This window comes from Nilaparvata lugens, chromosome 1 (genome assembly GCF_014356525.2).
Source record: "Nilaparvata lugens isolate BPH chromosome 1, ASM1435652v1, whole genome shotgun sequence".
In the NCBI taxonomy this organism is placed as follows: domain Eukaryota; kingdom Metazoa; phylum Arthropoda; class Insecta; order Hemiptera; family Delphacidae; genus Nilaparvata; species Nilaparvata lugens.
In genome coordinates this window covers 11,474,765-11,618,943 of record NC_052504.1, presented here as the reverse complement: position 1 = coordinate 11,618,943, position 144,179 = coordinate 11,474,765, and the positions used below count along the sequence as shown (strand labels likewise).

Genomic DNA, 144,179 nt, shown 5'->3' with positions numbered 1-144,179 from the left:
ACTTGTTTAAACCTTAGACTTTGATCATTGAACATTGCGTCAAATCTTAACAAACTAAGGGTGAGTTTCACCAAATTCACGAAATTTCCACTTAACTGATGACATTAACGAAAGATTAAGAAATTTGATTTCACCAACGTAAACTAATGACACGTTACGAAACGACAGATTAGAGTGGACCAGTATGGCAGTTAGCCGCCATGACACTTGTTTTACGTTGTAAACATGTAAAACCTAACCTAGAAAATACAACTAGATTCCGAAACCACAAGTTTTGTTCACCAAATTAAGTGAAGATTAGCCTACAAACTTTAGTAATTAATAATAATTATAGTGCAGTTTGTTTTTTAGTTTTATGATTTATTAAATTTAATTTAGGCTGTAGTGTTTTAATAATTGTTCTATAGATTGTTTTTTTTTGTAACTAAGTAATATTTCAAATTTCACAGGATATCTTCTAGCCATTCTTTCAATGTTGCGTTGCCTAAAGCTATCGAGAGAAGAAGGGACCCAACATTCAGGAACATTGAAAGAACGCATCTTGTCAATCTTATTGTCGATTTTGTCAAAATTATCAACCCTTTCTCTTATCCATCTAGGTCGGCGAACAACATAATCATCATCACTATCACTCTCAAATGCCAATTCGTATGCTCTTCTTCTAGCATTATTTGGCATTTCCATATTGAAACAACAAATTAATGTAATAAAAAATAATCGTAAAAACCACGAATAAATAATTATAAGCATCCTCACAAACTACTTTCAACATGACAGTAAACAGAACGCCGCCATTTTTTTCTTAACGACAGATTACAGATGTTAACTGACAAAATTTGGCCACTTAACTCTATAACGGCTCATTAGCTCTAACGGCGTGTGGTGAAATCCGATTCTAGGACTAAAGGGCTAATCCGAGTTAAGGGCTAATTGGAGTTTACGCTTCCTCTAACGACACGTTTAGTGAAACCCGGCCTAAACAATCAATCAATCATGCACAATTACTATACTTGTTTAAGCGTTGATCACATTGGATGCACGTTTGCGCAAGTAATTGGGTGGAGCACGCTTGGCCACACGTGCAGATAGAAACAAGATCTGGCAAAAGCTATAGAAACACGTTGTGACTTATATGTCGCTGCTCACACTGATCGCCACTAACAAGTGCAAGCGTTGAGTGTGAGCAGTGACAGACAAGTCACAACGTCTTTTCTACGGCTCTTTCCATATTTTGTTCCTATTTGCATTGTTGCTCCACCCAATTACTTTCACAAACGTTCATCCAATGAAATCATAATCCTATTCACACTGTACTTGTTTGAGAACACCCAACAGGCTCATGCCCAAAACGGATCCTTTTCAAATTCATAGTACATTTCAAATCAGAGCCTCGGTTCTGGCACTTAACTTTCTAAAAGAACATATTACACTTTGAATCTGCTTGGACTCGATAAATGTATATGGAAATATGTAAATGAAAATGACTGGGAAAATGTCATGGAAAGGAAACCTAAGGTTTGAACATATACCGGGTGATCAAAAAGTCCCTCCGGAGTGAAATATATACAAAAAAACACTCAATTATATAACTTGTGCTGTTATCTTGTATAATAGAGAGTTAAGTGTGAGAGAGAGCCGACTGCGCCCTAACTTCGCTCTCTAGGAAAAATAAAGGCAGTCATTCAATTCAATTCAATCATTCAATCATTTGTCAAACGGGTTTCTAAACAGAACACAATAGGCTGTGCCACCAGGCAGCTACTGCGGAGAGACATTTTGATCAACCGGTACAACATTATGAGTATAACCTCTAGACTGATTAAATTCAAATTCAATTTTATTAATCCAGGTTAGAAACAGTTTTGGGTAAAAGCCTGTTGGTCATTTCGAATTAATTACCGTACTGTAAATAAATGATTTATCAAAAAATGAATATGTGAATTTCTGACTGTATCAGCCGAGATAATAGTGATACATACTCATCATCATCAAGACTGAAGATGACACCATAGAAGTCGATACATGTTTGTAATTTTTTTCAAAATGATTTCGTAATATTATATCATATTCTTAGGTTTTCATTGAATATATAAACAACAATTTAACGAGTATAAAACATACGGAAATTACAGACTATATGATACTTAATACATGAATAAACTCAATGTACTTGATATTTGAATGAAATGATTTTTTTCAAACAATAGTTTCATGAATCAGTTGAGTAATATTTCAGTTCAGACACCACAGGTGTCACATTGGTGTTCCAGCCTGGTGTTCTAATAATGTGATACCAGTCTTATGTCATTCCGTATTCGTATATAATTTGAGCGCAGTCTAACAGCTATAAGTTAGCTGTCAGCTGCTACCAACTTTCTGTCACTACTTTGACACAAATGAGCATGCATTGAAAGATGTGTCAATTTTAACATTTTATATAATGTAAAGTGTCATTTATGATGATGTCAAGTAAAAGTGATTTGATTGATTGATTGAGTGATCACCCTGCACTTACTGTGAGGAGTCTGATCAGATTGAGAATCCTCTGTTCTCTCCCACTGCGAATTTGTTGACTCTGACAATGTTTTGTAGCCTTCTGAAGAGCCATTCTCTTCACCGCCGCTTTGAACTTCGCCATTTCTTGGGGATGAATAGTCGCTGCAACAAAAAATGTTCACTCAAATTTCTCAATAATAGATTCAATAAAATTCAAATAATCTTTATTCACACAAGAAAAAAATACAGCAGCAGAGACATTATGAATATAAACACAAAGACAACAAGTCTGAGTGTGGTGAATGAATTCTGTGAACTAGATTGGATGTTATTCCATAGATTTTACAAATAGCAAAGTTTACTCAAATTTTTAAATACATTAGAGGCAAGTTTTGGATATTTAGAGCCTCCGAAATTGCTCCTTATCTCTCAAAGCCTGTCGTGCCGACTGTAAAAACGTCTCGTATGGCTTGGCCCTAAATCTGAATAACCTTCAGATGTCATTCAGTTCAGTGGGTAAATTCAAACCAACATTGTTGTATAGAACATGATTGCAAATAGTTCAATTAATGATATTATTGTTTAATCTTTTATGGTATAAACATAACTTAACAATAACATATTCACACAATTTTTTTATGACTATAGATTATGTTTTTAGGATAAAAGCTATATAATCTTGGATATGAAATTTAAAACATCACATAAAAAGTCGATTGAATGGAAAATCATCTTTTCGGAGGCAATTTTATGTAACTTACGTTGATCTAAAATGATTAGAATTATCAATTTACTGATTCACAAAATTTTAATTCTAATAATAATTTTAACATGTTTAGAATTTTAACATGCGTATAATTTGTGGATTTAAGTGAAATTTTTAATATTTTTTGTGATTGTGAAGGAAGATTTTGGTTTGGATTTGTATTTTGAAATTAATTATTCTGATAAATCCAAAATTATTGTAATACATACATTTTTTGGACTCAAAATAGTGTGTGAATTAAGTTATTAATTACATAACCTCTAGACCGTGTATTCCAGATTAAGGTTTAAAGCAGTTTTGGGCGAATGCCTGCTGTTTTTACCTGCATTGTATCTATTGTCTATGAATAAATAAAAATAAAAAAAATTGGATATTTTTCACCAACCTGTACGGATCTGGTGGTTGAGGAAACCCACGGTTCCTTGAGTACTCGTTCTGTATAACTGTCACATAATTATGACTGGTATCACTGTCCAGACCACTATCTCTGGACTGAGAGTCGAGAGATGACATTTTGATTACATTTTATGCAATTTTAATCGATAATACCTGCCAACAAACACAAAAGTTCAAACTTTTATCCATATGTTTTTCTCAAGGTTCTCTTATGAGAACCTGAGTTCCTTCTTGGCAAACTGTTAAAAAAACAGATCTTAACGCCAGGTTGAAATACCGCGGTAACGACCGTGGAAGGATACCTCTGGTTTAATGGAAGTGCTTGCAGCCTGCAAATGTATGAACACGCCCATTAGAATCAATGGTATTCTTTATTGGTCGTCAGCGCCACGTAAACAAAAACGTACCTTGAGGAGACACTTCAGTATATTGGTCGCGGAGTACCATAACGCTACCAAGATATAAATGACTTGAAAAAAGAAGGTCAAGGGCGAGTTAAAACATCTACCTATAAAGCGGGGCTTAGGTCCGATTTCTTCTTCAACTACGTTGAACCGGTAGTAAGACTAAAAGTAGTATCTTTCACCACTTACGCTCCGATCGGTTGTCCACTAGTCAGTCCAACATTCCCACTCACGTTTTAACTCGACTCTGACTGGGAGGCTGACATTGGCAAGTTGGACGAGTCGGGACCTCAGTTTAAGCGGGTAATTCACTATCCAATTTTTTGTCTAACTTGAGGTTCCATATTCAAAATTGGATTCGACGTCGGACATGAATGTGGGTTGTTGAGGTCCTTCAATTCGAGGTAGGAACGTGAATGAGGTTGTTGTAGGCGGGGCGATTGTTGTCGAAAGTCTGATGAACTGTTCAACTGATTTGGCCAACCACGCAAGTTCAGCAGCCTAGTTACGTTCGATTTGCAACGTGAGTGGGGATATTTGACTAACTAGCCGGAGCGTAAGTGGTGAAAGATCCAAAGCTGTTGGCCAACGTAGTCGGATAGTGAATGGCCCGCTTAAACAGTTCAAGCTTATCCAACCTCGCAACGTCAGCCGCCTAGTCAGAGTCAATTTAGAACATAAGTTGGGATGTTGAACTAAACTATAAGTTACGACTCTACCGATCTAACTTGGTTGCACAAGAAATCTGATAGTAAATGTTCCACATTACCCGACTCATGCAAATCGTCCGGCAAAATTCGAACAAACAACAACAACCCCATTCACAGTCCGACTTGAATATTGACACAAGAAATTGGAAAGTGGCATGACAATCACCTGGTTAAAATTGCTGTTGAAAGCCAAAGATTTTCAGGAAGTTGAAATGCTCATGATAATTCATATAACTTCAAAGACTCATGAAAACCCAAAAGAACCAACATAAATAATACAATTATTATTGTGGGCAATTCTAACTTGAATTGAGACTGAGATACGTTATCAATATTAGAACAATAAATCAAGAACACTCAGGCTAACTTATCTATTGTGTTATGAAATAGTACCTGAAGTGCCCTCAAAAGACGTATGACTTACAACACACTGAACGTATAAATGGTGTCAACTTTTGATAGGTAGTTAGGTATCCTAATTAGAATGAAACATGAATCTAAGTAGGCTATACTCACTCAAATATAGTAAAAAGCCAAATTTTATTCCCAGATCTATAATAGCTTTAACTTAGAAATATTATTTGAAAAGAATGGTAAATAGTAAGTAGTAGGTAGAACTATAGAATGGTAAACATAACCCCTTTGGTATATGATTTTAAGGTTTGAAACTAATAAAAAATTGTCTTAAGAGTCAGAATATTAGACTTAAGTTATAGACACAATAGCTTTTGCGTAACATTTTTAAGATTTAGGGCTTATTGATCAGTTTGAATATGTTACTTACGTGCTTTTCTTCAGGCAAAACAAAAACAAAATTATTGTCAATGTCAAGTCAAACGTCAAATCAATGAATCCTGATCCTGGAAATTAGTGATAGAGATGGCAATGACAACAAAATATCGATATATCGGAAATATTGATATTTCATTCCCGAAATATCGATGTACGTTGTTCGACCTTCCGATATATCAGATGAATATCGATATTTTAAGTTTAATATTGGTGAATATCGATATTTCAGGTTCAATATTCACATACTTTCTGGCATCGATATGTTGACTGACTCCGATATATCGGATTACCGTATAAGTTATTACAAATTATTTCCATTATATTTTTATAGCGGAGAATTTTCCTCTATAGCAGATAGTTTATTCTATGATTAAACATTAAAGCTTCAAAAAAACAGAACATGCGTTAATCACTCACATTCGAAATAATAGTTTATAAAAAAATAGAATAACATTCCCCTAATCTTCAAAAAAAAATATATAGGTACCTATTCAATCCTTTATTCAAGTTTTTATTGTCAATTATTTGTTCAGCTAGTAGGGTGAAATGTAGCCTATGTACAGCAATAAGGTCAAGACCATATTAGACGTTTTTCAGGCGTTCACAGCGAGATGGCAGGATTGGCTGATTGGGTTGGCTCCTGAAAACCGCCTAGTATGGAATCTCCCTTAGAGAGTCCTCTAAATTTAAACTTGATTTCTAAAATGTGTGTTTTTTTTTAATACACTTACACATATAAAGGTTCCAAGCAAGAACTATAGAATCAATTTTATCATGGCTCGTCCTTTCATGATAAAGAATCCCAAAGTGGTCTTAATATATATTTTTTCAACTATCTAAATATGATTAGTACAGTACTGTAGCTTAAGTAGCTTATTAGGTATACAGATAGAGCTTCCTGGCTATATAACATGATATCAAGTCCATTTGCTATAATTGGATAGGTATTGGAATTGTGGGACATCATAGGGAGTTTGATTCCAATTAATATACGCATGGATTGAACTTTCATTTGCTTTCAACATTTATTAAAATAATATGTTCAACACTTAGGCTAATATAATTTTTACTTGGAACATGAATACTTTATGAAATAGACTTCAAAAAGAGAATGGAAACCTTATTAATAAAATCACTCTCCAGGTTTTACTCAGTTCACATAATATTGCTGATCATCTATGAATACACGGATCATATTATATTGATACAGTCTATCAATCGATTATGTAGGTTTGAATCCACTCTTAGATCTAAATAATAGCCTACGTATTCAGCGCATCCATCTCCATTATTTCTTCAATTTTATTAAAATTCAACATTATTTATTATTGTCTCGCACATTACACATATAACATTTAGCTTTACAACATTTTTCATTGTATCTATATCAACAATATTCAATTGTTCCTACATTGATTGTTAGAAAGAGATAAAAAATTTCTACTTTCTTCTCATGTTTTTTTTAATTTATAAATTGATTGAACAAAAAAGTGAACTAGAGAATTTTAATCTCATTCTGTGTCAACAACTACAATGTAAAACATATATCTACAATGGAAAACAAATATTTACAATGGAAAACATACAATCTGCATCTAAGTAGTCTAGTCCTATACTACTTACAAAAACTATTGTTTCATTCTATAAAGTTTAAGCAGTTCACATATTTAATGGTATTTTATTGAAAAATGCATTTCTTTCAACAATTATTATTTATAGGACAACAATACATCGATATATCAAATTAAATTGATGAATCTCCATTGTTATTTTCCAACAAAAAATGTAACATTGTTACACCGAGGGATAGTTTACTACTGCACCTAGATGTCAATATTAATAGCATACCTGTACATTACTAGTGTATGAGTATATGCTTACAGTGTAATTTTCATGTATTGGGCATGATTCATAGATCTTAATATTCATAAAATTTGTGTTATAATTTGAAATTTCATTTCTTGTAATTGACTGATATGATCAAATATTATTAAAATCGATCTTTTGTTGCATTTATAAACCTTTGTTATAATAAGCGGTTGTTGTGTTTGGATCTAGTTTCTTGGCTGCTTCCTGCAATCAAATAAAATTATAGGTATATTGTATTCTATAATATTATAATAGTTAACTTGATTGAATAATTATCTACCACAATTAAAACTTCATCATACACTTGAATTAATTATTATTATCTTACTCTCAGAATACTACTCGAATAATTATTACCTTATACTCTCAGAGAATTTTATATCAAATGGTAAAAGCTTCCAATTAATTATCTATCAAGTCCCCTTTTGTTCTCGATTTTTTATTGATACTTCAAGATGACATAAATGTATTGAAAAATGTCGTGCCATTGAAATAAAATATTATTAAATCAATAATCAAAGTATAGAGTAGCCCCGAAAATACTTCATAAATGGTAATATTATTTTCATATTTTATTTTAAAAATTCTTAATCTCAACAAGGAGCTATGGAAGATGATGAAAAACTTACGGTATTATTTTCATCAACTTTTGATTTTGCATCTCCACAAACAATTGCGCCGGTTGTTATACTACAGTATTGCATTCATTATTTTAACAGCGTTTAGAGTATAACCGTACTCCTGCATGTGATCTTTTTTCTTCACCAAGTCTTATCATACATTTTATTGGTTCCTTATTGATCAGCCTTCCAAAATGTTTCTTCCTTTTCTACTTTACCCATATTCATATTGATTTTCATATTTACTTTATATTTTTTTCGAAGAATGTTTAGGAATTCATACCCACAACATTAAACATGGAAATTAGTAGTAGTAGGCCTACATTTAATATGATGTTGTGACTGTAAAAAAATGCATCATATAGAGTCAAAAATCAAAAATCCGTTAGGCCCATATTAGGAATGTTGATTAAGAATATAAACTACGGTACGGTATTGATTCTAGTTATACAAACCTGCAAAGAATCTTCCAATCGACTCAATGGAATTGCGGCCCTCTGAGAGAAGATGGCGCAACACATTGGTGTGGCAAATGTCAGTATAAAACCACAAAGTACTAGATTCATGGGACCAGGAAGTTTTGGATATCTCGCAAAGATCCCTCTCTTTTCTAAAGTGTTCATGATTATAGGTGGTATTACTGGAACAAAATTTATAAGAAAACTGTTAAATTGGCAGGTGTAGATTACATTTATAGATGATAAGATTTATTGTAGGGTAAACCAGCCCACGTTGGGACACTTCAAGTTATGGGTAATTGGTAAGTATGAGGTTGGCAACAACTGCGATGTTTTATAGCCTTAATTACAGGCATAATAATTTCAGATGTAGCACCAGCCGTTTTTAAGAAAAAATTAAAAATATGTTTTTGTAACCTCAAAGTTTTTTTTTGAGGAGAGGAATCTTAATTTTTACTTTGAACATTTATCATTTAAGGTATGACTCACCGCTAATATGCATTCTGTATTATTTTATGGATACTTTGACTACTAATGGATACTATGGATACTATATATAGAACATTATTGTTTTTTCATTTTTAATCCAGTTATTCTGTCTAAAACAAAGCCATGACCATCTGCCCACATTGGGACACTGCAATCATGATATATGCTCATATTATAACAATGAGCATTGCTTCTGAATTTTATTTTACTCAATGTAGGCTACATATCAATGAAATAAATATGATATATGATTATAGCCTGTAATGTACCTTTAGAGGTAGCCATTTCAAACACACTTTGTGCAAATGACTTTTAGTCTTAGCTTTTACTAAAAAAAATTCAAAAAATGTATTTATACTATCAATAATTATAATAAAATGTTATAAATTAACAGAAATAATGAATTGCTTATTTTAATTCAATATCCCAACCTGGGCAAGGGATGTCCCATCGTGTGCCGATCTTAAGCCCACGTTGGGAGACTCATCAAAAAATTCTTTTTGCAATAAAAAAATCAATTGATAATCAATGCAGTTGCCATCCTCAAGGATGAAAGTGTAAGCAAATACAATAAATATAAAATTAAAAAATGTAGACTTTTTCTATTTTTGTCCAAGTTATAGCTGTTTGAATTTTGGTGTCCCAACGTGGGCTGGTTTACCCTACATTACTTCCATTAACTATTTTTGTTTATAATCATAGAGCAATCATTCAATTCATACCATATTCATGATAAAGTAATATTTTATATTATATACTATGGATGTGAAACATTATAGGTATGTTTTAAATTCTTCACTAAATGCTAGAGATGTTGAACAATTTCCATTTTTGAGTTTTCATATAAAATATGGATCAGTGTAAACACTATCAATTTGATGCTTCCTAGTTTGTGTAGGTAGTCTTTAAGATGAGAGAGATTCCAGATATCTTGTGTTTTTCTGATCTTGTAATTTTTGTAAATTTCAATTTAAATGAAGATGTTTTACATTAGACGAGGAAAGAACGAATCAGCAACACCATTAAATAATTCATTCCACTTTTTTGCTCAGATTATTAAGATAATAGTATTTGATTATGTCTCAAAAGAACTTTTTTGTTACATAAAATTATTCCCTTCAGGTTGGAGTTTCAAGATATTTTTCTAGAATTTCCTTCTAGCTTTCTGTTTATCCTGTGGTCAATATTTGCAGTAGCAGAAGTCTTTGGGATGGTTTACATAATTCAACTTTGGATTCTCGTTTTATAATAATGTATTTGTTTAATTCTGACTTCTGTTAAATTGGCTAGAATAATTTCAACCATATAGAAGGGTACCGGTAACCTTGAGTAAATTTTACTCACACCGCGTGGAATTTTCGAAAGACACACCGAAAATATTTATCATGAAATAACTTCGATACGGCCCTACCAAAGCTGCGGCCTCCCAAAAATACTGCTTGAGACAGAATCAATGGAAATATTTATCAATAGAAATATTGAGCTAGGCCTACCAAGTGGTGGTACAGCCATCATCACCCGACTGAAAACAACCTGAGCTATTCCCTCTTTGGCGGCGACCTTCGACAATCCAATTCTGTTGTTGTTGGCATCCACAACTGGAACACCATCTGTCAACTCCCTAGACAGACAATCAAACAATTCATTTGAATCTATTAATTCAAGAAATTAAGTTACAAATCATAATAAATTTAGTCTATATTGAGAGAACATATCAGGTTCAGCTCGAATAGTTATTATTCAGTTGGTCCAAAATTTTCATGAACAGTAACATTTTCCAAGTATAGCGTTAGTGAAGTATTCACTTGTAAGAAATTTCAAAACATTTGTAGTTCTTCAAAGAAGTTAGATGAAGAAATTGATAGGTTTAATTAAATAATTAACAAAATCTAAGAAGCTGATTAATTATTGGAGATTTGATGTCAATATCTATAGAAAAGCTCCAGAATGAAATGAAAAGACTATATAATGTGATTTTATATTAAACTTACTTAAATAGTTTTATTGATACTAAACCTATAAGTTTACTTACTGAAAATGCAACTGATTCAAGTGACTTGAGCATTGAAACCTAGGTTTTGTATCAAATAGTACCTATCAATAAAACCATGTTAATGAAATATGTAATATAGCCTACTAGGTATTATAATAGAGATGAAACACGTACTATAGCTCAAGATACCATATGATTATTCGTCTATCATATTATTGTGGTTTTATTCAATAGAGGAAGATTTCGTCTCTATGTAGTACCAGAGACAAGTAAATAGGACAATTAAACAGTACGGTATCTTAATTAAGATCCATATTGAATTTAAAGACTTCAAATTGTAAAAAAAGATTAAGAAGTGATAGAAGCGATATTGCCAGTTTAAACCAACCGGTTCTAATGAACAAATATACCACTAATGATGTTGCCTCAAGTGGGCCTATACATTGAAACTTTAGTTTGGCTCAAATAAATTATGTGGAACTGGCAATATTGCTTTAATTTCACCTTAATATGGAGAAATTCTACAATATCAATGTGAAATGAAAATATATTCCGTATAATTCAAACATAGTCCATAATTGGAATTGACAAATATATTTTCATTTCACCTTAATATTATGGAGAAATTCCACAACATCTCTGTGCCAAGTGTTAATTCTACAATATCCCTGTTCATAGTGTAACTTTTACCAACATTTTTTGGATGTTTCATATCATTATCAATCGCTTGCATCAGTCTATATAGCTGCTAATAATGAAGCCTCTAAGTCTTGTGAAAATGTCAAGTTTTTATCCAATGAAAATAAACACAGTTAGAAGTTTCCTGCTAAAAGACAGTTTTCAGTGTGAATTGTAGTAAAATTATAATTTTAAAATAAAATGAATTGATAAATATTATATTTTTCTGACTTTCTTCTCATGAATGGAATGTTGATACAATTAGCAGCTGCAACTGCAGTGAATGGCACCAGCCGACCAATCAGAGGAGGTGCATTCTGAAACAATAAAATGCAATACAGTATTTTTGAAATCTAAATCTGAATTTTTAAAATCTCAAGTCATGTTTACACCAGAGTTTTCAATAGAATGATCTTAACAAAAAGTTTTTTTCAAAAAAGTTGTCAATTATTTCTGTATATAAAACAAGTTGAATTAATAAAAACAATAATTATAAAAACCTTCTAGTACTTTTTATTATTAAAAACTTTAAAATAATATTTCAACGACTAGTTTCGACCCTAACTTAAGTCATTTTCAAGTTGATTTTAACAAGCTAAATGTTGCTGTGCTTTTTAAAAAATTGGCAACAAATTGCCTAAATTACCGTAATTGAAATCTCAGTTATTGACAACTCTGGTATAAACCTGGCTTGAGTGATCATGTTAAAATTTATGAAAGCAAACTTTCCAAAGGCCAAGTTTTCTCTATAGTGCACAAGAGCTCCTTTCACTTTACACAAGAAGTGTAATATGATTACCGTATTATCTACCTATCGTACCGTACGTAAAACTGATTTCAACTCATTGAATTGATTTGTTTTTCAAAACTGTAGTTTGATTATTAATCGGAGGAAATAATGAAAAGTGAGGACTTCCTCTCCAAGAAGCAGTTTCAAAACATTGAGCACGATAAAACATAATTTATATTCTTTGACTTTTAATAAGAATTATGTCTTTGCAACAAAGAAGCTAAAAAGTAGACTAAAAATGCTTGATAATTAAAAAATATTAATATTTTATCATAGTATAGTTAATCTTAAGTTTTGATTGATATTTTAATGAAATAATTATTCCTTACCTTAACTTGCTTATTGAGAGTAAGAGCTGTAACTAGAGCACCAGTTGTAGCAAGAAGATAAGACATTCCCACCTCACTGCAGAATAAGAAAAATAATAATTTCACTCAATTATCATCCAAAAATTCCCAAGTTTCTATCAAATCTGTTTTCCATTGTATAGAAAAACACTTTCATTTATAAGGAAACATTTGAAGGAAAACTTAGTTTCAGATTATTTTATTGAATAGTAGCCTATAGTAGGCTATAGCTATGAAACAGATAATTTCATCAACATTATAGAGGTATGTTACTCATATTTGATATATGAGAGGTAGACCTCTCAATTGAGATTTACTTCAAAATATCTGCATTTCTCATAAACATGGAATTTATTGTTCAAAAAATAATTCAATATTTTAAATAGTATAGTATGTAATGAATAAATTAAGGAGTGATATTCCACTTACTTGACACTTATTTCTGAATCTCCACTTCTGTTTGTATAATTGACTAAAGCGTTGAAAGACTGGTTGATCCACTGCCAAAATATGACACCCATGTTTGTTCTGAAGAATAGCAAGTGATGAATCAATTAATTAATGTTCCAGTAATAATAATAATCATTATATCCTAATCATTGATTTTACATCATCCTCTGGAGAACTAATAATTCTTGATGATAAACATTGTTCTATAAGGTAGAAAATAGTACCATCGACACTATATACGGCTTAGTTAACCGTACATATTCATATGTTTTTCAATTACTTATCGATTGAATTATTCTTCACAAAATTTTTTTTTAAAGGTTTGGAAGAAATCCAGTAGGATAAAACCCACATTCCTTTATCGCTTTTGCGTATACTTTCAATGAGTTTAAATTTATTTACATCTAAAAAATTCTTCAAGATTTTTATGAATTTTATGTAATTGACTGGACCAAATATTTGTAGGCTAATATTATTTGTATCTATTAATTGTATTAATATATGTATTATCTAGTACCTATTTTTGACTTTTATCGATGCATTGTTAACAATAATGTCTATTCTAATAAAGATTCTTATTTAAATTATGATATCTAAAGATGATATTCACCAGTTATAAAATTCAAAATAGCTTTCTTGCGGGTTAGTACCTATTTAAGGGTATGATAACACTGGATGCGAGCAGATGCTGGTTGCGTTCAGTGTGAGAAGCTACAGACAACTCTCAACATTGCCTTCTTCAATGTATTATTTTATTATCAATATATCTTCCTTTATGACAAACTTCTATTGACATATCATGCAGATAATAATCTAAAAATGTACTCAGAAAGCTTCAGTATAATAATATACTGATTGTTTTATCGTGTTTCAATGGCTCTTTTAAGATTTTGCTTCTCGGCTCATGCATGGTTTGATATGCACTTGGGCATACACGCATCCAATGTGATCATACCCTAAAACTCCATAAGTCCATTCATCTTTCATAATACTCCTTCCCTTCACCCTTGCCTGGATCGTATGTAGACAACACCCTTCAGGAAAAAATTAGGAATTTTACGAACATTATGAACCTTCGTCTTTCATTATAATATATTTTATTTTCCTTCACCCTCACATGAGCCTGGATCTTATGTGGGCATCACTCTCATCAAAAATTTAAAACTCCAACAAATATGTAATTATTCAATCAAAATGTTTGTTCGAATTCAAAATAGGATCAAGTCTGCACGGCTGCTGCACAACATAATATTATCTAGGTATATTCATTATTATTTTTTCCTTTTCATATTATAGAAATTTTGTTTTATCTACCTATGTCTGGCTAAGACGTTTTATTATTTCTTATGTTTATCATTTATATTTGATCATTATTATTTATTTTATATTTTAAATCCTCACACTGACCTTCTCGGGGCTTATTTTTATATGTTTTTGATATTATTTCTTGTATTGTATTATTTAAAATTGTAACGTGTGTTTATCTATATATATAAAAGCGAAATGGCACTCACTCACTCACTCACTCACTCACTCACTCGCATAACTAAAAATCTACCGGACCAAAAATGTTCAAATTTTGGTAGGTACAGTATGTTTAGTTGGCCCTTTAGAGGCGCACTAAGAAATCTTTTGGCAATATTTCAACTCTAAGGGTTGTTTTTAAGGGTTTAAAGTTCGTCTTTTAGCATGTATATTCTTCTTCTCCCAATCTCTTAATTAGAATTGAAATTTCCATATCATATGTTACTATAGAACTATAATCTAGATAGAGTACCTCTTCGAAACAGTTGTTAACTGGCAACTAAATTAATAATTTTGTCAGGTTGGCATTAAGTTGAGCTGATTTTGTTAGGTTGGCCCCAAGTTGAAGATTTAAATGCATTTATCGCGGAAAAATTGATTGGGCACTGCTACTTCAATCTTGGGAATATTATATTACTAGCCGTCAGGCTCGCTTCGCTCGCCATATCTGTTTAGCCAGACGTTTAGTCTGGACCCCCGACTGGATTGTCCTAATATATGATAAAAATGAAAAAATTCAGGCGAGCGAAGTGAGCCTGCTGATCTTATTCTTGGACAATCCAGTCGGGGGTCCAGGGGGCCTCCTGGCTAGACGGATATGGCGAGCGAAGCGAGCCTGACGGCTAGTATACAATAAATTTGAATATGATGTTTGAATTAAATTATAATTGCAAAACATCTATACCTACAGAACATCTATCAAACATCTACATTGCAAAACATTATCCCTACAAAAGTATCTTATTCAAGTGACTTACTTGTAAAACGTCATCATGCCAGCATTGATCATCATATTGCACGGTACCTGCGCCGACATACGTCCCAGAACAAACATCTTCTCACCGGTGTCTGGGTGAAATGCTGAGTCGTACAAATGCTTGGCTGTCCAAACATCGTCCATCGACGTCCCATCCGGAAGTGATTGGCCGGATCTGATTTGTAGAAAAAATATTCAAATTGATTGAAATTGAGTTTATTCAAATTAATAATAATTTATCAATGTCTTCGAGTGACATGACACACACTCAAAAATTTGGCTGATGAATTCTATCATTCTCAGGAGTTAAATATGATAATTCTTATCAAATGATATAATCTGATCATCCTTTATAAAGTGAAGGGAACTATTCAAAAGAAAAGTGAAAGTGAAGAATATTCCACTCTTATTACATCGGGAAATCACATACTTTTTAAGGCGATTGCACATACGGTACTCGATCACTGATAGGAGAAAAAATACAATAATTCTAATAAGATTGCAACAAATTTTAATAGAATGTATTTTATCACCACCTTTTAATACGGTACCGTACGGTACTTGGAAATTTGTTAGTGTACTAGATGAGCCTAAAATTTCAAATCCTCGATGAAATGAATGAATAAGTATATTTATTACCAACCATTTATTCAAACAATCTGTATAGCTGTAATGGTGGGATTGGGGTCCATTATGTAGAATGTAGGACTACAATCTTGGTTTTTAGAGCAATGGAATTATCGAAAATTCAAAACACAATAAGGAGAAGAAAACTTTGTGTAGAAATATTATTAAGTAGAAAAGAATACATTTTAGACCTATTATTTACAAAAATATATTGTATACTCTGATGGTTATTCATGCTGTCTTCTAAAAAGTGTAAATTATGTTTCGGGACATGTTATACTGTATATATATTTTAGTATATCTTTTGTACGGTAAATGTAATTGGAGAGATACTATGTAAATAGGAACTATAATAAAACAGAGCTTGAAATTGAAATCAACGTCAAAACATACCTTCACCCCACCCCACACAGGCTAGGCCTCGGGGCGTTTTTTGTTTTATTCATTCTTATTAAAGAACCTTATCATTTTGTTACATCATTATTACTGTACATTTCTATGTTTCGATGATAAGAAACAGATTTTCCTGTTATTGAACTGGTTTTTGGATGAATAAAATCTTTTTCATTTTCTTTTTCATACCTATAATAAAACCATTAAATAATATATAGGATATGAGGATAAAGGTGCCAGTAAGTTATAAGATAATCAACAGATTAGCAGAGGTTCAATATATCATATTGTCAGCTTTACACGTTCCCCAAAATTATTTAATCTTTTTCTGGACACTATACCGTACCACTGTTACTATATACAAGAATAAACCGGTAATAAAGTGTAGGATACATTTCAATTAATGCTAAGTACTTTCAATAATGAGTAGCCTATTCAGAATATCATTTTTATACATTTTTTGATTATTTTTTTTAAAATTTAAATTTCGATAAATATTTTGAAAATGTTACCTGTATTTTGTTACAATTTCTTTCGCTCGATCAAGCTGTTCTGGTGTTGCAAAAATATTCAGAGGGTTTGTTGTATTGAAAAAATGTTTTGCTCTTCCTATGTATTGGGATTGATCCCATTTCGGCTGGTCTATATTCACCCGATTTGAATAATCCATATTGTCTCCTTTAGTTTCGTTCGATACAATTCGAATTGTGTAAAGCTATATAATCACAAGTAAAGGCTAACAAAGTTGCAAGTTGACAGAGTTCAACTGGAAGACATGAAACTTAATTTGCTATATATTCTAGGTATGATTTCCATCAACTCTTCGTGAACTGATGAATTAAAATCAAAATTATAGGTATTATAGGTACTTTTGAATTTGTAAACAAGAAAACCTAACCGTCAAAGGGCACTTGAACGGACGAGCGGGTGATAAGGGCTTGTCGGAAAATCAATACACTTTTCACGCGTGCCACCATTTTCGTGAGAGAGGAATGACCTGTTGAAAATTGGTGGAAAATCAAGATAAATTCATTAGTGTACTCATTAGAAAAATAAATAATTTTTCAAATTGATCTTAATCTAAGTGCATGTGAACTCTATATTCAACTTCTTCTCAATAGATGTAGGTAATATTTCCTTTTGCTACGTAGATCGTGTTCTGTATCTTTTAAAACGTTGATTGCGTATCAAAAGCAATAAATTGAAATGTTCGATGAAATTTTTGATAATTCTGAAGATACGATACTTACTATTATTTAGAAAGTAAAATTATTAATATAGGTTTTAATTCTCAGAGTTTGCTATGAAAAATGTAAAAATAATAGTGTAAATTCGAAATTCTTTGAAATCATGTATCATAATCATGTTCAAATTTGAGATACTGAACCAAATAAACTTACAACTACAATTTTTTTTTTAATTTGAATATGGTATTCAAATGTTTTTCCTATCTTGCTGGGATGATTTCAATTTATATGCCTTCACTATGCTCACTGCAGGGCTAGTGTATAGGCTACATATCCTGAAAAAGTAAACTTTTACTATACGGTAATTAGGAAATTAGATACCTATTATAAAACTTACAGTAACTTCATAATCTATATTCTATATCTGCTGCGAATGAAAATACCTGTTTTCATAAATTATTATGCTTTATATTAGAAGATTTTGTGCCGGTTGCACAACAGCCGGTTAAATTTTAACCGTGATTAATTCCACGAGAACCAATCAGAGATGCTGTCTTTTCAAAAACGCCTTCTCTGATTGGTTCTCGTGAAATTAATCACAGTTAAAATTTAACCGGCTGTTGTGCAACCGGGCCTGAATGTACGAAGTACGGTAGACCTATATAAGCATTATAGTAGGCCTATTTACGTGTGTAAATACTAAAAATTAAATTTTTATATTCGATATTGAGAGATATTATTCAGCTAAACGTGAGAAGTAGAAAATTTCGGAATCATGATCGAAAGCAAAAATTCCTTCAAATTGTCATCAAAAATAGGACATTAGAATTATGATACCGTAATCTGAATAATATTGTAAACAGCATATTATTCTTTATGTGCAAACTCTGCGTTATAAATATACATGAGATTAAGAAAGTCTTCAAATTGATATGGTGAATATGTGAAAATTGATATGGCAAATTCAGTACCTACTTTTTCGCTCAGCCTATGGTCGTGGGCTCAAATCCTGCACAAGGGCTTGGATATTTTTATATTTTTGATCTCAACTTATTACCCCATCACAAACAAAATCTACTCATGATTAGTTATCTACATCTCAGTAAGATTGGTAATAACTTAATTGAGCAGAAAAAAATCACGTCAAAAATGTTTATAGACATCCCCAACTCTATACATGCAATTAGAAATGATAATTCACTTATTTAGGAATTTCAATTTATTTATTATATTCTTATTTGAACAAAACTAGCTATCATGATGGATAATAATTGAAAATGCATACTGGTATTAAAAATTGCTTAAAATATTGAAAGTTTACTTTATTATTAAAATAGGCTCATATAAAATTATGATAAATTTTATTTCTGTTGATATAATCTAGATAGGTTGAAGAGCCTAATTAGTGATTGGTGTTATCCTTTATATGGATTTAAAAATTAAAAATGTAAAAACATATTTTTTGTTAAGAATTTTTAATTTTAAGAAATTTAACAATGTCTTATTATTGCAATTTTTAATTATTGCGGAGCACAGGAAGTTCACTTCTAAAATTTTCATTATTAATCGAAATTTTAAACGAAGAAAATAGAGGATACCTACACTAATTTTAGGATATAAGATAATTTATTGGTTCTTTAATAAATCGTATTCATCAGCAAATAAATTTTTAAAATACCTACAATCTTCTTTCTATTATTTTATTTATTTATTCTCATCTATATAAGTTCATTAGGTAATAACTTAAATCAATTTTATCATATAAGCTAAATAATTATTCAAAAGTATTAATTTATTATTGAAGAGAGGTTCTTTAAAAAATGCAGATTCATCTGCATTAATTTTCAAAACATTAGTCTACAAATAATCAATAATATTCATTTATAAGAAGGCCTACCTAAATAATTTAATTAAAAAAATGTGTACCATTCAAGGAAGGGTGTAGAATAACTATTTATGTACAAAAAAATAAATAAACTTATACAGTAGGTTACTGTAACTCATCTGTATACCTATCTTATCAATTAATTAAAAAATATATTATCAATGAATGTAGGTACAGTTACAAAAAAAAATATTTTAAATTTCCAGAAGGTCAGAACAATATTTCCCACCATGTTATTTCAGTAGCAAGCTGCCTCTGAATTCAGAAGTTGATTGAATGAATTAAAAAAAATGTTTGCAAAGTTTCGTTTGGAGTGGATGCTGTGCTCAGAGTAGAGAAGAGTAGAAGAGTAGAAGAGTAGACGGAGAGAGCACAATGCAATGCTTGCAGAGTACGATACGAGGAAGAGAGGAATTAACACAGATGATAATGATTTAATAGGCCATGGAAAGTATCCTAGCGGACGACAAACTGTCAGTTGCTGTAATGCTTGTCAATGTTCTGTGTTAATCCATTTTATCCTCGTGTTATCCATTATTCCTCTTAGTCTACAGCATTTTTTAATAACTGAACGAATTGATTATGTTCACTGGTTTCTGTGCTCAGAAGCAAGCTCTTCGAAAAGGATCCACCTAAATTCGCCATTTTTCCACTCCACCACACCCCGTCCGTTTTGATCTATAACGAAGTAAACATCTTTCATGGGAAAGGGTCGACTTCGGCCCGGGAGACGGGAAATCGAGCAAACTGGAACTCATGGAATTGGAGAATATTGTTGCAAACACAGTTTATTTAAAAGCAAGAGAAGGTATGTGACTATATTTCTGTAAATATTCTCAAATTCAGCCAAAGATTTAGTTGACCTGGAGAAATCAATACTCACGCATTTAAAAGACTAGGATGAAGGCCTGGATGGGCTACAAATAATGAGATTTTACTATTTTCAAGTGTATATTGAACCATCCATAAGAGCTTGATTAAAAATAACCTTGCATTTATTAATTTTAAGTCATAATTACCATTTACTCTAGCGTGAGTTTAGGTTATCCGTTGTACCAATGCATGGCATGGTCAGTTCAATACATGTGGTTAATACCTGTAATTACACATTTAAATTCTGCGTTTTTGAGACTTCTATTAATAAATAATAAATTTTATTCAACTTTTGAATGCATCCCACTGTCACATTTAAATTGATTTCAAAAGTAACCCCCTATAACAAAGAAGTAACGATATGGTAGTTTTAAGAGAATCTTCTATAATTTTGAAATAGTCATTCAATTTTATCGTTGATTGCATTCTCATTGCTGAAAATTCAATTATGCACATCATGGATAGTTTTTAACTTTCCATGAATAACTGCAGCCCAATTACATACACCTATGAAGAACCCATGAATAGGTTAGGTATTACAAACCGTACCGTAACCCTATCAGGCAATGATATTAGTCCAAGTCAAATTAATATATTCGCATATTTTTCCATTTTTCTTTCAAAATAGTTAATTTTTTAAAAGTTCTATTTGAAGGTATGGTATTTTTCAAGTTTAATTAATACTAGCCTATCCTAAGCGCAACCCCAAGTTTTTTTCTCTAGTGTTAATGCCATTTTTGTTGAAGTTATGTTTTTGAGAATTACATGGTAAATTGATTAGCCTATTTGTTTGGTTACCCTTACTACTTATGAGTAAGGGCGAGACCATATTAGGCATTTTCAGAATCGGCAGGGCAGGAAGCTCTTCGATTGGCTGATTAGGTTGGCGCTTGAAAAAACACCTAATATAAGGGTCTCGGCCTAAAAGTCTTGTCTAAGGCTGAGTTGAAGGTTTTCTCTCCTGCAACTTGCTAAAAAATTTTGAAAAGTTCAATAATAAGTCGTAAAGTGTGTAAAAAAATTATTAATACAACTCATTCATAACTCACAGAGAATTCATAAAAATTATGTAAAAACTCACTGGGCATCATAAAAAATTATGTTGAAAATTTCTTTTCACTAAAATTACTTTCTGCAATAGTTTAAGAAGATTGGATTATTCAAATCGACAGACAAGCATCACCGATTTTACCTCGTACAGTGTTAGACCTGTATTCACTATCCTTTCAAAATTTATCGCGAAACTGCAGCGTTTGTATGTTAAGACATATTAATGGAATTGCACCTACTAAAAGCTTAAGATTTTTTGAATACCAAATTACCATTTACAACGCAAAAATCTATAATTTTTTGGGCAAGAAGAAAGTTTTCCTTCTAGGCTAAGTTATACTGTCCCCTCAATCAATATAACTATACCTCAATTAAAATCAATATTAAATTGCATTATTACTAATTAAAATTATATTTTTCCAGGTGGAGCAGATAGTAACAAAGGGAAGAGTAAAAAATGGAAAAAAATTCTTCAATTCCCACACATATCACAATGTATTGATCTTAAAAATAAAATAGGTATGATTACTTCTACATGCTGACATTATGATTATTTATGAGTAGTATTAGTATTATTTCAGATTCTACAAATCGTTTTTTTCTTTTATCGGATTGAGCAAAACATTAATTTTCAATAAACATGACAATAAGTTGATCTGTTCAGAACTCTTTAGTTCACTCATTAATTAAGTTTTTCTAAATAATTGGTTTTTGACAAATCGATTGTACTTCATCAAGTAGGCTACAGAATCTCATGTATGAATGCTTCAATTTGAAGTTTTGTTTCATCTTAAAATAGTAAACTATTTTATCTCATCAATCAATCGAAGATTACTTACAGTCATTATGAATGGCATTATTGTCGATCATTTTCGAAAAATACAAGTTCCGAGTCTCTTGAAAGTATTCCCATATTTATTTTTCTATTCTGTCTTTCATTTCTATGTTTTACAATATCTTATTTATTGTTAACGTATAGTATTTCTAAATTTTAATTCTCACACAACCCCTCATCAATTTCTTTTTGATTGTATATTAGCTATTAATAAACCTCTTCATAATTAATCAATCAATAGTTATTATAATTCGTTCATAGCTTCTGTTGTACTATTAATAATCATGGGCGTTTATGAAAAATATTAACTATCCTTCACATTGGAATACACACTTTTCAGATTAGATTACATACGCTTTTGCAATAGTCCTGTCATTAATTATGCAACTAGCCGACTTATTTTTAACGTTCGCGTGTGTCCTTGATGTGGTTCAATTTTGCTGATTAAAAATATGCAGGCCTAATGCAAATTAGTGGATGATTTCTACATTGCCTACCTCTGTCCAAATGAAGAAGCATATCTAATGTATATAATTCAATAAATGACGAATCAGCAGGCTGGTCTAGGCATAGCGTCAGAGTTTTCAGGTCGCACATGATCAATTTCAGGGCCTCTTACATGACTTGACGGCTGCTCTCAGGCAGCCGAGACCGACGACTCAACTTGTCCATCCGAAACACTGGAGTGACCCGATAAAAATATCTGGTGTGATTCAATCCCGCAGAGTCTGGTTTAAAAAGCCAGCCTCCAAACAACTCCCACTTCATTTATACAACTGAAATAATCAATTATATGCAGTCTTAATTAAATAAAATTTTATTCAGATTCTTATATCATAAATTACAGAATAGAACTTTAAAAAATTACTCAATCATACCACCTAGGTACTTTGAAGCAACCTGTGCGCAATTAGGAGTTGTTAATATTACATGAATAAAATAATAATGAACTGTCAAGGAAAAATCACATGTAAGAAAAGGAAAGAGAAAGAAAGCATCAATGAGGTGAATATGAAAGATTGATTGATTGATTAATTTTCTTTATTAAGGGCGGAGTTAGGACACTAGGTCCTCTCTGCCACACAACCCTTGAAGAGAGAGAGGACAAAAGAGGAAAAGGGGAAAGAGATGGGAAACGTACTCGTACTATTGAAAAGGTATAAGAATCATTTGAAAAGTCTGTCTGTAAATAGAATAATTGTTACTTACATTCAAATAATTCACTGTATCTTTATTGCAATAAAAAAAAAATTGTGTGAGAATTTTTACGCAATTTTAAAATTACTAATTAATTAATAGAATTGTTAGTTAATTTTTTTCTATTACAGATGTAAAATACAGCTACATTGTTGATCAACAGCCAATCGGAAGACTGCTTTTCAGACAGTTCTGTGAAAACTACAAATATGCCTACCACAAGTACAATGTGTTCCTTGACTCGATCGTAAGTTCATCTCTTTTATTTTTAGAATAATAAATCTTATTCTCAAGTAGTTGATACAAGAATTTCCTTTATTCAATAATTATGAATAATTATATTTTAAGACGCTTTGTGCAACAATGAGGACATTCAAGTTGGTCTGAGAACGTATAAAATTCTTCAAGAAAGTAGGGAATAAATTCACGTATTATTGTGCTATGTTTTTGAAGGGACGGATTCAAGGATCCAAAGGTTCAAGGAACCTCACACGTCAACCGAAGCTTATTGTGAGTTTCAATTATGTTAGTTGGGCAAACCATTATCTGTGTCCTTTACAAAAGCCAAAAGTTTTTTCCTATATTAACATTCCATTCATTACCTGGTTGTTTGCAACCCTTCTCCTAGTCCCTAGTCGTTCGCAATCCAGTATGATAGCCTATGCTTGGCAGTCTCTTAGGACTGATTACAAAACCTACACATCTGACTTTCATTTCTGAGTCCGATTGTGTGAAGATGTTTCCTGAAGTGGCCATGTCCTATGGCCGTGGGCTATATTATTAACTAGCAGGTAACCCGTGCTCAGCAAGGGTCTAATTAAAAACTTGACAAACTGAAAACTTGACCTACTGAAATCTTGAAGAATTTAATATAAGGAGTATAACCATTCGCGGTGAATCAAAAATCAAGTTATATGCAAAATTTCAAGTTAATCAGTGCAGTAGTTCAGACGTGATGACTTTCCTTTTCCATACGTGTACAAGCCAATCTTTCCTTTATTATATTATAGATAGATAGGTTATGTTATTCTCCAAGTAGTTGATACAAGAATTTAATTTATTAAATAATTATGCTTAATTAAATTTCAAAACGCTTTATGCAATAATGAGAACATTGTAATTGGTCTGAATAAATGTAGAATTCTTCAAGAAAGTAGAGCTTCTTAAGAGTACAATTCTTCTCTTATTTTTTGTTATTAATAAACTAGTAAAAAGACCAGTCTACAAATTTATTTACAGAACTTCTATCTTACCTCTGAATTCTCGTTTTATCATTGAATTTAGAATGTAATTGAGGATAAATAAATTCAACTCTTTCTATAATGACTTATTTCTCAATATACCTTGTTCATATATGTTTAGCATTTAAGATGTCGTATGAAATAAATAGAAAAAAGTGTGTTGATACATCGCAGATCGGAATGAATCAAGAAACAATCATCTTTAAAAACTAAACCATCTTTTACAGCAATTAAAATTAATTGAGGAAAGAATATGAGGATTTAAGAAATGTATGAGAATTTAATTTGATGTCCAATAAAAAATTTAACAATGATATTTATTGAAAACCGTTGTCAGTCCTTATAATTCATATGATTCTGTAATTTAATTAAAAAGTAATGAATAATCTTAACCACATTTACTAGAAGATTGAAACTCCTAATTTTCATGATTGATATTTAATAATAATTGTTTTGCAGGAGCAATACGAGGTTGCACAAGATGAAAAGAGAGCGGATATGGCGGTGGCGTTATTCCAGCGTTACATGCAGAAAGATGTAAGAATTTTAGTTGATAAATTCGAGTATTTTTTTGTACCAATCGAGGTTTGATAATACATGGTTATTCTAAATGATGGACCTATTTTCAAAACTTGGTATTTATTAAAGTAAAAATGCAAACTGGACAATCTTTATACCAATGGAAAGAGAAAGCTTCAACGTTTTTTTTTATACCTTACAAGTGTTCAATATGGCCTCCGGCTGCTGCACGGCAAAATCTACGCGGTAGCCAAACTCGTCCCACACGCGAGAAAGCTTATCTGGTGTTATTGAGTGCACGGCAGCAGTGGTACGGTTCCGCAGATCGTGCAGAGTTGCTGGTAGAGGCGAACACTTGTAAGGTATTAAAAAAACTTTGGAACTTTCTCTTCCCATTGACAATCGTAAGTGTTGAAATAGCCAATAGGATCGAACAGTGGGACTCGTACCCATGAACCAGGCGGTGCTAGCAGACTGAAGATTGTAACGTCCCAGACTACTAGGTCTTAGCTATTCAAGTATTCCAATATATAATTTAGTCTCAGAATATCAACTAATATTAAACAGATCCCCTTCATTGGATGGGGATCCTGAGACCCAAACCGTTCATGATTTTTTTTTATTTAACAAATTTTTATTTTGCTATATTATCTTGGAATACATATTGTACCTTCTAGGGTGCAAGCCTGCGTACGATTATCACATGTTTCTAGTTCGAAATCAATAATTTTTTTTCACTCCTGTTTGCAGAAAAGATTCTCTTCATTCAATGGTTGGTTTATCAATGCATTATAATTTTTAAATTATATGTCAATTATCCATCATCCATATTATTATCCATGCAAATTATTTTCTTTATATAGATTATTATTTTGAATTTTTGTCTTGGAATAAAACTTGATTTGTTTTAATTTCTACAAAAAAGTTCTAATTTTTTCGCAATAGAATCACTAGTTCCCAAGACCAATTCCGGTCGGTGTAGTATACCTTGATGAGGTAGTAGAGACCTCTTACAACGTAACATTGTAAAATATGATTGGAATAGTTGGAACCAGGTAATTATAGGAATCTAATTTGTTTTTGTGCGTTTGTATCTGGAGAGTGCAAACGAGACCGACATACTCGGTAATGAGGTATTAAAGAACTAACAACACATCATCGTGAGGGTATGATCACATTGGACGCGTTTATGTGCAAGTGCATGCTTGGTCATGCAAAACCAAGCGCGCAGATGAGAAACAAAATTTGGAAAGAACAATAGAAACGCGTCGTGCACTTGCTGGTTCTGTTCCGTTTGAGCAGCTACAGACAAGTCAATCAATCAAATTCTTTATTTACACAACGTTAAACAAGTCACAACGTGTTTCAATGTTTCTTCCCAGATTTTGTTTCTCGGCTCTTGCATGATCTGATGTGCACTCGCATGCAATGTGATCATACTATCAAATAGTCAATATTATTAGAATCAAATGATTAGAATCTGATAAGTTTGTGTGCGATTTGCAGAGCCCAAACGAGATCGACATACTCGGTGTGGAGGTAGTGGAGCAATGCCGCGATCGGCTGTCGTCGGGCAACCGCGAACTGTTCAACGAGTGCAGCTCGGCCGTCAAGAACTACCTGGCTGGCACTCCGTTCAACGAGTTCGAATCCTCCATGTACTTCCATCGCTATCTGCAGTGGAAATGGCTCGAAAGGTTTGTTCACTTTTCTCAAATTGTTTTTTACCAATAAGGTGTATGATAACTCTTCACTCAAATAATAAATATTATGCACTGTGTGCCATGAAAGGTGTAACAGCTGAAGACCATATAGATTCTACATGAAATTTGCAACAAAAAAGTCCAGTAACAATTTCTTATAAGTTATAGACCTTAGTTTTCAAGTTATATCGATTCTTCTTAACGAGCCTTAACTTAGTAGCTTATCAAAAGAAGCTATGTAGTTCTATGATTTGAATTACCCTATATTAAATAAAAGGTCAGGAATATCATATTCACTTACATTTTTACTACTATAACCTATTATATTAAGTGAGCAATTTCTGTATATCTGTTTATATTTTTATATCTGGTTATTTATGTTCAACGGATCTCGAAAACGGCTCTAACGATTTTCACGAAATTTGGAACATAGTAGGTTTATGATATAAAAATTCGATTGCACTAGGTCTCATCCTTGGGAAAACTTGCTGAACGACATTAAAAGGATAAGTCATCCTTGGCTGAAACAGCTGAGACTTTTGTCGTCTGTAGATAGTAAAAAGTGAGCGAGTGATTCTGTGGAAAATCAAAATATCGCTTCTCCGAAATTCATAAGCTGACGTATAGCCAGCTGTAAAATATAAACACGATCATTTTAGAGAATTGTGTTCTGTTTATCAATAAATAAAAATAACGAGCGAAGCTCGGTATAAATATAGTAGTAAAAATGTATTTGAATATGGTATTGCTAACCTTTTATCTAGTACAGAGTAATTTAAAACAGTGAATTACTTAACTTCGTTATGTGAATTCTAGTATTATACTAAATTCTAGTAAACCTAGATTAGCATTAAACGTGCATAGTGCATGGGCTTAAGGCCCGCCGTAAAGTAGACTCACGCTAATCCACGAAAAGCAACCCACGCCGTGGGATGTTTTGTAGACCATTGCTATAGAATTATTCATAATCAATCAGTTGACAAGTGGATTATCCATTGCATGTCTGGAGAAGCCTAGCAATGGTTTACAAAACATCCCACGACGTAGGCTGCTAACATGATCTATCAATAGTAATACTAATATATCACAAACTCAATATACAACTATTCACAACTGACAACATTTCTGATACGCTTCCCAACAATTCCCTCACATCAACTTGGCATTTTGGTATATTTTTCAAAATATTTCCATTTTTAGTATTTTATTTATGTGGTGTATTTATAAATTTCAAATCAAACTTCATTTCGCCATAATTATAAAAAATAACACAATGAAAATAATAATCCTTATTACAAAGTTAATCAAAATGATAATCAATCCTTAAAATATATACACAAAAATTAACTCTGTTAATCAAAAATATCGGGGCACCGACCTTTGCTCGTTATTTTTATTTATTGATAACAGAACACAATTCTCTAAAATGATCGTGTTTATATTCCACAGCTGGCTATATGTCATCTTAGGAATTTCGGGGATGCGATATTTTGATTTTTCACATACTCACTCGCTCACTCACTTTTTTACTATCCACAGCTGTTTCAGCCAAGGATGTATTATCCTTATAATGTCGTTCAGCAAGTTTCTTAAGCTGCGTACACATATTCGCGCTTCCAACCCGCACTGAGCACGCTCCTCCCTCGTACCGGTCTCGTACCGCCATCGAACCACAGTCGTTCCGCCCACGCACCCATCATGAACATCTTCTCGCGTTCCCCGGTCGAACCACTCTTGCTCGCCGGTCGATCATCAATCGCTCTGCTGGAGTGACGTTCGGTTGCGGAGCAGAGCGAAAGTCTGTACGCACCTTTAGGGATGAAACCTAGTTCAATCGAAACTCATAAACCTACTATGATATCATAGTAATTATATGAATCATAGTAATTAGTCATAATTCTACAGATATCATAAACCTACTATGTTCAAATTTTCGTGAAAATCGTTAGAGCCGTTTTCGAGATCCGTTAAACATAAAATAACCAGGTATAAAAATAGCCAGATATAAAAATAACCAGATATATAAATACAGAAATTGCTCGCTTAATATAATAGGATAATACATTAGGCGCTGCCTGCAAAACCGAAGTTTGAGTGCTGACAGTGAGTATCAACATACATTTTAAATATATTATATTAATTTAATAAATACGTTTTGAATAACATTTCAAGATGCAGATTTGTCACATTTAGATTTGTACTGCTCAACTCAAAACTAAAACCGCTAAAATATTTCAGTTCCACTTCAAACAATAAATCACTCCACGGTGGTTCGGAACCCACCTAAAATTTGGGAAAGTATGCCCTGGTGGATCAACTAATTGTCACCTCAATATTTTTGGAGTTTGAGAGTGAATTTTGAAGCACATGAAAACAGAGGCTGACACTCTATTTGAATGTAGAAATGAGGTCAATTTGATTTGTGAAGCTGCACTGATTGAGTCTGTTAGTGAATGAGTCTTCCTGCTACTGTTATTCAAGTTCAAAGTCTTCCAACTGAGATTCGATTGAGCCTATATCATCTCCGGGACAATCGATTTCAATTGAATTATCTGCAAAAGGTCAGCACAGCGTCTAACTTCCATGGAGTAAGTTAACTGAGCACTACGCAGTCCGCGTGTGGTTAATATTGAACACTACGAGCTTCATTAGAATAGGTTTCTAAGAACAAATATTCTTAAAATTTTATATTTTATAAAATTTGGGAAGCATAGAAGTATACTAGTAGTTCTGTGAACAGTAGACCTCACGCAGTTTTCTCCACAAGTATCTAATGTCACCAGTTTGAAATGTTAACAAACTCAGTTCACGTTTGAATTTGTATTCATACATTTCCGTGATAATCTTTCCATCTGATGAAAATAATCCTCAAATATTTGAGATTTTTTTTCAGTCAAAAATATTATAATTTCTCCAGGATTATTTAGTTCATTTAATTATTTAAAATCAATTTATTAATTTTTATTTTCAATTTTCATTTAATTATTTCTGTGGACAATATTTATCATCATAAAAATGAATCAACTAATATTAATAAATCAACTATTTTAGTTGTAGACAATATTTAACATTATTCACATTTCTTTGATCTCCAATTTCTTTTATTCAGAATTATCAGTTATTTTTTAACTAAATTTTCAGTTTTTCAGGTACAATAATAATTGTTAACATATTCAAATTGAGAAAGATTCATTTATTTAAGAGAGAAAGCAATAGAAATTCCCTATTCATTTCCTTTAGTCTGATTAATCCTATCTTCAGAGTAGATGATATATAGTTATATCAGAGTATGGAGGAATTCCTTTTCTTTTCATATTATCCTTAAAATGCAAAATTTCAAAACACCTTGTGTATACATCGACGCGCAGTTGAAAAAGGAATGTTCCTGCCAAATCTCATCGAATTCTATCAACGCGTTTGGCCGTAATCGCGTTACATACAGACAGACGAAAGAAAATCTGAGTTAAAACATAGACCTCACTACGTTCGGTTAAAATCAATTATATTTATTACTACTAATATAGAAAATGATATTCAAGTGCTTTTAAATGTCCCATTAACAGTATTATTCTCTCACCATTTAATGTATTGATTATTTTGTAGAATGAAATTAGAACACTCAGTGCCGGTTGCACAAAAGCCGCTCAAGTTTTACTGGTGATTAATTCCATGAAAACCAATCAGAAAAGCCTTCTCTGATTGGTTTTCGTGGAATTAACCACGATCAAAATTTAACCGGCTTTTGTGTAACCGGGACTTACACTTGTTATTTTTAGGCCAAGCCTTACCTCTTGAAGTTAATCACAATAGACGTATTACACTATACTACACTAAGATATAATACATTAGACATAACTATACTATAGTACATTAGACATAATAGACTGTATTACAATCAGTTTACTTTTAATTTAAAATTTAAAATAAAATTTAAATTTATGTCTATACTACATTAGACGTAATAGACTATATTACAATCAGTTTACGTTTAAATTAAAATTTAACCCAGGTTTAAAATAGTTGGCCTCCTCAACTCCTCTTAACCTAGCTCCGCAGTGCAGGCTGGATGCTTGTCTGACTCGGACTAGGCGCTGAGACTGCAAATAATAGCAGCGTTGGTGGGAATGCGAGCGGCCGCAGTAACATCTTCCACCCAGCAATGGTCGGCGTGGTTCCGCCTAGCGGACAGACGAAAGATCAATCCAGTCGGTTATTTGATCCCTCCAGCCAGGCTCAGCCAAGCAGCCGAGACAATAGAACAATGGAGTGGCGGTCTTATTCGCGTTCATCAGCAGTTTTCTTTCTCACGATTATTTTGATCTTTGTGTTACCTATAATCAATAATAGCTCCAGTCACCAGTAAAAAGTTTCCAGAAACGTGGTGTACTACCATATTAATGACTGTTCATGATGATTTTTAATTTTTAAAAACATTGTTGACATTCTGAGCCTTCAGGCTAAACTTGGGGTCGCTGAGAACGAACCTGCAATCAGAATTTCTCTATCACGAAAAATAACGAAAAAACCCAGCTGTTGATCTTCCGGCAACCGTTAACAGTCATCCTGCAATGCGGCCGAAACACTTCCAAGCCAGACACCCATCTCAAATTTATTTATTTATTTAGAACAACATGACAACATCGCCAAGCTGTGAGAAACCATCCTGCACTGCGGCGCTAGGTTTATAGCCAACCCTAACCACCTCAAGGCAAATTACATTATAATAGGCAAATTACTCAGTTACAATAATTTCACGTACAAACTAGGAGGAACAATGTTGACAATACTTGGATTGAACAAATTTAATAATAAGGTAAAAACGTATGTAAATTTTCAAATAAGACTTCTGCAAATATATATCCAAAAAAACTATTTTTTAATGATCATTTTCTCCAAAAAATGAACTAAAATTCTAGTTTAAACCACCAGCTGACTCAATTTGAACACATTATAATAAATTACATTATAATGCGACTATACAATGATTAAATGGGTTCAATAGTTGACTTTAAGGGCCGGTTTCCGAGCTCGGGGTCTATAAGTTCAGGACTAAAATAAGCGCTCGGGTCTAAATCGACTTTCTGAACCACGGGTTTATCTTCTAAACTCTGGGGTCTACTAATTTCTCGACTTATTTGAGTCCAGGACTTGAAGAAATTATCATGTGGGAAATTCTCAATATTTTACTGTTGTATTGTTGGCATTATAGCAGTACAGAGAACAGCTGATTGAAGCGGGCTAATTCAAATGAGCATGCTCTCCAAACAATTTTTAACAATAATTTTGTGAAAATATTTGCGATTTCTTTGTAGGCCTATTCAAAGCAAAACCTAACCTTTTGAAACATGAATGAATAAACATTTCATTTCACGTTATGCTATTATTGATTGATCCAAATGACTTGATGACGATTTTTGATCCTTAACTCGGAAAGAGGCAAGAATCTAATTTAATTCCTGGGCTTGACTTGACTAAGCCCTTCACTCAGTGAAATTATAAACTCCAGAGTCTAACGTGATCTCTAAACTCCAGGGTGTATTTAAGACCTCGACTACGTTAACACTCTGACTTGGAAAGCCAATTTTCTGACTCCAGAGTTTAAAGCCAGTTGAAGTCTAGAACTTAGCTAAATCCCGAGCTGGGAAACCGGCCCTAATAGTTAATCTAACCCCAAGCTATCACAGGTTATCATTAATCATAATTTCCCCGCAACTAGCTAATGCTAGAACCATTTAAAATAATATTGCTGGTGTGTTGGCCGCTTGAGTTTCATTCCGATCGGTCGAATAGTTTTTGAATCCATAGGGAACATGTATTTATATATTTGTGTATGATGTGTTTCAGCCAACCGGTGACGTACAAAACATTCCGTATGTACCGCGTGCTGGGCAAGGGGGGCTTCGGGGAGGTGTGCGCCTGCCAGGTGCGGGCCACTGGCAAGATGTACGCCTGCAAGAAGCTCGAGAAGAAGCGCATCAAGAAGCGCAAGGGAGAAGCCATGGTGCTCATCGAAAAGCAAATCCTGCAGAAGATCAACTCCAGATTTGTGGTCAGTGCAGTGCCTATAGTCAGCTCCGTGAAGTACAGTTAATATCTTCTCCAATTGAATTGATACTTTCTCAAATACAATTGGAAAAGGTGTAGTTTAGCTGTCAACAAACTCACAAAACACTCAGGGCCAGTTGCATGTACGTCGTTTAAATATGGACATTAACGCCAATTAACAAATCGGCGTTAGTTTTACGGATTCATTTCTGTTCCACAAAGATCAGTTTAGTTTCTAATCCCGATTAAGTTTTCCGGTTAACTAACCAAGATTTAAACGGTTTCACAATCAGGCAATACTGTAATTTAATCGAAATATGTTATTATTCTGAACAAATGGCACAAAATTGAAGCGGTTACCATTCATTAAAGAGGCATTCGCCATAAAAATGCTTTGTCTGTCGCCAGTGTCAAGTGCAGTGCTATCTGCAGACGACAACAGATCGAAAACTAACCTCAAAAATCAGAATCTAATTTTGAATGCTAATATCATCTAAATACACTTCTCTATTTTATTAACGGATGAAATTCATTCATATATTTATCTCATACTTTTTATAGTCATTTTACCAAAAACTAATTGGAATAAAGCTATTAGTAGGTACCTTACCGGCGTTAGTTGGATTTAATTCCCTGTTGAAAATTTTTTACGTCGATTAGTTGTCTAACCGGCGTTATTTTTCGATTTTTACCTTTGTGCAACCAAATTCTCTTTGTTTCAGCTAATCGCGGTTAAATAGTGCCAACTAATCAGAATTAAAATTGTGTTATGGCGGTTAGTTACCGCTTGAAATTTCTGTGTTGTGCAACCAAAATGCATCGGTTAGCGCTATTATCGATTAAAGTATATCATTTAATCGTGATTAAACGTTAACCGACGTACGTGCAACTGGCCCTCAATTCAATGTCAAAATATATGGATACAGCAGAATGAAAACATTCAAATTCAATCATCCACTACTATTGCAATCATCAATATTGCAGCTATTTGTGCAGCTTATCTGCCAACAAACACACAAAACATTCAATCCAATGTCGAAATCTATGGATAGAATAGAGCAGAACAGAATATAGAACAGGATGTGATAGAGTATAATTTATGTATTTAAACAGCGAGGATGCTCTAGTGCTCATTTTCTTCAATTAGCAGAACTACTAAAGTTGTCGAAAGTTGTTATTCTGTACACTGTACTGTTGACTGAATAAAATAACTGATGGAGATGGAAATTAAAAAAAAAAAACCAACTCATGGTTTGTGGTCAGTGTCTCTAACTTCTATCTCTCATTCTAATCAATCTTTCCTCCATCAAAAAATGATGATGAAATATAGTACAGTGAGTTTATTGATTATTTTAATTGTATTATTATTAAACTTTATTGAAGTTATATGTATCTCCTATTCTAATCAATTATAAGTAAACTTTACTCCATCAAAAAAAAAAAATTAATATAGCCTACTACAATGAGTTGATTGATTATATTCAATGTATTATTAAACTCTATTGAAGTTATCTATCATTAGTAAACTTATGCTTATCACCTTCAAATCTAATTTCACATTCAAATCTTCATTGTTTCGTAGGTGAGCTTAGCATATGCCTATGAGACGAAAGATGCACTGTGCTTAGTGTTGACGATTATGAACGGTGGTGATCTCAAGTTCCATATCTACAACATGGGTGGCGAACCTGGCTTTGATATTAATAGATCGAGATTCTACGCGGCTGAGGTAAGTATAATATTTTACCATAGAGAAAAGATGGCATAAATAGTATATTTCGCACCTAGAGCAGAAAATGAGATTTTTCCGGCTCGAAATCGGCTTTAAAGTCCGAGGCCGTAGGCCGAGGACTAGAAAAGATTGAGAGCCGGAAAAACATTTTTGCCCGTGGTGCGAACGATATTTTTCGCCACACTACAGGTATTAAAATAAAGAATACTTGTTTTCGCACCTATCTCTTGATTTTAGTGGTAGAAGATTTGCAGTCAGGATTTCAGATTCTTTTAAAATTTCACTTGGAATATCACGGGCGTCGTCATCTTCAAGCATTTTTGAAAATTCGGAATGCGCTAATCAACAATAAATAATTGAATAAAAATGGTTGCGAAGCGAATGCTGAATTAGTTTGATTCGAAATTCGAACTGAAATCATGGCGAGTTCAGATGAAGAAAGTGGACACTTGCACGATCTAGCAGATGACTTATTAACTACGGACTTCCAAGCGGCTGGAAAGAGTACACTTTCCGGCCTAGGCCGGAAAAGAAACCTGTTTCTTACGTCAGACGAGAGTCCTCTGCAAACAAGGTCTTTCAGATCTACGTAGGGACTGGAAAACAGCTGCTTTCTGTGCAGTGTGGCGGAAATAGATTTTCTCTATCAGGAGTGTTCAAACTTCTATCTATAGTGAGATCTACGTTATAATGGCAGTGGAGAAAGATAGCAGAACAACGTAGCCGATCCTCTGTTTTATCAATGCCTTCTATAGACGGTAGCTGATAGAGGTTTATTGATGTAATATTAACTGTTCATTTTCGTTTAAAATAATCAATTATATTTTATTAAGCAAGAAATTATATTTTTCGATAGTTTCATAATGAATTTTCATAATTAAGATGAAATATTTTGTTAATTATTAATTCTAAATTGTTCAAAGACGATCTGGTAACAGAGCTAAGCGAGAAAGAGATAGCGCTATCCGCTTTGCTGAATGATAGACAAGGATAGCATTGCTTGCTAATCAAACAAACACTGCCATTATAACGTGGACCTCACTATATCAATTTTGGTATTTTTGAATTTTCAAAAATAAAGATCTGATTAGTGAAACTTATTTTTTGGGGATTTTCAGGTGTTGTGTGGCCTGGAACATCTGCACTATCAGGGTCTTGTGTATCGTGATTGCAAGCCGGAGAACATTCTACTGGATGACACGGGTCATGTTCGAATCTCAGATCTTGGTCTGGCTGTTGAAATCCCCGAAGGCGACATGGTGCGGGGGAGAGTGGGAACTGTTGGCTATATGGGTTAGTATTCTAAACTGTTACTCTTATTTATTCATTTACAATGCAAATGACACTAATGTAATAAAATTGGTAGATAAAATAATAAGGTAGTCCTTGTGCTATTTTTCTTCCAAATTTATAGGTGACGAAGACAAAATAAGTTGGAATTTCACATTTTCAAATTTTTAGTCCAAAATAAACATGAAAACTATAAATTTTGAATATAGATGGCTTGAATAAATGAATTGATTAGAAATATTCTACTCAATAACCACTTGTAACGAATAGCCTAATATTGAGTTATTTAAGAAAATTTGACACCATTCATCAAGAAACACAAACTTGTAACCTTATTAGTGTATCATTTTTATAGGTGGATTTCTTAGGCCCGGTTGCACAAAAGCCGGTTGAATTTTAACCGTGATCAACTTTAAGATTGGTTCTCATGGAATTAATCACGGTTAAAATTCAACCGGATTTTGTGCAATCGGCACTTGAAGTGTTATTCCATTCTCTTCAGCCAACTTTTGGCAAACCATTAATCACTTTTTAAAATGCTATTGTCCAACTTGAGGCAATGTATTAGAATTAGTATCAAGGTTCTATCAGAATTAATATTGTAGGTGTTGATTTTTATTCTTTCCCAATTTATTGAATAGGCCTATAGATTACATTGGTAGAGACCTCTTATTAGTTATTGTAGTGAATGTAGTTATTGTAGCAATTATTGCAATTATTGTAGTTATCCCTGGTTCCTCAAACGCTGTAAGAATGCAGCTAGAAGTGGGATCGACTCCACTTTAGTGAGGTCCACGTTATAATGGCAGTATTTGATTGGCAATGGTATTGCCATCCTTGTCTATGATTCAACAAAGCGGATAGCGCTATCTCTTTCTCGATTTTCTCTGTTGCCAGATCTTCTTTTAACAATGTGGAATTAATAATTAATTAACAAAATATTTCATCTTAATTATGAAATCATTGAAAAATATATTTTATTGCTTAATAAAATATAATTTATTATTTTAAACGAGAAAGAACCGTTAATATTTCATCAATAAACCTGTATCAGCTACAGTCTATTATAGAAGACATTGACAAGACAGAGGTTCGGCAACGTTTTTCTCCTATCTTTCTCCACTGACATTATAACGTGGACCTCACTATAGATCATATAATTCCTTCTCTAAAGGTAGGCGCACACAGATCGTCATCATCGGACGGACGGCACGGATCGGACGATTAGATTCGATACATTGTTTTCAACCGGTTGTTTGCAACCGTGCCATCCGTCCGATGACGATCTGTGTGCGCCTACCTTAATTGTAAACACTGTCCAGAAATAAGCATAGAACAGAAACATCTGTCTTCGAGAAAAGAGAAGTAAACTGTCGATACCACATCAATCACAATACTACTATATTGTTAATTTCATTGGTTTTTGAATATTTATATATATTTTTATTAATATCATTATAAATTAATATTATATAATCATAATTGTATTATGATTATAGTATTTTATACAATGAATAAATGAATATATTTTTGAATATTTGTATAGTTCCAATTAAATTAGACTAAATCAGTATTGTCAATATTTTTCATATATTTTTCTTTGTTTCAGCTCCTGAGGTGATTGATAATGAAAAATACACATTCAGTCCTGATTGGTTCAGTTTCGGATGTTTAATTTATGAGATGATAGAAGGGCAGGCCCCTTTTAGAGCAAGGAAAGAGAAGGTAACTTGACTAGATCATCTTTGTTTTATTTCCCATTATATATATGCATTATATAAATACTAATAGAATCTAGTAAGTTGTGGAGCCACAGACATGCCTCTTCTCCAGCATCATGAACTTGTGTCAGCCCTCCATGATAGGAGTGTTGTGGACACTCAAATATTAGGTGATTCATTGATTGAGTTTGTCCACATTGGCACAGAGGATCAGAGGTGTATCCCCATGCTGTCATCAGCTCAGCACACCTTCCCACCTGCGTCCTGAACCGGTTAAGGCCACACTACTCTCTACGTCTCAGCTGGGTGCCAGTGACAATGTTATTAGGGTCATCCACAAGACCTTTGTTCCTAACCTCTCCCTGCAACCATCTCAGTCTGCATAACTCCTTCGCACTCCTTATTTCTTCCTGCTCATCAAGACTCAAGTATCTTCTTGACTTGAGGCGCCTTGGTAGAGGGTTAGCCAAATCTCTAGAGACTGGGATATTTCCATTCAACTTACATTACATACTAAAAATATTAGAATCTTGTAAACAATTATAGATATTGTGAATATCTATATCAACTATAGTACTCATCAGATGTCAACATAATTGACAAGAGCCTATGACAAGAGCCTAATTGACAAGATCATATGAATATATCAGACGAATAGAATAAATTTAGATATATATTCGCCATACAATAGAATCTAGAGGAATTATACTGTATATGTGCTCAATCAATATAGAACGTTATCACAGAAATATATTCACTTAACTGCTATCTAATCCTGAACTTTCTAGTCCGGTTGCACCAAAGCCTGTAAAATTGTAATTATTATTAAATGCAATGAAAACCAATCAGAGAAGCTATCTATCCAAAACAGCTTTCAGCTTCCGCTGATTGGTTCTCGTGGCAATTAATCATGTTCAAAATTAACAGGCTTTTGTGCAATCGGGTCTATGTCTTGTATTCAGATGCATCGGACACTTCTATTATTGTATTAACTTGGAGGAGAGAGAGAGAAGAGAGAGGAAGGAGGAAGAAGAGGGAAAGAGAGCAAACAGTTGATTTTTTTAATATTTTTTGCACATACCCCATTTTAATTTCAAACCAGTTCTTCATGTTTAAAGACAGAAATAACAATGCATCCTGAAGGACGAACGTTTAAAAAAATGAGTTATCAATAAATAAATGTCAAATATTTTTAGAGTCAAGATATATTGAGACTAAATTAATTATTTGTTGTGCTAAATCATGCACTGAAGAGAGATATCAGATTTTTCTCACCTGACAATTGGAATAATTTAATTCACATTTTTCCTTGTTTTAGGTAAAGAGAGAAGAAGTCGACAGGAGAGTGAAAGAAGATCAAGAAAAATATACGCACAAATTCACTGAAGAGGCTAGATCGTTATGTAAACAGGTGAGAAATTGTTGACCATTGCCAATTTATTATACAAAATAAATCATAACCTCCATGAATACAGAAATATTTTTCAAAATGCCTTTCTTTTTCAAGCCATTTCCAAATGGAATTCGCTTAGTGTCAAAACATATTGGAAGGTAGCTTCATATTGTGGTATCAAGCATGAAAGTGCTGAAAATACAGCATGTATTTAAACTATGTTCTGACCGATAATTAAGCTTGCTTTCTCGTGTTGAGAAAAGTTTATTATTACTATGCCGCCGCATCCACACTATCGTCCAATGCTTACAAAGGACGACCAGCGCCTGAGTGTGGATGGCTGCTTTGCCAGTGCTCGCCTTCACTGGCCTTCGCTTGCCATCGCTCCGATTTTTGACGAGCCAAGGCGAGTGGCCAGCCTAAAATCCACAAATAGTCACATTGTAGTGTGGATGCCGACATCATTTTACTTACCGCTTATCTGCAGAGACATGAAGGCCAACCTTTCATAAAAAATATCGGTTTTGTACAAGTATGATTGTTTGCAAATTTTCCAAGCTTGCCAGCTTGGCCAGCGACTTGGCGATAGTGTGCACTATAGTGAGGTCCACGTTATAATGGTAGTGTACGATTGGCAATAGTGTTGCTGTCCTTGTCTATCATGCAACAAAGCAGATAGCGCTATCTCTTTCTAGCTCTGCGATGTCAGTTTGCCAGAAATATTTCATTTTTACTTTTGACAGTGACTCTACAGATGTACACAAACAATTCTCAGCCGCCATTCTTTTCTTCATTTTAGCAAAATACTTCAGTACACAACTCGAATAATTGATTGTATTTTTAAATAAATGAATAGTTTTTAGATATTACCGTATTATGAGAAACACAAATTAAACCTAAATAACAATTTAAAAGTTGATAACTGTCCATGCTTCAGTCGCCCACCATATAGGTTATGGTACTGGTAGGTACCGTTATAAATAATATTGAAAGGTTTTAACAGAATTATTTCCATTTAAATTAAGTTATTATAAAAAGGATTTTTATTTTTCTATTATTTTCAACAGAAATTGGAATAGAATACCCACCGAGCAACTTTATTTCTGTTGTTTTGAAGTTCAGATTGGTGTATCACAGCTTTCTAAATTAGGTTTGTATGAAAATAAAAATCTAATCTCAAAGCAAAGTTTCGAATCAAATCATGAAAAAAGATATGTTATTGATGAATTTAATTGGTTTGACGTGAAATTGATCATTTATCAAGGAAATGGAAACTAATATTAGATTAAATTTAATGGGATGAATTGAGTAACAGCTGTGTACACTCAGTGGCATAATGGAGTCAACTCGGCAACGTTGTTCTCCTATCTTTCTTCACTGCCATTATAACGTGGACCTCACAATAGGTATTACGTTACTACATTACTGATTATTTTACTACATTACTATGTATTTGCTCATGATTATTATAGCAATTTATGAAAAATTCTTGGCTAGGGAGTCACGATATACTGAGCCTTCTCATATTTCTAACCTGAATCATATTTTACTCATTGTAGTCCTAATCTGGCTCTGTACTTATTGCAGTTATTGAGAAAATTGCCAAAACATGGCTAGGATATCACTATTTACTGAGACTTTTTATATTCTTCAACTGACTTTCATTCTCAATCCTGAAGTCTAAATTTTGGCTTTGTGCTTATTTCAGTTACTGAGGAAATCGCCCAAGACGCGGCTAGGCTGTCACTGCGGCAGATACGGTGCCAGGGAAATAAAACAACTAGATTTCTTCAAGTGCCTCAACTGGAAACGGCTGGAAGCGGGCATGCTTGAGCCACCATTCGTACCTGACGTGAGTTGATTTTCCTTAAAATTATTTTATTAGTTTACTCATAAGTTCACCAAAATTATACAATTTTTAATTATTGTACTGTATTTAATTTTGTTTGATTTGTATGCTCCTTATCTGAATGGGGGCATGGAAGAACAATGCAACTGCGAGACCCTTTTGCAGGTAGATTCAGCACATTTCTGATTCTTGTGCAATGGAGCATTTGCCTCCATCCGGTTATACAGAGTGTTTGAAAAAGAACTCCCTAGTTTAAGGTATAAATTTAATGTGTAAATTAATGAAAAATTACATCAAAAATACATACAATGAAAGAGAGAACCTTCAAGTTTTGTTTGAAATCAGTACACTTCAACATGGGATCTATTTGTTGCCCTGCACACGTCGAGACGATATTCAAGCTCTCGCCTAGTATCAACCAACAAACATATCAGGTGTTATCCCAACCGCCGTGACGATTCTTTCCCGTAAATGGTTTGTCTCGGATTTTCCCACTGCACACAACATTTTTCATGTTTCCCCAAAAGAAAAAGTTCAGAGGGGTTAATACCGGGCTTCGTAGTGGCAAGCGATTGAGCCAGCTCTCCCTATCCACCTTCCGGAAAGCCCGAACTCAATCAACTGAGGGAACTGTTCTCTGGCGCCGTCTCAAGGTCAAGCAGGTCTGCTTGCAACTTGGACAGTTGCTGAATCAAACACCACAAACTAGAATAGTGTATATCACTTTTTACAGATTCTATGACATATTAAAATTAGGGAGTTCTTTTTCAAACACTCTGTATTTAGTGACCTTATTCCACACTTAAAATTTCAGTGGGGATTTCCATTTCCGTGGTCTGTAGAAGTCTATCGAAGTTATAATTACCAACTATTAGATAGTCTATACTCTGCTGTAGCTCTTGGTGCAACATAGAGTTCCTGCAAAGTTTATCAAGATACGACAAATATCAAAACCGTTTATTGAATTACAATCTAATTGCTAAGCAAAGGATATGCCCGCCTTGTAGTACTAATTATCATGCCCTGCAATCAAATGGTGAGTTATCTAATTATCTATGAATCAACGTAAAGTTGTAATAATTAATGTGAGATCAGTTTCATTTTGCGAACCAGAGCGTTGGAGTTTTGGAGTAGGTATTGAGAATAGTTCTAGTTACAAGAAGATGATCATTGATGACTATTGACATGGGTTGACGGTTATTGTATTCCTTTCCACCGGCGTTGAAGCAGGGGTATTGTCCCATTGCTCACCCTTTACCGTCCCATGCCCCCATTGAGATGAGGTTCACCCTTGATTTATGCTAGACAGTTTTACTGAAAATACAATAATTATCACAAGTATTTCTAATATTGTACTGTATTGATCTTGTATCTCGATGTTATGGCAATTCATTTGTATATTTGAGACTGGTTTAACAAAATAATGCGACTTTAATGATTCATTACGATACCGTTAATCAACTATTAGTTAATTATTGATGAATTGCGTTTGCAGCCTCATGCTGTAAATTTAACGACTAGTAACGTTAATACAATAACGCTAATCAACTATTAATAAGTTAACGCTAGTTAACTATTGATAAATTGTGTTTGCAGCCTCATGCTGCTGTAACGTTGAATATTTTTCACGTTAACGTTCGTTAATCATTTATTAGTTGATTATTGCTGAATTGCGTTTGCAGCCTCATGCTGTATCGTTAACGACTAGTAACGTTAATTGTTGAATACAATACCGCTAATCAACTATTAGTTAATTGTTGATAAATCGTGTTTGCAGCCTCATGCTACTGTAACGTTGAATATTTTTTACGTTAACATTCGTTAATCAACAATTAGTTGATTATTGTTGAATTGTGTTTGCAGCCTCATGCTGTCTATGCCAAGGACGTGCTGGACATTGAGCAGTTTTCAACAGTGAAAGGAGTGAATTTGGATTCGAGTGACGATTCCTTCTACAGCAGATTCAATACCGGCTCTGTCTCGATACCTTGGCAGACTGAGGTAATCATTTTTTTCTGAGAGTAGCATTTATTCATTACTTTCAATAAGAAAAAGCCCTTATTCTAACAAATGTTGAAAAATATTGTCCAAATTTTCACGTTATGTCCAAGTTTATGTTTGTGCCAAAGGTTTATCCACTCAAAGAATAAACTCGAAGAAATGATTGATCAATTTCGAATTTGAAGGGTTGATAAAAACCAGTGGAAACAGATCATTGAAAGCTATGTGAGACCTTCCTGTAAGGGACTCTCTAGTAACAAAGCGCCTTACGAATACTTCTCTTAGTAGCATTAATATGACATACGCCTGTAAATAAGAATGAATTTTAATTAAGTACAGGAAATATACATGTTCATCATGCACGTTTTGTCATCAGCGAGAGGCTTCTAACATAAAATAAACAACCAATAGATAAAGATAAAACACTGGAAAATTACAAATTATAATGATACAAAAATAATTTAACCTTAAATAGAGTAGTGAAGAAAAAAATAAACAACACGAAATCGAAGTTACAAAAACCTAATCTCAAAAAATGTCTTCGAAGCCCTTCGCTGTGATGACACAATATTGCATGATGACATGTGTGTACACGCATGTCCTTTCGTTAGTGGTCAACCTTATTGTGTGTTTGAATAAAAATTTATTGATCTAGATAAATTATAAATTCTTCTTAAAATAATGAAAATAGTAATAATAAATAATTATACTTGAAATATAAACACAATTGAGTTATTATGATAGTCTCACTACAAGAAAAATTGTTTGTTTCAGATGATTGAAACAGAATGTTACAAGGAATTGAACGTGTACGGGCCTAACAATAGTCGATCGCAAGATCTTGTCTTGGATGCCGTTCCAGAGCCTGAGAAAAAAGGATGCTTCCCATTCAGAAGGAAGGTAATTCATTTTTGTTCCTCATCTTATAGTTTCAATATTATACTTTAATTATTGCTCCTGGTGCTTATTATCTATAGTTCAATCTTTATTCTTCATTACTAGTGTACATCTAAAGTTTCACATTTAGTTTCTATTCCTAGTGCACTAATTAAATCTGATAAATAATCGAATGTTAAACCTGTAGATTTCATGAATTTCCTAGAAACTGAGCCTTACGACCGAGTTTAAAATCAATTCTTGATAACGTTCTATCAGAACGAATCTAGTTGTTGGTTGCTAGACAACTATAAACTGTACGTGATTGAAGGTGATTGATGAAAGCAATCGAAAGTAATCGTCGAAAGAACAAACCCCAAAACGAATGACAAGGGTGTATCCATTAGTAAGAACTCGTTAGGCTTTTTCATTTATCAAGGGTTGAAATATCTACTGTTACAACTTTTGTTTTGAATAATAGTAACTAATGCTATGTTAAACTGCGGCCATTTTATAACTTGATTATTATTATTATTAGCGTATGACTTTCAATGGCGGGGAGACCCAAGGGTAGTTCCACCTCGCCGTATATAGTTCAAAGTTCCCTAATGGGAAACATTGGGAAACCGGACACTAAGGTTAAGTGAGCACAATACTTTAAATTTACACTTTTCACTTGTAAATAACTTGATTAAGTTGTTCAACTTCTAGGTTGTTTAATTGTATTCTTTCTATTTTATTAATTTTGTTAATAAATGCTACAACTATTTTGTTGCAGAAAAAGCAGAACTCTCGGGATAGGCCGATTCCAATTGCCGATCACTACTTGAAGCAAAACGCAAAAGTGGAAGAGGTGAACAGCTGATGCATGACTCTAGCAAATTAGCTACTAGATAGATCTACCTGAAATAATTGATTATTTATAGCAGCAGACAAACGAAATCAAACAATCATGCCCATCCCCAAGCAACGTTTCCAATGTCATCTCATCAATCATGTTACCATCATCATCATCATAATCATCATCCTCATGATTATCCTAATCACCATCATACTCATGAAACACGTGTAATCATTATATTTAATATCACAATTACTGTTTAACTCACAATCAACTATCGGTGTAACCTGTAATGCCTCTGTAGTGTGTTTAAGAATAATTGTAAGTAATTCCTAGTGGTAGGAATGGCTAGTCAATTACTTTGTTGTTTTCTGCGGTGGAAAGTGGAAAATTAGTGCACGGGGGAAAATGCTGACAAATGTTCACAGCGGAGAAATTTTAAACTGCTAACAAGTTTTTCTCATTGGAAAATTGTCGCAATGACGTTTGGTTTCTATGTATTCTGAGAATCTAAGGCCCGGTTTCACAAAAGCCTGTTAAATTTTTGTCATGATTGAATTCCAAGAGTACCACCAATCAGAAAAGGGTTTTCTAAGATGAAGGCTTCACTGATTGGCTCTCGTGGCATTTAATCGGGATTAAAAGTTAACATACTTTTCTTCAGAAGGTGTAGAAAATATTTGAACTTGAACCACTGACAAATTTCACAGTGGATGTCGGAAAAATGTTTAATGTTGACAAGTTTTTTCAGTGGAAATTTTCGTCTATTTCTCACGTTTTGTTTTTGTAAATACTGAGAATTGAACTGTTTTATTCATCTGAACTTGTAGATGTGGTAACTCTTTCTGTTGTCTTCTATGCTTTATTTTCAATGCATTATATTGGACTATGCTATGTTGACTCAGTGTGTTGTGATGAACCTATTAGCCTAAAATACCTTGAGGTTTGACAACGGTTAAATTTACCACATGTAAGTTATTCAAATGATTCCATTTTTATATCCAGTTGCTATTTATTCTTTCGTTGGAGACACATAACCTGTTGATAAAAAGTTCGAGAAGTGATTTTATCGATAGTGAAACTCGGTTATATATTTATCTTTGTTACAATCGATTAGTTATTACTTATTGTAATTATATTATTGTGATAAATGTTTCCTTTCAATATGTACTGTAGACTTCGTTTAAGCGAGGACAAGCCTTCCTGTTCTAATTTTGTAAGAGAATCTTTTTGGAGGATTATTATTATTATTTGTGATCAAATAAATGAGTTTATTGGTGATGACTTATAAATGAGAAAAACTGATTATGAGCAATGAAAATATCTCGCACAAATTTATACTTCGACTAGACTTGAATACCCTTTAGTAGTCCATTAGTACGGTAGTCAATCATCGTAAATTTATTTCATTATCATACTTTCTAAATTTAAATATCCAATAATTATAGGTTTTATTGTGTGTACAAATTTGGCACAAGTCTCTTTCCACTGCAGATAACAGGTTTGATCTAGCCAATCCTTTAATCGCCCCTTTTAAAATGCTCTTACTTGTACGTATTTGATATAAAGTGTGCAGTCGGAATTTGTAAGTACATATTCCTTCCACTGAAGCATTTATTCTTCCTGTATTTTATATAGTAGATTTGCCGTGGTTTGTGAACGGCGAATTTTTTAAAACATTTTATCTCCTCTTCCATTGAATGGCGTAAACGTTACCTTTTCGAGCTGAAAGCAATACTAAACTATCTCAATCCAATTTGCATGCAATGTGAAGCTATATCTGAAATCTAATATTCAATTTTTACAAATGATTAAGTTTTGGAGTAGAATTATGTGACACTGAAATTAGTTCCATATTTAATTCATAATTTTCGAATTTCAATTTGTGTTAGGATTCCACAATTCAGCATTTGTTCAATCATTCCAAGAATTTAATTAATGATAATTTTCTATGCCTCATCTTGCATTTTTTAATACAATACGAATTATCGCAATATAATATGATTTTGTGAAGAGTTTTCTTGAATACTACTCCTAAGAAAAAACTCTTTACAACATTATTTTTGTGTAGTATTTCTTGAACTGTTTTAATTTATTGAAAGTAAAATCGTAAATGATGAAAATTTTCATTCTCTTGGAGGAGAGTTTATTAAGTCACGCCAACGAAATAGTTGAAGTTGTGATAGGATTTAGAACATACAATTTGTGTATTTAATATGTGACTAAGATTAGCAAGTTTTCAAGTATGTATGTATAGAAAAATACTGGTCTGATATTATAATAGAGATAGATTCCACCCGTACTTGTCAATATACTAATTTGATACTCAAATCACCACTTGAGTTACAGGGTTATTCACAAAATTACAAAATTGTCCTCCTCAACCTCTGACGTTGAACTTCTAAAGAAATCTTTCTATTCGTCATGGCTTGAGTGGATATCTTAAACTGTTCATGCTTTTTAGTAATATTTTAACTATTCGTTGCTTTTTAGAAAATTTCCTTGACATTCTTTTTTTGAACTTATGTTGGACCGTTCATATTCTCTAAGAAGTCTAAAAATGTATGGAGGAAAAATCCAACTTTCCAAGTAGAAGTTTCTTATTTCTACAGTATTATACTATGTAATTTTTGTATCTATTGACTAATTATCATTCTCATGTAACAGTATTTTAGTTGAATACTCGCAAGTCACAAAATAATTGAGTCATTATGCATGAATTTGTCTCAAGGACTATTTGGAATTTATAATTTAAGTTATTTTTATTAGAAACATAGTTTGTTTAAGATTTTGAAAATATTTGCTCATTTGTTAACTTCACTCCCATCGATCGGGAAAGTGATATTATGATTATTGTGAACCTGAAACTGAGAACTAATAAATTTTAGATTCAAAGCTTAGTGCATCTTCAAATATGTATTTTAGAGTGGACAACGAACTCCTACTACAGTGAGGCCCACTTTATAATGGCAGGATTTGATTAATGGTGTTGCTATCCTTGTCTATCATTTGACAATGCAGATAGCCCTATCCTTTTCTAGCTCGTTTTTCAACAATGAAGGAGTTTAATTAATTAGAATATCTATTCTGAACAATGAAGATTCATTATTTAATAATTGAAAAATACATTTTATTGACGAATAAAATATAATTCATTATTTTCAACTATGAGTGAACAGTTGATAATATCACAACAGATACACCAATATCAGCTATCCTGCTTCGAAGGTAGTGGTAACGGCAACGCTGTTCTCCTATCTTTCTCCACTTCATTATAACGTGGACTACACTGTAGAACACTCAACTAGTCACTCTGTTCAATTAAGAGGAACAATATTTCCTTTTGTTCAAAGAAGCAATTTATATTTGTTCGAAAAGGAAGTTTGAAATAATTGTTCTAACTTCGAAAACACTTTGCTGTGATTGTAAAAATATCGTATGGGATGATTCTCATTGTAAGAAATAGATATATCCTTTCTAAGATTAAATATCTTTAAAAGTCTCTATCCGTACATTGATTAGTTGTTTGAAAATCAGAAATATTTATACAAGTTTTGCAAAATTATCTTTGAAAATGTGAACAGTTTCCTTGCAATTTGCCAATTTCCTAACAATAATATATAACACCTTGAACTACCTCCCTCATCATACAAGACGGTATTTACAACTGTAGTGACTTCCACTCACATTAGCATTATAAAATTGGAATGGAAGAATTAAGCTGTAACGAATTGACAGAAAATATCGAATGATATTCTTGAAACTAGAGTTATAATGTAAAAGACTAGCTTTGATTGAAGAGTTCTTTGTCTACTTGAACGAATATTTCCATCACACCTCACTATTATCTTATTTAGTTGTTTATTATTATCTTCATATTGTTTTAGAATCCAGTATGTAATTTTAAAACTGTAGGTTTAATTAGCTATTTAATTATTTATTCATTGAGATGGGTACATTCTAGATTCTGTAAGGTAACCGCATAACTCTTGGAACATGTTAATTGAATGAATCTATATTGAAATGTAGATCGTACAAAAGTTGAGATTCGGAAGACTAGTTTCTAAGGATAGAAAAGAGTTCTCTGTGAAGCTATTTCCTATATTTTTATATGCGTATATTATGTGATGTTAAATGAGTCCGAAGATTTAACAGCGTGCCAAAATTCCATTGAAATTTATTCATTAAAAGTATTAAATGCCAGCTATTGCCAGACTTATTTGATAGAATGGAGCACAAATTGCTAAATCTTGCACAAAGTTGAAAATTTAGCACATAATGTTCAATCTTGCACAAAGGCCAACGTTCAGCACATAATATAACAGAAAAAACTTTTGAGAAGGTACTGTTCTATATATTCTTAGATGCTGCATTATTGTTGAATAATTTCATGTAGAAACAAAACTTCATAGTTATAAAATGTTTCATTTTTATTTACATTAATTTTCGTTGTATTTCATGCAAAAAGTTATTTAGGCATCGTAGCTGCTGTAAACATAATTATGCAAACAAATTTATTTGAAAAAATATAAAAACATGAAGTGCTCTTTCATTTAAAACATTTCAAACAGAAACTTTCCCTTAAAAGTGAAGTGATTTTATATGCAAACAATTATACAAATCGGAGTAAATCTAATTTGTGATGACATTCTTGGTAAACTTGAAAAATATAAGAGTCTTAACAAGGTACCTAGAATCCTAGGTATTGTATTCTAGGTATATTGGGTCTTACTAATTAAGATTCTTCACTCAAATAGTGTGCATTATTCCAACTATCATTTATTTAGTTTGTTTTTTTTCTCCTCTTGCCTCAAAATGCATTTTTTTACTAATGAAAGAACAGTATTAGAGTTCTATTATTTTTTGTGATCACTGCAAACTGAGAATGTTAGAAAATTAAAAATGTTGTAATTATTCTATTAGATTTCATATAATTTTAATATAATTATTATAATTTGTTGAGTGATCTATATTTGCCAAGTGATAACTTGATAAGTCAACAGAAGATTGTTCAAATCTCGTTATTTTATTATTTATGACAGTTTTAAGCATAAATCAATATTGTAAAATCTCCTTACATTCAAAGTTTGAATGAATTTGATCATATAGCGATGTTTAATTTTGTTCATTGACGAATATAACTACTGAATTTGCATTATTTTCCTTACGTTTACTAAGATGTGAAATTTATCTAGTAATATAGCTTATTCTGTTATTTTAAGATTCAAAATCTCAATAATAATCTCACTTTGTAGATCAATTTTCATGAACAAATTTTATTATGTTCAAAAATTCTTGTTGCCAATAATTGATCTTGAATCTGGCATTTCAATTACGGTTTGGATGTGGAAAAACATGTTCTGTTACTTTAAAAAGAGTTTTGAAATTGAGGATCATGATCAAATCCAAGTTCAAAAAAATGTTTATGTATAATTTGGAAAAGTCGAAAAATACTATGGTTTTGCAGCCCTTTTCAAGTACAAATAATATTAAATGAATATTGAATTGTTCTAAACGTATCAATGTTTGCCATTTTATATTTTGGATACTTGTGTGCTAACTGCAATATCTTGTAGTGAATTTTTTAATTCTCTCTATGCTTGCCTTTAGATTTAAGATCACTCTTATTAACTATTTTGATATGAATTTGCAATTAAAATGAGACGGTATTAATTTTTATTACTTGAGCGTTTGATGTTGAAGGGTTTAGTCACAGTTGAGAAAGTTGTAAAAGTCAACTAATTACTTGAATTTATAAGTTTTTTATTTACAAACCAATCTATTACTGTATTGTTATATTTCACTATGTGACTTCCATGTATACTTTTACGGAGTTGGTCAATGAAGTATGGATAGCAGTTACACTCAATCATTTTCAAACAAAACTCAAATTTTTTCTTCCAGTATTTCAATGTTGTCATTTTGATAATTAGAGATGAAAAAAATAGTGAAATATATTACGTACCTTCGAAATTCTTAATTATTTTTTAATTTTATGTTTTGGAAGCTTGCTTTAGTCTTCTCTGTTTCCTTGAATTCAGGTATATCTCCTTCCTCCATATATAATTTTATTACATTAGTGTTAAATAATTGAATTAATAATGAAAGCTTGAAATAAAGAATCGTATTAGATTTGGATCATAACTACGAATCATGCATGTTCCCCTTACTTATAGGATTGTATTTGGCAAATAGAGCACAATATTTGTAGCTTCACATTATGCCCTTTCTCAATAAATGTGATTGAATGTGATTGAATGTGGAAATTTAAATTAAATTTTAAAACAAATTGACTAGCTTAATGCACTGCTTTCTACTTTCAAATCCAGCGAACAATCTTTGTAAGAGTCTTGGAGGTTGTGTTACTTTTTTAAATACTGTATAGGTGCTAGTACATTAGTAATTTCTTATCATGTTTGAGACCTGACTCATTCTATGATGTTGAAGCACTTTAAATTTTATTAGAGCTAGAATAAATGTATTAATTATATACACAATCGTATTCATGTAAATACTCTTATCTATATGCTACAAAAGTACTACGGTAAGTATTTATGTATCTTGCCTAAGAGTCACAGCCAATACTAAACTATTGTAAAATCAATTTAGTTTCATGGAGATAATTTATGTAATCCATGTTTTATGAGAGATGAAATGTTAGAAATATCATCAACTTTCATTGCACATTATTATTGGGGAATAATCGTGTGTTTACAATCGTACATCACATTTTTGTAACTAAAATTTTCTATCATTATTTTACTCTTGTGCTTCGTAAATGCTGGTAGGTTCTATCTCTGTACTCCCTTTATTGAAATTCACTTTCAAATGTCAGGTTTCAGCGTACGCTGGATCCCATTCAACTTATTCTGACAGTTCAAAGTAAATTCATTAGTGATGGTTTAGATATATTTGAATTTAGAAAAAAATCATTTCTGAATTCGTGATTGAAAAGTACGGGTTGATTTGATAAATATTAACTAATTAAAACCCAATATTTATCAGTAATATTAATGTTAGGGTTGCAATGATGTGCAATTTTTATGTGCAAGCATTTTTATACATTTACTAAAAATAGTACGTTTTTATTGTAATGTAATATTGTGTGGTAAATACATGATGGTTGATTGAGGATGGAAAACAAACATTAATGTAGCAATTATTCTGGTTGAAAAATTTGAAGATGGATAAGTTGATTAATTTAGTTGATGCGCTTAGTTGAAGCTACTCTATTTATTTACAAATAGGCTGTCTCATTATTATGCACAAAACTTTTCATCTATAGTGATCCACTACCTCCGTAAACAAAGCCATAGTGCATTCGTGTGACGTCAGCACAGGTAGGGCTTCTACACCAATAAAAATTCGTTAATTTCAGCTGATCTATATCAGCTAGTGTTTTTATTGGTGCAGGATCCCTACCTGTGCTGACGTCACACAAATGCACTATGTACGGCTTTGTTTACGGAGGTAGTGAGTGATCTTCACATTTAACGTCAACATTGATGTTTTGTATGAATTTCGAGTGAATAAATTTGAATTTAAATTTTGATGTTATTTAAGCTGACAGTTTTAAGTAAATCTCACTATACTATGAAATCCACTGCTTTCATTGATGTATGTTTTGTTGAGATGAATGAATTGGAACAAAATACTTGAACAACTCATTATTTATATTACTTTTCAATATTTTTTCGAGTAAATCTCTACTTTCAATGCAACTTTATATTTATTTGAGTTGGTGTTATCTTTCTGTACAATACAGTATAGTTTGAGTAAATCATTGTATTCTTTTAGGCAAATTTATTTTTTGTTTTCATTTATTTCCTTCTTTTTCTATCTACTATCGGACTTATTTGCAAATAAAATAAATATATTGCTTTGAGATCATTTCTCTGATAAATTTTCTTCAAATTCATTTGTTATTATTGTTTATCACTATAAAAATATTGGAAATATAAATATTTATTATCACTTTGGAAATATTGCGCACTTGTTTCGATTTTAAAGGAACACCGCATTCCACTTTCAAATAATTTATTCTTGTAATAATTGATTCAAATAATTTTCCCAATAGAATCTCAGATGTATATTACCTTATTTTATGTGATATCTTGGCTTGCAGAATGAGAAAAGTCTTATAAGAGAGTAGAAATTTTAAAGGATCTGTGTCTATATTATTCAAAAAATTAAAATAATAATAATTATTGATGATAGACAACAATTTAATCCATTCTCTTGAGGAATGATAACAAATAATATTTGGAAATAATATTATTTTATAGAATAATAATATTGTGGAAGCATTCCTCTAGAAATCATCCACATCGATATAATTTCTCACAAGATCATTAACGAAATTTATTTTAATAAAGTTGAGTTAATTTGTCCTGAATTCATTGAGAATCGTCACTCCACTGTTACAAATTAACATTGCATTGTAATTATGTCAAATAGGTGGAAACATTAATAAGAAACTCACATTGTTTTATTTGTTCTCTCAACTGGAAATTCAAGTAATACTTGCTATTTCAATTCTGTTTCAACAATTTAGTTTAAGAATGCAAAGATTTGTGTGTTTATTAGCAATCTTACTGCCAAGCTAGACTCTTAGATCAACGTATTTCATGATGATATTGTTATTAAACAGTATTGTTAATCTATCAATAATGTCGTTTCCCTTACTTGTTCTAATGGATGACAATTGTCACAAGTTGTGCTACATCAATTAACCATGTAATCTCACTATGACGATGCAATTGTGTTCATTATTTTCATTGGTGTAGCAACAAAATGAAATCTTGTACTAGAATGCTGTAATAAGGTGGGCTGTTGTCCACTTTACACAGTATGTACTTTTTAAAATATAATATTTATCACAAATTATCTATGGCTAAGCTAAAATGTATATATACTGAATAATTACTATTCATCCCATTATGTATATTAATAATCATTGTATTTCTATGAACATAGATCATAACCATGAAACTTCTTATTCATTGTTGAAAGAAATACAAAACTATACATAAAATAAATGTTATGTGCTTTGTGTTATATTGAAATAAAATGAATTATATAGGAAACATTGTTTTCTCTTCTAAATCTTACATTTTGTAGGTCTACCTTCTAACAACAATTATTAGTTAATTTATTAGCTGATTTCAATACTTTAGATGTTTATTATCAAATCCTTATTATTTTTATCCTGATGTAAGTGATAGCATAAGAAGATATCCCATGTTATAGGGCGTTATGTTCCAAATTTCACTGATAATTCAAGCTCAACTATGCAGTACTATGAACTATCTTTATTTATTTATTTATCCATTTATTCAACTTCCAACGATACAACACCAATTTTACATAAAAAAAAAATGGAAAAAAAGATACCAGCAAAAAAAATATATAAATAATAGGCCTATACAATATTATAAAATTGCAGAAAAATAACATAGAAAAAGAGATACAGCATTATTTCATATGTTACTCAGAACTATGCAGTATCTCATTATTACTGGAAAAAGAGAAAACAAATATATAAGAAAAAATATAAAGGAACAGTTTTGGGCTTTAAGCCTGTTGTTCCTTTCCCAATCATTCATAGTTGAGAATGATTGTATCTATTAATGTATAAATAAATAAATAAATATAAATAATGTATAATATTACTGTATAAAATTGCAGAAAAATAACATAGAAAAAGAGATACAGCATTATTTCATATGTTACTCAGAACTATGCAGTATCTCATTATTACTGGAAAAAGAGAAAACAAATATATAAGAACAAATATAAAGGAACAGTTTTGGGCTTTAAGCCTGTTGTTCCTTTCCAATCATTCATAGTTGAGAATGATTGTATCTATTAATGTATAAATAAATAAATATAAATAATATATAATATTACTGTATAAAATTGCAGAAAAATAACATAGAAAAAGAGATACAGCATTATTTCATATGTTACTCAGAACTATGCAGTATCTCATTATTACTGGAAAAAGAGAAAACAAAATATAAATAATATACAATATTATAAAATTGCAGAAAAATAACATAGAAAAAGAGATACAGCATTATTTCATATTTTACTCAGAACTATGCAGGTATCTCATTATTACTGGAAAAAGAGAAAACAATTCATAAAGAAATCAATGAGTCAAACTATAAGAAAAAGTGTAATTAAGTAATCACAATATTCTTATATTCATTATTATTAGTTGTGCAGAAATAATAAATCTCTCTGACCTTTTTGTTGTAAATACTTTACTCAACAATTGTTTCGGATGCATTCTTTGAATTTCCTTCTAAATGAATTTATCAGGTATGGATGGTCTTCTTGGGTAATCACTTAGATTGAAACAAATGTATATAAACTTTGAATCATCTGTGAAATACTGAACACGTCTGCTTTTGAAAATCCATCAAATCGTTTGTAGTTTGATACCAATGTGAATGTACTTAGAATACATATAAATAAAAATATAAATCTCAGTAACCTTTTAAATTATTTTGTCACAACATGCTTCGGACATTAAAGCCATTTTCAAGAATACATAACCTACCCTAGGTTAGACTAGGGTATCAACTATAGTGAGGATAATTATTGAAAGTCATTTTCAAGACTTGAAAATGGCTTCAATGTAAGAAACATGTTGTGATAAAATAATTTAAAAGGGTACTGAGATTTATATTTTTATTTATATTAAAAGTAGCCCTAAATAAAAAATCTGGTGTGGCGCACTCACACAACTTTCCTTGCCGTTATGAAAATTTATCACCTGACGCTAGTGTACACGCGCATCTCAAGTCTACTATTAAAAGATCTGCCAGCTGGTGACAGGACAATAACTCTGGAGACACACGAAGTCTGCTATCGCTTCATAGTGAATGATTTAATAGAATCAACAGTTTGCATTACCGTATTGAATAAACACAATTTCTCGAATTTCGAGCTTATTTTCAATTTTAGGTGAAAATGTCACAACATTAATTGTAGAGATTTTTATGCCCAATCTTTTCCACTTAAATTTTTTTGTTTAAATTGTATCTGAAGCCTGATAATTGGGAATCTAAAATTATACTTTGCATTGATGGGGCGGAGCTCCTGAAATTTTTACAGATATGGGACTTGTGGCAGTTGATAGAACTTATCAATGACTATTTTAGGTATGAATTTGATCAAAATCGTTGGAGCCATTTTCGTGAAAATCGCGAAAACCCCTGTTTTTGACAACATTTTTGCCATTTTAGCCGCCATCTTGAATTGCATTTGATCGAAATTGTTCATGTCGGATCCTTATAGTGTAAGGACCTTAAGTTCCAAATATCTAGTAATTCCGTTAATTGGGAGATGAGATATCGTGTACACAGACGCACATACACACACACACACACACACACACACACACACACACACACATACACATACACACATACAGACCAATACCCAAAAACCAATTTTTTGGACTCAGGGGACCTTGAAACGTATAGAAATTGGGGTACCTTAATTTTTTTCGGAAAACAATACTTTCCTTACCTATGGTATTAGGGCAAGGAAAGTAAAAATACATTAGAATACATATGTATTCTAGGAGCATTTGTTGCAATACTACAGTAACTATGTTACCCAATAATATATATATATAATATATATATATATATATATATATATATATAATATATATATATATATATATATATAGTTACCCTATATTGGGTAATATAGTTACTGTAGTTGATCAATACCTCCGTAAACAAAGGTAAAGTAAAGGTAGTTTACGGAGGTAGTGAATTGATACCATATTCAAAATAATAATTTCAATTATTGAAAAAATTGTGAAATAATTGAGGTAGTCAGCTTTGCATCTGTGAAAACAACAAAAAATTTTTGGATAAAGAAAGGAAAAAATATAGGAATATGGAGAAGTATAAGGAAAATATAAGGAATATGGAGAAGTTCCACAATATCTCTGATAAAAGTGTTAAATTTAAAAAATGTTTGCTTGAACAGTACTGCACTGCTAATTGCGATTCTCCGACTATCACAATCTCATCAATGTATCTTTAAAAGAATAGAAACAAATTTCATTTCTATCACATCAGTGCTTGCTGCTGTTTACAGTGAAATTTATTTCAACTGTCAGCATATCGGTTGAGTAGGAAGCGTTGAGGTTACTTGAGAAATCCTGACAGTTTGAAATGAACCTCACTTTCATGATCCAGCATTGCACGTCTGACAAATTCATTTCAATCAAAAAATAATACGGCCATGGAGTAATAGTTTATGTTTTTGTTTCCCAATCTGTTATACGCTTATTACTAGTTTTGTAATTTAGATGAGTTTTCCGATACCGTGAATTAAATTTCCAGACTTATTTGATAATTCATTTATCAATTTTTTTAGAGTATTCAAATGGTTCATTATTTACTGTACCACTGTGGAAAAAATTCAACTGCACTGGTTGAGTGGTGGACAAAATATTGTGCAATATTGGGTGAGTACCAAACATAAATAAATCATTCATGTTAAAGGTACAAATCAAGATAGAACAATTTTAAATTTAGATAGTCACTTGGGGTAACTTTGTACCACCTCGGTGAAAACGAGAAAATCTCTTATATTAAATACTACATGAAAGTCCTCCATTCATCTACTTATTTATGGCACTCCTCATACCTTCTAACAGCTTCCTGATCTATGCTCAAAATCTTGAATCTTCCCATTTGTCGTCTGAAGACGAATTTACATCTAGCTGAACGTGCTATTCCAAACAGTCATCATTTTCAATTTCAAATGGCAAGCAGGTGTTATTATTTGTAATACTCACTTTATTCTTTGTTTTTTACTAATAACCATTCATTACACTCATGCATCAATTATTAAACTGTCTCTTTTCGTTTCCAAGCAATTGAAATAATTAAATATATCTATATATAAATAAAATCCATGCCTTGGTACAAAGTAACCCTCAAATGCAAGTATAACTTTGTATCACTACTTTGAGTGAAATTAATAAAGTAATATTGCTCTATTGTGGTTAAAAGTGGCTTCAATGAGTAGATATATTTTGCTTCCAGAAACATTACAATGAAAGTAATTAATGAATAATTGGTCCTTATGCTGATGTAAAAATTCGTAAAAGTGGTACAAAGTTACCCCAATTGACTGTAGGTTGTTAAAATGTATGTATTCAGGACTACTTTCTTCTATTTATAAACCTGACGATCGATGGTGTGAACACTGAAACTAGTTGCTATAATTTTTATTCTATTATTTTATTGAATTAAACAATAGCTCATATTTTCAACTAAGCACCTAATGACTTAACACTTATCAATTACTAATCCGCACACAAAAAAAACCCTACTCTGGAACATGGTACGCCATAGTGGAGAAGGTACATTTATTCCTCACAGAGAACACTAAACATGTAGAAGACATTATAAGAAATTTCCGAAACTAACCATATGTAATTGTAAACTATCATCTAATATTTACTGTAGTTATTGATGCAGTAGTTTTAGTTTTTTTGGGAAATAAACATTTATTCCATTTTTTTAAATTAATATCAAAGGGTACTTTAATTCTATTTTATAAATTAGGTTAATATTAGTCTAGAAAAAGATTCTGGTATCTAGCTTTCTATATTAATTATTCTTGTTTCCATCATTTAGTTACAGTGCTCGGCAGAACATATAATGAAAAACTACAATAAAACTGAACAGATTCGAAAACGAAATGATCTTGAGAACCAATATAAGGGAATGGGTAAATGGGAACAAAATTGCTTCAGGATACGCGCTTAGCTATGAAGGCATTTTTATATAGTGCGACTAATTTGTATGCGAGCTGCAGATTGTGAGCTACTCTATACTGTCATAATTCCTCATGAATAGCACCAACGGCTTCCCTATTAACCATTGCTGACCGGTTAAAATGAATCAGAACCACTTGACCGCCCCCTATCTTTTCGCAATGATTGAACAATGGTCATAATATGCATGTCGGTCAGTCTTCTTCGGATGCATCACCAATCTTTTGCCATTCTCTGACAGTAATCTGGATATTAAAACAGCCCTGAACAAGTAAGATAACATCAGATAAAATTATCCTATCACTTTCTTGATTATTAGGTAGCATAAGGGGCTACACTCAATAGAAATTGAAAAAGAAAATTGTGTTTGGTATGTAACGTTTTCTAATATCACTTCGGATAAAACTCTTTACACTAGTAAGATTGGAATCAAAATTTGTCAGTATGAGGGACCTACAGGACAGAGACTTTAAATAATAATAAAAAAGATTCAATTGATACTGTGGCACGATGGAAGGAACGGGACGGGACATTTGAATCGAATCAATGCTGATAGAATACGATTTTTAGATTTAAGATGATGTTATTTGGATGTTTATGTTGTATATATTAAATTTGGACTGTCGTATAAATTAGAATTGGAACCGTTTTGGGCTTAGCCTGTGGTACGGGTACTTTCCTGAAATGTGTGTACCTAATACTGAATAATTGAGTAACTAAATGTTGAACTCATTTAGATTTTCGTTCGATTAATTAATATTGTGTTTTGTCGCTGCAACTCTCTAAGATTATCTTGGATACAACTCTGATCAAGTAAGATTGACTAATCTAATTTATTTTTAATTTATTATTAGCATAGGCCTAAATGTGCTTCATGACAAAACATTATCTGTAAAATATACATTGATGCGTATATTTATATCAAATCAAATGAATTTATTTCCTAGAATGTTACATACAAAAAATTAGAGTTACAGTACAATAAGGAAACCCCCCTACAAGACTACAGGTCTGTGTGTAGAAGGGAACTTTAGCTTGTCGAAAAACACGCAACATTTGAAAAACTAATCTATGATTTCAAATTTCTTCTCATGAATTTAAAATTGAAAGAATAACTTATTAAATCTTCATACATAAAAGAACAAAGTATAAATGGGTAACAAATTTTCACAGACAAAGAGGTTACAATATATAATATTTTTGATAAAATTATTACACTATTGAATAATATTTTACTTATATAATTTTGTCGATTGAGTAAGCTTTTCACTAGAAATAGAGCAAAGATGAGTAAACAGTTTCAATAGAAGTTATTAGTAGTCTCAGTGCTAATGCAGCGTTTCATAACGTGTATGCCTACAACATGATGCTGAATAAATTTTTCTGTGAGTATGACGAAAGAATCATCTTTCAATTCGATAAGCAATTAGCTATAACTTCCAGTTCATTATGGCAAATTTTCTTCGAGATTTTTTAGAGGCTAGGATTTCATTAGATTGAAATGAAAATTATCCATACTGTGGTATTTAATAGAAATATTGAGATAGGTCTAATGAGGAATTCTTGCAAGTTTTCCAAATAATTGATTAAAATTTCTTATTCTACATGCCAAATTGCTACATGCTACATGGTTTTCATGTTAGTTATCATAGTTACAATATTTTTTCCTTGTCGAATTTGTACCGATATACATGGGTTTCATACGTTTTTTTTATCTTAAACGTCAATCTCTGGAAGGAACACCTGCCAATCAATTTATTTTCAAAGTTCCGTCAAAGCTGAAGCAGCATTGTTAACATTGTACATTTCAGTCAATAAAATTATATTTGTGTAGCAGATGGAAATTTTTCTATATTAGATTAACATGTAGTTGTTTTTAAACCAATAAAACTGTATTATGTAGTGGAAGGATAATTTTCTACATTGGATTACACTACGATTACTGGATTAAATCTACGGTAGGCTACCTACTTGAGTTAAATCTGCATTTATACTGCATCTGCCTAGGTCTGCATTGCTTTTTCAATTATACATTTCTGATAAACAAAGACTGCTATAAAGTACAATCTTAAGCTGCGTTTACACCAAAGTTGATAACAAAATGTTAATAACTTAATCCTTATAGATTCTATTAGATTGAACATAACTAATCATAAATATGATGAACATATGTGTTTTTCAAGCTCCATTCAATCTAATAGAATCTATAAGGATTAAGTTATTAACATTTTGTTAATAACTTTGGTATAAACCCAGCTATAGTTTCAAGTAGATACAATACTATGATTCGATGTGATTATATTGTTACTGTGTTATTCATGTTCTGAATAATTCTAACTAGCATGAAACCCAGGCCAACCGATAGCTCATTAGGTAGAATTAGCTTAAGGTTAAGGTAGAATATAGCTCATATAGTAGAATATTGTATAGATCATAAATTCAGTGGACTGTATTTTTAATTTGACGATGTTTAACTGTGTGCTTGTGTAAGTGAATGCTGTGTTGAATGGATGTAATATCTATTTATCTATCAATATAATTTCTCATAATATATTTCTGAACTCAAAACAACTCTAACTGATGTTTGCTTTGCATATTTAATGTTTCTCTTGCAATTGAAATTCCAGACATAATTCAGAAAAAATTTCAGTTGAAAAGTATCGAAAATGGCGGGGTTCACCTGGCTGGACTACTCGGTGTTTGCCTTCATGCTGTTTGCTTCGACTCTGGTTGGAGTCTACTTTGCTTTCTTCACAAAACGGAAGCAGAATTCAACCGCCGAATATCTGGTTGGCGGACGCAGTATGGGGGTGTTTCCGGTATCAATGTCTCTGATTGCGAGGTGAGTACATCACTTGAGTTTCACTTAAAACAGTCAGCATTGGATGAATTGAAAGCTTTGTTGTTATCTATAAGGAATGTTGACAGTGTAGTAAGGAGGGTCGGAATGTTTTTGAATTGAATATCATTGTAGAAACTTGAAAAATTATCAAACACGTTCGAATGAGTTCCATAGTTAAATATGGTTCTGTATTTCCTAGTATATAGTTTTAGAAAGTACGATTGTTAATTTATTTTTATTATTAGGTTAATATAGCCTCCTAACAATTAATAATATTATTCCCCTTTAATAGCATCCTTAATCGCAAATCAACTCTTTAATTGTAATGATACAGAATTGTATCATTTGTACTGTTGTTATTAGATTAAAAAATGTATTTCTTATTTTTAGAACTCGTGGCTGGAGCTCAAGGCTTCTTTTTCCAGTCACGCCAAAAATTATTATAATTTAATGATTATTTTGTTTGTAAAAATATTTCTCGTATTTGGCAATAAATTCATTATTCATAACTCTTCAATTTTCCAGAAAATATTCTACAAATACAATTTACTCAATCTCATGAATGAAAATAAATATTTATAGTTTCATTTTTTGCTATCAAAAAATATGTTTTTGATTCCGAACTATCACTTTTGTAGTTGATTGTTTCTCATTTCTCTTTCTTTGATCAAGCGGCTTAAGAGATTTTTTCTTTACTCTGCTTTTATCTTTATCTTTTCTCATTCGTTGCATGGCTTTCAAAAACTTGAAGTTTTTTGATTTGTGTGAGATACTTTTGTAATTCATGGGCTCCTAATCATGTCAATCAATCAGTTTATCAAGTGATCGCCATTCACTTAATAATTACCGTACCATTTCCATCACTTATCCAGGGCACTTGTTGCCTTTACGCTTGAAATTAATTAATTATTTGACGACTATTTTTTTTATTTTTCTGTAAATTATTTGTTTGGTGAAAATGTGTTTTTGTTTCAGTTACGTATCGGGCATATCACTGCTTGGTATTCCGGCCGAAATCTACACATATGGCACACAATATTGGCTGCTTATGATTTCCGACGCATTCGTCAGCCTGACCATGGCTTATATTTACCTCCCAGTATTCTACAGTCTCAACATCACATCTTCCTATGAGGTGCGTTTTAATTTTTTCCAGCAATTTATTGTCATATTAAGTTATAAACAGAATGTTCTGAAAAAAGTTGCCCATAAGCCAGGGGGTGATTCCTCACATCAAAAGAAGAAAAAAGTACTAATTGACATAGGTCCGAAAATGCTTGGTTACCAAGTTATACCAGGTGAAAGATTTCGTCTGAATTTCAGTTCCCCTGCCCTACGGGTATTTGTTGGCTGTTAATTAATAAGATGTTAAATTCAGCGTACCTTATGTAAAATGAACTGAGAAATTGAATATTACCGTTCCCAGACCGTTAGCTACAGTAATTTTTAAGATATGTGACGAAATACGCGAAACTTGGTCCCGAGAACCAGTAGTTCCTTTAAGGTTTGACGCAGATTTACTATGTTAAATGTACAATAAACACAAAATATTTTCTCACAGAACTTCTAGAAAATTAGATTTTGAAGAGAAAGATGTAGAATAAGTAGAATAATAGAATAAGTAGAATAATAGACAAACGCAACCTTGAAAAAAGAATCCTCATTCTTTTTCTATTCTTTAATCTATAAAAGGCTAAGCCCCGACAGACTGAAATCACACCACACTTCAAACTACTGAGCCTAAAAACTTGAAATTTTGCACAATTGTTTATGGTAGCCTCAAAACATCCACTAAGAAAGGATTTACAGAAATTTGCCCCCCTGAGGGAGCTGGGGCCCCCCAAAAAGTTTGTACTTTTTAACCGCTTATTGCACAGCAAAGTCATGAGGAACTTTTTTGTTCAGCTACGAAAGAAAATTAGATCTATGCAGAAAAATTCCGATCAGGAGCACAGGGGAGTTGAGGAGAGGGCATTTTTCGAAAATTTTGATGTAAAATCACACTACAGCTCAAACTAATTGGCCTACAGACTTGAAACTTTGCACAAATAATATTTTTCAAACATGCTAGACGCGCACTAAGAACGGGTTTTGAGATATTTTGCCTCTAAGGATTTCAAAGGATGAAAAAGAATCCTATTAAGTAAGGTTATGAACATGGCAAGGTGAACGCCATATGGAACTGAGATAATTGACACATGATATTCTAACATATGTTGTAACATTGGAAAGCTTAAAATAATCTTATCAATCAGCTTATCGAATTAATTTTGTGTTAATCGAAAGCGCGAGTGCCACGTGTGTGTTCCATTGTTGTATGCTTGGCCAGTTCGGTTTGCGCATTCTATCAGCTGTATATGGAGTCTCATACATTCCAATTAGAGCAGAGCACAGAGATTTTCTTTGGTTAGGAGTTTGTTGATAATTTTTTTTCAAATTCAAATTTTATTGCCTTAAAAAAATCACATTGAAACTTTCTTAATACACAACAAGATTACAAAAACAAAATATCAAACATATACTTACATTTATTTGTAGCACGGCCAGAAAAATAAAAACTTGAGTACTACTAAACCGTGAGTTCATTCAATTTAACTTATATATATTTTTTGTTAATATTTTGTGAATAAAAAGTACGAGTTGATGAGAGATGTGAGTAATTCCTTATATTTGATCCCAATAGTTATTCATATTGTAGTAGTTGGGGTCACTGCAATCAAAAGTTTTTTATTCTGTAGCTAATAAATTTCATATGTATTGATTGTCCATAATGTATCCAGTGTCCATAATAGAAGTGATTGAACTACTCAAAATTAATGGCTTACTGGTCCCTCATAGAATTTATAGTATTCCTGGTGATTGAGCCTGTCTTTTTTCAGCGTTTATCATCAATAATAAAGCTTTATTTACAACTAGCTTACCCGGCGAACTTCGTACCGCCAAAAAGTTAATGTATCTCATATCACACTTGACTTTATTTGGTGGGTCATGAAATTTATCTGACAATCAATATTTTCATTTACATGTCAATACGGACTTCCTATGTGCTTAGTCATGCAGCATTTATTATTCCGAAAACACATTCTTCTCAATCAATTGGTAGTAATATCTATCAGTAAAGTGTTGAATTAAAAAAAATAGATAGGTTCAACTCCAAACTACCGTTTTAATACCAGTAGGCTACACAATTTATCACAGGGTGACGTGTTTATTACAGCTGGTAACTTTAGATGCTAAATCATATTACCGGTATCACAATATGATCTTGAATCATGATTATCTTTCCGTTCTTCGGTAGCCGCTCGGCCGAAAATTTCGTAAACATAGGTCTGTAAAATGGATTAATAAATATTTATTATTAGCCCCCGTTTTAGAATTTTCATTCATAAACCATCCGCAATATTCACACAAAATATTCCCAAAGTTTGATGCCGTTATGTCAAGTAGTTTTCAAGTCTATAGGGAACAAACAAACGAACACACAAACAGACATTCATTTTTATATAGATTTACATTAGGCTCAAACAAAAGCCTCTCTAAATCTAGGAAGAATGATAAGGTTGACAACTTTCAGTTCTGTTGTTTTAACATATTTTTGTTTTCAAATCACTTTCAAAAAATGCATGTAGTACCTACTATTTTGTTTGAGACACTTCTGGCGCTATCATAGTTTTACCACTATTCTGTTTCTCAGTCCTATCTCTTGCAGTCGTTAACTATGTCTATAATAAAGTAAAGAGTTGGCTTATACACGTACGGGATAGGAAAATTATGTTTGACGCATCATCACGTCTGAACTACTGGACTAATTAACTTGAAATTTTGCATATAGATTCTTAATTAACCAAGGATGGTTATAGGCCTATTCTCAATTCTTCAAAATTTCATTACGTCAAGTTTTCAGTTTGTCAACTTTTAAAACAGATCCTTGCGGAGCGCGGGTTTCTGCCAGTTACATACAAAACGCATGAAAAATTGATAAAATCTGTTAAGTTTCTCTTGATGTGAGGAATCACCCCCTGGCTTATGTACACCTTTTTTCAGAACACTCTGTATATTATTATCATCATCCAGTGAACAATTTTTTGATGTGTTATGTATCCATTCTTTTCCACTAGTAATATTTGAATCCAGTAGTGACGACGTTTCGACCAGTTGTAAATAATTTTCAGGCTGAGATTACTCACAAATTTTTTTAGAAAAAAATACTCGACCTTTTCAAAGTTTTACAACACGTTCCTGGATATCAGAAGCCCGTAGAAATTTAAAAGTAATTATCTACTGTAAGGAAAACGTCGCTCACATACTCGTTCACGTGATTGAGGTAGCTAATTCCTGCAAGCGCGAAATGGCCTGATTTCAATTTTATTTGTTTTTCTTCAATTAATTTCAGTAGGCTATTCTGGCTATTCTATTTCAAACTAATCATCAAAACAAAACTGGACGTTCATTCTGCAAATCTCTATTATTTATACAGAGGATACTAATATAGAATCAGTAGCAATAATATATTATATGATTATTATTTGTGTATCATTGAATAAATAAACAAATTATCAGAGCACCTTCTTGATTTTTCAGTATTTGAGTCTACGCTTCAATTCAAGTGTACGACTTTTTGGCTCATGTCTCTTCCTTCTTAAAATGGTGAGTAAATCAGGATCAAATAAATTATTGAAATATCTACCACCCATGACTCATTTATCATAATATCTAATACGTTAGTTTATTCATATTATAAAGAAGGCTATGTGTATCAAGAATTCCATGAACATGTTATAATGCATATATTCATTATTGCTTATTGCTTTCACATTTCACAAAAAAAGTTTGTTTAAAAAAAGTGGTTTATTTTTTCAATCATAAATAATGGAAAAGAACATATCGCATGCAATAGATAGTCTCAAATTGATATTTAATTGCGTAACAATGATTAAGGCGACACTCAAATGGTGACACTCAGACCAGTCAATTCTAGTCTCCGCGACGTCACCATTTGAAAACAGATGCTCTCGACTAGAGTCGAGTCTCTTCTCGACCTGAGTCGCGTAAGTGTGAGTTGAGCCTAAGGGTTTAAAAGTTAAAAATATTTACCAGTTGATATTATTTTGAAGATTCCACGTGAGATTTATAATTTTCATTTGTGATCTTTCCAGATGCTTTACATTCCAATTGTGATGTACGTGCCTGCTCTGGCCTTGAGTCAAGGTGAGCAGCCCTTTTCTCCATCATCTTAAATAGTTTAATCAATTATTTATGTTGTTTCCCATGACGAAACACTACCCCATATTATATCAACTATATGTTGCAGTATGGACACTATGTGTATCTTTGTGAATATAAAAAAACACTTACTTTTTAGGATGTAACGAGTCTGAGGCTGATGAAGCTCCTCCTCAGAAGTATAACGCATTTCTCATTTCATCATGGAAAATAAGTGTTTTTAAATACTAGAAATACCTAGCTCCTCCTCAGAAGTATAATGCATTTCTCATTTCATCATGGAAAATAAATGTTTTTTAAATACACGTATTTACAAAGATTCACAGTGTATACACTACAACATAGTTAATTAATTATTCAATATATTCCTATTCTATTTGGAAACAAAGAGAATGACTACTTTATCGCTCTTTTTCAAACTTTATTGGTCAAGTTATTTCCAAAATATGCTGTAAAACACAATATAGCTGAAAAACCATTGATTTTGGGTGTATAATACAGCAAAAATTTCATACCTGTTTTATTTAACTCATAATTTTTAATCAATTGATTGATTGCTGCCCTTATTTCTGTACTAATAAATATAAAGGTGTTGAGTCAGTTTTCATGATTTTTCAGGAGAGCAAAAACAAAGTTCAAAAAATTCTGTATGAAAATTTATGAATCATTATTGAAAGTATTAGAACGCTAATCGTTGCTCTACATATTTATTCACATGTTTACTGTGTCCAATAATGGTTTCTCACATATTGACATTTTTTATACAGGTGTTAACAAAAATGTGTAGGCCTACGACTTAAAACCCTTTGTATCAAAGTATTTTATGACTTGACCTTTTTTGATCTTGATTTGAGTTGACTTGTATCATTTATAGCAATACCCTATTGCTGAGTCTTGAAGAGGATAAGTTGATTTGTATCATTAATATCAATCTCTATTTTTTTCTTGAAAGTTATAAGTTGACTTGTATCATTTTTACCAATACCTATTAGATTTAATTCCACCTTTTAGAGGTTTTGAGTTGACTTGTATCATTTATATCAAATAAGAATGATTTTTTCTGAGATGTATCCATTTTACCATGAGAATAACTCTTAAACAATAGGCTACTACATAGACTTAGATCTTTTATACAAAAAAGAGCAAATTTTTCTGAATAAGAACATGTAGAAAAGTCAAAATCGACATTTTGTGACTTAACCACTTTTTAGTTACCACCTACAGATTTTTCCTTGGAGTGCGATAAAGCGCAGTTGGCCCTCGCTCCCACTTAACCCTCAATTTAATAAATTCATGTAATAGTTTTCTAGTTTTATAATTTCTGTAGACAGTGCATTTCTGTATGCAGTGAATCTCTGTTTCCGAAACGCTTGCGTGTTGAGCGTCTGCTCGGTGAACGTGCAAGTGCCAATCCCGTAGACGTATTCAACTGAGGACCTCCAAGCTTGTAGACGAGTTAGAGTATACGTCCTGGCCTTAACCGGTCCACGTACTACACACCGGAACTGCAGCTGTGAAGTCTGGGATTACAGTGGGTGGCTCCACTGCAACGCAGGCTAAACTCCTCTGTGATAGCCTACTTGTCTACCAACTTGACAGTGCTAGACAGTGTTGGATAGTAGCTCGCTCCCTACATCTCACTTTATATGCGCATAGCTGGTATGACAATTTTTAGCTGTGGGATTAACGTGTGGTTTCGCAGCCATACTGACTGTATATTTAAGTCATTAATCAAATCAATTTGTGATTAATTTTATTGATAACCTTTAACATTTTGGACTTCATTACCATTAAAATTTGAAGGGGGAACAGTGCAAGCTATAAGCTTAGTACCTCCTTTCAGACTATATAATCTATTACCATAGATCATTGTAATATTGGAACCATTATTCAAAATCTATTTGTTTTAATGTGTTTGTTATTTGATTAGTTTCAGGAATCAACTTGCATCTGATAACACCACTCGTTTGTACAGTGTGCATTTTTTACACATCATTGGTAAGTTTTCAAACAATTAATTTTTTATAATAATATTAAATCATTTATTAAATAAATAGTTAAATCAAATGGTATATCTTGAAAATAGATTATAAAATTAAATTTTTATCAACTTTACTAAAAAATGGAGCTGATAAATTAAAATTATCAGATTTGAAAAAAATACTCTTTTGTTGCAACAGTCTTTTATAGTTTAATATTTAGAATGTATCGATGTGATAAAGAATAGTCTTCAGCCATCGGGTTTGTAATTCAATTACTATTACTAATACTAAAACTCTGGGGGTTTCCTTTGTCACCCATTAAAGAACCAGGAAAGTTATCCTGATTCTTCAGTCAAGCTTTTATAAATTTGCTTTTGGATTCAAGATAGATGCTAGTCGACATCTCTGTAGTATTTATTACTCTCTCAATCCATAGCTATACTTTACTTATTATAAATCTATTAGGTCCATAGCAGATATTCTTGATATTCTTTGAATTATTCATAAATTACTTATTCATTGCTAGAATTTTGAAAAAGAGCAGTTTTGGGCCAAGCCTGCTGCTCTCTCCCAGTCACACCTGTGTATAATTTGTAATTGAATATGGATATGGGAATATTACAACTGATTTCTTTCTTTTTTAGGGTGGTGTGCGAGCGGTGGTGTGGACAGACTGTCTGCAGACCATAATGATGGTGGCTGGAGCTATACTAGTCGTCGTCATTGGCTCCAGGGATCTCAGTCCATCCGTTGTCTGGCAGAGAAACGTCGACAGTGGTCGTATCGATTTTTTCAAGTACAATTTATCACGTTATTAAATTTACTTGACCAATATTACTAGTTTCCTGTTCAATCTCAGATAGATTTACTATCTGTTCGTTAATTCTGTTCTTAATAACTTCAGGAGAGATTACACTAAATATCTATGAAATCTCTTCAAAAACTAAGGCTCGTCAACTCTCACTTACGCGACTCAAGCTCTAGTCTCTTCTCGACGCAGCATGTGTTTTCAAATGGTGACACTCAGACCAGTCGATTCTAGTCTCCGTGACCTCGCGAATGTGAGACTGAGTCAGGCCTCGCTCGACATGTTGGTCGAGCCTCGACTTGAGTTGCGCAGTACCGTGCATTTTTAATGAAAGTGAGATATGTTTCAGGAAAGTGATGTTTTATCATTTTAGATAAGATAATATATTCATAATAATTATTATAAAATTTGTTACATATGCAAATTAGTGACGAATTAGATCTTAAAATTTTAATAAAGTATGGTTAGCAAATAGAGTAGCATGGAACTGAGGTAGTGACAATGAGCGAAAAATTCGTAATGTCGAGAGACTGGAGTATCCTCGACTGGAGTCGTACGATTCGAGTCGAGGTAGTGTGAGTTGAGCCATAGAGGAGTAGGGCCGGTTCCCGAGCTCGGGATTTAGCTGAGTTCTAGAACAGCTGGAGTCAAAAATTTGACTTTCAAAAGGCTTTCCGAAACGGGGCGTAGTCGCAGTCCACGTTCAAATTATATTTCGAAAATCAAACTTATAATAAAATAAAGAGAGAAAGGTGTGAAGTTTCAGCTATTTTGAATTACTTAGGAATGTTTAATTTCGTCAAGGAAAACCGTTTCCAATTGTAGAAATGAGAAAATGAAGATTGTCATCAAAACTACATGACTACGCCCCAAATCGGAAAGCCAATTTTCTGTGGCCTCCCTCATATATAGCCTCTCCATCTGTTTTGATCCTCGGCCCGCCTCCTCTAGTTACAAATCCACTCTTGTGTTTAAAATTACAGACCTTTATAATGTAGTTTGATGGAGAAACCATCAACACATCTTCAGCTGTACTAGGGAATTTTTGTGCACATCACTTTTCTAAAGGATACATAAATTTGTTATGATTTTGTATGCATTAATAACTTGTTGGCACATTGCAGCTGGGAGTTGGATCCAACCATTAGACACACTGTGTGGTCTGTGATCTTGGGGAACTACTTCTATTGGTTGGCAGCCTGTTCTGTGAACCAAGCCATGGTACAACGGTGTCTGTCTCTGCCCACCCTCCGCCAAGCCAACATGTAACTAAATGATCACAAACCAGTTCAACTCAATTTTTAGAAAAATCTATTCAGATTTTCACTTCAAACTTGTTTACTTACTTGTTTGTATTTGTTCGACGATTAATTTTGATTGCTTTAATCAATCAACTTCAAATTTCCAACAAATATTCCTCAACTTTGTTGTAGTTCAGACACTGTGTTACTTGTAAATATTTGAAAAAAAACACTTACTTTTCTTTGAGTATTGAGGAGTACTCCAAAGATTATTGAGAATAAAACGTATCAGCCTGATGAAGCTCCTCTTCAGGAGTGAAATGCATTCCTCAATACTCCAAGAAAAGTAAGTGTTTTTTCAAATATTTACAAGTAACACAGTGTCTGAACTATAACAAAGTTATTATATAGTGTTTTATCATGGAAAACAACATCAACATATTCATTCCTTGAACCATTATACAGATCAAGTTCGTTGACCAACGAAATTGACTCATTCCTTCGCCCTTTTTGGGGATATAACAGGATAACAATGAAATTTATATTCATTTTTATATTTACAATTATTTATATATTCAATCAAATTTATAACTAAAAGATAGCATTCTAGAAAATAATTGTGTATCATTAAATCAATAAAAAAATAAAAACAGTATAAGAGAAAAATTAGTGGTGACTTAATATGATCATAGAGAAACAATAGCTTGAGTAGATATCCCATGGTATAGGGCGTTTATGTCGCAAATTTTACTGTTATCTCAAGCCGATAGTCCAAGAATTTCTTTCCCAAAAAGGTGTCTGACGCTCGTAGTCTCTCATATTGTGCCGTTCATACACTCTCACCCGGCCAAAACAGTAAAAATCTACAGTAATCGATAGTAATCGACTTGAGATAACAGTAAAAGTTGCGACATAAACGCCCTTCACCATAGGATATCTACTCAAGCTATAGTTTCTCTATGATAATATGATCTAGCTGACTGCTGATTTGTGTTTTGGGAATTATCACACAGACTGTCTGTTCTTTATGCGCCGATACATTAATGTACCTAAGCCAATGTAACTAGAATACACTGTATTGTCTAGCTAATGTATTCTAGGTACCTTGATCTAAGCTGTGTCTGTCTTGAATTTTTATTCTGACTTGTGGAGTAAACTATAAAGTTCCATTGATTCACTATGTAAATTACAAGTTGCGGATTTCAAAATCCGATCTTTTTATATGCGGATTTTAAAATCAGTACTATGTTTCATGGGCGAGTTTTCCAGTCCGGGGGGCTTACGAGTATATTTTTTTGGATCATGGATGCAGTGCATTAGCTCGCAGTCATTACAGTAAGTAGTTATAATAGTGCAGTAATTCTACCGTCCGAACGGAATTTTTAGTTGCCTTAGCGTAGAACGGGGGGCCTGTTAGTTCCATTAAATTCTATTGTATTCTATTGATGTCAAAATAAAGAATCATTTGATTCGATTTGTTTTCTTCTACTAAAGACAGTTAACAATGTAAGGTCTGAACTATTGATTGATGGAAGAAGTAATTCTCCCTTGCTGCGATTTTTCCTCTACATTTATTGATAAATCAACTTTCAAACACTTTTGTTTTGTCATATATTTCGCAAGCTCTGATCAGTTGATGGATCAAGCAATGATTTATATTCAGATGGAAATTACTGAGATATTGAAATTATTCAAATGATAATGAATTAATTATTATTATTATTATTATTATTATTAGACGAGAATCCAGATAAAATGCTGTAATTCACCCCAAAGACTTCTGCTACTGCAAATATTGACAACAGGATAAGTATCGAATACTAGTACCTAGCGCTCATCGAATTTCCATCTAGCTGTTTACCCTGTTGTCAATATTTGCAGTAGCAGAAGTCTTCGGCGTGAATTACAGCATTTTATTTGGATTTTCGTCTTATAATAATAATTATTAATTTACCAGCATTTGAATAATTGCAATATCTCAGTAATTTCTATCTGTAGACTGGCTGGCCGCTACCGGTATGGCTTCGTATAAAATGAGTGCTACTATCCAGAGATTGTCAGTTTGGTGTAAGAGGGTATGCATTCCTGACCGGCAATTGGGAGGTACTGGGTTCGATGCCCGGGCTAACAAAAAGTTTTTGAATAGTAGCGCTCATCAAATTTTCATCTAGCTGTTTACCCTGTTGTCAATATTTGCAGTAGCAGAAGTCTTCGGCGAGAATTACAGCATTTAATTTGGATTTTCGTCTAATAATAATAATAATAATGATTTATATTCTTCCTTGCTAAAATTTTTCTTCTTCATTTATTCAGAAATTTAACTATCAATAATTTGTTTTGTTCCAGGGCTATTGCTATTTTGGCGGTGGGAATCGCAAGTATTGTCTCAATATGCTGCTACACAGGCTTACTCATCTACGCACATTACTATGACTGTGATCCTGTTTCTATCAAGGTGAATTTAACATTGCTGAAGAGTTAATGCTTTTGAACAATAATTAGTACAACTCAACCCTGGCAACTATAATCCTCTCATACAACTTTATATCACTCTGTATACAGCTGACAGCTGATTCACTTCATACTGTCACCATTGGTTGAATGGAAGGTACTGATAAGCAAAAAGTAAAACTGACAGTTTAAATTGTCTCACTGTATCATATTTACTACTAGCCGTCAGGCTCGCTTCGCTCGCCATATCCGTCTAGCCAGGGGGCTCCGCCCCCTGGACCCCCGACTGGATCGTCCAAGAATGAGTTCAGCCGGCTCGCTTCGCTCGCCTGCTTTTGAGCATTTTCATTTGAGCATTTTTATCATATGTTAGGACAATATCAGTCGGGGGTCCAGAAACGTCTGGCCAAACGGATATGGCGAGCGAAGCGAGCCTGACGGCTAGTAATATAATATTCCCAGGATTGAAGTAGCAGTGCCCAATCAATTTTTCCGCGATAAATGCATTTAAATCTTCAACTTGGTGCCAACCTAACAAAGTCAACTCAACTTAATGCCAACCTGACAAAATTATTAATTTAGTTGCCAGTTAACAACTGTTTCGAAGAGGTATTCTATCTAGATTATAGTTCTATAGTAACATATGATATGGAAATTTCAATTATAATTAAGAGATTGGGAGGAGAAGAATATACATGCTAAAAGACGAACTTTAAACCCTTAAAAACCACCCTTAGAGTTGAAATATCGCCAAAAGATTTCTTAGTGCGCCTCTAAAGGGCCAACTGAACATACCTACCAAATTTGAACGTTTTTGGTCCGGTAGATTTTTAGTTATGCGAGTGAGTGAGTGAGTGAGTGAGTGAGTGCCATTTCGCTTTTATATATATAGACTATATCACATTTGAATGTTTATTAAATGTTTAAATTGATGTTTTGATTTGGCCAACAGAGAATCGGAAAAGCTGACCAACTGCTGCCTCTTTACGTGTTGGAGGTTGCCAGTGTGCTGCCTGGACTACCCGGTATATTCATGGCTGGCGTTTTTAGTGCAGCTCTAAGGTTTTACCAATTATTTCATGAAGTATTATTTTTAAAAAATGCAAACATATCCGATCTAAGGCGTATTTCAAGAAAATACTGTGAAGAGAAAATTGTTTATTTATTGACTGGGCCGTTTTCATTCCACTTCAGACTTATTTCACTATAAAAATGTCCTTTCCAACATCATTTCAAACGGTGAAAATGAGCTCCAATAGAGGTTGCCGCCAATCTATCTCCCCGACAACTAGTCTCCTCGCTATTTTGATCACAGGCGTCAGTAAATCCCCTGGCAAAATATACATTGCCGTCAACTAGTCTCCCCTACAGTGAATTCCCTACTAGAACGAAGGAGCTTAGTTGTCGGCCACACACGCTCACGCTCACGCTCACGCGCTCACGACAACTAAGCTTTACTGTCGGGGAGCTTAGTTGGCGCGTTCCCTCCAATAGCTCAAAGGCTCTCCACCCTGTGAGTCATAAACAATAAATTTTTCTCATCTTTAGTAATATTAAGTACTCAAAATTTCAAGTGGAATTAATAAAAATAAACTTTATTGCCAAAAGCAAGGTATACAAAATAATACTCAATAGTCTTAACTAATAATAATAATTAATGATACAATTATCAATATTATACACATTTTATTCCTTTGGCAATAAAATACCGGGTAATTCCAAATGAACTTTACAACTTTGAAAATTCATATAAATCTTATTAAACAAGGTACAGAGCTGGTTTTGGTATTGTTTTAAAGAAAAACACTTCAAGTTTCTTTACCTTAAACTGAAGATTTTCTATGCGAATTCCATTGGTTATCCTGCAGACATACCATCGTTAGTTGATTTCCATCCCAGTCTCGCACTAGCATTTCAGGTGTAACTTGCTCAACAGCAGCCAAATCCATTTTCTAAGTTCAGGTAGAGTGGCTCGCAAAGGAGGTACATACACTATATCTTTTATGAAACCCCACAAGTAAAAAACAGCGGTTTTGGTCTGGGGAACGAGGGGCCATGCAATCGATGCATTACGGCCAATCCACTGATTTGGAAAACGGTCATTAAGAAAATCCCGGAAGTCAGTCGGATAGTGTAGTGGTGCGCCATCTTGCATAAAGAAAACATTTCGTTCTCGGTCATCCTCATCATTCAGTGGTATCAAGAATTTTATAAACATATCAAGGTAGGCTACACTATGCCGATTTTCAAACCAAAACACACAGCTAGTTCGCTCGGGTCCAGTGAAGGCAGCCATCTTTGACGTAACTGCCGCTAGCACTTGTGCGACGTGACCAGGCACTAGCGGACTGCGCGAGTCAAAACTTGAAGTGTTTTCCTCTAAAACAACACCAAAACCAGCTCTCTACCTTGATTAATAAGATTTATATGAATTTTCAAAGTTGTAAAGTTCTTTTTTAATCAGCCGGTATATTATATACTACTCTCTTGCAAGGGAAGCTTCCCTGTACGCACGGAGGAGCTGACAAACTCTCTTATAGTTAAAAAATGAATTTGTTCATCAAATTCCTAACATTCTAATAAATATATCCAGTAATTGGAACTAAGAAATGAATTACAAGGCTTTGAAATACATAAAAAGGCATAAAATGAATGAAGAATGAGTTGAAAGCTCTCAACGGAAGAAATAGTAAAGTAAAATAAATTTTAGAATTTGAGAAATGTACGTGAACTCAACAATCGCTGAACAACCAAGACTATCAATACCATATTTATAAATATTTCAAGACTACCATTCTCATTATGATAAGTTGAAGATTGATGATTGATCCCGGCTTCTATAGTGAGGTCCACGTTATAATGGCAGTGTTTGATTAGCAATGGTATTGCTATCCTTGTCTATCATTCAACAAAGCGTTATCTCTTTTTCGCTTTGCTCTGTTGCCAGATCGTCTTTTAACAATGTAGAATTAATAATTAATTAACAAAATATTTTATCGTAATTATAAAAATTCATTATTAGATTATTGAAAAATATAATTTCTTGCTTAATAAATTATAATTGATTATTTTAAACGAGAATGAACCGTTAATATTACATCAATAAACCTGTATCAGCTACCGTCTATAGAAGGCATTGACAAGACAGAGGATCTGCAACGTTTTTCTCCTATCTTTCCTATCTTTCTCCACTGCCATTATTACGTGGAACTCACTATAGTACAATTAGATCTATAGGTTTTATGGTATATTGGATTTAATAATTAATCCACAAACTGGGCCTGAAATTGTCTATTTCTTAGTTATCAAATTTTATTGGTCAAGCATTAAAATTTTGTTTCGGAATTTTTGTTGTTGCAGCACTATGTCAACTGGATGGAATTCGATGGCGGGTGTCATCTATGAGGATCTAGTTAAACCGCGGCTGAAAAAGCCCATGTCCGAACTGAACGCAAGTCGCTTCATGAAGGCGATCGTCGTTTTGATTGGAATCCTGTGCACTGCTCTTGTTCTGGCTGTTGAGAAACTTGGTTTGATTATTCAGGTAATATCACCTCATTCCAAGGTAATTAGAATGCATTATACCTTGATTAGTACCTATGTATTCTATGGAATAGCAAAGGTTTTTATACCACTATTACAAATAAAGTAGCTTTGCATTTGCATTGGAATATGCAGGCCTACCGTGATTAACGATCGATATAATTGATAAGCTGTATAATAATTGATAAGCTGATCGATATAATTGATAAGCTGTCATAATATAGAACTGTATAATACAGCTTATCTATTATATCGATCGTGAATCACGGTAGGCCTGCATATTCCAATGCAAATGCAAAGCTACTGTCTTTGTAATCTTATAGTGATATAAAAACCTTTGCTATTCCATAGAATACAAAGGTATAGTTATCAAGATACTGTTATTCTAATTACCTTGGAATATTCCAATAAGAATATATAATTATACACCTGTATCTGGAAATCTATCTGAAGAATGGACTACCTGGTCTCAGGCTGTGGAGCACCAGCCCAGAGAGATTTTGAATAATAAATTTGAATAGTGAAAATCGGAAGACTAAAAACGGAAATTCCTCTAAATTTCGTTTTTTCCAAAAATGTGTCTTGTTTTTGAAAAATTGTAACTCTAATGATCCAAAAAAGATAGGGAGCTCGGAATTATTTTATTTTATTCAAAATTTTATTATATTAAAAAAAGACGAGAGTGATTTTTTTCCAACGACTCAATTTGGCGAAAATCGCAGAAAACTCGAGAAGGAAACCAAAAATCCGTGGTTTATGGGCACTTTGTAAAAAGCTCCAGGGCTAGAAGGTCAACTTTTTGTATTCAAGTTGTCGAATACTTTGGAATCATTGCACGTAAATATCAGCGTGTTGCGGGGTTTTCCAGCAAAAGGTACCTGGTATATACTCACTGATGATAATAACGTGTCAATACAAAATATCCATGCTTCTTAGATATGACTGAAAAATACTGCTTAGATCTTATATTGACTTCGCCATTAAACATACTTGAACAAAGTCAACATAAAAATTGCTATATATAATATCATAGTTGACTGGAAACCCCATTCACAGCATACGGTACTCTTTATTTTATTAATCATAATTGATAGTAAATCTGCTTTTTTATAGAGAAGTTTATTGATATGATTTGAACGAAGCAGGAAAAATATCATCACAACGTCTGATAATAAAAGTAATGTGAAACTAATTGTTGGATCATGTAAATGGTTTTTATTCGACTAAATTGAAAATATTTCAAGCTCTACTTGTTTGTTTACAGGCAGGAAAAAGCCTTGGAGCTATCACAGCTGGTCCTTTGTTGGGGATGTTTTCCCTTGGAATGCTCTTCCCATCCACTAATTCTAAAGTGAGTTTGATTTTTGGTTTACTTCTTTCTTAAAAATGTCCGATTAACTATTTTGTCATCAGTGTTTGAAAATAGTATATCAAGTTAAGCAATCGGATTCAAAATAATGTTCATGAATTACACTAATCCATGAATATTTCATGTTTTATTGGCATATATACTTCTGGTTGAGCTGTGGATGAGCTGAGGGCATTTCTAAATGATGACAGCTGTGTTTATCTCAACAAGTTTTGCAAGGCTGCTTGGAGTTACAGATACTCTCTAGTTCAAGAGTTTAATTACCTCTGAATCTATATATATAAAAGCGAAATGGCACTCACTCACTGACTGACTGACTGACTCACTCACTCACTCACTCGCATAACTAAAAATCTACCGGACCAAAAACGTTCAAATTTGGTAGTTATGTTCAGTTGGCCCTTTAGAGGCGCACTAAGAAATCTTTTGGCAATATTTTAACTCTAAGGGTTGTTTTTAAGGGTTTAAAGTTCGTCTTTTAGCATGTATATTCTTCTTCTCCCAATCTATTAATTATAATTTCCATTTCCATTTCATATGTTACTTTAGAACTATAATCTAGATAGAGTATCTCTTCGAAACAGTTGTTAACTGGCAACTAAATTAATAATTTTGTCAGGTTGGCATTAAGTTGAGTTGACTTTGTTAGGTTGGCACCAAGTTGAAGATTTAAATGCATTTATCGCGGAAAAATTTATTGGGCACTGCTACTTCAATCCTGGGAATATTATATTACTAGCCGTCAGGCTTCCTTCGCTCGCCATATCCGTTTAGCCAGACGTTTAGTCTGGACCACCGACTGAATTGTCCTAACATATGATAAAAATAAAAAATGCAGGCGAGCGAAGCGAGCCTGCTGATCTTATTCATGGACGATCCAGTCGGGGGTCCAGTGGGCGGAGCCCCCTGGCTAGACGGATATGGCGAGCGAAGCGAGCCTGACGGCTAGTGACTTATATATGACATCTCATATAATGTGCTTCTACTTTCAGTTTTATGTCTTTTTTGTCTTATATGCTTTTGTTGCATAAATATATTATAAATATATAGTTTCCTATAATTTGCCTATATGATTTCCATTGTATTTAAAACATGAATGTCACTCAGACCATAGTTATTTTATAATATCGCACACTCCATGATCAAGGAGGCGTTGTTAGGAGGATACACATGTCTCTTTCTTGTTGCAGAGTTTACTACACTTTTCCAATTGCTTGTTGCAGGGAGCTTTATTTGGAGGATATGCGAGTCTGTTTCTTGTTGCATGGTTATCACTCAACTCTCAGGCAGCTGTTGCCAATAAACGGCTGGTCTATCCAGTGAAACCGATTTCAACTTCTGGGTGTAATGTGACTGTAGGCCCACTGCCGACTGCAGCCGACCCTTCTATAAGCATAACGGGGTAAGATGGGGATTGTATTATTTGTAGATTCACTTTAAAATATCAGTACTGGTTGAATGGGGAACATATATATGTTGAGTAATGCTGATATAGGTCAAAGTGAATCCCACTATGTACAACAATAATTGAAAAGTATATATATATATATGAGTATGACGAATCACATTGAATCATTAGAGCTGAAATATTTTATCCTGGAGCTACAGCTACGATCAAGCTATTTATGTAATGTATATTACAATTATTGTATTTAGATATACAGAGTGTCTGATAAGTCACTCCCTATTTTTATACAGCTATAATTTCTTTACTTATGAACCAATTTTGTTAGAACTACATTTGTTAGATAGAGCACTCCTTGAGGTCATGTCTATCAGACACTCCGTATATGTGTAATGGATATCTTATGCAACTGAAGCTCTCTATAAGTTTTGGAAATAAGATATCTATAAGCTTTCTTCATAATAATTGTAAACGTTCACAAAATAAAATACACTATTCGCATAATTTCAACAAATTTAACATTATTTTAACGCTTATACTTTCCCCCTATTTGAATCCCCTTTATTTTTTCACTAAACTAGCGCTTTGGTGTTATTAATGTATGTAAATTCATTTCAGCTACAATGATGTAACTCCAATTTATCGACTTTCCTACATGTACTTTACACTCATTGGAACTATCACCGCGATCCTCGTCGGCTTGATAGTGAGTCGAATAACTGGTGGAAATGATACCAGCTCCATTGATCCCAGATTGTTCACTCCTTGGATCAGAAGGCAATTGGAGAGGAATCTGCCCAAGAAAGAGAAGGTAAAAGAGTATAAACGATTCACTAACGAGCTAAAGTTGAGTGCATAATACTTTGATGTCATTGATTATAATAATGTAGCTTTTAATCTGTTCATGCAATGTCATTGATAGCAACCTCAATTTAATAGGAAAATATCGGGTCACCGAGCTTCGCTCGTTATTTGTATTTATTGATAAACAGAACACAATATTCTCTAAAATGATCGTGTTTATATTTCACAGCTGGCTATACGTCAGCTTATGAATTTCGGGGATGCGATATTTTGATTTTCCACAGAATCACTCGCTCACTTTTTACTATCCACAGACGACGAAAGTCTCAGCTGTTTCAGCCAAGGACGAATTATCCTTTTAATACGTTTTCCGTTTTCCGTTTTCAGCGAGTTTTCCCAAGGATGAGATCTATAGTGCAATCGAATTTTTATATCATAAACCTACTATGCTCCAAATTTCGTGAAAATCGTTAGAGCCGTTTTCGAGATCCGTTGAACATAAATAACCAGATAAAATATAAATATACAGAAATTGCTCGCTTAATATAATAGGATAATATTTGGCAATGTCAATTTTTCTGCTGCTTATCTTTACTGGCTATTTCAGTTCAAATAATTCATCTTCCTATTAAAATTAATCAATTCTCTACAGATTGGTAGCTTTAAAAATAATTAATAATATTTCAAAATTTGAAATGACAGTGAATGATTATCAAGGAAAAATTCTCAGATATCCATTTCAGTTATATTTCAATCAATCAATTTATCTATTTGAACACAGAGAACACATATAAAATGATATCAATAAACAGTACATTTTGATAGTGCTAAACTGTATCAGGGTTTAGAATTATTGCCAACATGAGCTGTTTCATGAAAAATTTAGGAGATCTGTCATCACAAAAAAGGGCCTACTAAAGCTATCTAAAATTGACTTATTCATTTGATACTACCGGTACTCTTATCACACATTCTAACCACGTCTGGTATGTAAATATCTGCTTCCTCGGTAAAACATTAATTATAATCAATCAGACCCTCTGATTGCAAGTTAAATCAGTACAGTTTTAATTCAAAAGGTGGGTTTACACCAGAGTTGATAACAAAATGCTAATAACTTACGGTAATCCTTACCTATAGATTCTTCTTCTTCTTCTTTCAAGGATTAGGCGTACATACCTGTTCCGGTTTCAAAGGATATAACTATTTATTCTACCATCTTTTCAGAGGTCTGCCAAAATCCCTTCTACCGTAGGGTCTATATTTCATGACAGCCTTTGGTATCCTAGTATCTGGCATTCGTTCGACATGGTTTTTCCAGTTCAATCTGTTTATTTCAAGTTGTGCAGCTAATGATGATATTCCTAACTCATTTCTAATGTCCTATTACCTTCTTCATCTCCGACATGCTTGGATCTATTATTTCTAGAATGGCACCTTTCCATTGACTTAGCTTTGTGCCATTCTCTTGCAGTGCGCGGCTAAAAGGATGATGGGGGCACCTTGCTTCGGTAAGGTGTCAATCTGTCATCCTGTGGTCGCGCGCTACTTTCTTTCTCTATCCTGTTCCCTACCTTGGGAATATTCTTCTTTTTTCATTTTATTTTGTTTTCCATCAAAATATCGATGGTCAACGGCTCTGAAGGCGGAAGAGGATCAATTCCCAACGGCTGAAGAGGCGGAGGAGCCTAGGAGTTGGGATCTCCGAATGAAAGCCCAGAGTGTGTTCAGATGCTCTTAGGTGGCGGCCCCACCATTGGACTACTCTACTAGACGCTGGTAACGTCTTTAGGGGAATCTCACTATCACTCACAAGTTTCAAAAAGGATATAAACCTATAGATTCTATTGGATTGAACGAAACTTGAGAAACACATATATTCATCATGTGTATTATAAGTTATGTTCAATCTAATAGAATATAACGATTAAGTTATTGACATTTTGTTAATAACAAACTTTGGTATAAACGCAGCTTAACTATTGTAGCCTACTTTGTCACTGATTTCTATATTCTACAATTTTAACAATTCTTTGTTACAGGTGATATTGGAGGAGCATAAATTTTAAATAATGGTACCTGATCCTGATGTGTGAGAAAACAATGAAAAAGTCTACTTAAAATGCGGGATGAAAAATTTATATTTTCGAAGCACGGAGATCTATGTCTGTTGAAACCGCTATTAAATAAGTTTGAGTTACAAGTACAGTTTCTTCTTATTATGCCTGCGTCCTGCTCTACTTCAGTTTTTCTTATTGACAAAATATATCTTTTTTGAATAATTTCTTATGTACTATCAAAGTTAAAGAAACCTTTTTGATACATTCTAGTATATTATATAGGATGATTTATTTTATATTATGAAGTGTGTAACAATTTTGGACATGATTATTTTTATCTTGTTTTTCTGTTATTTCGGTTCTAAATTCGATTGTATTATCAGCTTGTTTTTCTCAGTGAGACAAAGATGCACTTATGGGATCGAGCTGTACCCTTCGAATAATCTACTTTCTTGTTCTCTCCAGTTCTTTTTTGCTATTTTCTTTCTCCCTTTTTCTGTCCTTGTTGGTAGCTTTGAGTTTGCATTGCTCTTTCTCTCTAGTTTCTTTGTCTAATTTTGATAATTCCGTTTTGCTTACGTCACTGTCTTGTTTGCTACCCCGTCTTCAACGCTCGATGAACCATTCTGTCTCTGAATTTCGTGAGTGGAGGTTGTAAATTTAACTTTTTCCTTTGATTCCATTTTTATTTAGCTTATGCTAAATTTTTCTATTTATTACAATATGTAGTTGATCAGAGACAAATTTCATTCATCACAAGTTGTGATATTATTATTATTTTCTTTATTTTTTTTTATTTCCTTTTTAAATATGTAAATTTTCTTGTTTGTTATTAAAAAAAAAAAAAGAAAAGTAATCATGTCCGAAAATTTAATTGAGTATTCATTCTAGCTGGCCTAAGTTATGGCAATTTATTTATATTTGTTGAAAACCTCATTCATCACATATGTATCCATAGTAATTTCTACAATTTCCGCTGTACAGGTAAAGCATTATTTATTTATATACCTTACTTATTGTTTTATAAGTCAAGTCTGATCAGATTATAATTAAACCCAGCTTTCCTTAAATTTGTTTTTCAGCTCTAATTCTCGTAATTCAAAATGTTGGAAATATTTCTATGCTAGTTCATATAATAGTAAAATTAAATTAATAAATAAGTAAATATCAAATTATCTTTGTCACGCTGGTCAAATAAATAAATAAATAATTAAATAAAATTGTAAAGCCTTATTCAAGTTATAATTTTTCTTTTTAAAAAATCTCTTTTGGAAGCTTCACTTCGAGTATCTTGAATTATTTATCTTTAAACTATTATTGATGAATTTATTAAAGATCTTGTGTATTGTTGATTTTGTTAAGAAGAGCAAATTCTGTATTATTGATCTCTCCTTTAGTATTACAGTATTTATATATATTCTTTTCGTTTCTCTATTATTTAGCGGTCGTTGACTCATAGACTCATAGACTCGTAGTATCACAGGATGTCTTAGTTATGGCCATGGAAGCTGAATCCTTGCTGACCAACTCATCACAAGGAAACCAATATTTCCAGAAAAGATCTAAATTCGCCGTAAAAAGGATACTTCAAGAACTTCTTGTGCAGTGAAAAATTAATAAGTGAAAAATTTGAATAAAGTGTACGGAGGCCTCCTCACTTCAATACACCAGGTATTTACGAAACAACCAATATTAATTTATGGAAAATTCACAGGCAACTACTTCGCAAAAATAAATGGGACAGGATAATAAATAAATTTGTAATTACTTGATTTAAATTTTGTTTATTTTTTGGAAATTCTATTTATTTGATCTATTATGTATATTAAATTGCAAACATGATTACAATCTTATTGTTGATTATTGAATATGCCTAACAATCATCAATGACAAGTAATGAATGGGGTAAATCTTGAATTGTTGAGCTGTCATATCATTCAATTATAAATGTTGCTACTTAGAAGGGGTTGGAAATTAAATAAATGGAATATTTTAGTTAATATATTGAACTATATATTCAATTTATTGATTTAAATATTCGGAGGATTATTTCCTTCCCATCTCAAAGATTAATTTCAACTGCGGTAAACTGAGGTAACATTTCAACTGCGCCTTACTCTGCGAGGTTTGCTTGCAAACTCTTTCATTGATTTATCAATAATATTGAATGATGTGTGACGGTCTCGGCTGTTCTTATCCTTTCTTCTTTCATTGATGGTGGGGAGGATTCAGGTTAAAATTAAAATACAAAATCAAATATTATTCATCATAAATGATCTCGAATTATAAGTATTATATAATCATATTAATAATTTATTTAAGAAAATGATAATATGGGTTCACCGAATAAAGTAGCATCTATGGAATCTAAAATAATTAATTATTGGGATGTTAAAAAATCAGTTGAAGAGTGCTTCAATTTCAATTTGATTCCTATTAGAAAATTCAATCCTAATTTTGTTACTAAAGAGAATTTACTTTTCGAACTTGAAACATTGGGAGTACCTACAGATACAGTTATTGACAATGATGTAGACACTTTAAGGGGAAAGTATCGAGCATTAGTTAGCAATCCAGACCCAAAAATTGCACGAATTATTTACGATGATGAGTCTAGTAAAATTGCTATAAAAAAATCCTTGATTTATTGACAGGGGAAGATGAATACTTGGAGAAAATTCTTTCTATGAGTATTCCTGATAAAAAGGTAAACATTCATAAAGCGTTATCCATTTTTCTACATATTCTCAATCGAATTGTTCAATTATTAACTTATGCTAAAGAAGCAAATGACCAAAATCTAATTAAAGGTATTGATGAGTCTATTGTATTAGCTCAGGCTACTTTTACTAAATTGATCGACTTGTGTGAATGCTTTAGTAGATCTAGTTCGCCTCATTTTGAAAAACAAAGCAGTCTCAGTACACCCGATTCAAAAATGAATAATCCCACACACGATTCGAATACTAAACTTCATACTAATACAGTAAATCGCTTTATTGCGCAAATTCCTAGTACAAGTAATATGGAACAAAATGTTACTCAGTATTCACAAACAAATGTTACCAATCCTGATATTCAAGTTACTGATTTTGAAAATATAAATAATAGTAATACTGTCTCTATGGTAGAACAGGTACATGCTACAATAAATGAAAACTTGGGTAGGACTGTATTCGGTAGTGATTTCAATACTAATAGGGTAAACCTAGCAGCCAACTTGTCTTCACCTTTATTTGGTAATTTGTATAATAAATTATCAAATCCTATCGAAGGTCTGATGAAGGAACTTCCGAATACTGACGGATTGAATGTTGATAGTTTGTTGAAATTCATTGAAATATGTTTGAAAATAAAAGAACGATCGAACTTATTAGATCAGCAACTTTTCCATATCATTCACTCTTCTGTTGTAGGGCCTCTCGCCGATCGATTGAATTTAGCTATGAGTACAAATAAGAGTTTTGATGAATTTCATAAGGATATTCTGCAACATTTTATTCCGTCTAGATTGATTTCAATCATTGAAAGAGACCACTATTATCGTTTACAAAGGGCTGGTGAACCCTTGTCTGCTTACATTGTGTCAATCAAAGACGCTAATAAACTACTAAGATTAGAAAAATCTGAGGAAGACGTAGTCAATAATATTTGCTCAGGGTTGAATCCAGAGGAAAGAAATAGACTAGTTTTCCAATCCAAACCAACTAGTTTTAATGACTTAACTTCCATCTCAGTAGTATCTCAAAATATTCAATATGGGGATTTAGAAAGAAATAAATACAATTTTAATACTAATAAAAAGAATCAAAAATCTCCAATGAATGTTGAATTAGCTCAAAGACGTTGTTACAAATGCAACAAAGTAGGTCATCTAGCTCAGTCATGTAGATCCAACATGAATAATTCAAATTTCAGAGGTACAAGCAGTAATTCGAGAAATCATAATCAGAATCACCAAAGATCTAATAATAATTTCACTAGAGATCTATCTAAAATACGTTGCTTTAAATGTAATGAAAGTGGACATTATGCAAACTCTTGTGAAAATAAAAAAGCATGTCTAGCTGGGAAACAGTATAAAAAGAAAATATCCAGTAAAAGAAAATTTCAAAACACCAAATACAATCAAAAATTCAATAAAGAAAACGGAATTAATACCTTGAAATGTAGTGATACTTTTTCTAATGGTAAGAAGAAATCAATTCAATCAAAATATACTGGCAAAAATCAGAAAATGAAAAATAAAATAAAAAGAAAAAAGCAAAAGAAATTTAATCAGTTAAAGACTAGAGCTTTGATTAATAAAATCACTCCTTTAATAGTATGTGAGTTGGAAATAACTGTGTCAGTTCTATTGCATTGATTGATTCTGGTTCTGATTATAGTATCATTTCAAGGAAAGTTTTTACTGAAATATTACGGGATAATGGTAATCTGCTTATTCAAGAGGATATTCAGCATTGTGTTACTGCGAATAAAAGTAAATTACTGTTGAAAGAGTCAGTTCTATTAAAAATAAAAATTGAAAACTTCAGTTGGAAATTTCGTTTCTTTGTTCATGATGATTTGTCAATTCCTATTGTTTTAGGTTGTGATTTTATTCATTATTCCAAATTAGTTCCTGATTTATTCAATAATAGGTATTTCTTTGGATTTAAACCGCAATTCAAATTTTCTTTTGAAAAAAATCACAGGTTGGAATTACTAAAGAAAATGAATAGAATTGGTACTGATGTGGAATTGGACGATTTAAGCTCTTCGCAGAAAGTAGAATTAAACAAAGTATTAAATCAATTTGATGATGTTCTTACCCATAAACTAGGTAAATCGAACGTAATAGAATATGAAATTCGTCTGATAGACAATCAGCCCGTAAGGAAAGCTCCTTATCAGTTAAATCCGATAAGAATGGAAATCTTAAATAAAAAAATTCAAAAAATGTTAGATGATGGAATTATTGAGAAATCAACTTCTAATTATTCCAGCCCTTGTTTCTTAGTTCCTAAGAAAGATGGTGGCCATCGTGGTAGTAGTAGATTATAGAGCATTAAATAAAAAAATTGCATTAGATGCTACACCTTTGCCAAACATTGAGAGTACATTCCATTGGTTTAACGGTGCTAAGTTCTTTACTGTTCTTGATCTTACTGAAAGCTATTATCAATTGAAATTATCTCCATCTTCTAAGCACTTGACTACTTTTGCAACTCCAACTCAAACTTACTGTTATACTCGTGTACCGTTTGGTTTATCAATAGGTGCTCAAGCCTTATCTACTGCTTTGAATATTTTATTTGAAGGGATAAAATTCAAATTTGTAATAAATTATTTGGATGATATTGTGATTTATTCTGAAGATTTTGAGTCACATCTTGAGCACATTAAGATAGTGTTGTCCAAACTTAAACAAGGTGGGTTTACTGTAAAAAAGGAGAAAGCTAAATTTGCAAAAAAACAAATCTCCTTTCTAGGTAATTTAGTAAGTGAACATGGTATTACTATTGATCCAGCTCGGACAAATTCAATTCGTAATTACCCTAGACCAAAAAATGTCAAGGCTATCTCCAGATTCATAGGAATGGTAGGATATTTTCACAAATTCATTGAAAATTACGCTGAAATCGCCTCACCCCTCAACGAACTAAGAAAGAAGGATAAAAAATTTATTTGGGAAGATGTTCACGAGAAAGCTTTTCAGAAATTGAAAAATGCAATTATGAACCCTCCTGTCTTAATAACAGCTGATTTTAATAAACAGTTTGTGTTGCAAACTGATGGGAGCTCCTTATCAATTTCTGCGGTCCTTTCTCAATATGTTGATGGCATCCTAAAGCCTATTAGTTTTGCTTCCAAAAAGCTCACTCAACAAGAATGCAAATATTCTACATATGAATCGAATGCTATGCAGCAATTTTTGGCATGGAAAGATTTAAACTGTACTTACAACACACTAAATTCTTGTTGTTAACAGATAATAGTGCTTTAGCATGGATTTTAAAACAAGACAAGCAAATTGGTAGACTTAGTCGTTGGATACTTAGGCTTTTATCATTTCAGTTCACAACACAGCATGTAGCGGGAAAAGATAATTGCATAGCTGATGCTTTATCCAGAATGTACCATGATGACAGTGAATTGCCTGAAATTGATGTCAAAGATGAACATATAGAAGTAGAAAATAGTCTAAACTTAATAAACTCACTAAAAATTACCGATTTTCCACTAGTATTCACTGACATAAAACAACACCAAGAGAATGATCCTATTTTAGCGGATATAATAGAAAAGATTAATAATAATATTGATCAGTTTCCTTATAGTTTGTCTAAAGGAGTATTAGTGATAAAACTAAGAAACCAGGAAAAACAAAAAATAGTCATACCCAAACTTCTTGTTCCTTTAATCTTCAAATATTATCATGAAAGTATGATTGGTGCTCATTTAGGTATTGCTAAAACTATTTCAAAAATTCAAGAGAATTTCCACTGGGTTGATTTGAGGAAAGATATAATTTATTTAGTTAAATCTTGTACTCTTTGTGCAAAAAGTAAACCAGCTCAGGCTACCAATTACGGTTTTTTATCATCAAAAATACAGGAAAAACCTCTTGAGATGATACATATTGACTTAGTTGGTCCATTAGTACGCACATCACAGAATAACTGTTTTATTTTTAGTGCAATTGACGTTTTCAGTAAATTCTGTTGGTTAAAATGTTTGAGAAAAGCTAATTCTGAATCAGTAATTAGAGCATTGAAAGGTATTTTTGCGAATTTCTCTACTCCTAAACAAATTATTAGTGATAATGCATCAATTTTTAAATCAATCAAGTTTAAAAATTTCTGTTTTCAATTAGGAATTCGTCATAATACGACTTCACCTTTCTATCCTAAAGCAAACATAGTTGAAAGATTACATCGTAATTTGCGTAGCTCTCTCATTGCTTTTCATGCAAACTCACAGAATAAATGGGATGATACTGTAAATGATTGGTTAGCTTTAGCTTTTAATACTGCTGAACATGATAGCATTAAGTGCACCCCTTTTTCTCTGATGTTCCGTTATAAACCTAAAGAACCTCTTTTGAATATCTGGAATATTAATGAAATTTTACCTGATACTGCCGATGAGAACACTGTAGAAATTTGGCAAAAGGCTAAAGAGCAATTGATGAAAAGTCATAATTATAGAAAAACTCGCTATGATAGGAACCGTGTCCCTATTCCTTTTGCTATAGATGACCTTGTATGGGTCCGGACACATATTCTCAGTGATAAGGCCAACCAAATTTGTACAAAATTAAGCTTCCGGTATCGTGGCCCGCTAAAAATAAAAAGATGGTTATCTGATGTTACGGCTGAATTAGTTGACCCTATTACTAATCGCTTTGTTCAAAAGGCTCATGTCTCACAATTAAAGAAATATAATTCATAATTCCTTGTTTTGGATAATGTAGCCTGGTATTCATTCTTCCTTCTTATCTTTGAAGTAAAGGGTAACGGTTTCGTCTCTGTTGTTTCTTACTGAGAGATCGGCTCATTGATACTTTCTTCTTTGAGTTATTTGTAGGAAACTCACTATTATTCTGTAACGTTTCACTTCTGGTTAAATTGTGTTGCCTTTGGTTTAGGTGTTTCTGAAGAGTAAATAGTTGTTTTCTTTGGTGAAGCGCGCCACCTATTGAAATTTTAACTTTACTCACTTATTTAATTTCTTTATGGAATTGTGTAAAATATTGTACAAAAGAATCTATCTTAGCCTATAAATAGATAGAAATTTTATTGAGATCATATTATTAGATAGATTATTGAAATAGTTTATAGTTATAATTTTGCTTTAGTGTTAATGAATTTTTGATGAATAGTGGTGAATAGCAGTGTTTCTATTTCATCAGATTGTTGTAAATAAAGTAAGGGAATAAAGTGAATCAAAAGAAGAGTTTTGATAAATGATAAAATACTTGAAAATGTATATTATTATCACCTTAATTGGGTAATAGAGTAGAAAAATATTGGTTTCTGTATGTAAATAATGTCAAGTGATTTATCTTTCAAATTTTATCAAGAGTGTATGAATTTTGTTAGAATAAAAAAAAAGGATCAAAGATATATATATAAAAAAAGGGGTAGGCAAATGATCATTAGAGATGGAACATATTCTTTGGGACTGAGAACTGATTAATTTTCTTTTGAATTCTGAGTGTGGACGCATGTTCAGATATTTCTTTGTTTGAAAGACTTCAAGTTTTTGTTGGGAGTGGCCAATCCCTGCATTAATTTGTGGTCTAGTTTCTTCTGTTGTTAGATTCTAAATTTTTTTTTATTATTTCATTGGTTACTCAGCTATTGAGTAGGTTCCACCTCTGATCTTCATTGAATTTGTAATCAAGAGTTTTTATTTGATTTTTATTTGATGTTGAGTTTTGAATTAATAATTTTTCAAATAGATGATTTATTTCTTGGAATAATTCAACTCTAAGAGTGAATATTTCTCAACTCAAATTCTTATGAAGCATTCTTCTCTGATAAATTCTATATATATGTTAATTCAACTTAAAAATTATCTTAGCTAGCTCAAATTTTTTTTTAGAATGTAGCTTTCACACACTTGAGTGGAGGGAGTATGTAACAATTTTGGACATGATTATTTTTATCTTGTTTTTCTGTTATTTCGGTTCTAAATTCGATTGTATTATCAGCTTGTTTTTCTCAGTGAGACAAAGATGCACTTATGGGATCGAGCTGTACCCTTCGAATAATCTACTTTCTTGTTCTCTCCAGTTCTTTTTTGCTATTTTCTTTCTCCCTTTTTCTGTCCTTGTTGGTAGCTTTGAGTTTGCATTGCTCTTTCTCTCTAGTTTCTTTGTCTAATTTTGATAATTCCGTTTTGCTTACGTCACTGTCTTGTTTGCTACCCCGTCTTCAACGCTCGATGATCCATTCTGTCTCTGAATTTCGTGAGTGGAGGTTGTAAATTTAACTTTTTCCTTTGATTCCATTTTTATTTAGCTTATGCTAAATTTTTCTATTTATTACAATATGTAGTTGATCAGAGACAGATTTCATTCATCACAAGTTGTGATATTATTATTATTTTCTTTATTTTTTTTTATTTCCTTTTTAAATATGTAAATTTTCTTGTTTGTTATTAAAAAAAAAAAAGAAAAGTAATCATGTCCGAAAATTTAATTGAGTATTCATTCTAGCTGGCCTAAGTTATGGCAATTTATTTATATTTGTTGAAAACCTCATTCATCACATATGTATCCATAGTAATTTCTACAATTTCCGCTGTACAGGTAAAGCATTATTTATTTATATACTTTACTTATTGTTTTATAAGTCAAGTCTGATCAGATTATAATTATTCCCAGCTTTCCTTAAATTTGTTTTTCAACTCTAATTCTCGTAATTCAAAATGTTGGAAATATTTCTATGTAAGTTCATATAATAGTAAAATTAAATTAATAAATAAGTAAATATCAAATTATCTTTGTCACGCTGGTCAAATAAATAAATAAATAATTAAATAAAATTGTAAAGCCTTATTCAAGTTATAATTTTTCTTTTTAAAAAATCTCTTTTGGAAGCTTCACTTCGAGTATCTTGAATTATTTATCTTTAAACTATTATTGATGAATTTATTAAAGATCTTGTGTATTGTTGATTTTGTTAAGAAGAGCAAATTCTGTATTATTGATCTCTCCTTTAGTATTACAGTATTTATATATATTCTTTTCGTTTCTCTATTATTTAGCGGTCGTTGACTCGTAGACTCATAGACTCATAGACTCGTAGACTCGTAGACTCGTAGTATCACAGGATGTCTTAGTTATGGCCATGGAAGCTGAATCCTTGCTGACCAACTCATCACAAGGAAACCAATATTTCCAGAAAAGATCTAAATTCGCCGTAAAAAGGATACTTCAAGAACTTCTTGTGCAGTGAAAAATTAATAAGTGAAAAATTTGAATAAAGTGTACGGAGGCCTCCTCACTTCAATACACCAGGTATTTACGAAACAACCAATATTAATTTATGGAAAATTCACAGGCAACTACTTCGCAAAAATAAATGGGACAGGATAATAAATAAATTTGTAATTACTTGATTTAAATTTTGTTTATTTTTTTGGAAATTCTATTTATTTGATCTATTATGTATATTAAATTGCAAACATGATTACAATCTTATTGTTGATTATTGAATATGCCTAACAATCATCAATGACAAGTAATGAATGGGGTAAATCTTGAATTGTTGAGCTGTCATATCATTCAATTATAAATGTTGCTACTTAGAAGGGGTTGGAAATTAAATAAATGGAATATTTTAGTTAATATATTGAACTATATATTCAATTTATTGATTTAAATATTCGGAGGATTATTTCCTTCCCATCTCAAAGATTAATTTCAACTGCGGTAAACTGAGGTAACATTTCAAGTGTAAAAGCACAAGGTTATCTTATTTTTTCTCTCCCTATAATTTTGATGATGTACTTATATTGTATGAATAATTGATAATAAGAATGAATGATTCTGGAGGGTTAGCCTCTTGTAATTATAGTAAATGTGTATGATGATGATACAATGGAGAATGTTTGAAATAAGTTGTTCCTGATAAAATGAAAAATACATATTATTGTATTTCATTGATGAGTTGAGCCACTCATACAGATCAGAAAAATCACTCATCTTCAAATGCTCATAACTCAAGAATAGAAGTGAATTTCGCCAATGTGATGACATATTATTGGTCCCCTCGTCAAGTACTATCATTCATGAGAATTTGAGCAATTTTAATTTTTGACCATTTTTGCAAAATCCCATGATGTTTCATTTTATTCATGGATTTCATGAAAAATACAAACCTCCCAGATTTGCTTCATATTCGGGCTATCGGTAGAGGTTGACCTAACAAGTGTTGTGCTATAATATGAGAAGTTTTGCTACAATACAGGGCGAGTTATTCAATGAAACATAAAATCTTTCATCCACTCACAGATCAGAAAAAATCACTCATCTCCAAATGCTTATAACTCAATAATAGAAGTGAATTTCACCAATGTGAAGACATATTTATTATTGTTCCTCTAGTCAATAACAGGTCCTGTTGACCTGTAGGCCCAATATCTATAGAAAGACCTATAGATATTGACCTGTAGATCTATAGACTCAAGGTCTATAGAAATCTTAGGCTAGGCGTACACCAGTTAGTCAAGACAAGACACGTTTAGTCACAATACTTCACATTGTTGCTTACGACGCAACTCACACTGAATAGTCATTGCAATTAGACATGTCTTCATAAGCAACTATGTGAACTAAACGTGACTAAACGTGTCTTGTCTTGACTAACTGGTGTCTGGTGTGCCCTTGGTTTATAATACTGTACTGTGTATACAATCTCACCGTCCTGTAAGTTCACCGACCTGCAAATTGACCATCCTGCAATACTGTACGTTTACACTGCTGCGATCTGTAGTGGCGTTGAGAAAACTATGGCGACTATTGTAGACGAAGAGCTTTTGTTTCTCTACTGCAGGTCGCAGCAGCAGTAGATTGAAAGCAATAATTTTGCTTTCTCACTGAAGTTCTCGTTTGAGTTTTGTGCGAACATTGAGTTGGGTAGAAGAGCCTAGGCCGTGAGCGATTGTCATCAGAAGGGTCTTAACAGACCAAACTGAAAAAAGTGATGAATTTGCCTTGTATGATTTTCTTGATTCTTGGCTCTTGAAGATGATCGAACCAATCATCTTTCAAGTTTCTGATTATTCAGTTCACTTCTGATGATCCGTTTCATAATCGTGATGTCAAATATTATAATCTTGTAGTGTATATAGTCAGGTCCACGATAAAAAGTGTTTGATTATCAGTGGTATTGACTATTGTTTCTGATTTGATTTGTTGCCAGATCGTTTAACAATGTTAAAAGACAAAATATTTTGTGTTCACAAAGTGTTCATTCTAATTATGATTCATTATGGAAGATACTACTAATTCATTATGACAAATATAACTACGAATATTGATTATTCATAATATATGAATGAATATTAACTATTTATAACAGTATATTAACTGTTCATTCTCGTTTGAAATAATCAATTATATTTTATTAGACAAGAAATTATATTCTCATTATGATACTAATAATTCATTAGAAAAATATAATTTCTTGCTTACTAATAATTTTAAACGAGAATGAACAGTAAATATTACATCAATAAACCTATATAATAATTTGAGACTTTACCCTCCAACAAAAGAAATTATAGCTCTGCCAAACTGTGTAAATTTGCAACTTTCTCAAATTTATAATTGAACCACAGAATTTTTAGATCATCCCCGATTTTCCAGTACTGCCGAAAAAGTTTCAGGGTTGAAGGATTAAAAGAAAATTTATATTTTTTGTAAAATTGAAAAAATCATGATTGTTTTTCTTTTTAATATCACTTCTATTATTTTAGTAGGACTTGGAACTTCAGTTTATGTTTAGCTTGATAATGTGCAACACAACCACGAAACATGTCGCCACTATAAAATAGGAGTGTTAATATTTTTTTATAAAAAAAGTATTTTTAACTGTTGAATTACTCCATCATACGAATACCATGCTTTTTTATTTTGTCAATTTGTATTTTTTCTATATTAATGAGAATAAAAATTACACAATATTCAATTCACATCATACTAGTGATTGCATAGGAGGGTTCCCTTCTATACCAGTAAAGATAATGTAAATTAAATGCCATAAGATTTCTGCTCTGTTACTGTCATCAAACAAGAAAGAGTCGAGAGTTGTTAAACGGAATCTTTTCTCTATGTTATCATATTGTATTAACTACTTATATTCTATCATAGATGTACTCTGACGGTATCTTTTCCCCTGTGGCCGAACTATCAAAAGTGGTACTGTATCATACTGTATTGATACTGTATCTTGCTCATTCTGTAGCATTGTGAGCATTCTCTCAGTACACCTTCTGCCGGGCTAGCCTTTGACAGCCACCCCCACCTGTTGCTTCAGATGCTTTCCCAGTTTTCTGTTTTCATTTCAGTTTTCAATTCAAAGTAGTGCCGAGTGCCGATCAGCAGTCGTGGTTCTATCATCTTCTATATATTGCGTATATTTCTAATTTAGTTATTGATGTTGTTTGTAGTTGCGCGTGCCATAATAATTTAACAAATAAGACGGGATGAGGACTGGTGATTGATAAAATTTTTCAAAAAATTAATTACGGTATCTCTAGGTGCCGGTCTGGTGAGTGGTAGAGCATCATAATGTTTCAGCCAGTGAAATTCAATTCTATAGTGTTGGTTCTGATAGTTGGGCTGCAACTGGATGCAAGTGGTGAGTTACATTATAAAGAATATACTTATCATATCAATTTTAAGTATTGCGCATGCGCACATCACTACGGCGTCAGAGCGTCGACGACGATTTCAACAAATCAACCATAGCTTAGAAATTCTCCTGCTCTCGTCGCCGGCATGCGATTCGCATGGATGTGCGAAAGGCTATATCCTATATTCTATAGAAATATTGCTTGTCTATACAAGTTCTCTCATCATTTTACATGCTGTTTTCCATTTACAATTTCACAATTAACATCATTAACATTATTTATTATTCACTGTTTTGAACGTTCTACAAAATTGGAGATTAATAATCGGTTCTGTAGGAATGATTCTTCCAAACTTAATATTAAAGCATTTCTATCAATTCATTCTGCTCATGCATACCATCAACATTCCCGGCTTATCATATTTTTCGCTTTTCTCATTATCATTTTCTGTGATTTCTATTATTTTATTGACATTTTTTTTCAGATTTTTTATCTTCATTATCATTTATCTGTTCTAATTTTCATGCACAACAACTGAGAATCCACCTCACAAGGTAGTTAAGATAGTGGAGTAAACAGTTCTAAAACATATACAATCTCTGAAACATATAATCATAGACAAGAAAATCTGTGATAATTATCTTTAGTAGGTCAGAAAGGTGGGTGATCCTGGGTCATACTATACTATTTATCTCATACTATGGTAGTATCTGGTACTATGTGATACTAGGTCCTATGTATCACGAGAAAGATCCCATTTGAAAACCATTGCCGACAATAAAAATCAGGGACCTTCTCGTGATGTGCAAGATGCTCAATAATCCAAGGAAATCTGAGTTGAAATATTTTTTCAATCATTATCACCACATCCAATATAGAACAGTCGCTGAAATGACATACTATTTTCTTGTAAATAGCATCACATTACTTCCAAATCAGGAAAAATATACTCGAAAATCAAATCGCAACAAAACCTCAAGCATTCCACTCATAGCAGCAATTCTTCGTCTATCTTGCCTAGATGCCTTTTCAGGAAGATCTTATCTTGAAATTCATAGCGTTGTAACACAGAAGAAGGGAATACTTCTTCCTTATTCAGTATCATAGTTCCTTAGTCCTCAGCAAAGCCTAAATAGTTTCTTACTCCGTGATTATAATAAGATTATAAGTGAAGCTTTTACTCTAGAAATAGAATGAGTATTTTATCGTATTGTCTTTCATCTTTCTGAAGGTAATTTTAGTTTTTACATTCAAGAGCCAAGGTGCTTCCTGAAACAGAAATCATTATTTCTCGACGCAGAACTATATTATGATTGCTACTAGTTTAGCCTTGAAATATGTGATAATTCACCAGTTATATACAGACTCAGATGACAAAATTTGACATACTAGAAGACATAGGATTGACAGTGATATCCGAGGCTATCTACATCGTCTCTATATGCAATCAACATCCGAATGGATTCATAACCGGTTTTCAAGATTGAATCACAATCCATAGTTCAGAAGTTTTTTTTTCTCTAGAAAAATATGTTTCAACCGTACATTGGTTGATATTAATATTTTCACAGTAGTAGGTTTTTTTTGGTTCGTGTTTAAAAATTTCTCTAATAAGTGATTATTTTCTATTTTAAAAATAACTGAGTGTTTATTATTATTATTTGGATCATCTAAATTCAAAAGAATGGTTTGTATGAATATTTTTGGACTGAAAATTCTGTGGAAATCTAGAAGACTTAACCTCATTTTGGACTTTTAATGTTACCTAAATTTGGGAGAGAAATAGTACAAGGTATTCTTAGTTTTTCTCTCCCGATCTGTGCTCCATTGTAAAAAGAATAAATAAAGTTCACAAATTTGGATAGTACTCATATTCACATTCATCTATTGAATTTTCTGCTGAGCATGATGACCACATGAGCTTTACGCTTTTGTGAGGGGAATGAAATGGTTTATCATGAGATATGAGTGGACCAAAAAGTTTTGGTGGGATCCGAACCACCGGGAAGCGATTTTTAAACTCTCAAATGATATTTAGAGGTAACTGCTCTAGAAGTGGTCACCCTATCAATGGTACCAGACGCAAGAATCTTAACTATCTAATAGAAAGCTTATAAGTGCGACCACGGAGACAACCACTTCCTAACAATCTCAACAAGTGATAAAAAATGTTAAATGGAATGATGTACATTGTAACTTGAGTCTGGAGTCAATAAAGTGATGAAGTTGTCCAATTAGTAGTAGAGTAGATTATTATATAAGCCACCTACTCTAGTACATGGGTTTCCCATAGTTGAGTAATTTCCAATAGAATTAAATTCCTAATATATTTTTATAGACCTATTGTATTGTATTTTAGATATTTTGTACTTTATTAAGTTTTCAATTGCTTGTTTGTATTTTTTTTAAGGAAATAAATGTATTTAATATATTTATTTATTATTATATATCGTCCTTCTGTTGTACAGGGTGTTTCAGAGAAACACCAAATTTTGAAAGTTAAATAATTTCAAGAAAAACAAATATTTGAATAAAGTTTTCCATATCATTCAATAGTAAAAATAATGCAATTTTAGAATAAATAATACTGTAACATTTATTTTTTGAAGATGACATCTAGCACATATTATGTTCCTTTTCTACGCAAAAATTCCTGTAGTCTCTTCATCACATTGTCCATGGTTTGACGTAACATTACAACTGGAATTTGAAATCGCTTCTCGAATCATGGCTTTTAATTGGCCAATTTCAAATTTCAAATTCCAGTTGTAATGTTGCGTCAAACAATGTGATGAAGAGACTACAGGAATTTTTGCGTAGAAAAGGAACATAATATGTGCAAGATGTCATCTTCAAAAAATAAATGTTACAGTATTATTTCTTCTAAAATGGCATTATTTTCGCGATTTCAAATTCCAGTTGTAATGTTGCGTCAAACAATGTGATGAAGAGACTACAGGAATTTTTGCGTAGAAAAGGAACATAATATGTGCTAGATGTCATCTTCAAAAAATAAATGTTACAGTATTATTTATTCTAAAATGGCATTATTTTCACCATTCAATGATATGAAAAACTTTATTTAAAGATTTGTTTTGCTTGAAATTATTTAACTTTCAAAATTTCCCGTTTCTCTGAAACAGCATTGTGTTCATACATAATCATAGAGAAAAGATATCATTCGTCTTTGTTAATCTATAATACAGAGTGGCCACGAAAAACATTTACATTTTAAAAATAACAAAACAATATTCATTTTTCAAGATACTATTCATTCAACTCAAGTAGAATAGTTATTGGTGTTGTGTAAATGGCATAATATGCCATTTACCTCACGTGGAGAAAATAATGTCAGGAAGGAGACGTCCTTCTTCCCTGACGCATTTTCAATTCTGTCCACGCTGTTTGCATTGTATCCTCTGCCACCTCCATGGCGGAACTTGACATGTGTCATTTTATTTTTAGGGAACATTTGAAAGAACAAGTTTATTGACATGAACCCCGTACTTTAGATGACTTGAAAGCGGCGATACGTACTGAGGTGGCGTAGATCACTACACAGAGTATGGAAGAGATGCATAATAAGAAAAAGAATTGACATAGTATACATGTACGGGATAGGAAATACAAGAATGACACATCATCACGTCTCAACTACTGAACTGATTAACTTGAAATTTTTCATATAGATTCATTATTTACCGAGGATGGTTATAGGCCTATTTTCAGTTCTTCAACATTTCAATTCGTCGAGTTTTCAGTTTGTCTAGATACAATCTATTCCTGCTTTAAACAGACCATTGCGGAGCACGGGTTACCAGCTAATAAGCATAGCATTATCTGATTAGGAGCTTACAGCGTGTGTTCAAGTCTCTGCACAGTTTGAGGTTGAGGAAGGACCTAGTTGTGAAAAATGAAATATTGTAAACCGCGTAACCCTTTCGAGAAATATAGAAGTATATTGCCAAGCAAGGTCACATTGCGTGAGCACGATCACGCCCACCAATACAAACAAATGTTGCTTTGTAAGTTGAAGCTGTAATATCGATATCCATAGACGACAGACGACCAGGATTTCAAGTCAGACGCGTGGCTTGTCCAGACCCGGCGGCGGTCGGCAGGGCGGAGGCAACAACCAGTCCACTTTTCCAACCTAAACTGAATCGGTTTTTGTGCAAGATCGTGATCCAACACAAATGTTTACCACTTTAAACAAACTGATTGGCTTCACTTCTAATAGTGCAGAGATGTAGATAGTGAACTCCACAAAGCTTCCATTATAATGGGCACGTCAATTTGACTGGAAGGTCACGCGTGCTTTGGCAGCAGTCAGTGAGAGGTTTCAAGTTGTTCGTTCTAGTCGTTGTTATCATCATGCTTATGAAGCACATAATGAGCTTCCATATCAATTCTTTCCTACTTAGTACAAATCTACTGATCTTTCATTGATCGTTTCTATTTATTATTTATTCAATTAATTAATTTCTATTCATTTATGAGCTGATATAACCTACGCTCTGCAAGGGTCTGTGAAATACACAAATTGAATACATTTATTCTAATTATTAGAATAGGAATTAATTGATTGATAAAAGAGAGATAAAAGAATATGTAACGAAAATAAAACTCAAAATAAAATAATATAAAAGAATAAGTAGTATCTTCTCTTCTCTCTGATAAAAATTAAAACAGTCTTATAACCATCCTCGGTTATTGAAAATCTTTTTATGCGAAATAATCAATTCAGAAGTTCAGAAGTGATGATGCGTCAAACACGTATTTCGTATCCCGTACTTGTTATTATATGGGATACTAGCCGTCAGGCTCGCTTCGCTCGCCAGATCCGTCTAGCCAGGGGGCTCCGCCCCCTGGACCCCCGACTGGATCGTCCAAGAATGAGATCAGCAGGCTCGCTTCGCTCGCCTGCATTTTCCAATTGAGCATTTTTATCATATGTTAGGACAATCCAGTCGGGGGTCCAGACTAAACGTCTGGCTAAACGGATATGGCGAGCGAAGCGAGCCTGACGGCTAGTAATATAATATTCCCAGGATTGAAGTAGCAGTGCCCAATCAATAAATTTTTCCGCTATAAATGCATTTAAATCTTCAACTTGGTGCCAACCTAACAAAGTCAACTCAACTTAATTTCAACCTGACAAAATTATTAAATTTAGTTGCCAGTTAAAACAACTGTTTCGAAGAGGTACTCTATCTAGATTATAGTTCTGTAGTAACATATGATATGGAAATTTCAATTATAATTAAAAGATTGAGAGAAGAAAAATATACATGCTAAAAGACGAACTTTAAACCTTTAAAAACAACCCTTAGAGTTAAAATATTGCCAAAAGATTTCTTAGTGCGCCTCTAAAGGGCCAACTGAACATACCTACCAAATTTGAACGTTTTTGGTCCGGTAGATTTTTAGTTCTGTGAGTGAGTGAGTGAGTGAGTGAGTGAGTCAGTCAGTCAGTCAGTGAGTGAGTGAGTGCCATTTCGCTTTTATATACATAACAAGATTATAAATTTAAAAACATAAAAAATATTGAAAGGGAAATGGAAATATCCCGTATCCAGAACCTTGATTCAGGTTGGGGCAAAAATTGGAATAGCTGAGAACAAAATGTGAAATATACTACAATGACTTTTGATGACATCATTTATAATTTTATTGCATAGAATACATTACTAGAGGTATAACTGAAGAAATTTATACTTTGAACTTCAATGATTCTTAGAGAATTTAATACTTTGTATATCAATGATTACAACGATTCTTGATAACGTCATATACTGTTATCACATACAATACATTGCTGGAAATTTTGTATTACTAGAAATTTGGATACTTTGTACTTCAATGTGAGTTGAACGAACCCGTTTATTTTATTCAACTCACTCACATTGAGAGGAAGAGGAAACTCAACTATCGTCATACGGCTACGAGGAAAATGTGAGCATGTGAGATGTGAGCCTAGGAAGATTTATTCAATACATTGCATATTGAAAGTGAACAATCAAATTTAATATATCAAGCTTTGCTATGGGGAGGAGAGGGGTCGGCAGAAGAAGATTTTTATGGCTGAAAAATTTGAGAGCCTGGTTCTCCATGAACACCGCGGAGTTGTTTCGTGCAGCTGTGGATAGGATGAAACTAGCCACCAACGTCTGGAAGCGAACAGGTACATGAAGAAGAAGAAGAAGAAGAATAAGAATAAGAAGAAGAAGAAGAAGAAGAAGAAGAAGAAGAAGAAGAAGAAGAAGAAGAAGAAGAAGAAGAAGAAGAAGAAGAAGAAGAAGAAGAAGAAGAGAAGAAGAAGAAGAAGAGAAGAAGAAGAAGAAGAAGAAGAAGAAGCTTTGTTATTGAATAAACCAAATTTCCAGTCCGAACTCAAATGTTAATTTATCTTTGAATTTTTTTGTAATATTTTTGGTTCGTTTTTGTGATATTATGTAGGCTAGAAGTATTTTTGGCTATCAGATGCGCACTTGGAGAAGACAATAAGAGAAAGTGAGAGTTTATTGATGCAATAGACGGCCAAAGTGAGAGAAGGCATGTGCTTACGACACGCGCTGCGTTGCTCAACATACCACCAATACAACAAATAATACCTACAGAGACCCGCCCGACATCCATCACTGATGAGAGTGTCACAGTGAACACCCTTCCGACAAGAACTTTGTTTTGCCACAGTTTTCAGTTATTTCCAATGTTCATCAGGAATGAATTTATACGAAAATATGCTTGATTAGATGGTCAAACCTAAAATTAATTGTTAAATTTTTAGTCTACCTTATTATTATTATTATTATTAAATTTTTAGTCTCTTTACCACCCAACCTTGAAATAACCTGATAAGATAGTACACAGAAATCGATATAACGGCACGGATCATTTTAATGAATGTCATTCATCTCAAATTGAATATTGGATCTTTTGCATCAGAACTGCAAACTACACCTTCAGTTAATCCGATATTAGAGTTTCATTGATTCAAGTGGACATTTTATACCAAATGAGGGTCAGGGAACATTGATTTTCCATTCAAGTATGCTTAGGGCCGTATGCACCATATCAATCTAAACAGAGACTGATCAGCTGTTGTTTCAAACCTGGAATGTAGCAAAGTTAGACAAGGCCTAGAGTAGTTAGACAACGTTAGTATATTTTGCCTACTCTGTACTAGAGAGTACTTCACGGCTGCAGTTCCCCCACTCCAACTGCATGTCAACTTAAATACAATAGATGAGTGACCAACCTCCTGTCTACTAAGGGTGGGCACACACCAGTTAGTCAAGACAAGACAAGACACGTTTAGTCACAATACTTCACATAGTTGCTTATGAAGACATGCCTAATTGCAATGACTATTCGGTTTATATTACTTCAAAAGCAACTATGTGAAGCATTGTGACTAATCGTGACTAGTCTTGTCTTGACTAACTGGTGACACCCTTAGTAGACAGGAGGTTGGTCACTCATCTATTGTATTTAAGTTGACATGCAGTTGGAGTGGGGGAACTGCAGCCGTGACGTACTCTGTAGTAGGATCAATTATTGTCTACAGATCAATTATTTGCCTACAGATTAGGCAAATCTATCTACTAACGTTGGGAATGTAGCACCTTGTGAAGATCCTACATATTTTTAGCGTTAAACAAAGACGGTTTCTATGAGCAGTAATGCAGTTTAGACCCGTATGCAGATGCTCGGTTACAACATGAAAATTGTCTTTTTTACAACATAAAAATCCAATGAGTCATCGAATCTAATGAATTAATAGGCTCTAACCAGGCGTCTCAAGAAGCCTGATTACAGCCGCGCATCACGAGACGCCGCTGTCAATCTCAATTCCTGGAATTGCACCTCTAATCTATCTATTTTGGTTTTGGATATTATTGTATTCAATTTTGTTGTCTTGTAATATTTTATAGTTCCTTAAGTTCGTTAGCCTTTAGCACTCTCATATTATGATGTAGTGTAATGTATGAATAAATACATATACAATATTTCATAATTATATGATAGGAAGTTTTCAGTACGGTACACGTTATCCGCCCGCTAACCTCAAGTGGAGTGCAACTTGAAATAATTTGAATTTGAAGGAAACAGATAAAATTTGAATTAATAATACAATCTCTACAAAACAACACTACAATCTAAACAAGATTTGTAGAATTTATGTAAAGATCTTCGACGTTTCATTTGATAATTAATATCTCCTACGACTTATTTACAAATTCATCCATTTGTTTGAATAATTTAAATTATTTTTCCATTTATTTATTATTCATTCATAAGGATATGAATAAATAAACATATTCATAATGACATACTGAAAAATATTCATCGAATGAAATTTTTCGCATAAAATAAAGAAAAATTTATCTTGATTACTGTGATATATGTCAACTGCCGACACTCTATCATGTATTGGCCTTTAGGTTTTATTATCATTGGGTTATAGAGAAGGCTGTGGAATGGATTATGCAACTAAGAATTGACCACTTTCTACAAGAAGAGTTAGCGGTAGTTTCCCTATCACACCACGTCGAGTCAACAAAACCCACCAAATAAAAGTGCCACTTCATACTACATTCTCATGCAATCTGAAAGCCTGTATCTGAAGAGATGGAAAGGACACATACAATTTTCCTACACTCTCAACACGATTTGTAGAATTTATGCAAAGATCTTCGACGTTTTATACTCTGTAATGGATATTGATTCAAAGAAAAGATTGAGAACGTTATAAGGACTGTTGATTAAAATTATATTCATAAGGACAGTAATTATAGCAAATTGAACCTTACAGCAAGTACTTGAGTTCGGATTGTATGAAGTTCAATAATAATATTGCAATATTCAGATTCAATCAAGCTTCTTGGCAATAGTCAAGCTTACAATAAAAACTTTGATTGATATACGTAAGAGATACATTGGAACAGATGTTATTGGTAGGACGAGGTAAATATGGACGGGACAAGCCTAATCCATAATGACCATTTTGATGTTAGTACCATGAAAATAAATTCAAGATCAGAAAAACCTTTAGATAAAGATTATTGATTAGAAATCTAAAGAGAATCAGTTGGAGGTGAGGCTCCAATACGCTTCTTCTAGCGCTCTAATCTTCTGGCACTACTGGAAACTTTGAGGTTTATATAGTTTACTTTGTTACCTAGAAATTTCGAATGAATCTGATGAATAGCAAAGAACCATTCTATCTATCAGATAGATCTATCTATCAGAACACTTGGTCCTAAATTTGAAATTTTAAAACCCCATGAGAATCAATAAAAGTTATTCCATTTCAACTGTTCTAGTTAAATATTTAAGTGTATATTATGTCGTTGGATTGCATTGAGAACAATAGATAAAGAGTGGATAAATAGATCAATAGATGATAGATAAATACATAAATATAGTAGGTTTTGAGAACTCCCTTCCAAAGAGATAATCATAATATGATAGTTTGTTAGTCCTAAACCAGCCTAATAAAGACTTTTTTTCATTTCATTTCCAAAGAGCTAGAAGCTGGAGGTGTAGCAGTTCATAGATTTAGAGAGCCCGATGGATCAATTACTTGCCCCATGTTTGACAATAGATTCTGGTTGTATCGGCTTAAGATATCTTTATAGATGTATCTATCAAAGATCCAGGCTAATTCCTGCGACTAAACCAATACCTAATGAATTTTTATTTATTGGATGGAGCAAATAATACAATAGTTAGAAAAGAAAAATCAGGCTATTTCAATATTTTATTCAGTTCACTTTTCAGAATTTATTGTCCTCTTTTGCTTCTCAATGAACATGGCGAAACCTCTACAGTTTATAAACAATGTAGAGAGTACCGGTATTGAAAAAACCAGGAAGGTGTTAGAGTTTGTGAAAGCAAAACATTAAGTTGAAGTAGATAGTTTGGATTTGGACCAATGCAAGGATTGTAGTCGAGCAGTTGGTTATTAACATAATCGTGATGGATTAGAAACAAGAACAAGGAAGGGGATTGGGGGGGGGGGGCTAGCTATTTAGTTCTCAAAGGTTCTATTGTTTGGTGAGGATTTATGAGAGGAAAATTAGCGAAGGTTGCTGAGCGTAGAAGGTCAAATTGAATAGTAGTTAAATTTCTGATTGGCGGTCCATTAGTCGTAAAGGTTCTGGCAAAAGATTAATACAGACAGTATGGGAGTGCGGGGCGAAACAAGAAGCGCCTGCTACCCAAGTATATTATCAAGTTGAATTCAGGCTACAAATATCATACGAAGAAGGTAATGTGCTGCTACAAGTAATTGACTAGTTCAGTGCAGTTACATACATAACGTAAAAGCCTTGAGAAAAATATTTTTTCAAGCCGATTAGAAAAACTTTATACCAGGAGAATTGTAAACCCTAAAGATGCAAAAGGGAAACATAAAACCAGTTTGAGTACTGGTAGGTCTATACTTGAAGCACCACTTGCACCATCTCTTGAGATGCTGTCCAAGCCCCAAAATCATTCCAGACATTTTTTACATGTGTTTTTTTGAAAATCAGATATTTTTGTCTTTATCCCCGCCCCCTTTGTGTTTTTCTGCATAATCGATCACACATGGGGTATATGACCAGTAAATCTATGGATTGCTCCAGTTTTTACCCTTGAAAATCAGTATTTGACCTTGAAGTTCACAATATTTTGTGATTTTTGGGGTGAATGACTTCTTAATTTCGTACACTTTTTTGAACTTTGTGCCCAAGCAAAACTCAGAAATTCAACAGATGGCCGATTTGAAGCTTCCCCCACTCCATCGATTCTGATGCTAGCCACGCCCCCTCACCCATTCATGCACATGAAACAGGTGGTTATTTCGAAAATAAATTTTTGTGTCTGTCTCTGCCCCCATGGAACTTTTTTGGATTTTGCGGGCTGGGATGCTTGGAGCACCACTTGCTCCATCTCTTGAGATGCTGACCTTGCCCTAAAATCATTCATTAAAAAAAAGGTAAAATCAGGCATTTTTACAGGTGTTTTTGAAAATCAGATATTTGTCTTCATCCTCGCCCCCTTTGTGTTTTTCTGCCTGATCAATCACATATGGGGTCAATCTATGGATTGCTCCAGTTTTTACCCTTGAAAATCAGAAACCGAGCTGTGTGGGACAGCCAAAAGTGAAGTTATTCAGAATTTAGATTAGAGAGCCCAAGGAGGAGTACTGTCCTTCTAACTCTGTAGTATCTTAGGTTTAGTGAAAAATAGCTCATTAGTCTCAATACTAGATTCTCTTTTTGTGTTGAGAAAATTTTTTCAGATTTTCACCGTAATTCCAACAGAGGCAATTACAATCCTATACTATTAAACGAGCAACTTCTGTTTATATGTTTGGATGTTTAGATGTTTATATGTTTGTATTTCACCGGATCTCGAAAACGACTCTAACGATTCTCACGAAATTCAGAACATAGTAGTTTCATAATATTCGATTGCACTAGGTCTCATCCCTGGGAAAACTCGCTGAAGGACATTAAAAGGATAATTATTATTCATCCTTGGAAAAACAGCTGATAATAATTATTTCGTCGTCTGTTGGTGATGGAAGTGAATGAGCGAGTTCATGTGTGTGGGACTGTGTCAAAATTATGACTCAGCTGTTGAACTTTTGTAATCATTCAATCAGGTACTTAGTGCCGGTTGCAAAAAAGCCGGGTTATATTCAATCCTGATTAATTCCAGTAGATCCATCTTTTTGAAATGGTCTTCTCTGATTTAGTTCACGTGAAGTTAATCAGGATTAAAATTTAACCGGCTTTTGTGCAACTGGGCCTTTGTGAGGGAAATTTTTGTATTCCTCTAGGAATTAATTTCAATTTACTGTGATTAGATAGAACATTTCTGTATGAATGTTATTATAATTTCTTCTTTCGTAATACAGGTTTTATGCTTTTGTTCTCCAGAGCGAAGCTCGGTCCCCGATATTAGGTAATATTAATTTTAGAACTTCGATGCTCTCACATCTCAATAAGAGAGTAGGAAAGCGTTTAGAAGAGAAGGTTGCCCTTCACGAGAAGCACACACAATCAAGATTTTTCTATTGAAAATCACCCAGAAAGTAAAGAATGTTACATTCTATTCTCTCTGGTATCATCCGCGTAAACAAGTAAACTGAAAATCGCTTCAGAAGCAGACTGAATCAGATAGATATCCCGCTGCGCACCATTTGATGGTGAGGGAGTCATGGAATCCTGTACGGATCTGACCGGCCAGTTCTGTAATAGAAGTCACTTTCACTCCTGTTAGCATAAATATGTTGTTACCTAAAGATTCAGCCTTCTATACGCACACATACAAGTATCATTATATAGATTTTGCCTTTAGGTGGGCCTATTCATCACTTCGCTCTCTCAATAGCATTCTGATGCGTTAGATCATTCATGATGTGACATATTCGAGATGTGACATGATCATGTGACAAGAGGAAAATAATGTCATCGATGTTTTGTGACGATTGGTTTATTCTATACAATGAACCTTCTTCAAACCTTTCAACAATAATGCCTGGTTTTCACTAGGCCTAGTAGAGTTAGTGGTCGAGTAACTGGCATACTAACTCTACCGAGCTAACTCTACTCTACTTACTTGGTCGAGTAACTGTTTTCACTACAATTGAGAATAGTTGGTAAAGTGTGTTGTCTAGTGAACAGAACTAACCTTAAAATGTCAATACTTTTTTCTATGTGTTTAAACACGACATGCAGTCAAATATTAAGGAAATGATTGAAATTTTTACTTACTGCCTGAAGTGCTTTCGAAGTTTTTAATCATTTCCTTAATATTTGACTGCATGTCATGTTTAAGCTCGGAATGGATCAAGAAACCATCACATTTTAATAAATTAACACTTAAACACTTTTTTATTATTAAAAATTGTTATCATTATTACTTTGCTTAGTATTATCACTAATCTTGTTAATTTACTGTATACTTCTAAAAGTTTGTACCTTTGTTAACTTTATTACTGTTATTATTTTGTGATTATGTCTGTAAAATTATTTGGCAAATAAATGTCAATTTCAATTTTTAATAAATAACAATACTTCTTAAATTTGATAGCCTACGGCACGACTCCACTCTCGAGACTGTTTTAATTGGCATAGTAGTGGTAGAGTAGAGTGAGAAGCGGTGGTGGGGGAAGGCAAGTGGTAGAGTTCTGTCCCACGGTGCTATCCCACTCTACTCTTCTAAAAACTAGTACTCTACCATGACTCTATTCTACCATGAACGTTTCCATTGGGAGAGTTCACAAGATAGAAGGTCTTGACCAGGAAACTCTAAAGGTGCGTACAGATATACGCGCCGCTAACATGAGCAAGTCACTTTTAATCAGCTGATGCCAAGCTTTTTATATCTGTATCTTACCGTTTCTGTAAAAATACAGATATAGTCAGCTGATTAAAAGTGAATTGCTCATGTTCGCGGCGCGTATATCTGTACCTTTACACTAACTCTACTTATGAAAACCAAGCTCAAGAGATTATTTTACTAGTAAGATCAGAAATTGGGTTCCAGGCTCATTGAAAGCTATCAAGTTATAACTAAAAAAGTGGTAATTTATCAGTATCAGAATTCTAAGTAATCGAGAAAGTGAAATAAATGAAGTTGTGCTTGATAAAATGCTGGTAAAGTCCTTCTTTAAATTATTAAAGTGAATGCTAGTAAATGCTTCTTCCATCAATTACTACCCGCTAACGTGGTAACTTAGATTTTAAATAAAATTACTCGCATTTACATTTGACATTTTGCAAGTGTTGTACATAATTATTCTATAATTCAACGTTATATTGAATAGAAGAGAAGTACTAGACCCAGATCAGAGAAGTCCTAGAGAAGAGAAGACTGAAGAAGAGAAAGGAGGATAAGGATATCTCTGATTGAGATAATTGACCGAGCGAAGTAAGGTCTAAGATTCAAGTCGTCGGTTTTGCATTTCTCTTTATGTTTAAATGTCTATAATATGTTTAAAAGTTTATAATATGTTTAAATGTTTATATGTTGCGCATTTACAGCGAAACGCAGCAATAGATTTTTTATGAAATTTGACAAGTATGTTCCTTTTTGAATTTCGCGTCGACAGATACATAAGGTTTTTTGAAATTTTGCATTTTAAGGATAATACAAAAGGAAAAGGAGTTTCCTTCGAACACCAATATTACCGTAAAAATCAGACTATAGAATTATTCATCATAAATCAGCTGTCTAGTGGACTATAATACTACACGTTCATAAACGTTAGTAGACATTAGTTGTCTACTAACTTTGTCTTTCCATAAGCTGAGGTCATGATTCTAGTTGGAGTTTGGAGTTATTGATAGAAAACATTTTTTCCAGTTTTCTTTTTTAATCTCATGATTAAAATTGCATCAAATGTGATTGAAAAGAAATTGATTTCTAAAATCATGAAAAGTGAGAAATGAAGTTTGTAGGAAATCAGCATTATGGTAGTTTATTTTGCTCACCGATTTTTCGCCAACATGACAACACTGAATGTTCTCTGATGGGTTGATTGGATTGACGTATCGACGGCAGCCAGACCTGATAACAGCGCTCACACTCACATTCCGGGACGACACGTCACGTTACGATAGGACTGAAAGCTCTATGTTTATTTAAGATTTTTCTAGACATTTTAAATTAATAAATTATTTATTAATTTTTGAGAAAACATAACAACAGGCCAATGTAACTTACTAAGCGCGAGGTCTACTGTTGACAGAACTACTAGTCATAGCACTAATATGCTATGCATTTATTTATAGCCTACTTCCCTGAGACTTTGTCTACCAGATTGTAATTGTATGGCAAATAAATTGAATACATTTTTTTAATCAAAAATTTAACAAGTAATTCCAGATAACAGTTATAAATATTGATATACAACATTATCTTATCTAGGTGCAATTACGATGACGAATTTGCTAGCTAAAATCGAAACTCAACAATGGTTTCAATGCAAATACAACACCAAATCTGCGATACTGTGACGTAATGGAGCCGTCCCCTGTAGACAACCATCTGTAGAGTTGCAAAAGCTCACACAATTTAAGCGGTGTACTGAAAAAATAAAACCACGCAACTGTCTACCCAGCATTAAGGTCATAGGCTAAGCAAGTTGGTGAAGGTATAGAGTGTACTGAGCTCTGGCTAATGCAGGCTATTATAGAGCTGGCATTCAGATTACAGTTCAAGATAGAGACAACCAAGGGCCACTAATAGTGAGGTGCACGTTATAATGGCAGTTGTGGAAGATAGGTGAACAGCATTGCCGATTCTTTGCCTTGCCACTGTTCTTTATAAAGTATTTATTTATAATTTTTACAAAGAAGCAATGGCATTCAAAGGAAAATATCCAATTAGAACCGAAATAAAATTGAACGGAAAATTAATAGAACAAGTGAAAAATTTCAACTATCTTGGTAATGATGTAACATATGATACAGATATTGATGTATACAATAAAATTTCAAAGTTTCAGAAAATATGTGGCACAAAACATAGAAACCTCAAAAATAAATCAAGACAAGAAGCCAGAATAAAGTTCTATAATACCATTGCAGTTCCGACTCTCCTATATAGAAGTGAGAATTGGATTCACACACGTAGAATGAACAGTCGAATTCAAGCTGCAGAAATGAGGTTTCTAAGGAGTGTATTTGGCTGCACTAGAGTTGGTAGAATAAGAAACACTGATATAAGACAGGGTTTATTGTTTGCTCCTCTACATGAAAGAATTATTCAAAATAGATGCAACTGGTGCAGTCATTTGGATAGAATGCCACCTGGAAGAATTCCCGTTGTAGTCCAAAACTATAGACCTACAGGAAAAAGAGATGTAGGGAGACCAAGAAAGAGATGGGTACCGGAACAGGTTAATTAATAAACCTAATCCCTGAAGTGAAGATGATGATGACAAAGAAGCACTGACCGGGTTGAGAAAAACTAAGGATATTCCTTGTACTATTTCTCTCCCAAATTTAGATCAGGGCTCTCCAACCTACGGCCCGCGGGCCAGATCCGGCCCACACATGGAATTAGTCCGGCCCGCCGAGAGTTATTGCAACAGATCTTTTAAAATATATATTTATACGCATTTTTGACAACAATTGTTCAGTACTCTCCTCTTACAAGCCACTCCATTTCTTAATAAGTGTAGAATTAGCTGTAAACAAGCAGCGATCAACCATTGCGAGACATTAGCAAATGGCTCAACAAGTCAAATTCCACGTACATCCTTGTTATTGGCCCTCCAAGCCTCCCTAGAATTAACAATGTGGCCCTTGGATGAAAAATGTTGGAGACCACTGATTTAGATAATATATGTTAAAAGTCCGAAATAGGGTTATGACTTCACTTTTCTAAAATGTAATCCATTTTCTCTCAAAAACAACCAGTATAGCTGATACCAATCTGATTGATTTGAATTGAGTGACTGCCTTTATTTTCCTAGAGAGCGAAGTTAGGGCGCAGTCGGCCCTCTCTTACACTTAACTCTCTATTACAATATAGAAAAATACAAATAATATGTTAAAAAAAATCCCAAACAATATCTACTTATTTGAAATAATAACAAATTGATGTGATATTAATTATTAATTCCTGTTTAAAATAATCAATTATATTATTTATTCGTCAAGTAAATAAGTTTTCCAATGATTCAATAATAAATTTCTTTACTGATATTGAATAATTATGTAGTTAATCAATTATATTTCTACATTGTTAAATAACGATCAGGCAACATTGCGAAGATAGAAAGGGATAGCGCTGTCTGCTTTGTCGTATGATAGACAAGAATAACAACACCAATGTTAATCAAATACTGCCATTCTTTTACTACATTGTTAAAAAACGATCTGGCAACATTGCGAAGATAGAAAGGGATAGCGCTATCTGCTTTGTCGTATGATAGACAAGGATAACAACACCAATGTTAACCGAATACTGCTATTGCTATTATACCGTGGATTTCATTACACGTCTGGGTCTGGATACACATTTCATTTCGACCTACTGTCATAACACAGAATAGATATGTATATATAGAATATGTATACTGTGGTCATAACTCCTGCACGTGTAGCACGTGTCACGTGTGCACGCACTTTTGTTGTTTTTAATTTGAGTGGGCGACGTCTACAATATAAAACAATGCTTTATTATGTACTAACACTGTCTTGCCTTGAACATTCCAAAACTAATTAACTTTAACACGCTTTGAGCTTGGAGTACAGTATTCAAATGTTTTTCAGCCCGTGGCTTGGTCGTATTTCAAGCTATTTGTAATAGATTACTGAATAGGTTATTATATTTTGGTGGCTAGAGGCACCTACATTCAAACTGCATACTTTTCATGTGAATCGATATAGCTTTGTTAGAATATTCCAATCAGTCTATGGTCGATGTAGCCTACTTCAAGGTACATTGGATATTTACCATTATGTTGGATATGTTTATTACATGTTGATGAGTTGATAGTGCAGTATAATTGCGAAGTACAGTAATAAATATTAAAGAAAAAGACTAAGAAATTACAGATGGAATTAAATAGAGAATGCATTTATTCAAATGCTAATTAATATATAATTATAATTGTGCTGGCAACTAATTTTTGGATAGTAGTTCTCATCGAATTTCCATCTAGCTGTTAGCCCTGTTGTCAATGTCTGCAGTAGCAGAGGTCTTCGGGGTGATTTGCAGCATTTATTTAGGATTTTCGTTCAATTATAATTATAGACTAAGAAATTGTCAAAAACTACAGATGTTATTGAAAGTTAGAATGACCGGTTCTGGTTGTTACACCATTGTCAATCTCTGATAAACTCTAATAAATATGAGTATCTAATCGATAGTGAATCTGTAGTTTTTAAAATCAGCAGCACTTACTCGGAAAATAAAAAAATGTCCTAGATAACTTTTTCTTAATGACTCCACGATTGATTCACAATCATCATAGTCGTGTGTAAATATCCAATTGGGAAATCATTGTTATTTTTAATGTCAGAGCCATAAAACTATAAATAAAAATTAGAAATCTATATAAGTACCCTTTTAAAATGGTTCAATCACAAAAAAGGTACTTGGATTTATAATTTTTATTTATATTTATTCAAGAGTAGCCCTGAAGAAAAAAACATTATGAAACTATTATTTAAATATATTCTCTATAGATTATTCCTATCTTATTGCTCAGGATACTAAGTGTTGATTATTATAATGACAGTGCTCCCGTTTTTCGCATTTCTCCCGTTGCAGCTAGACATAATATATATACAGGGTGGCTTTTAAAGACCAGCTCCGCTAATTGATGGACAGCAGTTATGAGCTCCATATTTTGAGTTTTTTGACAATTTGACAATTTTGAGCTTTCAGTGGTCATGAGTCCACTGGATCCATTCATCTCTCATCATCATCATCATCATCATTATCATTAATCATAATCATCATCATAATTTTCATCCCTTCCTTTATTCACCCACTATCAATCGTGGAGCATCATCCTCAAAAAAATGAAAATGAATACAATCATGTTTGTTGAAGCTGATATACACTATACAGATTTATCAGTTCAAAGATTCTCAACTTCTTCTGTACCTCTCTTTCATAAGATTCTACTTCACACAGAAAGTAATCAGTCTGTAATTGACACAAGTGTCTTGAGTGGAAGGGGTACGTGATTATTATTATTATTATTACTTTCCTTGCCCTATTACCATAGGTAAGGAAAGTATTTCTTTCCAAAAAAATTAAGGTACCCCAATTTGTAAATTTCTATACGTTTCAAGGTCCCCTGAGTGCAAAAAAGTGGTTTTTGGATATTGGTCTGTATGTGTGTGTGTGTGTATGTGTATGAGTGTATGTGCGTCTGTGTACACGATATCTCATCTCCCAATCAACCGAATGACTTGAAATTTGGAACTTAAGGTCCTTACACTATAAGTATCCGACACGAACAATTTCGATCCAATGCAATTCAAGATGGCGGCTAAAATGGCGAAAATGTTGTCAAAAACAGGGTTTTTCGAGATTTTCTCAAAAACGGCCCCAACGATTTTGATCAAATTTATACCTGAAGTAGTCATTGATAAGCTCTATCAACTGCCACAAGTCTCATATCCGTAAAAATTTCAGGAGCTCCGCCCCATCTATGCAAAGTTTGATTTTAGATTCGCAATTATCAGGCTTCTGATAAAATTTAAACAAAAAATTTTGAGTGGAAAAGATTAAGCATAAAAATCTCTACAATTAATGTTCAGTAACATTTTCACCTAAAATTGAAAATAAGCACGAAATTCGAGAAAATGTTATTATTTCAATTGCAAACTGTTGGCAACTGTTGATTCTATTAAATGATTCACTATGAAGAGATAGCAGTCCTCGTATGTCTCCAGCGTTATTGTCCTGTCACCAGCTGGCTCAGATCTTTGTTTATAAGTAGACTTGAGATGCGCGGGAACACTAGCGTCAGGTGATCAATTTTCATAACGGCAATGGAAGTTGTGTGAGTGCACCACACCAGATTTTTTATTTAGCACATTGCTTCCAAGACATCAATCAGATATTCATTTCCATCTTCACTTCTTCAGGATCATAATATGGGAATGATCCCTTGTCTCAAGATATAAAAATAAACAAAAAAAAAACAAACATAAACTAAAAAACTGGTAACTAAAAACAATTTATTCAAATACATATATCCAGTCCATTCAGATAGGCTATTGGATCTGGAGTTGCCTTCAAGAAATCTTCTTCTGTTCCTCCTCAATTAATACGTGATACCGGATGCAGTTTACATTTAAGATATAAGATAAAGTACTGGTTTTCGTTACTCAAATTCAATGCAATATTGGAGTAATCTGTTTTTACGGTGATTGTGCATTGCATAAGAACGGAGTTGATCTGGAAATCGTCTACAGTACGATATTTGCTATATTGATTGTATATTTGAGAGACTTCCGACTTCTAGGAGAAAATTGAACCAAAACCCTGTTTTAAACTATCAATATTATGATTGGAAGTGAAGAATCGAAAGCTCATTGACAATGATTTCTTGTTGAATAAGTATTACCCGGTACTAGCATAGTACACGGTTGGGATCAGGTGAAAAAGTGAGATGCTTCTAAACATTAAAACGTGTTTATAAACATGTTTTTGAACGTTAAAAAACAGAAATGTTTATAAATTGTTCTTGTTGACATTAGTTTTCTACGAAGGCAGCGTGATGTCAACAGATAATACTGTTATATTATCATGTAATTTAATGTGACAATGTAATAATTGCAATTGAATATAATAGTCGTTTAATAAATGATAATATTGTTTGGAAATGAGTATAATCTGTGAAGTTCAGATTACATAGTTTTAAAGCTGTAATCATACACTGGATAGAGTCCTTGAAGTTTTGAATACTTTATGCATTCGGTATGCAATGCAGTGGGCGGCATTGTATAAGATTAAAAAGCGACGAATGTAACTATGAAGGCCTCGCTTCATTTGTAACAGCAGGGTCATCATATCTTGTACAGATTCATGCATGGAAATTCAAACATGAATGAAAAAGTAGAAGGAATGAAGAGGAGTGGGTGTGAGAATTCAGTGGTATTGGAGAAGGATGAATACAATATTGGATGTTATCAAGGGAAAATTAAAGAGGGAAAAAATAGATGTTGGAACAGAGAAAGAGAAAGAGCATTAGAAAGAGGAGTGATAAAACTAGTAAAATTTGAGATAGAAGGATTATGAATTAGAATATTCGAGTACTGTATAACGCTGCGTACAAACTTAAGCGCCACGAACACGCGCATTTCACTTTACATCAGCTGATATATGTATTTGTACAGAAACAGTAAGATACAGATATATTAAGCGTAGCATCAGCTGATGAAAAGTGAAATGCGCGTATTCGTAGCGCTCAAGTCTGTACGCATCTAAAGAGAGAAAAAGAAGAAGAAAAGCTGTTTGGAAATAGCAAACAGATTGAACAGAGAAGGAAGGCAAAAGAAGAGTTTGAGAAAAACGTTGGTGACAATGATTTAAGAGAAGTAAATATTTTGAAAATAAAAAGAGAAGAAGTTATGAAAGACAAAATAGAAGGGGTTTAACAAGATGGAATAAAATAAGATTAACATGTTGCAGTTGAAAAGAAGAAGATTATGAGAAAAAAACCTAAACGAAGGAGAAGTTAGGACTAGGAGTAGACGGAAGCAAAATGAGAGGAGAGAGACAAATTCAAACATGAACTTGAACAAAACTCAACTTAACTTGTTCAAACATGAACTCATCTATTCCACTATCCATGACGAACTGCAAGTTAATAATTCGTTTTGAACTATTTTGACTACACTACATTATAATTGTTGAATAATAGTTATTAAAAACTTGTACTCACGTGTGGAGCGCTTTAGGATTTTTTAAAATCGAGTGTTGAAAATTGATTTTAGAAAATCCGAAAGCGCTTCACAAGTGAGTACAAATTTTTAATAACAATTATTTAAAAATCAGACTGTAGTGTCGTCAAAATAGTCCAAAACGAACGAATTGATAGTTAGTACGAGTAGTCAATATGTGAATATTTCCTATTAGTGATAATAATGTGAAATTTTTCTTCTATGTTTGGTTTTGATGCATCTAAATTTAAAAATCTACTTTCTGAAAATAATTAAGAACTGAACAACTACAAGACAACCAATTTCAGGCTATGTGTAACCTTATCTAAATTTGGGAGAGGAATAGCACAATAAGGTTATACCTTATTTTTTCCCTCCCTATCATTTTTGATGATGTACTTGTATGAATCAATCAATAAAGTAAAGTGAGAGAAAAGAAAGAATGGAAAAAAGTGAAAGATAAAAAGGTTCAAGACATGGAGGAGTGCAAAGAAAATTTTGCGAAAGAAAATCTGGTGTGGCGCACTCACACAACTTTCCTTGCCGTTATGAAAATTTATCACCTGACGCTAGTGTTTAAGCGCATCTCAAGTCTACTATTCAAAGATCTGAGCCAGCTGGTGACAGGACAATAACGCTGGAACACACGAAGTCTGCTATCTCTTCATAGTGAATGATTTAATAGAATCAACAGTTGCCAACAGTTTGCAATAATCACATTTTCTCGAATTTCGAACTTATTTTCAATTTTAGGTGAAAATGTTACTGAACATTAATTGTAGAGATTTTATGCTCAATCTTTTCCACTTGAAATTTTTTGTTTGAATTGTATATGAAGCCTGATAATTGGGAATCTAAAATTAAACTTTGCATAGATGTGGCGGAGCTCCTGAAATTTTTACAGATATGGGACTTGTGGCAGTTGATAGAGCTTATCAATGACTATTTTAGGTATAAATTGGATCAAAATCTTTAGAGCCACGAAAATAGCAAAAAACCCTGTTTTTGACGACATTTTAGCCGCCAACTTGAATTACATTTGACCGAAATTGTTCGTGTCGGATATTGTAAAGACCTTAAGTTCCAAATTTCAAGTCATTCCGTTAATTGGGAGATGAGATATCACTTTTTTGGACTCAGGGGACCTTGAAACGTATAGAAATTTAGAAATTTGGGTACCTTAATTTTTTCGGAAAGCAATACTTTCCTTACCTATGGTAATAGGGCAAGGAAAGTAAAAACTAGTACTCACTTGTGGAGCACTTTCGGATTTTTTAAAATCGAGGGTTGAAAATTGATTTCAAAAAATCCAAAGCGCTTCACAAGTGAGTACAAATTTTTAATAACAATTTTTAAAAAATTAGACTGTATTGTGTTGTCAAAATAGTTCAAAACGAACGAATTGATAGTACGAGTACAGTGAGAAAAATGAAAGATTGATTAAGACATGGAGGAGTGCGAAAAAATTTAGCGAAAAAAGGAGTGGAAAAGTGATGAAAACTAGAAGAGGAAAATCAGCAGGAAATGAAATGAAAAGAGAAAGGATGAACAAGACGTTATTCGACGAGGTCAAAATGCTAGAGAACTGAAAGACTTGAACGTATACCAAGAATGAGGTGTCGTCAAGTCGTCAAGGCGAGGTGACAGATCCTGCTGTGACCTTTGAAGATAATCTGCATAATAGAGCACAACATAGTCCACAGAAATGAGAGCATAGACCTCGCTGGTCGCTGTGCCATTCCGTGATACACTTCTTATTACCATATTAAACATTCGAAACAAAACATGATTTGAATAGGAATTGAATTGCAACACCCCACGCTATTATAACACTGTTCATGAGATTGGATGATATGAGAGAATACTTTAAACTTTTGCAATAAAATGTACTTATTTGCTCTTAATATTCATCCTAAGAGGATTTTAGGATGTAGGTTAAAATTGCAGTGCCATTCTTGCTAACTCCACATTATTTTCTATTTTTTTCATCCTTCAAATTGTTTACCTGTATCTCTCTGAATTAACATACTATTTATTTCCTCTCAGTTTATTCATTTTCTATCACCAATTCAAGTATTAAAGATGTTCTTTGCATCCTGTTATCGCTGTCATTCTGGTACTTTTTTTACATTTTTTTACATTTCCTTCAAACTACTTCCTCAGAAATCTCACGAAAGGTTTTAATGTGATGCTCTTTCAATATTAGCATGAAATGTATTAATACTGAATAAACATACTAGATATTGTACAAGATTAAAATTTTTGGTTGGACTTCAACTAGACTTTTTATTAAGTATGTAGAGAGACAAATAATACAGTATCTAACAGTATCTACATACAGTATTCAGTGGTATGTTTACTCTATAATATTGATAGCTAGATAGAGATGGGAATAAATTGGAAGTTGCATTTGTTCAAATGCTAATTAATGAATAATTATAATTAAATGAAAATCCCAATTAATTGCAGTAAATCACCCCGAAGACTTCTGCTACTGCAAATATTGACAACAGGGTGAACAGCTAGATGGAAATTCGATGAAATTCCCAGGCTGACCTAATTTTTGTACAGTAGCGCTCATCGAATTTCCATCTAGCTGTTTACCCTGTTATCAATATTTGCAGTAGCAGAAGTCTTCGGGGTGATTTACTGCATTTAATTGGGATTTTCGTTTAATTATAATTATTGATAACTAGCACAATATCACCTTCACAACTACGAGAGTGGAATGCATTGATGCAGAAGGTGTTGAAGTATTGCTCTCATATTAATATGGAATTGATTGAAATGTGAATTGAAATTGAATGAATAGAACAAGAAGTATTCTGTATTTCTACTGAAAAACCTCACGAAAGGTTTTGATGTGATGTTCTCGTATTAACAATGAATTACATAACAATTAATATTGTAATGAAATTTATAGAAGACGAATAAGTTTTCTGTATTTCCATTCTATATGGTTTAAACTTGAAGAAATTCAGATTAATGATTTTTCGTGTAGCATATATGAATGATATTTTCCAATTACTGTAATCGTATCCTTTGTAAACAAAATAGCATTGCTTGAAATATTTTATTCATGAAAAATTCATAACTAATTCACATTATGTCTCCAGGTGGTGAAGAAGGACCGGCTAGAAAGAGAGCGAGAGCCCCCTCGTCTCCCAGCCTAGATGATAATCCGGCCCAGTCATTAGAGGAGCGGGACCGCCCCACCTCCAGGCCACCGTCTGGAGGCGGCGCTCCTCTGCCCCCCGGCTTTCTCAGTCCCTCTGTACTCGAATACCTCGAGCTTGGCAAATCTATACCAGGTGAATGCTAGTCACATTACAACAATTTTAATAGTCTATATGCATTTTGAATTTATTCAGTCATTTAAGAGCTTCCTTTTCAAAAGTTTCTAGATTTTGTTCGCTTGGAATTGTACGGTAAATATATCTTATGAACTTAGAGAGAATCTTTTTTTGCTGAGATTGATGCTGGATTGATGATGGATGAACGTATACCTTTTTGTAGTTTCAATTTATTATATCTAGTTTATTTCGCGAGAACTTCTTCTTGTAGTAAACTTCAACACTATGGAAGAAAGAGACTAAATATTATTTATGAATGAGTTTTTCAAAATACATCTAGTAACTCAAATTACATCAATGAGTTCACAAATTATGCACAATATTGTAGTCATCAATAAGTGATCTGAATTATCTTTTACATTATTGTAGGAGAATTCAGTTAATAGTACCAATTATTTGTATGAACATTACTATCTATTATTTACTCATTTACAACTTACGTTTCCATTGTTCTAATTCATGAAACGGACTATAATTATAGTCCGCGGACTATAATTCGATAAACTTCAATAAGAATGAATTTCATTGAGCGTGAAGAATTTTAATAAGAAAATTCAACTGTGTATTCAAAAAGGCGAATGTATTCTGATTTGTTATACAAATGTATGTCCAAAGATGTAACTGCTACTTCTATGTATGGAGAAGGTGGGTGGACCTGGACATTCGTGTACTGACATTTCTTGCAAAGTGATTCAGGCATATTATAATTTATTTATCAGTACAAATTTCATGAGTGGACCTTCCTATGATAATACACCTTGTATTATTTTGTATTATGACGAAGTTATTTTCTGTTACTCTTCAACATGAGATGAAAACGAACAGTGGTATATTTTGAGTAATAGACCTGTTGAAAGAATAGTAATTAAAATTAAAACAAGCAAGACTATAACTTACCGTTTACAAAACTAGTTATTCAAGAATCTTATTCTATATTAATGAGTTTTGACCCTATTTCATTGGCTACAATCGATGCCAATATCAGACTGACTAATTCAATTCTTTGTCTTATATTAATTATTGTGTAGACTGATTGGATAGTATTGTATGAAGACAGAGGTGTTGGCTCTTACAAATACACAATATTCTTATATAATAGCACGTAACTTATGATTCACAATAGACCATGCCAGTGCAGACGAATTGTTTGTTCCCAATTTAAAATTGGATACAACGGTGAAAGTTCAACAAGGAATACTCTGCCCTGAAATTCCAATTGGCTCGGCAAATCACAACACCCACTATCTTGTTATGGTATCTTACTGTACTTAAAAAATTAAAATTTATGTTTTACTGGAATTGCATCTAACATTTCAAATCAAACTAGTAGTTCTGTGAACAGTAGACCTCGCGCTCAGTAAGTTACATTGACCTGTTATGTTTTCTCAAAAATTAATAAATAATTTATCAATTTAAAATGACTAGAAAAAATCCTGAATAAGCATAGAGCTTTCTGTCCTATCGTGCCGTGACGTGTCGTCTCGGAATGTGAGTGTGAGCGCTGTTAAGAGGTCTGGCTGCCGTCGATACGCCAATCCAATCAACCCATCAAAGAACATTCTGTGTTGTCGTGTTGGCGAAAAATCGATGTGTTGAAATTAACAAAATAAACTACCATAATGCTGATTTCCTACAAACTTCATTTCTCACTTTTCATGATTTTAGAAATCAATTTCTTTTCAATAATATTTGTTGTAATTTCGATCATCACATTAAAATAAAAAAATGTTTTCCATCAATAACTCCAAACTCTAAACTAAAATCATGGCCTCAGCTTATGGAAAGACAAAGTTAGTAGACAACTGTCTACTAACGTTGATGGAAAGATATATTTTCAAGATGTTCCATGTTTTTGAACGGGTAGTATTATAGTTGTCACGTGGTACTTTAATACCATCAAATATTTTAAAATGAACCAATGAATTTTAATAGAATTATAAAATGGAAAGAAGGTTAGACCTAGTCAAAGGATAGATCAACTTAAATCAAATATTATTAGCGATTAGGAGTAATAGTATTATCAAAAACGATAAGAAAACATGTATAATTGTGATTCAATAACTATGAGAACCCATTGGTAAGATCAAAAAATCATAAAGCGGCTTACTTATTATTGGCGGATTATAAAAAAATAAAAGTGCATGAACATTGATGTTAGAATTATTTGTTTACATTTTGAAAAGAATTAGTCGATCTTGAATAAATCGATAATTATTAGAATCAATGCTGAACGAACCAGTATAACAGGTTGAATTATATAAAATTTACTCACAAAGGATATATTATGTATACTAAAGGAAGGCGATGTGTAGAAATACGAACAACTATTATTTCTGTATAAATATTTATTATAATCTAAAAAAGCACGGAAAATCAAGAGTATACAAAACTCATATAAAAAACTAAATGCATTAAAATCGTATGTTATGATTTATTTATGAAATCAATTTAAGATAAACACTCCATATATTTGTATAAAAACTTTTTTATCTAATTTTTTCTATTATAAAGTCAAGGAAGCCCTGTTTCCAAGGCGACCAATTGTATTGAGTCTATTAAATTGGAGACCAATCAGAGAGTAGCTTACAGAATTATTCTTGGAAGAGACAAATTTTTCTGAAAACTTCCTTCTTCTGGCTTAAGATCCCGACCTGAGAGGATGCACATGGAGTTTAGGGTTCTTTCTTCCTCTTTTTAAAATTTTAAAACTATTAAGCCAAACCCTTTTTTAATGTGAAATATTTGTATTAAATGTTAAATTATCTGTGAACTCAGTGCTGTCAAAGAGTTCGTAATTTGTAACTATTCCCTATAAATATATCTTTAATTCGGAAAGAAACTTATAAGAATCTGGATCACGCGCTAGCCCAGCAGAGACGAAAGGAGCCTACCTAATTAATTATTGGAAATAATTAATTCAATCCACGAGACCGTCAAGAACTTCATTTAAGTGAGTGATAAGTCAAACGAGCTCGTTTTAGATTTTCTGCGTATAGTGGGGGAATTAATCAAAAGCGCTATTCAAATTGACTTAAATTAAATAAAAAGTCACCACGTGTTGAATAATATCACATAGTTCATAAGAACATTTTATAAATTTATTTGATATATGTAGGAAGCTTACTTCCACACACGGCCCGAATTCATATAAATCCCTGAGATCTCATGTTTGAGTAATAATTTATTAATTATAATTTTGTTAATTGAACAAAGTATATCATATCAAACCTATAGACCGAACAGGTTTTTATTTGCAGAATTTTGTATTGATTGGAAGTCTAAGTATCAGTATTAAATATAATATATTTATGAATTTGAAACACACTATTGTGAATATTAGCAAAACCTGTGATAATTGTTCAGATTTTAGAAAGAATTTATTTAAAGAAAAATTATAGATATATTGAATATCTTATATACACATTTTTATGGGAATATATTTTGTGTTTTATGTCAGCATACAAATCGTAGAAATTTATTTTATCCTAGTTCATCTCGTGATATAAAGTTTGAGCTGTTCTTGTACCAATAGATATTCAGCAGCACTTAAAATTATTGAATCAAGTAATATTAATCTTATTCAGAGCACTCAATATTTATCATCCTTTGATGATATTCACTTTAATCTGCCAGAACAAGTATATTGAAAAATTATATTGATAAGGTTCCAGTTATATCATATAAGGATCCAGAGAGCTTCGAGAACTGGCGTTGTAAGTTCTAAGGAATTTTGGAAGGATATATTGGTGAATACCTGTATTCACGACGAGCGTTTTAAGAATCAACTAGAAACAACTATAGTTGGTCCTTATCATTCCCTAGTGGTACATGGTTACTGATAATCAGTCATCAAATATTCTTTTAATTTCCTCACTGTTATTCTTCAAGAACTTCATAGAAGCAGCGGTAAGAATTATTAATCACAGGTCATTGAACCTTATGGTGATTACTTGCATTTGTAAAATCCATGTATCTACCACTGAGCTAGAGCTGAGGTTTGAACCCAGTAATTTTGCGAGCCGGACGGCCTTAGTTTTTTGTGAATTTATTCGCAAAAGAGGGAATTTAACAACTGCTCTTATAAATACCAATAACATCGTATCATCTGTGAAGGATTGGCAAAGGTTTACCACAATTTCACATAGTCCAATAGACAGCTGATTTATGATGAATAATTCTATGGTCTGATTTTTACGGTAATATTGACGTATGAAGGAGGCTCCTTTTATATTATCCTTGAAATGCAAAATTTCCAAAAAACCTTCTATATAAGTCGACGCGCAATTTAAAAAGGAACATACCTGTCAAATTCCATGAAAATCTATTACCGTGTTTCGCTGTAAATGCGCAACATATAAACATTTAAACATAATGAGAAATGCCAAACTATCGACTAGAATCTTAAGGTGCGTACAGATTTACACGCCGCGAACATGAGCAATTCACTTTTAATCAGCTGATGCCAAGCTTTTTATACATGTATCTTACCGTTTCTGTAAAAATACAGATATAATCAGCTGATTAAAAGTGAATTGATCATGTTCGCGGCGCGTATATCTGTACGCACCATTAGACCTCACTTTGCTCGGTAAATTATTATAATCATTATCACGGGTATGTTGGAAGGATGAGGCCATACTCAAGTTATAACGTTTTTATTGGAATCATTAATTAGTTACCAGACCACTTCATAATTTCAATTGAATAGAATTGCACCACGTCAACTTATCCTATTCTAATAATAATTATACGGTACTGTAAAATATTCGCAATATTATAGAGATGATTTCATGGAATAATTCAATGTCATATTTGAAATCCTCTTAATGGTGGATATTTGTATTACCCCATAAAATTTAAGATATCACCTTTTAGAAGGGTGTCCACTAACGACAGGACAAGTGTGTTGAACATGAGTGTGCACACATATTTTCGTCATACATTCTTTGTGTGACAACAAAAGTTGTCAACAAAATTATGTTTATTTATCCGTCCTTATAGATTCTATTAGATTGAACGGAACTTGACAAACACAAATGCTCATCATGTGTTTGCTAAGTTATGTTCAATCTAATAGAATCTATAAGCATGGAAAAATAAACATTTTGTTGACAACTTTGCAGCTTAAACTAGTTCATAGCCAACTGATCATTGATTTAGTACAGTATAAAATTTACTACAATTTACCGCTAATTTTTATAATGATAACCTCTCCCATTATTATTTATTATTCAATGGGTTGTAGTTGAGAGAGCTCATTGAATGGAACCAGAAGTGGCCGATAACTTCCTTTTTAGTTTTTCTATGAGTTGTTGAGCGGCCAAGTCACGTTCTAGGTCATAAAGCAGACATTTTCCTAGGCCTACTACCTGTTTCAAAACATCATTCTCACATTAAAATTTCCTGACATACATAGTAATACTAGTACTACTAGTTCTAGATTCAAAGTATTGAGATACATCGTAGCAAAGAATAGCTAATCTATATTTCCTCCATGAGCGTAGCCTAATAGCATTGACTATAGACATGAATATAGTCTATATTCATAGTTATATTGTAGAACTGAATAGCTGTACAAGATAGCCTACCTGCCACCACATACAGAAGCAATCTTGTAATGACAACTGGAAGAGATTAGATGGTTTTCATTCAGCAGAAGACCTCGGCATGCATTTATAGAGGATGCGATTTCCACTTGAAAAAAACTCATTGACAATAATAATCTCGTAATCAACGTAGAGTAGAGTAGAGTAGGGTAGTAGTCTCGTAGAGTAGGTCATTGATTGACAGAATGCATTTTATGACCTATAAATTTCAGTGCTTATTCAGACCGTATTCAACAGTTTTTGGACCCGTACAGAAATAACTACTATTGTGCAGCTATACTTTTCAACTTGTTCGACAGGTTAGACTCACTTGATTCATTCTGTAATGTAGCCGATTGTTTGACATGAATTTCTACAATCCGAGAGCATCCATTGTTTAAAAAATGTAAAGTGTCGACGACGGTGAAAATTCATGACAAGTAAAATTGTACTGAAAAATGTATGCCTCTTGGCAGTCGGTTACGAGGACGGGACCTGGAACTATCTACAGCAGATAATCGGACCCGGCTCTACCCCTCTGTTACGAGACACCATTTTTCTGGTTCAGTGAGTTGCTAATATTATAAATTTTATTATTATATATTATTCATCTTTTTTTTATCGAAGGTAAATCCTGTAATTATTCTATTGTTTGTTTAAAAAGTTTTCTTAATATTATTTTATTTAAAGTTCCAGTTTCATTTTGAGTTACAATTTAATTAAATCGATTACTTAGTTCTCCAAAATATAATCTGTTTTGTTAATTCTTTTGAAATATAGTTCCTTTCTCATGAGTTATAGAGTTAGATCAATTTAACCTCTCGCAAGCCAAGCCCCCTCCTGGGGAGTACAACACCTTGTCGTTGGTGGAGGGGCTTGCGTGCTCCAACGACCCTGAGAGCTATGCCGGCGGTTGATTGCGGAAGAAGGGATACCCATGCCGGACAGGTCGAAGGATAGGAGCCAGACGAAGAAGTACTCCAAAGAAGACGTCGTCGGGCTAATCCCCCACACGTCCGATTACACTGGATTCAAAGTACACTAAATAGCCTCGGACGGGACCGGAATTTTAGGAAGGACAGGAAATGCAAATATATACGATTTGGAACATGGAATATTCGAACGCTTACAGGAAAAGAGGTTGAGTTGGTAGAAGAGATGAAGAAGTATAAGATAAAGGCACTTGGCTTGAGTGAAACAAGAAGGAAGGGAGTGGGACAGAAGGACTTGGATGGAGGGTATGTTATGCGATACTCAGGAATACCAGAGGGAAGAAGAGCTAGTGGTGGAGTGGCTATAGTAATGGATGGAGACACCAACACAAGAGTTAAAAGCTGGGAGGCTGTAAGCCCTAGAATTATCAGAGTGGATCTTGACCTAGAAGAGAAAATAAGCATCATTCAAGTGTATGGCCCAACGGAAGATGCTAGTGTGGCTGAAAAGGATGAGTTTTGGCTACAACTAGATAGAGTGACCATAGAGGCTGAAGAAACAAGAAAACTTGTGGTGATGGGAGATTTCAATGGGAGAGTTGGATCTGATCAACAGGACGGGCACGGAAGTATGGGAAAATATGGATGTGAAACAATAAGAAATAACAATGGACAAAGACTAATTGAATACTCAGCACAGCACAATCTTCTCATTGGAAACACTTGGTTTATACACAAAAGAATTCATAAGATCACATTTGTGGGAGAAGGTAGGGAAGCTGAGAGTATGATTGACTATATTCTGTACCAGGGTGACCTCAGGTATGCTTTCAAAGATGTCAAAGTCATCAGAGGAGCTGAACTAGACACTGACCATAGGTTACTAGTGGCAGATACTGGATTTGCAGAGAGGAAGGTCGAGCGACAGCGAGCATACACAAGAATAAAGCATGAAGAACTAAGGTGTATTGAGAACAGAGAAAGATACAAAACAGAGCTGTCAGACCAGATTGCAAATATGCAGAACAACTGTAATAATGTAGATAGTTTCTGGAATGAGCTGAAAGATGCTATTACAGGTGCTGCAAAGGGAGTGTGTGGCGAAAAAAGGCTGGGAAGGTTTAAGAGAAGGACAAGATGGTGGACAGAGGAGGTTCAGATGAAAGTGAAAGAGAAAAAGAAAGCATACAGAAAGTACATGATGACTAAGAGGCAGGAGGAGTACAGAATGTATGTTGAGAAAAGGAATGAGGCAAAGAGAACTATAAGGTTGGCAAAAACCAATTCATGGGAAGAATTTGGTCAAGATCTGCAACACCAACATGGACATGATAATGGTCGTTCATTTTGGAAAATTGTCAAGTGTTTAAAAGGAAAATATGGAAAGCAGATCAGAACAATAGCTGATGAAGAAGGAAGGTTGGTGTCACAGACAGAAGAGGTACTTGATAGATGGCGAAGATTCTATGAGGATAAGTTTCACAGGGATGATGATCAGAATGAGGATAATGAATATGAGCTCGAACAAATGATGGATGAGATAGATGGAATAACAAGTGGAATCGTTAGAGAAGAGGTAGAAGAATCCATTAAGAGGTTGAAGGTCGGCAAGGCAGCAGGAGAGGATGGTATTGTGCCAGAATTTATCAAATGGGGAGGAGATATATTGATTGATAGATTGTTGGATTTAATCAATGAAGCATGGCAGCAGGAAAGAGTCCCTGTGCAGTGGAGGAAGAATATTATAATCCCAATTCATAAGAAGGGTCTTACCACTGAGTGTGATAACTATAGAGCTGTAAGCTTATCTCAGGTGGCCATGAAAGTGTACACTGGTATACTTGAGAGGAGGCTGCGGAAAGTGGTGGAAGATGATATAGAAGAAGAACAAGCAGCGTTCAGACCGGGCAGGCAGACCCAGGAGCATATCTCTTCCCTTAGAAGTGTGTGTGCCAAATTTCTTGAGAAGGGAAGGAATGTATACCTAGCCTTTTTGGACCTGAAGGCTGCTTTCAACACAGTCCCAAGAAACCTAATATGGAGGGTATTGCATAGAAAGAGAGTGCCCACTAAGCTTATCAATGCAATTATTAGTGTGAAGGAAGGAATGGTGGCAAGAGTGCGCATTGGTGGAGGAGTGTCAGAGGAGTTTGCCATGGAAAAAGGCGTGAAACAGAGTGACAGCCTCAGTCCTCTGCTATTCATTCTAATCATGGATGAAATACACAAAATATGTAAAAGAAGAACACAGAACACGCTGGTGGGTTACTGGAATATGAGGCCGATCGGTGCAAGAGCTCTTCTGTTCGCCGACGACATTGTCTTGATTTGTGATTCAAAAGAAAAATTGCAACAGTCAACAACTGAATGGGCAGAGGAATTGAAATCAAGGCATATGGTCTTAAATGTCAAGAAAAGCAAGGTGATGGCAGTGTCAAAAGGAATGAGAGATAATATGCATATTATGGTGAATGGAGAGGAGATGGAACAGGTGGAGAAATATGAATACCTGGGTACAGTGATTTCGGAGGATGGAAGGATTGATAGGGAGGTGCTGAACAGAGTGAGAAAGGGAGCTGTTGCCTACTATGCAATAAAAGACTGTATATTTGGAAAAAGAGAGCTTGATAAAAAGATAAAGAACCAGGTATACAGAACAATAATAGAGCCCATCATGCTATATGGAAGCGAAAGTTGGCCAATAAAATCAAGCCACGAAAATAAGATAAGGACTGTAGAGATGAAATGCCACAGAAAGACAGTTGGTAAGACTAGAAGGGATAGAGTAAGAAATACTAGAATAAGGGAAGAAGAGGGAAGACGGTTCGGGAGATGAGGAGGATGGCGATGGATAGGGATAAATGGAGGAAGTGGACCGAGGCTACCCCAACGCTGTAAGGCATACTGGGGAGAGACAAAGAAGAAGAAGAAGAAGAAGCAAGCCAAGCGATTCCCCCATTATAAATTGTTACTATAATACCAGCTCATTACTATAATGTCTAGCTTATTTTATTAAGTCAACTTTCAATTAGTTGATCATTCTCACAACCCTAAATTACCAGCTCAATACCATACCTAATATAACCCCAAAATCACCAATAATAATTACCCTATTACAATTCATTTTAATGAATTGTGTATAATTGAATCAATGAATGAATTGAATATGAATATTCACAAATATTTGTAATATAGGAGTAAATAAAAAAAACACACTTCTAGGATATTTAAAAATTGCCTATTAATAATTGGTTTATACTTTATTCCTCTAACAATTTATTGTGTCAAACAAAATTTCGCCTCTGTTAAATGATGTTATATACAGGACGCATTTCATGTAGCATTACTAAAAATGGAGAAAACTGGTTATAGAGAGTTACGAAGTATCTCTCAGTGTACTGTACTGAGCATTTAAACATTCCTCCAATATGGAATCTATGAATGAATATTCAATTATAACATACTAGAGTTGAAGGTCCTTCTACATAGGTACTGACACAGTCATGTATGTTGTCAAGATACATCTTTTTTCAAATCTTCCATATATTTTGAAAATTCAATTAGGAATTCTTGTGTGTGAGTGCCTACTTACATTCTATTCCTCCACCATAAAATCTCTGAATGAATATCCAATTATAGGTAACTAGAGTTTAAGGTCCTTCTACATATTTAAACAGTAATGTGTTCAAGATACAACCTTTCCTCATAGCATCCATGTACTTTGAAAACTCAATTAGAAATTCTTGTGTGGTGAGTGACTACTTACATTCTATCCCTCCACTATAAAATCTTTCAATGAATATCCAATTATAACTTGAGTTTAAGGTCCTTCTACATATTTAAACAGTAATGTGTTCAAGATACAACCTTTTCTCATAGCTTCCATATACTTTGAAAATTCAATTAAGAATTCTTGTGTGGTGAGTGTCTACTCACATTCCATCTCAATCTTTCTTCAAAGCTTCGATGTACATTGAAATTCCAATAAGGAATTCTTGTACGGTGAATGCCTGCTAACATTCTATCTGAAGCCATCAGTGAAGCAAGATCATTGCCCTATCTCGGAACAGTGTTGACTCATGATTACTCATTTTATTGCCTTCAATAAACCAGGTTAATTAGCAATTGAAGATGCATGGAAACGGTCACCGGTTGACGTTCACAGAAACGTCCTACTCAACTACGACTGTCAATAAAACGTAGAAGGCAACGGATTTACCAAGTCGAAAACAAATACAGCACACTAATAAACCGAGGCCACCCAGTCAGCTTCAACTAGTGGATTCCCTTCAAAGCCTGCTGACAAATCCTGTGGGAAACACTTTACAATTTGCTCTGGGAAGAGTGCATTCTGTTGTTGATTACCGGTGCGCCTGAAGGCTGGACCGCGCTCACTACTCGAGTCTCAAGGACAACTCTAATTAGCTGCACATCATATCCAACAATACCTCTATAATTGTGAGAGAATCTTTCATGCATTTGTGTAGTGGAAGAGAGACTACATCTCCGTTCTGATGAAGCTGTGCATCAAGTTTTGTTCTCAATGCATCTTGAAATAATTTGAGAATGATGAAAATGTAATGTTTGATGATTGTAGAGTAGATTTGCCGGCCGGCATAACATAGTTTATGTTGGTCTCGCAGCTTTACTTTACTTACTTTACTTGTCATGTTCGTCACAATGATTAAACTGCATTAAGGGAGCAACGAACCCGCAGTATATGACAAGTCAAAGTTTAATCTAATATCTAACATCCTTCATATTTCAACACAACAGACTTCACATAACACACATTAATCAAACATTAATCGACAAGGAAGTCTGCTAACCTGTACGGACACAATAGAATTATGAGTGTTTTTTTGAACTCCTTCAAGCCATCAATTTCTCTTATGTGAGATGGAATTTAATTGAATATTTTCATTCCCATATAAAACGGGCCACTCTCCAGCAGGCTAAGTTTTGTTATGTGGGTAAACAAAACCTCTAAATCTTGTATTATGGGGATGACTCACCTGGTTCTCCTCAAACATTCGTCTATTTTTAAAAACTAAGATTGCTAAATCTAATATATAAATAGCAGGAGCCGTCAGCTATCTCTTTTCTTTAAAATAAGGTCTGCAAGAACGCATCGTATTAATCTTATAAATTATCCTAATGGCTTTCTTCTGCAGAATGCAGCTGCAGTAAGCAGCTACAGCCTGCTTCGATGTTCTTATGTGTGTGTTCGTGGGTTTGAAACCCGCTCGGTGATGCCGGCACCAAGCACAAGCAGAGCAGGTCACGTGAACATCATCCACCATAAAAAGAAGGTGCTCTTTACAAGAATGATAGAGAATAGATAGTTGTCTCATTTGATTCTTCGATTACTCAAAAACTCTCATTTGTTAGAGAATTAGTGGGAAGGCTATTTTTAATATTCTTTCCGAGGAATGGACATTGATATGTCCAAAGCTCCGCCAATTTATGTAGATGCATAACAATATTATCTATCGTTATTCCAAATGGCTTTTTTCATATCATATACAGTTCAATAATGATTTTCTTAGTCTATATTATGTAAATTCATCTATAATTTTGCTGTATTGTAAGCTATTGTATATAAGTGTATAAGCCAGTATATATTGTAATCTTAATAAATGAAGTACTCAATCAATCAATATTTTTAATGTCAGTGATGAGAATTTGATCATTGAATTATCCCCCCATTTATTCCTTGATCCTTGGTCTCCTGCCTTCGCAACATAGAAGTATGATGATCAAATATCGACAATAATTACATTTTCTTGTTAGAAATTGACATTCGGCCCCACCAGAACAAAGGATAGCGTACTGGAAGGAAAGGCTCATCTACAGCCCTGGAACTCTAGCTGCAAGGAAACGAACTTATCATGCGATTGTGCGTTGCTCCTTCTCATTATCATTCTAATACATACAATATTATTATAATACATGAGTATTATCCTTCTTGACATAAAGCTCGTTTCCTTTGGCCGTGACTTCCACAGATCGGCGACCCACGCCTGACCGCGACGACTCACTCTCTCTCTCTCTCTTTTCCCTTCTCTCACTCACTATCGCTCTCTCTAGCTCATTAGTCATGTCAGGCGAGTAGAATGGGAGGAGAGAGAGAGTGAGTGGGAGAGCGAAGGAGAAGAAAGGAAGAACGCGTCTCCCGTGGCGAGGCGTTCAGCGAGTTCTAGTACAACAGGCCAAGGACGTTAGCTGCACGACATGGTAAACCGTACTGAAGGAGAGGAAGAAGATGGAAGCACATTGAGGAGGAGAAGAAGTGAAGTAGGAGGAAGACAATAAATAATTGGTAGAAAAGGGAGAGGAAGAAGAAAAATCTGGATGAGGAGGTGGAGAATAAGGTGGAAGGAGAAGAAGGAGGAGGAGGAGGAGGATGATGATGATGAGGAGGAGGAGGAAGAGAAGAAGAAGAAGGAGAAAAAGAAGAAGAAGAAGAAGAAGAAGATGATGATGGTAAAGTGGTAGAAAAAGGAGAAGAAGAAGATTATGAAGAAAGAGGAGAAGAATAAGAGAAAGAAGAATAAAAGAAAGAATAAGAAGATTGGGAAAGATAGGAAAGAAATCTAAGGAAGAGAATCAAGTAGAAGGAAAGTATAAAGGAGTGGAGATCGTCAATTAAATTTGAAATATAACGAAGAATTTTAAGAAACTATCATAAATTGATTTGAAAAGGAGTAAAGATCATCAAGAATATCTCAAAAGTGAGAAAGAATTTCGAGAAATAACCATAAATTGATATTTTGATGCAAAGGAGTGGAGGTCATCAAGAAATTTCAAAAATGAGAAAGAACTTCAAGAAATACCCAGACACACACTAAGCTTCGGTTGACGTGTAAGGTTCTTTGAACCTTTGGATCCTCCAATCCGCCCCTTCGAAAACATAACAATAACCATAAATTGATGTTGATTAAGTGTAACATGTAAAATATGAATGGAGATCATAAAGAAATTTGAAAATTGTAAAGACTTTCCAGTAAAAACCATAAATTACTTTTGATTGGGTGTAACATTTAAAATATCCAAGAAAATGAGAGAAGGAAGAAGGAGAAAAAGTCGTGATCTGCCGACATCGAATATACATGTGTATAAGCATACATACATATATATATATATAATATATATATATATATATATATATTTATTTATTTATGTGTGTAAGCCGACGACGCCCATTCAACGTTGAGACGCGCGCGCGTGAGAACAATGACTCGGCGTCTATGAGATTCACTTAAAGCCGCCAGCATTGGGCGTATGGGTAGCATTGCTGTAATTTAACAAGGATTGATGCCAGTTAGTAATGGATCTCAGTGTAGTATAAGCAGAGAGGCAGCTGTGGGTCGCGTTTGGAAGCCAACTGGGTCTCTTGGTCTCTTATGGGGGTCGCTTGCGAAATGCAATGACACACCCTTCCAATACAGACTGCACTGTGACACTATAGAATCATTACTTTCCACCAAAGACGTCTTTGCTCTTCACACAAGAAAGGAGTAGTTTTGGGCTTTAAGCCTGTTGTTCCTTTCCCAATCATTCATAGTTGAGAATGATATTTATTTATTTATTTATTCATAATTTTTACAAAGTAGCACTGATTGGGAGAGAAAAACTAAGGATATTTCTTGTACTATTACTCTCCGAAATTTAGATTATTATTGATATTGTATGTATCAATGTATAAATAAATGAATATATCTCGTAGAATGTGATGTAGTCAACTAGTCGTGTAGAAAAGGAAAATCTATAGTGAAATTCACGTTATACAGTCAGTGGAAATGATAGGACGGCAAGGTTGTCAATTCTCTTAGTTAAATTCTCCAGTAGTTACCTGTGATTCAATTCATCCACGTTCATATTATATGATATCAATATTGTTGATTCTTGTTAAACCGATTGATTATTAATGTTGTCTCAAATATATAATTTTTATGTTTCATCTAGAGAAAAAAATATTTTTGATAAGGAATTCTGATAGTCTGGATGAAATGGTATGGTAGTTCAACATAATATTTTTTCACATCAAATAAACGATTTGGCAACAGTGCGGAGCTAGAGAAGGATATAGCAATCTTCTCTGTCTAATGACATAAAAGGATAACAGAAAAATATTAATCAAATATATTATTTTTTTCATGTTTCAAGAGAAAAAATATTTTTAATTATTTGATAATATATTCTAATAAATCACTTTTTGCTTTTAGAAAAAACGTCTAGCAGTCAGATAAGCAATCTGTTAAGCAGTCAGATAAGCAATCTGATAAGCAGTCAGATAAGCAATCTGATAAGCAGTCAGATAAGCAATCTGATAAGCAGTCAGATAAGCAATCTGATAAGCAGTCAGATAAGCAATCTGATAAGCAGTCAGATAATAAGCAATATCTGACTGCTAGTCGTTTTTTCTAAAAGCAAAAAGTGATTTAATAATAAGCAGTTCGTGATGGAAAACAACATTGAAGAATTGTATTCTAATATTTGAGATGAAATATTCTGGTAGTTCAACATGATACTTCTTCACAGCAAGCAAATTTTTTGGCAACAGTGCGGAGCTAGAAAAGGATATTGTAATCTGCTCTGTCAAATGACAAACAAGGATAACACAACAATGTTAATCAGGTGCTGTCTTTATAATATGGACATCGTAGGCTTGCTAATACACGTGATCACCTACTAGCACTATCTAAGGAGCTCTAAGCCCTTTACTATTCTAAATACTTTCTGTGAGGTTGATTAATACAATTAGAGGTTGATTAGATTAAAGTTATGGATTTTTTCTTTGCTGAGGGTGATGCCTACATGATCTCCAGGCTTGTGCTTGGGTAATGAGACGGATGATGATGATGATGAGAGATGTAAAGATTGAGGTGGGTTCCGAACCACCGAGTAGCATTTTCAATTCATAAATAATATTTTCGAGTATGTTACTACTCAAATCCAAAAAAAAAAAAAAAATGTTTTACCATTGGTGGTATAGGAAGCGTTCATGTTATTTGAAAACAATGCTGCCAGTTTCAATTGAATCTTGCTGTTAGTTATGGAATTCTCAAATATCAAGCAAGATTAGAGATAAGACTTACACATATATTATTTTATTCCGCCTGAATTTTAAAACGAGAATCACGATATGAAATAATGTGACCTTTTGAGAGACCACAATAGTTTTGTGACCTTATGTGAATTTGGGTCTAGAGAGGAATCCCGGAATCACATATAAATTCAGATAGCAAAATCCAGGCAATGGATATAAATTATCACGGTGAAATTCTGTGACTGTACAAGACATAGAGAACGTTCATCTTGTCACTAATTGAAGTTTGTTTGTCCACTTCCAGAGAGGAAATAAACACAGATTTGTCGCAAAATAGAACTATGAATCATACAACAATATGCTTCTTAAATGACTGTTGATTGGAAAAACACGTCAATTTGGTAGAAAACAAAAGATAGTGCCATAGTGGCTTTATAAAGCTAATGATCAAAACAAAATTCTCACTACACTAATAACATGGAAGATAAGATTTCATCATTGATTTCCTACTGAAAATAGAACTACAAGTAGTAGAATTCGATAGCAAAACTCCTACTGGAGAAAGTACAGGCCTAAACTGCGGTATTATTGTTTACTCTGATTGATTCTATAAATCAACTTTCTCAGACAATTTTATAGCTCATTGAATTACAACCACAAGCCACATAAGTAATAGGCTACCAAGGTTAAAACGCATTTGCTTGATTTTGAATCACTTAAACAGATGTATTTCTAATTTATAATCTAACAAGCGTTTTCTCAAACTTACTCATCTAAGAACCTCCTCAATCTAAAGGTGCGAATATCAGAACGAGTGAGTCGCGGTTTCGCTTCCGGTTTTGATTTTTGATCTATGCCACAGAACTGTCAGGTCGATGTTACTTGTCAGTCCCAACAAACGCCCTATGATTGGTGCGGCCAGATCGACAATAAATTGTTGTTGAATTATAGACCCTGAAACATGGGCACCTCAATTGAGCCTCCCGCCAAGTGAAATTTGCGTAGCTTTAGCGTTATTCAAAAGTTAATTCAGCATAAATCTACCGAAGAATGGTTCAAATTGTCTTAGGAAACGTTATAAGTAGTGATAATATTGTACGAGAATGGTGTCGGAAAATCAAAGACTTCAGTTTTGACTTCCGGAATCTTTGTGATGCATGACAATTCGGCCTCACAGTCCTGGTGCAACCAAACGGCTTCTCAAGCAAATCAAATGGGATAGTTTCGATCACCCACCATACAATCCTGATTAAGCCACCAGTAATTTAGACCTTTTCCCCAAACTCAAGGGCGACTCTTGAGGGCAAATCTTCCAAACTAAAGAGGAGCTCCAAAACAACATCATAGCCCAGTTACACTCATTTGACGGCAGCATTTCATGAAGAGGGTTTTGCTAGGCTGGTCCACTGGTATGACAAAACCACTAGTATATTGCATGAACCTTCACAATAATTTATGTTGAAGAATGATAATGAGTGTAAGTAACTTTTAGTGAGAAAATTATTCTTTTACTATTATTTATGGCTAATCGGAGGTTGAAAAAATGACTCGTTAAGGCTGTGCAAAGGCTAAAAATAAACTTTCTACTCCTGATATTTTTAAAAGTTTTTGATTTGTATATCATCAAGCTATCAAAATTAAAAAGTTTTCACTGGAAAATTTTTTTTCTGATTATTCCTTTTTGATATATGAGCGCCTAAAGATTAAATTTTTGGGTCAGAACATTTCAAAATCGGTAAGAGATAAATCCATGCGATTCAGAGGATAGATTCTTTATGGTATTGTTGATCTAGTAAAACAAAAGTTATCTGACAGTATCAATTTTTAAGATAGTTATTCAATTTACTAAAAATAACCAAAAATAGTTGAGTTATTTCTGGTTATTTTTGGTAAATTGAATAACTTTTTCTAAAATTGATATTTTCAGAAAATTTTTGTTTTATTAGATCAACAATACCATGGAGAATGTATCCTCTAAATCTCATGGATTTATATCTTACCGAATTCGAAATGTTCTGTCCCAAAAATTCAAACTTCAGGCGCTCATATCTCAAAAAGTAATGATCGGAAAAAAATGTTTTCCTGAGAAAACTTTTTCATTTTGATAGCTTGATGATATACAAATCGAAAAACTTTGAAAAATATCACGAGAGAAAGTTTATTTTTAGCCTTTGCACAGCCTTAATTGGAAAAATATCACATAATCATCCGTCTCATTACATACGCACAAGCGTAGAGTTCATGTGGGTATCACCAAAACCAAATCGTGATATTTGACCTCAATCTTTGTAGACATTACACTCAACATTACAATAAATTTCACTCTATAGTCAGTGTGCTCTACATCTCTCTAGAATATTGTGTCTTGTGTTTCAGGTCGACCAGGCACCGATTACCCGGTGCTAGCCGAGGTGCCCTACACGGACTTCTACTGCGACGAGCAGCCCTACCCGGGCTTCTTCGCCGACACGGACACGCGTTGCCAGACGTGGCACTACTGCGACCTGGACGGACGACAGGCGTCCTTCCTCTGTCCGAACGGCACACAGTTCAGCCAGGCCGTGTTCGTGTGCGACTGGTGGTTCAACGTGCGATGCGACCTCAGTCGTCAGCTCTACCCGATCAATGGTCGTCTCTACCATCGGCCCAAGCTCGATCCGACGCGGCCGCATCGCGTCATAGACAAACAGCTTGTAGACAATATCTTTCTTTGAGCGGCAACAGAATCTTTGTGAATGATATATGAGTGTGATAACATTTCTTGTGAATGGTTTACGAGTATCATAACAGTTCTTGTTAATGGTTTACGAGTATGATAACAGTTCTGAATGGTTTTCGAGTATGATAAAAGTTCTTGTGAATGGTTTACGAGTATGATAACAGTTCTTGTGAATGGTATATGAGTATGATAACAGTTTTTGTGAATGGTTTATAAGTAAGATAACAGCTCTTGTGAATGGTTTTACGAGTATGATAACAGTTCTTGAGAATGGTTTATGAGTATGATAACAGTTCTTATGAATGATTTACGAGTATAAAAGATCTTGTGAATGGTTTGAGTGAGTGACATCGACAAACAGGTCGTAGATAATATCTTCCTTTGAGCGACAACAATGTCTGTGTGAATGAATGGTTCATGAGTATGATACCAGTTTTTGTGAAAACAGCTCATAGACAATATCTTCCTTTGAGCGGAAGTTTTTGTGGATGGTTTATGAGTATGATAGACATTTTTGTGAATGATTTGAGTGAGTGGTCTATGAAGCAGTATGTAATATACTGAATTATATTGAATTTATGTTGAAATGTATATGATGACAATGCAGAAATCCTTTACATGTTGTAATTAATATTGTAAACGATTGAAAATGCAAATAAGTGATTTAAATAAATTAAATGATAGCAGTCAAAACCTGGAAACGCAGTGATTGGTTTGTGAAGCAGTATAATAACATTAAAACCGCAATGATTGATCGAGACAATGAGAATCTATGTCATAAGTGCCCTTTGCTCAGTGCTAGTTTAAACGGACACTCAATAATTGAAGCTGGATTTAATCCATGGTTAATTTGGTTTGTTATAATGTGGTTCATATTGAATGTGAGCCACCATCTGATTCAATCCTAAATGTAGGCATATTACAAATGTAGCTTTACACAATCCACTATATACAAATTATTGTCCTAAGTGTCGTTCGAATAGGATAAATTTCATTCAAAGTCAGAGACAAAGTTAATTTTGAGATTAACCACCAGCTCATTCAAGCTTCACTGGGCAAATGCATTTAAAACGTATTTATTTTTAATAGAGTTGACTATTGAGTCTTGACTTTTAATGAGAATTTTAGTGGTTTGTTAAATACAGTGAAGATTCAATAAATTGAAACAATGAGAGTCTGTAATTGAAACTTATCTATCTCAAATAAGAGAGTATAGAATTGTAATTTGAATTCTATTACATAACATTCTCTCTGTTTTGAATATGATTGACCCTTGTCCTTAAAAAATGAAAATATGTTTGGTTTGTGGGATATAGTGGACTCTCGATCAATCGATATAGGCCTAGTGTAGTGAGATTACGTTCTTAAAACGTATATTTTGAATCTCCTTCACCTTGTACTAGTTAATAAATTATCGTTAAAAAGATTTGAGATACACCCTTAATGTATAAGATACTCTTGAGGAGCTATACGGTTTTTTTACCTGTATAATAAGTTCAACCATGTAATAATTAGTGATTGTACAAAAACCTAACTGTGTATGGAAATTAAATGCAATTAAAAAAATAATCTCGAGGCAATAAATGAATTAAATAACTGATGTGATTGTAAATGACAAATGATTGTGAGCAGAGTTATTTATGTGATGTTATCTTTTCATGAGTTATTGTAATTATTTTGTATGATGTAGTGTGTAAACTCTGAGTGCCAGTGATGATACCGTAGAATAAATGAAAATGATAAGAATTAATAAATTTGTAATCCTAGATTTACGAGTATAATTTATAATTCAGGATAAGCTGATATACATAGTTTTTTAGTTCTCTCTAGAAAGTGAATTCGACGACGTTTTTTTTGATGGGGAGTTTCTTATGGAAAGATCCCATCTAACCTGAATTTATATATAGGCCTATATTTTGATTAATCCAAACTTTGAATCTTGAGGATCGAAATATTTCATTGATTGAGATATATTATATCCATCCATCTACCTACTTCTTCCATGATATTTCAGAAGCTAAAGAGTTTCCAAAATTCCAATAATAATTCTTTATTGATTCATACGAAAAGTACATCCTCAAAATGATAGGGAGAGAAAAATGAGGTACCTAACCTTGTGCTATTCATCTAAACATTGCCTACAAACATTCCAGTATGTACATATTAGAATTGTAAATTTTTATACTGTTCAGAGAATAAGAATCATTATTGATTTACCTTTATTGAGAAACAAAATTATAAGAATAAAATACACTGTAGTAATATTATGTATTCTGTTTTCTTTCCTAATTGTGCAAACTGTTTCCTCATCACCCGATTATCTCTATACGATTAATTTCCACTTTAATATATAATTAAGTGGAAATATTATTATTATTATAATATATAATCTACTCTCCAACTTTCAATCCATGATTTTCTAGAAAATCATTTTTTATTTGTGGGTCATTTAACATTGTCTTCCTGTCATTTGTGAGCAATGAACAATTTCTACACACTATATTATTCCAACAATGTCTGCTTCAATTTTTTTATCCATGGCTGTTCATCAATGTTGTCATCTCATAATTGATTGATTATACAGTAGTACTCCAATTATCCGAACTCCGACTATTCGAATCGCCAACTATCCGAATCACTTTCAGAAAAAAATTTGTCCAAAAAAAGTGCGCTATTATTCTTCCCCCTGCGATGCCAGTGTTTGCGCGTTCGCTCACTATTGTCCTTCCCTTGTACATAAATATATTTTATTTATATCTAAAACATGTGAAAATATCATGTTTCTTTCATTTAATTCAATAGAAAAATAGTGCAATATCAAAACATAGCTTTTTTCTCTCCAATGGCAATTAAAAAAAAAACTCCGATTATCCGAATGGGTCCCGGTCCCCATTAATTCGGATGATTGGAGTTCAACTGTAAATCATCACAGCAGTCTAGTGTCATCACCATAACTCTCAGACTTCACTATAGTTGATCACGAGCTTCTCATTTCATCTATTGAAGTGTGAGTTGATTTTTGCATCAAACTGATGTCTACATTATTCAAACCAAAATCCATATTGACCTGACAACCTGAGATTAACCTGACAACGGTCTCATGACCAGATTTTTTCTTTGACTACCTACCTATATGTTTGTGTGTGTCTATATATATGTGCCATACGCTAATAATAATAATAATAATAATAATAATAATAATCCATATTTAGCTCTCTCAAAAGTGAAATACAGGAACTTATTCGAACAAAAGTCAATTTGATGTAATCAAAATTTAAGAGCAAAGAACACAATATGCGTAAGCGGTACTTCAATAGGGTATTCAACTACCTACTAACTGTAGTATAATAATGCAGTCTACCGAGCCTCAAGGCAAAGTTCCTTATAAATTTCGAGACCCGTCAAGTTGTACGAGCTTTGTCTGCTTTGAACTTACTGTGATCTGGTGATTTATAGCTGGGTGGACCTTTGCAAATGGTTATGAGTAGTATAAATATATAGGCATACGCTGTATTGCACAACGGTACACCAATCCAATCTCCTATCAAGATCTTGCAGCATAATAACTGGAGCCCGCGAATTGAGTGTACCTGAGCCTAAGTGGTTAACCAGGACTTGGAAGTAAGAAAGCAACTAACATTCCGCAAAATTCTTAAGTGCTCGTATTCTCCACATCAATTTTAAACACGCGAATAACTTCAAAAAAGGTTATTTAGAAGGTAATTTTTAAGTTTTAACACTAAAACATAGAAGGAGGATATGATTGTAAACTATCCCTAGATTGACGCCGATGAAAGATGTACGTCTTTAAGTAGAAAAGCGAAATGGCACTCACTCACTCACTCACTGACTCACTCATTCGCAGAACTAAAAATCTACCGGACCAAAAACGTTCAAATTTGGTAGGTATGTTCAGTTGGCCCTTTAGAGGCGCACTGAGAACGGATTTGAAAAAAATTCCAAAGATACGCCCAAAATCTGCGTTTTTCCAGCGTTTTCTCAGCTTTATCGAGAACAAATTAAAAGAAAATGTTCAAATTTAGTACAGAAGCTAAGCTAGGGTGTAATAATGTTGTGTTAGAAGGAATTTGCAATAACGTCAAAGATACGCCCAAAATTAGCGTTTTTCCAGACTTTTTCAAATGCTGTGTTGACCTCTCCCCTTTCCAACCTACTCCCAGTAATTTGTAGAAAAGAGAGACTGAGAAAGAGAGGAAAATACCAATAATATGAAATGAGAAAAGAGAAAGAGCCATTGTATTTTGTGGTCATTTACTCCAATCAACATCAGTATGTTGTAGAGCTGACATGATCATGAACCTAATACAAATCAAGGTTGAATAATACACAGTGGCTGTAGCTTACCTTAAGTATATATATATTATCTATGTCTTTAGGTACATAGTAGCTAGCAGCTGCCGTATATACATGAATGAACTCGTTTATGATAACCTTTGCTAGCTAAATCTAGTTGGCTATTGTTTGTATTTAGAGGGGTGGTAGATCTGTAGGTCATGTGTCATATGTCAGTGGGGCATTCACGTGCTATTAAGTTAGAATACAGGCGTGTATTGGTAAAAAATGGAACAATAGGTCGAAGACAACTTTATAGGATCGGACGCTTTCACGACAAAAATACCTACAAGCTCAGTTGACTAAAATTAAATTTGATTCAATTATTCCAATAATTAACAGATAGACCTTGAAAAACAGAGTTCCGTCAATTCTTCACGATTTTAAGTCCCGTACATATTAAAAAGCCGAATTAATGAAAAAATTAATAATGAATTAATGAAAAATTATATAATTATATTTTTGTTGAGAGAAACTGTGTGATTATGTCGATTTCAAGAGCTTGACAATATTTTCTAGAAAAATGTCTTAAATTAGAATCTAGAATCCTTTAGACACTTGAAAAGTAGACGTTGAAAAATTATATTGTTGTTGAGAGAAACTATGTGATTATTCGATTTCAAGAGCTTGACAATATTTTCTAAAAAAAAATTTCTTAAATTAGAACCTAGAATCATTGAGACACTTGAAAAGAATACGTTGCTACAATTATTTATTTATTTATTTATTCCATTGTCATTACAGATCATAATTACAATAAATATAATATAATTTGGGAGAAGACAACAGGCATAGCCCAAAACTGTCTTCTCCCAAATTTTTACAAATACAAGTGTCAAAAAGAATAAGGTTGAGATTTCACTTTCACTTCAAAAAGTCCAATTTCCTCTTCAAAACTAAAGACTAAACTAAAAATTTTGAATTTTGATATTTAAAAACTGATTAAAAACAAAAATATTTCATCAAATCTATACAGATTGGAAATTTTTGAGTTATTTTGCAAAATTTTGAGCCAGAAAAGAAACTGTGAATTATTATTGTAAATTATTGCAATTTGACTCAATAAAAT

General features: G+C 33.2%; 6 protein-coding genes across 12 annotated transcripts in view; 4 read left to right on the top strand and 2 right to left on the bottom strand.

The window, feature by feature from the left end:
* LOC111045493 (putative FERM domain-containing protein FRMD8P1) overlaps nucleotides 1-5,643 on the bottom strand; it is a 27,982-nt gene extending 22,339 nt beyond the window's left edge. Inside the window, exons 1-3 of one of the 3 annotated variants that reach the window (XM_022330931.2) lie at nucleotides 5,557-5,643; nucleotides 3,648-3,811; nucleotides 2,516-2,658 (exon numbers count right to left, since the gene is read on the bottom strand). In XM_022330931.2, coding sequence (XP_022186623.1) covers nucleotides 2,516-2,658; nucleotides 3,648-3,775 — 271 coding nt within the window. In that variant the 5' untranslated portion in view covers nucleotides 3,776-3,811; nucleotides 5,557-5,643. Of the gene's footprint in view, nucleotides 1-2,515; nucleotides 2,659-3,647; nucleotides 3,812-5,288 lie in introns of all 3 variants that reach the window. The other 2 variants (XM_022330938.2, XM_039430031.1) reach the window with 2 other exon arrangements.
* A 1,377-nt stretch (nucleotides 5,644-7,020) lies between these two features.
* On the bottom strand, nucleotides 7,021-17,523 carry LOC111045635 (sideroflexin-1-3). Its single transcript, XM_022331089.2, has 8 exons — nucleotides 17,072-17,523; nucleotides 15,541-15,714; nucleotides 13,238-13,336; nucleotides 12,791-12,866; nucleotides 11,903-11,988; nucleotides 10,494-10,621; nucleotides 8,509-8,693; nucleotides 7,021-7,637 (listed from the first exon to the last, which is right to left on the bottom strand). Exons 1-8 carry the CDS (start codon nucleotides 17,227-17,229, stop codon nucleotides 7,578-7,580), a joined length of 966 nt encoding a protein of 321 aa, XP_022186781.2. The 5' UTR covers nucleotides 17,230-17,523; the 3' UTR covers nucleotides 7,021-7,577.
* Nucleotides 17,524-19,982: 2,459 nt separating this feature from the next.
* LOC111045485 (G protein-coupled receptor kinase 5) lies at nucleotides 19,983-52,599 on the top strand. Its single transcript, XM_039429962.1, has 14 exons — nucleotides 19,983-20,439; nucleotides 21,978-22,073; nucleotides 23,718-23,833; nucleotides 25,287-25,364; nucleotides 26,853-27,043; nucleotides 32,894-33,098; nucleotides 34,677-34,823; nucleotides 35,945-36,119; nucleotides 37,726-37,841; nucleotides 39,156-39,248; nucleotides 40,939-41,082; nucleotides 42,943-43,080; nucleotides 43,855-43,980; nucleotides 44,735-52,599. Exons 1-14 carry the CDS (start codon nucleotides 20,388-20,390, stop codon nucleotides 44,819-44,821), a joined length of 1,764 nt encoding a protein of 587 aa, XP_039285896.1. The 5' UTR covers nucleotides 19,983-20,387; the 3' UTR covers nucleotides 44,822-52,599.
* Nucleotides 52,600-57,157: 4,558 nt separating this feature from the next.
* On the top strand, nucleotides 57,158-82,488 carry LOC111045732 (sodium-coupled monocarboxylate transporter 2). Of its 5 annotated transcripts, none has more exons than XM_039429991.1 (15): nucleotides 57,158-57,296; nucleotides 61,267-61,458; nucleotides 62,434-62,593; nucleotides 66,040-66,105; nucleotides 66,615-66,666; nucleotides 68,612-68,679; nucleotides 69,308-69,459; nucleotides 70,596-70,736; nucleotides 73,059-73,167; nucleotides 74,116-74,225; nucleotides 76,524-76,707; nucleotides 77,971-78,057; nucleotides 79,299-79,477; nucleotides 80,099-80,291; nucleotides 82,327-82,414. In XM_039429991.1, exons 2-15 carry the CDS (start codon nucleotides 61,283-61,285, stop codon nucleotides 82,351-82,353), a joined length of 1,704 nt encoding a protein of 567 aa, XP_039285925.1. In that variant the 5' UTR covers nucleotides 57,158-57,296; nucleotides 61,267-61,282; the 3' UTR covers nucleotides 82,354-82,414. The 5 variants fall into 5 exon arrangements, with proteins under 5 accessions (XP_039285925.1, XP_039285919.1, XP_039285914.1 ...); XM_039429985.1 differs by having other exon boundaries at nucleotides 57,159-57,296; nucleotides 61,244-61,458; XM_039429980.1 differs by lacking the exon at nucleotides 57,158-57,296 and adding an exon at nucleotides 58,788-58,887 and having other exon boundaries at nucleotides 61,244-61,458.
* Nucleotides 82,489-82,654: 166 nt separating this feature from the next.
* Nucleotides 82,655-91,508, top strand: LOC111043832 (GATA zinc finger domain-containing protein 4-like). Its single transcript, XM_039430012.1, has 2 exons — nucleotides 82,655-83,328; nucleotides 83,787-91,508. Exon 2 carries the CDS (start codon nucleotides 85,031-85,033, stop codon nucleotides 86,708-86,710), a length of 1,680 nt encoding a protein of 559 aa, XP_039285946.1. The 5' UTR covers nucleotides 82,655-83,328; nucleotides 83,787-85,030; the 3' UTR covers nucleotides 86,711-91,508.
* A 3,895-nt stretch (nucleotides 91,509-95,403) lies between these two features.
* Nucleotides 95,404-141,022, top strand: LOC111045468. The gene is made up of 3 exons (XM_039430190.1): nucleotides 95,404-95,702; nucleotides 120,233-120,427; nucleotides 138,415-141,022. The coding sequence occupies exons 1-3, from the start codon at nucleotides 95,633-95,635 to the stop codon at nucleotides 138,750-138,752; spliced, it is 603 nt and encodes a 200-aa protein (XP_039286124.1). The 5' UTR covers nucleotides 95,404-95,632; the 3' UTR covers nucleotides 138,753-141,022.
* Nucleotides 141,023-144,179: the final 3,157 nt, after the last annotated feature.

Coding starts and splice junctions, on each gene's coding strand:
- LOC111045732 (XM_039429974.1), top strand. CDS start 61,283: ATGGCGGGGTTCACCTGGCTGGACTACTCGGTGTTTGCCTTCATGCTG. Junction 68,680..69,307: donor GCATTTTTTACACATCATTG/GTAAGTTTTCAA, acceptor TTTCTTTTTTAG/GGTGGTGTGCGAGCGGTGGT. Junction 80,292..82,326: donor ATCTGCCCAAGAAAGAGAAG/GTAAAAGAGTAT, acceptor TCTTTGTTACAG/GTGATATTGGAGGAGCATAA.
- LOC111045485 (XM_039429962.1), top strand. CDS start 20,388: ATGGAATTGGAGAATATTGTTGCAAACACAGTTTATTTAAAAGCAAGA. Junction 39,249..40,938: donor CTAGATCGTTATGTAAACAG/GTGAGAAATTGT, acceptor TGCTTATTTCAG/TTACTGAGGAAATCGCCCAA. Junction 43,981..44,734: donor GCTTCCCATTCAGAAGGAAG/GTAATTCATTTT, acceptor ATTTTGTTGCAG/AAAAAGCAGAACTCTCGGGA.
- LOC111045635 (XM_022331089.2), bottom strand. CDS start 17,229: ATGGATTATTCAAATCGGGTGAATATAGACCAGCCGAAATGGGATCAA. Junction 15,715..17,071: donor GAAATTGTAACAAAATACAG/GTAACATTTTCA, acceptor TCTACAAATCAG/ATCCGGCCAATCACTTCCGG. Junction 10,622..11,902: donor ATTCCATTCATGAGAAGAAA/GTCAGAAAAATA, acceptor TTGTCTGTCTAG/GGAGTTGACAGATGGTGTTC.
- LOC111043832 (XM_039430012.1), top strand. CDS start 85,031: ATGAGTATTCCTGATAAAAAGGTAAACATTCATAAAGCGTTATCCATT.
- LOC111045468 (XM_039430190.1), top strand. CDS start 95,633: ATGTTTCAGCCAGTGAAATTCAATTCTATAGTGTTGGTTCTGATAGTT. Junction 95,703..120,232: donor GCTGCAACTGGATGCAAGTG/GTGAGTTACATT, acceptor TTATGTCTCCAG/GTGGTGAAGAAGGACCGGCT. Junction 120,428..138,414: donor GCTTGGCAAATCTATACCAG/GTGAATGCTAGT, acceptor CTTGTGTTTCAG/GTCGACCAGGCACCGATTAC.